General features: G+C 32.0%; 13 protein-coding genes across 26 annotated transcripts; 9 read left to right on the forward strand and 4 right to left on the reverse strand.

The window, feature by feature from the left end:
* Positions 1-3,404: 3,404 nt before the first annotated feature.
* Positions 3,405-8,458, forward strand: LOC137811410 (probable LRR receptor-like serine/threonine-protein kinase At1g63430). Of its 3 annotated transcripts, XM_068613144.1 has the most exons (14): positions 3,405-3,487; positions 3,898-4,013; positions 4,329-4,467; positions 4,616-4,687; positions 4,826-4,969; positions 5,052-5,201; positions 5,799-5,915; positions 5,996-6,060; positions 6,361-6,618; positions 6,713-6,918; positions 7,018-7,153; positions 7,234-7,391; positions 7,567-7,782; positions 7,882-8,458. In XM_068613144.1, exons 2-14 carry the CDS (start codon positions 3,929-3,931, stop codon positions 8,125-8,127), a joined length of 1,992 nt encoding a protein of 663 aa, XP_068469245.1. In that variant the 5' UTR covers positions 3,405-3,487; positions 3,898-3,928; the 3' UTR covers positions 8,128-8,458. The 3 variants fall into 3 exon arrangements, with proteins under 3 accessions (XP_068469245.1, XP_068469246.1, XP_068469244.1); XM_068613145.1 differs by lacking the exon at positions 3,405-3,487 and having other exon boundaries at positions 3,503-4,013; positions 4,616-4,728; XM_068613143.1 differs by lacking the exon at positions 3,405-3,487 and having other exon boundaries at positions 3,503-4,013.
* A 532-nt stretch (positions 8,459-8,990) lies between these two features.
* On the reverse strand, positions 8,991-10,541 carry LOC137811411 (actin-depolymerizing factor 7-like). Of its 2 annotated transcripts, XM_068613148.1 has the most exons (3): positions 10,299-10,541; positions 9,797-10,056; positions 8,991-9,603 (listed from the first exon to the last, which is right to left on the reverse strand). In XM_068613148.1, the coding sequence occupies exons 1-3, from the start codon at positions 10,299-10,301 to the stop codon at positions 9,453-9,455; spliced, it is 414 nt and encodes a 137-aa protein (XP_068469249.1). In that variant the 5' UTR covers positions 10,302-10,541; the 3' UTR covers positions 8,991-9,452. The 2 variants fall into 2 exon arrangements, with proteins under 2 accessions (XP_068469249.1, XP_068469247.1); XM_068613146.1 differs by lacking the exon at positions 10,299-10,541 and having other exon boundaries at positions 9,326-9,603; positions 9,797-10,065.
* A 1,789-nt stretch (positions 10,542-12,330) lies between these two features.
* LOC137811412 (probable copper-transporting ATPase HMA5) lies at positions 12,331-16,701 on the forward strand. The gene is made up of 6 exons (XM_068613149.1): positions 12,331-12,716; positions 12,801-14,201; positions 14,319-14,573; positions 15,036-15,158; positions 15,343-15,819; positions 16,165-16,701. The coding sequence occupies exons 1-6, from the start codon at positions 12,447-12,449 to the stop codon at positions 16,594-16,596; spliced, it is 2,958 nt and encodes a 985-aa protein (XP_068469250.1). The 5' UTR covers positions 12,331-12,446; the 3' UTR covers positions 16,597-16,701.
* A 13,617-nt stretch (positions 16,702-30,318) lies between these two features.
* LOC137811413 (probable copper-transporting ATPase HMA5) lies at positions 30,319-36,531 on the forward strand. 4 transcript variants are annotated; one of them, XM_068613152.1, is made up of 8 exons: positions 30,319-30,457; positions 30,556-30,913; positions 33,135-34,526; positions 34,636-34,681; positions 34,793-34,890; positions 35,057-35,179; positions 35,261-35,737; positions 35,985-36,531. In XM_068613152.1, the coding sequence occupies exons 2-8, from the start codon at positions 30,623-30,625 to the stop codon at positions 36,408-36,410; spliced, it is 2,853 nt and encodes a 950-aa protein (XP_068469253.1). In that variant the 5' UTR covers positions 30,319-30,457; positions 30,556-30,622; the 3' UTR covers positions 36,411-36,531. The 4 variants fall into 4 exon arrangements, with proteins under 4 accessions (XP_068469253.1, XP_068469254.1, XP_068469251.1 ...); XM_068613153.1 differs by having other exon boundaries at positions 35,994-36,531; XM_068613150.1 differs by having other exon boundaries at positions 34,636-34,890.
* A 3,640-nt stretch (positions 36,532-40,171) lies between these two features.
* Positions 40,172-45,058, forward strand: LOC137811414 (multiple C2 domain and transmembrane region protein 7-like). The gene is made up of 4 exons (XM_068613154.1): positions 40,172-40,552; positions 40,842-40,926; positions 41,032-41,094; positions 41,834-45,058. The coding sequence occupies exon 4, from the start codon at positions 41,905-41,907 to the stop codon at positions 44,929-44,931; it is 3,027 nt and encodes a 1,008-aa protein (XP_068469255.1). The 5' UTR covers positions 40,172-40,552; positions 40,842-40,926; positions 41,032-41,094; positions 41,834-41,904; the 3' UTR covers positions 44,932-45,058.
* A 1,212-nt stretch (positions 45,059-46,270) lies between these two features.
* On the forward strand, positions 46,271-48,098 carry LOC137811415 (xyloglucan-specific galacturonosyltransferase 1-like). The gene has a single exon (XM_068613155.1). The coding sequence runs from the start codon at positions 46,310-46,312 to the stop codon at positions 47,954-47,956; it is 1,647 nt and encodes a 548-aa protein (XP_068469256.1). The 5' UTR covers positions 46,271-46,309; the 3' UTR covers positions 47,957-48,098.
* Positions 48,099-49,734: 1,636 nt separating this feature from the next.
* On the forward strand, positions 49,735-55,709 carry LOC137811418 (probable glutathione peroxidase 8). The gene is made up of 6 exons (XM_068613157.1): positions 49,735-49,878; positions 50,414-50,490; positions 52,112-52,173; positions 54,749-54,867; positions 55,266-55,433; positions 55,523-55,709. The coding sequence occupies exons 1-6, from the start codon at positions 49,825-49,827 to the stop codon at positions 55,553-55,555; spliced, it is 513 nt and encodes a 170-aa protein (XP_068469258.1). The 5' UTR covers positions 49,735-49,824; the 3' UTR covers positions 55,556-55,709.
* Positions 55,710-56,821: 1,112 nt separating this feature from the next.
* On the reverse strand, positions 56,822-61,094 carry LOC137811417 (AT-hook motif nuclear-localized protein 5-like). The gene is made up of 5 exons (XM_068613156.1): positions 59,980-61,094; positions 58,739-58,806; positions 57,973-58,104; positions 57,512-57,670; positions 56,822-57,293 (listed from the first exon to the last, which is right to left on the reverse strand). The coding sequence occupies exons 1-5, from the start codon at positions 60,452-60,454 to the stop codon at positions 57,060-57,062; spliced, it is 1,068 nt and encodes a 355-aa protein (XP_068469257.1). The 5' UTR covers positions 60,455-61,094; the 3' UTR covers positions 56,822-57,059.
* Positions 61,095-64,882: 3,788 nt separating this feature from the next.
* On the reverse strand, positions 64,883-68,183 carry LOC137811419 (uncharacterized). Of its 6 annotated transcripts, none has more exons than XM_068613163.1 (8): positions 68,098-68,183; positions 67,795-67,910; positions 67,655-67,712; positions 66,920-66,988; positions 66,758-66,853; positions 66,303-66,395; positions 65,407-65,485; positions 64,883-65,258 (listed from the first exon to the last, which is right to left on the reverse strand). In XM_068613163.1, exons 3-7 carry the CDS (start codon positions 67,676-67,678, stop codon positions 65,432-65,434), a joined length of 336 nt encoding a protein of 111 aa, XP_068469264.1. In that variant the 5' UTR covers positions 67,679-67,712; positions 67,795-67,910; positions 68,098-68,183; the 3' UTR covers positions 64,883-65,258; positions 65,407-65,431. The 6 variants fall into 6 exon arrangements, with proteins under 6 accessions (XP_068469264.1, XP_068469261.1, XP_068469263.1 ...); XM_068613160.1 differs by having other exon boundaries at positions 67,795-67,952; positions 68,098-68,179; XM_068613162.1 differs by having other exon boundaries at positions 67,795-67,919; positions 68,098-68,172.
* A 1,854-nt stretch (positions 68,184-70,037) lies between these two features.
* Positions 70,038-89,406, reverse strand: LOC137811420 (lysine-specific demethylase JMJ17). The gene is made up of 33 exons (XM_068613165.1): positions 87,762-89,406; positions 86,332-86,389; positions 85,249-85,371; positions 84,939-84,996; positions 84,712-84,848; positions 81,963-82,124; positions 81,788-81,874; positions 80,845-81,018; positions 80,430-80,582; positions 80,143-80,334; positions 79,998-80,063; positions 79,783-79,878; positions 78,825-78,911; positions 78,417-78,533; positions 78,126-78,333; positions 77,946-78,010; positions 77,710-77,768; positions 77,485-77,616; positions 77,055-77,205; positions 76,630-76,965; positions 76,069-76,242; positions 74,751-74,812; positions 74,254-74,332; positions 73,602-73,751; positions 73,391-73,524; positions 72,405-72,522; positions 72,242-72,315; positions 71,627-71,771; positions 71,375-71,524; positions 71,111-71,206; positions 70,938-71,033; positions 70,647-70,834; positions 70,038-70,376 (listed from the first exon to the last, which is right to left on the reverse strand). Exons 1-33 carry the CDS (start codon positions 89,081-89,083, stop codon positions 70,145-70,147), a joined length of 5,481 nt encoding a protein of 1,826 aa, XP_068469266.1. The 5' UTR covers positions 89,084-89,406; the 3' UTR covers positions 70,038-70,144.
* Positions 89,407-91,397: 1,991 nt separating this feature from the next.
* On the forward strand, positions 91,398-95,449 carry LOC137811421 (glutamate--cysteine ligase, chloroplastic-like). Its single transcript, XM_068613166.1, has 16 exons — positions 91,398-91,585; positions 91,771-92,031; positions 92,410-92,560; positions 92,746-92,853; positions 93,038-93,130; positions 93,196-93,279; positions 93,422-93,490; positions 93,569-93,639; positions 93,737-93,802; positions 93,897-93,990; positions 94,096-94,185; positions 94,272-94,352; positions 94,629-94,721; positions 94,846-94,926; positions 95,022-95,091; positions 95,166-95,449. The coding sequence occupies exons 2-16, from the start codon at positions 91,790-91,792 to the stop codon at positions 95,252-95,254; spliced, it is 1,482 nt and encodes a 493-aa protein (XP_068469267.1). The 5' UTR covers positions 91,398-91,585; positions 91,771-91,789; the 3' UTR covers positions 95,255-95,449.
* A 520-nt stretch (positions 95,450-95,969) lies between these two features.
* LOC137811422 (uncharacterized) lies at positions 95,970-101,564 on the forward strand. Of its 3 annotated transcripts, XM_068613167.1 has the most exons (4): positions 95,970-97,049; positions 98,264-98,301; positions 99,267-99,567; positions 100,612-101,564. In XM_068613167.1, exons 3-4 carry the CDS (start codon positions 99,299-99,301, stop codon positions 101,198-101,200), a joined length of 858 nt encoding a protein of 285 aa, XP_068469268.1. In that variant the 5' UTR covers positions 95,970-97,049; positions 98,264-98,301; positions 99,267-99,298; the 3' UTR covers positions 101,201-101,564. The 3 variants fall into 3 exon arrangements, with proteins under 3 accessions (XP_068469268.1, XP_068469269.1, XP_068469270.1); XM_068613168.1 differs by lacking the exon at positions 98,264-98,301 and having other exon boundaries at positions 96,929-97,049; XM_068613169.1 differs by lacking the exons at positions 95,970-97,049; positions 98,264-98,301 and adding an exon at positions 99,003-99,111.
* Positions 101,565-109,330: 7,766 nt separating this feature from the next.
* LOC137809361 (ASI1-immunoprecipitated protein 3-like) lies at positions 109,331-110,443 on the forward strand. The gene is made up of 3 exons (XM_068610484.1): positions 109,331-109,651; positions 109,743-109,805; positions 110,012-110,443. The coding sequence occupies exons 1-3, from the start codon at positions 109,331-109,333 to the stop codon at positions 110,441-110,443; spliced, it is 816 nt and encodes a 271-aa protein (XP_068466585.1).
* The last annotated feature ends 9,939 nt before the right edge of the window (positions 110,444-120,382 follow it).

Below are 120,382 nucleotides of genomic sequence, written 5' to 3' on the forward strand. Positions count from 1 at the left end.
AAATTATTTTTAATATATTATATAATTTGAGCTAAATTTGTTTTATTTGAAAAATCCTCTTTTACTTTCTATTTTCTCCTTTTCAATTGTCTAACTTAATATTCACTAAATTCATTTACATTTTCAATATACTTTTTCTTTTAATCACAACCATCTCAATTGTACTTTTTTTTTTCATTTTATGATTTCTTCAAAAGGTATATCGCATATCGAAAAATACAAACTTCAATTGTATTATCTTAAATCATTTTCAGATCTTATATTTTATTACTTTTACTCTTTTTTAAAATATTTTTATATATTTATTGTTTATTTTCATCATTGAGAATATCTAATACTTAATTTTGAATGTTTAATTGTGTTAAATTTATGTAATTTTTTTAATATTTGATATTAAAGAATATATATATATATATATTTATTTATTTATTTTATATTAAATCATTGATAATATTATGTGTACTTGGTTGAAAGAATAGTATATGAACATTTGGTGATGTAAATCCATAAAGGATGTATGGTCTAAAGCTCTCAAGTTCATCTCATACAACCCTAACCCTAAGCTTTGTGAAAAAACTCAGTCAGCAACAAATGAGAGGTCTCATTGTTTAAGGAAGAAAAGATGCCTCCATTTGTAATTCAAATATGTGAAGAAGATCTCTTTAAAAATAACAACATTTTAGATCTTTATATTTCTTCAACTTTATCTATCAACAAAATACTTTAGCAAATTGGAGTGGAAACAAAGCGAATTAGTCAAGATAGAACCATGTTATGTCAAACATGATAAGAAGGATAAAAAATTTCAGCTTTGAAACAATCTTATTAAAGAACTCCACTTTGTTCTTTGCGCTAAGAGTGATAATCATGAATGTGCTATAAGAATGATAGTTATTGACTTCAAGAAAGAGAGAGACAAAAACAATAACAATATTTTTCTTAGGTAAAAATATAAGAAACTGTAAAAAGAATAGATTTGAGATGGTTTTTCGTACATGATGACATTAGAAACAAGAACCACCAAGAAAGGAAGAAAAAGATGAAGAGAAAAAAAAAAGAGTATGATAGAGTTCCGATACCATATTAGAATGGTACGTTCCTTTAATAATGATTATGACAATACAGATAATGACTTATGTTTAATCATGTCAATACGTAAAAAGAAGAAGAATGTGTGATTAAAAAAGGAAAAAAAAAATTATATTACAAAATATATATTTAATACTAAATTAAAAAAAATACAAGCTATATTACACATGGAAATGTTTATACATATAATAATAATAATATATAAATATATAATATATACGGAAAAACATGAGATAAAATTATTTAAATTTATTTTTTAAAGTTGAATTTAATTTAATTAGTAAAAAGATTACATGGAAAGTAATTAAAGAGACCTACATATAGAAAGAAGTGTGATATGCTTAACTTCCATAGTAGTCACTTTTTATTGTTAAATAGAAGACCCCATGTATTGACTTTTAAAGTGTTTGTCTATTTATGAAATTTATCTTTTGTAACCAAAAGTCCAAAATCAGATAATTTATCTTCCGATGAAAAGCTACTTTTATAATCAGTATTGATCTTTACCAATAGCTAATACTAAATTATTTGTCGTTTTTGATAGTTTATGATTTCCAATTGATGATATTTTGTTTCATTATTTATTTTTGAAGCACAAGTGTTCGTTGAAATGATGACGATGATGTTTCTTCTTCCTTAAAATATACTCCAACTCTTAGAATGTCTTGCTTGGTAGCATTAGCCAGGTCCTTTCGGGGTTAAAAATTTATCTTCATTTGTCCCATAACCCCTCTGCACCATTCAAAAATACAATCATATCAGAGCAACCAAAAGGTGTGGAAAATCAATTCAAATCAAAGCCTCAACATATTTAATCGTTTAAATTTTCCACAATGCTTTAGGGTTTTAGCCATAATACAAAACAACTACATCAGACATAAACATGACGACAGTGAAATAAACATTAGATTAAGATTAACCTGAAAATTGATGATGCGTGATGACGATGATGCCAATCTTTATTAGGTATTATGAATGAGGTGGGGTTTGTTATATTTCAAGGTTGGAATATGTTTCACACACTTCTTGTTGGAGAACAACTGGGAACTGTGGAATTTTTTGAGACTTCTCTGCCTTTTAAGAAAAAGCACTTTTCTTTAGTTAATACTACTTTATTTAATTAAATATCAAACCGACCAGTAATCACGGTACAAAACAAAATACATAAATAATTAATTTGGCCCGACCAACCTATACCAAATGCCCATTTATCATATCCATTTTCAAAATAATTAACTCGGACACATAAAAAGAAGTTTAATAACAACAATATATTAGTGTAGCTCTTAGATAATTATTATAAAAATTAGTAAAGTTGTTGTACATAATATTTTATAGTCACCAAATTTCTAAAAAAATGCAAAGCAAGAGAAGCAAAAGTAATAAAGCAATAATGGATTTGAAAGTAAAATAAAAATAAAAATGGTGATGATGTTACGTTGACACAAGTGACAGCTCGTGTGTAGGACAACATATTGTGAGTGATGTGAGTTTAATAGTGGATAGTTTGATAAAACCAACAAACTCTCATTAACATTAACTTATATATTATGAGATGTCATTTTCAATTAGACACAAGTGAGGTTTGTGTGGGATAACATATTATAGGTAGTTCAATAACAGTCTAATAGTGGGTAGTATGATAAAATCAACAAACTCTCACTAAAATTCATTTATATATTATGAAATGTTCTAATATAATGTGAAATCTACAAACTGTATTTAATATATTATGAAATGTTGTGAAATCTACAAACCGATATATTGCAATCTTATGATAACTTTTTTTAACAGATGAAACTTGATAGAAAATAACGTTTTCAAGGATTAAAATAAGGATAATTTCCTTCAAGAAAAACTCTTGATGAAAACGAAAAGAAAACCGTGAAATAGATTGAATACATTTTTGATCGAACAAAGATGATAAAAATGCGCACTTTGACAGAAAAATTGTGATTATTAGGGAGAAAGAGTAATCCTTTGGAGTTTGAAGATCTGGTAGTGTATGATTAACCTACATGTTAGTTGTTGACTAACGTAGAACGAATATGATCCAAAACGTTGAGATATCAATTCCTTCTTTCACCAACTTCAGGAGATAGTTTAGTACTATCACCATTCAATTCAAGCCCCACCCCCTCATCAATTACCACACCGCGTTGTTACTAATCATTCTAATTAACTAACTGATTAATTAATTTGATGAATCAGAAAAAGAAAAATAAGAAGAGTTGTCTTTACAGCATAAATGGCCACTTTGAGCACAGTTTATTTTAAACCTAGAAATATAATACCTTTACTTTTTTTTATACATTATTTTTCTCTGTCTGTGATGTTTCATCTTTTATTTCTCTCTTCAAGACATAATGAAAAAAGGGTCATCTTTAACAGCCTATGGGTATGTTGCAATCTTAATCAAATTAATTGAATTGTTGGCACTTGCTTGTTGGCTAAACTCTCTTTCAATCCAAGTTTTGATTCTGCTGTGCCTTCAGTCTATTGTCGTTGTCACCATAACAATTTTGCTCACTTTTAGTTTTCTCTGTCTCTCATTCCAACCAGCAGCTAGTTGGTTATTATTTCCACAGGTTGTTGCCAAATCTTGGATTTAGACTTCTCTTTCTTCACTGTTTGCTACCTTTCTTTCTATATTTGCTGCAAAACCAACCTTCTAGTAGCACACAATGCAGATTTTTAGAACCTTTTAAACTTTGTAGCAGTTTATATTCTTCCCCACTTCCCACCAAGTCTTGTTTCTCATGAGTTCTACTCTTTCTTTGAGAGTGCTCTTTGAATTTTGTTTGATAGAACTCAAGTGCTGAGTGGCTAGCAGAACAAGATGAAGCCTCGTACTTCATTATGGTTTCTTTCTTTGATTTACACGCTCTCTTTTGTGGCTTCTGACACTGTGCCCTCAAATGAAGGTATGTGTTTTGTTGGAGAATTTACTTTCTTTTTCAGATCTCAGTTATCCACTCACGTTATGCCATGTTTTTCTGCTTCCAAAACCTTGTTGACTGTTTAATTTCTTCTAAGGTAGTGCGTTGGGTGTAATTAAGTAGCAAAGATTGTTAGGTAGCTCTATTTCTTGTGTGAGCTTGCAAGTTTCGAGATTGTGTGATTGGTTTTGCTTTTCATGGACGTGGTCCTTTTTGTCTTGGCAAAGCTACCCAAGTTTTTATTAAGTGTTCGTAGCAACGAAATGAAGCGTTTGCATTGTTTCTTTCTTTTCTTGATAGTTTGGGCGCTTAGAAGCTTCAAAGAAGCTGTTTATGAAGACCTATATCAAGTTTTGTCCAATTGGGATACGGTAGAAGCAGATCCTTGTAACTGGTTTGGCGTCACTTGCACTATGGTGCGAGATCATGTCATCAAGCTGTAAGATATCACTGGTCTTTTCTTGCTGAGTGCTTATTTCTGTTGTTGTTGATGGGGTGTACTGTTGCTATCTGACTGACATGGCTGATGACGTGAACTGCTAAGGTAGCACATTCCTAGCACTAAAGATTGAGATTCTTCTTTGCAGAAACATATCGGGATCATCATTGAAGGGGTTTCTTGCACCAGAGTTGGGGCAACTCGCCTACTTGCAAGAACTGTATGTTCACCCTTTCTCCTAGCCGTACTTCATCCTGAAAAGTGAAAACCTTTGGCTTAGTCATGTTTTGATTATTACTTGGCTTGGTTCTGGAATATCATGGCCGCAGCTGATTTCTGGTTTCTTTTGTTTATACAGAATTTTGCACGGAAACAATCTCATCGGAACAATACCTAGAGAGTTGAGCGAGTTGAAATATCTCAGGGTGTTTGATGTAGGAATGAATCAGTTAACAGGACCAATTCCTCCAGAGTTTGGAAATCTAACTCGAGTTGTGAAAATGTAAAAGAAATTCAGTATAAACTTCCTGAATAGAAAAAATATTGACTCCCCTACTCACTCAAATTTGTTTGCATTCTTGTAGAAACTTGCAGTCCAACGGGTTGACTGGTAGGCTACCTCCTGAGCTTGGAAACTTGATATTCCTTCAAGAACTTCGGCTGGATAGGAATAGACTTCAAGGACCTATTCCTGCTGGCGATAGCTCAAATTTTGCTTCAAATATGCATGGGATGTGAGTGTAATTTTACAATTGAGTTGTTATGGTTTGGTCAGGGATTCATTATTCTTATTCACGTAGTTCTTTCCTAACCTGGTTGATAAAGCACTTCCTTTTAACGGTGTAGACTATAGGAGTGTAGGGTACCTTTATATAGTTGTACATAGCCATGATTGAACGAGATAGTATTTGGTCTTGTATGCAATTAAAGTGATGCAAATTACTGTTTCACGTTTAAATGTTACATCTTTCTTCACTCGTGTCGTGACTAATGCAGATGAGAAATTTTATCACTTTTTTTTTGTATATTATCATGGTTTAGATTTATCTTTGAAGTTTGTTATTGCGGAGGAGATATTATGGATACATGCAAAATGGAATAGGATTATCTATTATTGGCAATGAATGACTAGTGTCAAGTTTTCAACTTGTTCAGGAACCATTTAAAAGGATTTCATTAGGGAGACATAAACTTCCTTTTATGAATCAGCTTATATCTGTTGTGGCTTAAAAACATGCAGTGAGATTCAACATTAAGTGTAAAAGATCAAGTTCAAGCAGTCAAAATTTGAATTTTTTTAATCTGTCTCTAATAAATTTGTATGACTTCAGGTATGCGTCGAAGGAGAATGCAACTGGCTTCTGTCGTTCGTCTCAGTTGAAAGTAGCAGACTTCTCATATAATTTTTTAGTTGGTAGTATACCCAAATGCTTGGAGTATCTTCCGAGGTACTTTTTTGATACTCTGGTCATGTTGACATTCTACTCCTCAACTATATTATTTAGTAATCATATACTATGTCTGGCAGGTTAAGCTTTCAAGGGAATTGCATCCAGAGCCAGGATTTAAAGCAGCGACCTTCTATACAGTGCGGTATGTATTCACATTACCTTTCAAGAACTCAGGATTGAAGGCATCAATCAAATGTCTCATCATGGTCACCTCATAAAATTTGAATCATACGAAAGAAATGAAATGAGCCGAGTCTTGACTTTATTGTGAAGTGGCTTTGACGGATATTCCCTTGTATTCCTCTTTTGAAAACCCAAGCCGGTGTTGATAATAGATCTATGTACTTTTTATAGATAAGAATTTTTTCAAATTCAATACTCACTGCACAATACTTGCTCCTTTCAATTTATGTATCTAACAATGAACTATATTATTTCTTAGCTGGTGCTTCTCCTGCCAGTGCCAAGAGCCAGCCAGTTGTGAATCCAAGTCACCAACCCGCTGAATATGCGTCCAAGCATCACGGAGGGTCAAAACCTGTTTGGCTTTTGGCTCTAGAAATAGTAACTGGGACTATGGTGGGCTCTCTCTTTCTGGTTGCTGTTTTTGCTGCTTTTCAGAGATGTAACAAAAAATCATCTATCATTATTCCTTGGAAAAAATCTGGAAGCCAGAAAGATCATACGGCAGTATATATAGGTATGAAGATTCTTTTTTCTGTTGTCCCAACTTTCTATTAACATGTAATAGTTCCAGAGCTGTTTTCAACATAATTGGTTCTATTAAAGCGCAGACCCTGAGATGTTGAAGGATGTGAGAAGGTATAGCAGACAAGAGCTTGAAGTGGCCTGTGAAGACTTCAGCAACATTATTGGGTCCTCACCAGACAGTGTGGTTTACAAGGGAACAATGAAAGGTGGGCCTGAGATTGCTGTAATTTCCCTCTGCATCAAGGAGGAGCATTGGACAGGATATCTTGAGCTCTATTTTCAGAGAGAGGTAAATGGAAATCTTCCTATTGCAACAGCCTGCTAGAATTTGCAGACTAATAGTTGTCCCAATCTTTTAATATTTACTTATGTTATTAATGCCATTCAGGTGGCAGACTTGGCAAGGTTAAATCATGAGAATATAGGAAAACTACTTGGTTATTGTAGAGAGGACACTCCATTTACGAGGATGTTGGTTTTTGATTATGCTTCAAATGGGACACTTCATGATCACCTACATTGTTGTAAGTCAAGTTTCTCAGGTGGTGTACATGTAACATGTCTTAAGCGTTTCATTTCCTTCAACATGCAATTATGATTGCAGATGAAGAAGGATGTCAATTCTCTTGGACACGGCGTATGAAGATTGCCATAGGCATTGCACGCGGACTCAAGTATTTGCATACCGAAGTGGAGCCTCCATTTACTATCTCAGAGCTGAATTCTAGTGCTGTATACCTTACAGAAGAATTTTCCCCTAAGGTGCGGTCACTGGCTAGTTCAAATCTTCAACTTTACCGATTACAGTTGTTGTCATATCTTCTTGCAGTCAAGAATGAGCAGAAATAAATGAAGTAACGTGCACCTATGTTTATATAGTATAGTGTGTTGGAGACTCAAAAGCTTGCTTACTCATTGTCATGAACCTGAATTGCAGTTGGTTGATTTTGAAAGTTGGAAGACAATTCTTGAAAGATCAGAAAAGAATTCTGGTTCCATTGGCAGCCAAGGTGCTATCTGTGTCCTTCCAAACTCCCTTGAAGCACGCCATCTTGATACCGAAGGAAACATCTTTGCTTTTGGGGTACTTCTACTAGAGTTACTCAGCGGAAGACCTCCATACTGTAAGGACAAAGGATACTTGGTTGACTGGGTAAGGCTCTTTCTGAAATTTGATGTTTAAAAAGCCTCACACAAAGCTGGAAGAGTGTGTTTTGGCTAAGCATTTGTTACATGTATATTTGTGCTGCAGGCCAAGGACTACCTCGAAAGGCCAGATGAAATGTCGAGCGTGGTGGATCCTGAACTGAAGCATTTTAGACATGAAGACCTCAAAGTGATATGCGAGGTAATAACTCTCTGTATCAACCCTGATAAAACTGCTCATCCATCTATGCGAGAATTGTGTAGCATGCTGGAGAACAGAATTGACACATCAGTAAGCGTGGAGCTTAAGTCGTCATCTTTGGCTTGGGCTGAGCTTGCACTTTTATCTTAATATATAGTCAAAAACTAAATTAACAGATCTACACATACACTAGTAATACTTTTTTCTGACTACTTTCTTCCTTTTCTCTTACTCTTCAATTTCATTTCTATTGTAAATGATTGCTCATAAAGGTATGTGTTTTGGCTTTAAGCACGAGAAGGTCTCGTTGTATAGAACTAGTGGACTAGTAGTACAGGTCCAGAAATTGTTAAATAGAACAAGATTGTATTTGACAAGTGTTTCCTTTGTGTATTTTCCAGAGATTTTTATGAAGTATGTTATAACTTTGTAAGGGTCACGTTTTACAAAGCTCAAAGCAGTGTTGTAGTTATTATCTAAATCTTATTCTGTATTATTATCTGTTGGCCTTATTCGTCAAGATAGCTGGCCATTTTAGTTTAGATGAAGCGAAAAACATTTCATTTATCATGTAGTGCCATGCACTCTCCCGTTTGTTTATTTCTTGTAGTTGCATCCTTTAGAATTTGTTCAGCCTATCAAATATTGTAAATTAAAAAAAAAGCGGGTACAGCGCCCGTGATAGGCTTCTTTAGTGTCATAAGTAGGGTCCGATTATAAGCCTAAAAGGCTTGAAGCCTGGAGTTGAAGGTTGTGTGATGTTACAGGTAGAGTTTGATTCGTTTAAGGACGATTTTGATAGGATAGGGACCGATATGAGAGAAATGTTTGATTGATTGAATATTTAATAGAAAAAATTCATTAATGTCTCCTTCACCTTCCCATTCAAGATAGTTTTAATGCAAGGTTAAAATATTGTAAAGGTAAAATTAACATTTAACAGTGAATAGAGACTAAAGAGATACAAGAGGCATGGGGGATCAGTAGATCATAGAAGGGGAGATACGATGTTGAAAAAAAAAGAGAAGGAACAAAAACTTTACTATAAATCCCTGTGTTTCTCACTAAATTGAATGCTTTAACTAAAATCCATCATTCTTGGTCAAACAACTTCAAACAAGAGAAGTAAAAAGAAGAGGTATATAATAAATGCTTTTACATAAAATCATCTTCCAAGTGGAAAACACCCAAGTGGTTTGATTGGAAACATGTCAGACCAGCATCCTATATAGATGCTACTTAATCTTGATCCAGCCACCGACATTGTCTCTTGAAACTAGCCAAGATTAATGGAAAACCTGAAGAATGTTTGGAAGAAAGATGCATTATAATAGTACATGCCATTTTGGATTTGTCGTTATTAAATTCAGGCTAAAATAAACAATAACAATATGGCCCCCGATGTTGTCAAACAGTTAGGAAAAAAAAGTTAATTTTTAACTGTGAAGGAGAGTTGAGACAACAAAAGGGAGGACTTAGATGGCTCGTGCTTTTACAATGTCCAAGCTCATCTCACTTGGATCAGTTGCTTGCAGTTCAACTTGAATGCCGTCTAGTTCCCTCTTGAATCTATCCTTGGAACTTGCATACACCATCTTCATCCTCACCCTTGAAGTGTCTGGTGACCTGCACAAGGTATATCATCAACACACAAACAATATTAAACAGTTTGTTCAGCAACATGTATTTGTCTGAAGATGTTTGTATTACATCTAGAACTTAGAATAGAGATGTGAAGGTTAGAAAAGTTGTTTTGGTTTTATTGTGGCCAAGTGACTAATTATTAACCAAGTGAAGTGCACTTTATAAAGTATAGTACCATGCAACGAAGAAGATCTTGCTTTTCTGGCAATTCTCATCAGTTGTGAAATCAAAATCATAGACGGCATAGCGACACTCATCACCAGGCAAACTGGCCTGAAAATCGTCATAGGTTTCTGTCGATCCCCCTATTTTGTCCACCACAACTTCTTGCTGCTCAATTTTGAACGTAATGTATCGGTAGATCCGTTTTGCTTTAAGCTCCTGAAACTTCAACTTGCAGCTATCATTCACAGCCATTCCGGACGCTGCATTTGCCTGCTCCATAGTTTTTTGTCATAAAATGTCTTGATCATTCAAGAATTCTAGAAGTCTATATATTCTATGAATTGGTGATACTTATTGACATTCAAAGGTCCGATTTTTGAAAAAAGTGGAAGGAGGGTAAGAAGAACCCAATTGTTGTGAGCAGGATATATAGTTAGTGACAAAGCAGAAACAAGTATTATATAAGAACTAACAGGTTCAAAGATAAAGAAGAGAAATAGATAATAAAGTACCATTTTGCCAACAATGAGGTAGAAGCGCCCTTTGAAAAGTGTATGAAAAGAAAGGGGTTGGAGCAATGGAGAATGGAAATGGGAGCAACAGACTCAATGAAAATTATGGACAGAAATAACAAGATAAAGATCCTTGTTTTTGGGAGCCACGAGAGGTGGAACTTTGAGAAGACTAAGATTGCGGTTAAGGAATAGAAAGTGGCTGAGAAATTAATGGATGGGTCTGTTGCAATCTATTTTACTTCCTTCCATCATACCTCCTCAACTTTATATAATGCACCAACCTTAATTTTAATTAGGTCTTCCAAATTAGGAGAGGCCTTAATTAGACAAATCACATGTCCCAACTAACCCATATGTATCCAATTAAATTTGGGGATAAATACTTTTTAAGCACTTTTTTTTTCGTTTTAGATAAAATGTGTAATTAGTGAATTTTCTAAACTTAGTGATTAATTACACACTTCTCTTTTAAATAAATCCAAATTCTTTAGGGATATGAGAAAACTCTAATATGTTTTGGTGTATAAGATTCAAATCTAACATATTAAAATTGACTTTTTTTAAGATTTGAGTTATTTTTAAAAAGTTTGATTTCTAATTCAATTAATTGATTATTATGTATGAATTGTTGTAAATGTTGTTGTATGAATAGTATGACTTATCAAGTACATGAAGGGAACATCTCATGGTAGTGTTAAGAAATCTATGATCTAAGTGTCAAGTAAGGTCACGTCACCATTTAAACAATATGTTTATCGACGATGAATAGTTTATTAAACGATGAATATGTTGGTTATATGATGTTATCTCTATCAAACTTAACAAGATTGGTGATTCGTTATTGAAATTTTGAAAACTCGCGTATTTTGATATTATAAATCTCTTTAACTCTTGAATAAGTTTTTCAATACTTAAACTTATCCAACAAACATTAAGAATGAAAAATCCCTATAAATATAACATGTTCCTAATTTAAAGTGACTACTTTCGACCAAAACAATTTCTATATCTATATCCAATTTTTATGAATAAAAAACTTATATTTTGTTATTCTTGAGGACGCATATCCTATATTCGTTTTAAGTGGGGGTACGCTTGCCAATTTGGAATTGGGCACCAAAGATTTGGACCGTTTTTCATCAACGATCCACATTATGAGAGAGTTGGTCCCTTGTATATATAAAAAAAGTAAGATGATAAGGCCCAAATAATACGAATTGGATTGTGGGCCACGGTTTGACTGGACGTGTTGATTTTTATAAGCCTATTATTGAATGGGCTTTAATTCTAGAGTCCAAGTCAACTTCGGCTGCCCAGCCTCTAAACGTAATCCGTGACGTCTCAAACGGCCCAATAAAAAATAGCATCAATCAATTAATAAAAGTATAACGAGAGAATGGCAAAAGGTTCCAATGATGACAAGTTTTTAATGCTCCCGTAAACAATGAAAAATGTATACATTAATAGTAGTGTTTCTACATTTTCTCTCATTTCAATCTTCATATAACTAATGCAGTCATTTACGTAGAAACTGTGGTTTCTGGATTAATTAAACTATGAAAATATTTGAAAAGCAAAGAAGAAAAGAACATATTCCATAAAATCTTCAAAGGATATAAATAGTGAGAATATATACGCAGTTATTCTGATTAAAACTCACCATACAATTCATCTATTCTATATGACTTCCCTTATTTAACCCTTACCTAGTGGGCTTTTTCGTGGTTAATAGTTACACGGACCCAATTTTCAAATCCCTTCGAACCCAAAGTCGCGTTAAGCCCACGTAAGTCACCGACTAAAAAAAGAGAGAAAAGGACCCACCAAAGAAGCCGTGTCAGTTTAAAGTCAAAAGCGTATGAATGAGGTTGCATTGCAGAAGCAAAAACACCTGTTGACAATATAAAAAGGGTTGCTGAATTTTTAATTTAACATATACTTAATTAATTAATTAATATTTTATTTATTTCATTTTAATTTAAAATATTATAATATTATTATAAAGGGTTGTTGAATAATAGTGTTATTTAATGTTTGCAGTGTCAACAAAACTTTTTCCTATAAAAGGGACCCTGGCAGTGGTATAAGTTCAAATTTACGAACCTGAGTGGTGTTGCTTGGTAAGCACTACTTGTCGAAAAAGCAATGGCGAAGTTGTTAGCGTTAAGTTGCTGGCGAAACCTCTCACCGCGACCTCACTACCCTTCCATGCCTAAATACCCCAAGGGACACCCCGCCACCACCGTCGAGGAGCTCTCAGAGTCCACCGCTCTTTTCTCCGTCGTCGGAATGACTTGTGCCGCCTGCGCCGGATCCGTCGAGAAGGCCGTCAAACGCCTCCCCGGGATCCGCGAAGCGATCGTCGATGTCCTCAACAACCGCGCCCACGTCATCTTCTACCCCTCTTTCGTTAACGTGAGGCAAACAACACCCACACACACACTCTCTCTCCATCTTCCTTCTTCTCCTTCACTCTTCTCACTTTTTTTGTTCTTTCAGGAAGAGACCATTCGCGAGGCCATCGAAGACGCGGGTTTCGAAGCGCTATTACTCACAGACGGTACTCACGACAAATCCGTTAAAGTATGCCGCTTCCAAATCAAAGGCATGACCTGCACCTCCTGTTCCTCCACGATAGAATCCGCTTTACAAGGCCTTCACGGAGTCCTCGAAGCCCGCGTGGGCCTGGCCACCGAAGAGGCCCAAGTCCACTACAACCCAAATCTCCTCCTCACTCCAAACGACATTCTGCAAGCCATAGAAGATTCCGGATTCGAAGCTGTGCTCATTAGTTCAAGCGAAGACTTCACCGAGATAGACCTCCACGTGGAAGGCGCGGTAACCGACGACGCTTCAATGAAACTAATACTAGATTCTCTGCGGGCACTTCCAGGAGTCCTTGTGGTGGACCTAACGCCGGAATTCAGCAAAATAACGGTTTCTTACAAACCGGACGTCACAGGACCCAGAAATTTGATCAACGTGATTGAGCAAACAGGGAATGGGAATTTCAAGGCGAAGATTTATCCTACGGAACAAGGACAAAGAAACTCTCACAGACGCGAGGAAACGAGGCAGTATTATAAATCTTTCTTATGGAGCTTGGTGTTTACTATTCCTGTGTTTCTAACCTCCATGGTGTTTATGTATGTCCCTGGAATTAAGGACGTTTTTGATGCGAAGATAGTGAACATGCTTACCGTGGGGGAGGTTACACGGTGGGTGCTGTCCACGCCGGTTCAGTTCGTACTCGGCTGGCGGTTTTACTACGGTTCTTATAAATCGTTACGCCGTGGATCTGCGAACATGGATGTTCTCATTGCGTTGGGGACAAACGCGGCGTATTTTTACTCTGTTTACTCTGTTTTGAGAGCTGCTACTTCTCCGCATTTTGAGGGGAATGATTTCTTTGAGACTAGTGCGATGCTTATTTCGTTCATTCTGCTTGGGAAGTATCTCGAGATTCTGGCGAAGGGGAAGACGTCTGATGCGATTGCCAAGCTCATGAACTTGACACCCGACACGGCGGTTTTGCTGACTTTGGACTCTGATGGGAATGTTGTTGGGGAGGAGGAGATCGATAGCAGGTTGGTTCAGAAGAATGATGTGATTAAGGTTGTTCCTGGGGCGAAAGTGGCTTCCGATGGGGTTGTTGTGTGGGGGCAGAGTCACGTGAATGAGAGCATGATCACGGGGGAAGCGCGTCCCGTGGCGAAGAGGAAAAGGGACACTGTTATTGGAGGGACTGTGAATGAGAATGGAGTTTTGCATGTTAAGGCGACGAGGGTAGGATCGGAGAGTGCCCTTTCTCAAATTGTTCGCCTTGTGGAGTCAGCGCAGATGGCCAAAGCACCTGTGCAGAAGTTTGCTGATCGCATATCCAAATACTTTGTGCCTCTGGTAATTATTACTTTTTTTATGTAATGAAAATGAAGGAATTTGTTTGTTTTTATTGAATCATTGTTTGTGCTTCCGGAGGGTGAGGATCTAAAGGGATGGATGGGTGTTCCTATGCAGGTGATTGTGATCTCGTTCACGACTTGGCTTGCCTGGTTTTTGGCTGGAAGATATCATGTTTACCCAAAGTCTTGGATACCGTCTACAATGGACAGCTTTGAGCTTGCTTTGCAGTTTGGAATATCTGTCATGGTCATAGCCTGCCCTTGTGCTTTGGGTTTAGCGACGCCAACTGCGGTTATGGTTGGGACTGGAGTTGGTGCATCTCAGGGTGTGCTCATCAAAGGAGGGCAGGCATTAGAGAGTGCACATAAGGTCAGCATTTCAGATTTTATCTGTCCCTTGAATTCTGAATTTGCTTTGTCTATGCCGATCGGCTAAAAATTGAACGGTTAATAAAGTGGCAAGAAGAAAATAAACACAGGAAAAACCATTAATATCAAGTTGTGTTTGAGAGCCATTTCTGCAACCTAATCCAACATCAAATATTTTTAGCCTTTTAGGAAAGGAGTATCAGCTAATCTGTTCATTTCATATCATTTCTCAGTTTTTAAGATGAATTACTGTTATGTTGGGTGAAGGTAAATAGGTTTTTTTGGATATCAGTATCAAATATCAATCTGATTTTTCTTGTGCTTCATTCCTATCTCTCTACACTTTGTTGAAAGTTAAAATAAACAAACTGGTCATTGGTTGTATGCTGTGTCATCTGTAAAAGCTTTCATGATTTTGTCTGTAATTTACTTACACGTGAATATGTTTATGACTGTCTTCTAGGTAAACTGCATTGTTTTCGATAAGACGGGTACTCTCACTGTCGGGAAACCTGTGATAGTGAGAACAGAATTATTGACAAAAATGGTGCTCCGGGAATTCTACGAACTTGTTGCTGCAACTGAGGTAATCATCTCCCCCTATCTACTTCTCGAATGGTTAGCCTAGTGAATAGTTATGGTAAATAAGAGTTTGTTTTCTGATTATGATAGCTTCATTTTTTTAAGTTGCTTAAATGCTTTTAATTCATGGATTATAGATGCATATGCATGCCTTAAAAATTGTCCTTACTTTAACTTGCCTATCTCAGGTGAATAGTGAGCATCCATTGGCCAAGGCCGTTGTTGAGTTTGCCAAAAAATTTAGAGATGAAGAGAACCCTTCTTGGCCAGAAGCACGAGATTTTGTTTCCATTACAGGACATGGAGTAAAGGCCACTGTTCATAACAAAGAAATAATGGTGGGTAATAAGAGCTTGTTGGCTGACCATAACATTGCAATTCCTGTTGAAGCTGAAGATATGCTTGCTGAAGCCGAAAAGATGGCTCAAACAGGAATATTGGTATCTATAAATGGGAAAGTGGCAGGAGTTTTAGCCGTATCCGACCCACTGAAACCAGGTGCTCAAGAAGTCATCTCCATCCTCAAATCAATGAATATCAAGAGCATTATGGTGACTGGGGACAACTTCGGAACGGCCAGTTCTATTGCGAGGGAAGTAGGAATTGAGAATGTTATAGCTGAGGCTAAACCGGATCAAAAAGCAGAGAAAGTGAAAGGCTTGCAGGTACGAATGCATATTGATTACATATTTTCATCTTAATTTTAAGAAGCTAGTTATTCATCAATGAGATAATATTCTGAGCCTTGAAATTGAAAATGATACCACCTTATTTCCAACCATAACTAGATAACTATTTCTTCATTCATGGAAGGTAACTAGAAATACTCGTATATCTTTTGCTTATGTTCAGTAATCAGTACTAGTGTAGTTTTGTCTTTCTGACATTGCCTTTTCAAACTCCCTGGCTTGATTACTGGTTTTTATACCATAAACTTCAATAGTTGTGCCTGAATCTGGCTTCCACATTAGCTGTTGCAACATATTGAGTGACTTGTTTTTCTGTTTCAGGCTTCTGGTTACACTGTGGGTATGGTGGGGGATGGTATCAATGATTCGCCTGCACTTGTGGCAGCGGATGTGGGAATGGCAATAGGTGCTGGTACAGACATTGCTATTGAGGCTGCTGATATTGTCCTGATGAAGAGCAACTTGGAAGATGTGATAACTGCTATTGACCTTTCCAGAAAAACATTTTCCCGTATACGCCTGAATTACGTTTGGGCTTTGGGTTATAACTTACTTGGAATCCCAATTGCTGCTGGAGTTCTTTTCCCTTCAACAAGGTTCAGATTGCCACCCTGGATTGCTGGTGCTGCTATGGCTGCTTCCTCCGTCAGTGTTGTTTGCTGTTCTCTGTTGTTGAAATATTACAGGAGACCCAGGAAGCTAGAGAACCTTGAGATACGAGGCATAAGCATCGATTCATCCACTGATATGTGATGCATCACCATTTATGGTTTTGCTTTACCCATTTTTGTACGATCATTAGTGTAACTAACCCGTGCCTTTGCACAGGAAAGAAATGCATGTATTAATTATTTGAGTGATGATATTTTTATTTTTTACCCGCTTTACACAGAACAAAATATTAAACAAAATATTAATATTTGTAAAAATAAAAAATACAAAATTCTTAATAAAAATATAGACAAAATTTAAAATTTTAAAATTAAAAATAATTAAAATATTAATATTTAGTGGAGTGTAGGATGGAGCATGAGGTGTCAGAAAAATCATTTTCCTAATTATTTATGAACTATTATTAATATATTAATAAATAAAGAAGTAATTTTAATTTGAGTTAGGTGAATAGTTTGGACATTTTTTCTAAAAAATAAGCATAAAGTTTCTTATAAAAGTCGTCACATGTAAAAGTTTATGCTTTTAGTGAAATATTTTTTTTTTCTTCAAAAAATTGTGGAAGTGAGAACTGTTAAAACCTTTTGTTTGTGTTCTCTTGAAATGTATTCAATAAAAATTCTTTTTAAAGCTAGCTGAAGAATTTGGGTCCTTTTTTTCCAATAAACATTTAGGAAGTGTGCCTTAATATATTAATAAATAAATAAATTACAAAGTAAATATTAATATATAAAAAATAAAATCAATATATACAAATAAATAAATATATTAAAATTAATATAAATAATGTATCATAAATAAATAAATTTTTCAAGTATCATCTAACAATAAACAATTATGAAGAAAAAAATGATTCATTCTAAAAGGTCAATGACTCGAATTTCATTATTTGAGAGGTTAATCTTTGCTTCAATAATAATCTTATCATCTTTTTTTGAAGTCATTTAACATAAAAAAATTAAATAAAAAATTAAGCAAATATTAATATATAAGAAATAAATATTTAAATATCTGAATAAATCAAAAAAACTAAACATACTAAAATTAATATAAATAATGCATAAACATAAATAATACACGTAAATAAATAAATTGTTCAAGTATGAACAAACTGACACAAAATTTGAGAAAAATAAGTAACAATAAACAGTTATGTAAAAAAAAAGAGTCATCCTAAAAATCGAATAACTTGAATTTCATTATTTGGTATGTCACCTTTACATCAAAAACAATTTTATCATCTTTTTTAAGTCATTTAACATGCAAAAATTCTTCAATCCCTTACAAAGTTTGGTTGATTCATGTGACGCACTTTCTTTCATTTTTCGGTATAAAAATACAATTTATATAATTATATATATAAATGTCAATGAAAATAAGAAAATAATAAATAAATTACAAAGCTAATATTAATATATAAGAAATAAACATAAACATATATGAATAAATAAATAACTAAACATAATAAAATTAATATAAACAATGTATAAACATAAGTAATACAGGTAAATAAATAATTTGTTCAAGTATTAAGAAACTGACACAAATTATGAGGAAAGTTATTAACAAAAAACAGTTATGTAAAAAAAAAGGATTCATCCTAAAAGGCTAATAATAACTTTAATTTCATTATTTGGTAGGTTAACCTTTGTTTCAAAAACATTATTATGATCTTCTTTGAAGTCATTTATAGAAATTATTCTATCCTAGTCGAAGTTTGTTGATTTATTTGACGTGTTTTTTTTCACTATCTTGTATAAAAATATAATTTATATAATTATATATATCAATGTAAATTTAAATAAAAAAATAAATAAAAAAATACAAAGTAAATATTAATATATAAGAAATAAACATCAACATGTACGAATAAATAAAAAAACTAAACATATTAAAATTAATATAAACAATGCATAAAGATAAATAATGTTGGAGATTCCACATTGACTAGAGATTAGAGCATTTCATAATATATGAGTGAGTGCAAACCTCACCTTATAGGTCGGTTTTATGAGGTTGAACCTAGTAGGTGTTTGAACCCAGGAATCTTACTTTGAAGTTCTCCCAAGTGGCATCTTCTCCTCTGTCTTCCATCGTTTGCTTCATGCCTATCCACTAGAATTCAGCTTCTTCATTTGGATTTACCTTCCCATTCAACTTGGGTGGATTGTGTCTCAGAAGTAGGTGGTCTACGTGCCATCTTCTAAGCACATAAATAATTGGATTAGAAATTACTAAAAAAATTCCAACTACATCTTTAAGACAAATTAACTTCAAGGAATTAATCATACGAAACGGGTAAAAACCAATCAAAACTTATCTCTAAAAGGTACTTTAGCTACTTAGAATTAATATATAAAATAATCTTGATCAAGTCATGAGTGTGCACCCTCACCACTCTATAAAGATTCTTTTCATTCTTAATACTTTCATCTCTATTCATAACAATTAAATTTATTTGACTCGAACACAAAAAAGATTTCAAGAAAAACAACTTTGTCAAACATCTTATTAAAAACTTTTAACTAAGTCTTGAGGCTAGACTTAAACAAAAATCTACACGCAGGAGAAACATAATAAACCCACTACCCTCAGGTTATCCTAAGGATGAACCGCTCTGATACCATTAAATGTAACACCCATAAATTACATATAACTATTACAATAAAAGTTGTAGCAGTTTCTATACAAACTTGAAATTTTTCAAAACATTCCTAATACATGATTAGGACTTATGGAAACACAAATATTTACAATATACAGTTCAAAAGAACGTTCTAATGCCCTCCAGAACCTCCAACACATGTATGGTCATCTGCTCGTGTACGTAGTACAGTCATCACAGTTCAAACACAACAATAAAAGCAAGGGTAAGCTAATGAAAAGAAATGTCATATCTTATCTAATTTTTGCAAAAAGAACCAATCACAATCACTTAAATCTTGTCATATAAAATTTCAATATCAATTTCATCATTCATATAAACCACACATGGATCTATTTTCAATCACAATCATTTGATTTCATTTCAATCCCACTTCATCTTCTGGAAGACTCATTAAGTATGCCCCTACCAGAGACTAACACCTGATCCAAAAATTACCAGTGAATCCAATAGAAAGGATTAGGGTAAGTTCAAACATCCAATACCGAGTGTCTACAGTGGGACCCGATGTGTATGAACTCCCTCTCAGCTTCTCACCACCTTATATCTTAGTCTACATGACTTAGATCATCAATAAAGCCAGAGGATCTCCGTTAAACATAGGTTTTTCATACTTAATGTACCATCAAATAACAACTCATACATTATCTCAAATGTATGACATCAATTTCATACAATTTTCATCATACAATATCACTCAAAACGCAATCCACAATATTCAAAATCCTATTTAACAAAAACACTTAAATACTAAACCATCAAAATCTAATATTTTTACTAGTTTAAATAATATATAAACAAACAACACAATATATAAACACACAACATCCCTGCAAGAGAAATTGAATATTGGGACCACGTCCCCTCCGCATTCCGATCTTCTATCCTAGGGTGCTATTAAAAATTAAATTTAGCTTCCCTTACCTCAATTGCTTGCTTTCCAAGCAACTTCTAGAATTTTATTCCCCACAGTCTGGATAAGCTTCAAGATTTACGGGCCTAATGCAAGTTATCCAAACAGAACAAAAGAACAATATATAGTAGAATAAGTTGAGAAGTTTAATCCTAAGGAAAAATAGAGAACAAATGATCTTTAGAGAAAAAATGAACTTACTCTGTTTGAAATTCTGATCGGATAGAAATATTCCTTAACTCCTCAGCTACAACGTGGTATGATCAGATTCTAAAATAGATGAGGTATGGAGTGTGAAATTAAGAGAGAAGATAGAAGGGAGAGATGGAGGGAGAAAGAAGAAAGAAAAAGAATGGTGTGTGACAGAGGGCAAGGTTATGCTTCTTTATCCTCTCTTTTTTACGCTATTACATTGGGCAGGTCCAATGAGCGTCTAATGTGAAAGCACAAATTACATTTTCATCTTTTTATTCCTATGTTCAATGTCTTCTTAAATCCAATGTGTGATATTTTTTGGCACCTCAATGTTCAGTGTGCATTATTCTCATTCTGATTATACAAACCTATTAATGCTTAATCCATTCATAATAAATATATCAATTCTTACTCCATTGATACTTATAGTTAAACTTCTTATTCAACAAATTTTCAAAAAAAATAATAACAATAATTTGTTTTACAATAATCATATATTTTTTAACATATGCAAACAATTATATAAGATAATATGACAAAATAATAGTCATAGTTAACAAATATCTAAATTTAGAAAATATTTAAAATTTAATTAGATTTATTTTAAATGCTCACTCTATATTTATAATTTTTCTTTCTTTTTTAATCACATTATAAGACCGATCAGAATTTATATTTTTTTTTTCTTTTTCTAGGTGTCATATTATAGTTGGGTCTTTTTTGTCAAATTAAATATTGAAAGCTTCTCTATGAGTATTCATTTATTCTAGTTAAGATAATAGAAAAAGAATAGAACAAGTATATGTTACTGTAGGGTTCGTTGGTTTCTTTTAGTTAGTTCAGTGGTAGGAAAAGAATTCATTCAAAAAATTAAAATTATTTTTTGGTGTGGTACTATTTTTTTAATTAGAAGATATTTGAACTTTTATTTAATACCAATGAATTATTCTTCTATCGAATTAGTTCATATTGCAATAAAATGATACTTTGAATTAGGATTCTACTAAGCAACAAGTTGAAGTATTTATTTGGTGGAGACATCGACTTTACTCATTCTGAGTGTCCACGAGTATGATAACAGTTTTTGACCAATTATTTTTATCACTTTATTATTTTTATGAAAAATGGTCATTTTTTTTGTGTTAAATTTAAAACATATATTTTCTCTAAAACGTTATTACAAGCAATTTTTCAGCTTAACTGAATTTTTTTAATCTTCAATAATTTTTTCACAATTTTTCATGTGTTCATTTAATTTTTAGAGTCTGACCTTCAATCATGTTAGCGTTTTCACTTTCAAACTATTTTCTCAGATATTATTAATATTACGAAATTTAGTTTGCTTATTGCATTATTTATTTGTTTTCTAAATTAAGGATTGCGACTTTCTCGATAGATATTCAAATTTGTAAAGTAAAATAATTATTTTGAATTTTATTTAGATAAATATTTACTTTTAAATAAATTTAATTTAGTTTAATTTAAATATATTAGAAATGAAACAAACACTTCACAATAAATAAATAAATAAATAAATAAATAGATAATGTAACAACATTTATAATTCCCGAAAGCAATAAATCGCTAGTCCCTTCAAAATAATAAACAAAAATAATTAAATCTCATTTATTTATAATGATATTTTAAACCTATATAAATTGATAAAATGCTTAGAAATATTTGTAAAAACATTTCTGTTTTTCTTATTATAATACCGATAAATAAATTAATCAAATAATATTAATAACAAGTAAAAAAATCTTAAAAAATATTTCCTTTTCATTTTCTTCAACCAAATAATTGATTTTTTTTATTATATTTCTTACCTATTTCTCTTTTTTCACTAATTTTTCTTTTCTCTTTAAGAAATAACTAGAGGAAACACAAACGCCGGTTGTACCTGTGTATTCACATTTTTTTCTTTTACTCAATTCTTACAATCATAGGATGAGTCAAATTTGTAGAGCAAAAAATGAAGTGCAAAGAGTAATTGAAAATGAAAGTTATTTTATTTTATAGGTGAGATTTGGTATGAAAATATGTGAGAGTATGTTCTCTCTTCCTTTCTGTTGTTGTCTTACAATAAGAAATTAAGGAAATAGTGAGAAAGTCATATAAAAACTTCACATTAATTTTAATTTAAAAATTAAAAATTAATTTTATTTTTTAACTCATTCATATATAATAACAAAATATTAAAACAGTTATAATAAAAAATCCTTTTGTATATAACACAAGTAATTACAGATAATATAAATTGATATACTTACTTTAATTTGTTCCAATACACCTTGCAACTGAAAGGATATCATAAATTAGGTGCATATGCTTGAAGGATCAAATGTCAATTTCGTGTTCTTTCGCATTTCATATTGAATGTTCCACCAACTAACGAATTTCAAACTACGTGTCGCTATTCTAAAATTAAAAAATTACTAAAAATGATGTCATTTTTAATAGTTATAATCAACTGATAAGTTGGACACTTAAAAATGATAAAAAAAAGAAAACTCAATCTATCTCTCATCATAAAATATTTCTAACCAAATATTTTTAATTTTTTGGCGTGTATATTAAAACAAAACATATACCTGTACTAGGTTAGGTTCTATTCTATTCCACGTAGAATGGGAACAAGTTCTCAAACTCTGATGCAAAAGCTGCCAAAAATAATATTAACAACTGAGGTAATATGATGCTTATAAAAAAATAAGTTTAATTTAATTTTATAAAATTGAATATAAATTTTATATTTTGTTGATTTTAGAAGATTGATTTAGAGTTAAAGTTATTTTTTAATATTGTTTGGAGAATGAATTGTTTTTTATCAAAACCAAACTTTGTTAGTTCGGTTTTTGTTGATAATACATAAAAGTGTTATTGTGTTTAATATTTGTAAAAAGTATTCTTCAAATTAATCTTGATGCTTGTTGTAAGAGATATAAATTTGCTGTAGTATTACGCAAAAAACGTGAAATCTTAAGGATATGAACAATTTAAAGTCCTATGTTGATTTTTGTTTGATTCAAATCTAACGAATATGTTCAAATCTTGATTATACATGGGAAATGATTTTATGGCATGGAATATTTTTTTTAAAGTTATGGATAACATTTTTTTTTTCGTCATTTATGATTATTAATTTATCAATGTAGATTCTATTCTATTATGGGAACATTAATTTGTGTGTGATAATAAGCTAGATGTATTATAATTATTAGAATTTGTTAAGTTTAATTTAAGGGGAAAAAGTTGGATTCCGTTTAGAAAAAAAAATTGGTTTTAAATTCCAGAATTCAGTTAATTAAACTTATAAATAGTTACAAATGCTCATTAGTTCAAATCAATTCCAACAAGTTTTTTTTTTTTCAGTTTTTATAGTTCAGGACATTTAAGCTATTGTGGTTTCCAACAATGCAAGAGTAGTAAACGAGGGAATAAAAACTAAGCAAGTGAAAGATAAAGGGAATACTAATTAGGTATAATATTATGGAAAAGATTTTTATATACTATAAATTAATCTTATTTATATATATCAGTAGTTCAATAATAAGTAACCTAATAGGTCAAATAACTTAAATTATTATTATATTATATTAAGAAGTGAAGTTTAAATTTAGTTCAATTTTAATGTATATTGCAATCATTTATATGAATTGGTATTATATACCATGTGAGATCTCCAACATTATAAAAAAATTATTATATAATTTAATCATTCATAAATTAAATAATATTAATTTGTATTATTTCATTTTTCATAATAATTAAATGTTTTCAATAAAATATTTGTGGAGACTCAGTACAAACTTTCAATTCATTGATTAAATATATGGTGAGGGTGTAATTGAAAAAAAAAAACACTCTTTTGCTTGTATGTTTTTAAGAAAAAAATGTCTTTGGCTAAAGAAATAGATTTTACGAATTTATAATATTTATTTTAAACAAAAAATATATAAGTATCATTTAAAATTATAAATGTTACGCGCCTACGTCACTCCGACGCTTAAGTCAGTATAGGGGCTAGGAAACACCAAAACTGTGTAACTGTCACTGTATGTGTTTAAGCGGCGCAAATGAATAACGTACCTTGCCAAGTTTGTTACCTTACTATTTATAGACTGAAACTAGAGTTTCCTCTTTACCCGAAATGAGCTTTCTGATGGGGCAGACCCAACATTGTTGTTACCCTACTCTTAGGATAACCTAGCGCGTGGGGTCCCTAACTGGAGTGCAACCTCTAGCGGGTGACCACTTGTGTGTCTCCTCGTGCACCTGATCTCTAGGGTCACCAGCCTCTGGGAGTGCCCTAGCTGTTCACGTGCCATGCATGCAACTCGTCCCTGGAACACAACCTTCACAGGTCATATCTTTCCAGTGGCTCTATACTTGTGTTACGCCTAAATACGTCATCCACTCTACGCGCATGGACCGTGACCTAGGCTTCTCCCTTACTGATAACAGGTGTGTGGTGTGGGATCCACCTCTCGTGGCCCAACTCTACTGTTTGGGTCCCGATGTCCGACCTCCCCACACTGTCTAGTGGCACGTCGGTACATCCTGATGACCGATGTCTGACCACTCTTTGGTTCCTTGGCGCACGTACTTTGCGAGATACTGGCCCACGCCGTTCGTGGGACCCCGCTTACGTGGCACCAAGATTACCAATGGTCAACAACGTTCAAGAACTGGTCGGTACAATTACTTTTTCTGATAAAAAATGGTAAGATGAAGAGATGTTTCTTATTCTCTTATGTGTATATTACATCACTTCATGTATAGGAAATATATAGGGAGTTTCTCTCCCCAAATTACAATATAATTAGGTAGATACTAATCATGAGCTTCTATAATTATTAAATTAATTGCATATAATTGGGTACAATATCGTCAAATATTGCATACAATAATTGCATATAATTTGATAATTATTATTTCCTTAATACTCCCCTCAAGTTGGTAGGTGAAGATCAAGAACCCTCATGTCGTAGCGTCAAATTCCTTGCCCAATGCCTTCGTAAAAATATCTGCGAGCTGATACTGTGTCGGTACATATGAAGGACTGATTATCCCAGCTTGTAATTTTTCTCGCACAATGTGGCAGTCTATCTCAATGTGTTTTGTGCGTTTATGAAATACTGGGTTTGCTGCTATATGTAATGTTGAGCTGACAAGTTACATGGCACCTTTAAATCCTGCAATAGATATCGCAACCAAACTATCTCCAAACAAGTATTGGCCATTGCGCGGTATTCTGCTTCCGCTGATGATCTTGATACGTTTGTCTGTTTTTTTGACTTCCATGAGATAATAGAGGAACCAAGAAAAATGCAATACCCAGATACTGATATCCGAGTTGTCTGACAACCTCCCCAGTCTGAGTCGCAATAAGCTGTCAATTGTTTTCGGATGGCAATAGCAATCCTTGTCCTGGTGATCCTTTGATGTACTTTAGGACTCGAATTGCGGCATACTGAGGTTTTCGTGGATCTTGTATATATTGACTTAGGGTCCGAACCGAAAATGCTATGTCAGGCCGAGTAATATCAGTCGTTCCACGAATCGCCTGTATTTGACTGGATCCTTTAATAACTCTCCATCGTCTGGTGTGAGTTTTAGGTATTGTTCCATTGGAAATTTGTCTGGACGAGCACCTGTGAGTCCCGTATCCTGCAAAATATCAAGCGCATATTTTCTTTGGGACATGTAAATACCAGCTTTGGAACGGGAAAATTCAATCTCTAGAAAATATTTTAGGTCTCCAAGATCTTTAATGCGAAATTGTTGTAATAAACAATCTTTAACACGCTTAATTTTTGTCAAATCATTTCCTGTCAAAAGAATATCATCCACATAAATCAAAAGGGCAGTAAATGATGAATTATTCTGTCTTGTGAATAGAGAGTAATCTGTCTTGGACTGTTGAAATCCTACAGATTTAATCACATGAGAAAATGTTGAAAACCATGTTCGAGATGCTTGTTTGAGACCATAAAGGGATTTGTTGAGTCGACATACAATGTTCTCCCCTGTCGATGATGCCCGGGTGGCAAGTCCATGTAAATAATTTCTTGCAATGTGCCATGTAAGAAGGCATTTTGCACATCTAGCTGGTGAGTAAACCAATTTCTGGCTACTGCAATGGTGAGGAGACACCTCAAAGTTGTTAATTTTGTTGTTGGTGAAAAAGTTTCAGAATAGTCGACACCTTCAATCTGAGTGTACCCCTTTGCGACAAGGCGCACCTTATATCTGTCGACGCTACCATCTGAGTTGTACTTTATTTTATAGACCCATTTGCATCTGATGGGTTTCTGCCCAGCGGGTAACGGTGTCAAGGTTCACATTTGATTTAGCTGCAAGGCGGAAAGCTCTTCGTCCATTGCTTTTTGCCAATTTGGATCAAGGATAGCTTGAGCATAAGTGTGAGGTTCTTTGGTGGTTGTGATGTTAGCAAGATATGCACTATGTGTAGAAGAAAATCGTGAATTAGAAAGAAAATGATGCATAGGATACCTGGTTCCATTCGGTCGGTCTTGGGCAGTGGTCGAATGATTGGCTTGAGATCCCGTTACGTAGTCTTGAAGCCAGGAAGATTGGGTTGATGTGCGACTGGATAGTCGAACAGTTGGAGAAGGTTTGGTAATGAGTGCTAAACTTCTTGGCATGGGAGAAGAAGGTTGGTCTACTGGAGGTTCAGGTGTATTATGACGAGTAGGAGAAGAAGGTTGGTTTGATGGAGGTTCAGGTGCATTGTGACGAGTAGGAGAAGAAGGTTGGTTTGATGGAGGTTCAGGTGCATTGTGATGAGTAAGAGAAGAAGGTTGGTCAAGTGAATGTTGGACAGGAATGGGTAAGTCAATGTCAATAGTGGGCAAAATACCTTGTAATGGAGGTGAGGATTGTGTCTGTGACTGTTGACAGAATGGGAAAACACTTTCATGGAAGATGACATCTCGACTTGTAAAAAAAGTGTCTGCATCTATATCAAATAATTTGTATGTTTTTTTATTGTGAGGATAACCAATGAAGATGCATTGTCGGGCGCGCGGATCAAATTTTTGCTTAGGTGAAACAAAGTTGCGTAACAGAGGCAGCCAAAAGTTTGTATATAGTAGCTCAAAAGGTGATTTATTTTTTAGTAAAGGTGATGGCAAGCGATTAATGATATATGTGGCGGTTAAAACGCATTCTCCCCAAAATTCTAATGGTAAATTGGATTGAAATAGGAGGGCTCGTGCTCTGTTTAAAACATGTTTATTGTCTATGTTTGCGTTCTACTACTCCATTTTGTTGAGGAGTGTAGACGCAAGTGCGTTGACATTCAATACTTTTTTGATAAAAAAAATCATACATTGAAATAAATTCCAGTCCGTTGTCAACGCAGATGGTTTTAATAGATGCTTGAAATTGATTTTGTGCAAATGTAATGAATGACTCTAAGAGATGTTGGGTTTCAGATTTGTGATTCATAAGAAATAGCCAAGTACATCTAGTATAGTCATCGACTATAGTGAGAAAAAAACGTTTTCCAAAATGAGTTGGGGTTTTATGAGGACCCCAAATGTCACAATGCAATAGATTAAATGGAGAATGAGATTTTAGTGTGCTTAAAGGAAAGGGTAGCCTTGTCTGTTTAGCTTTGGGACAAATACTACAATGATTATGAATGGGGATGAGATTTTTACTGATAGGGATAGGTAGTAAGGAAGATACAAGTTGTAGACACGCTGGAGAAGGATGTCCAAGGCGTTTGTGCCATAAATGAGGATCGGTTAATATTTGAGATGTGTGGGCTTGGTTTGGAAGAGGGGACATGTAGTATAAGCTGCGTGTTGTTTACCAAGCCAATCATCCTCTCCATAGCCAATTCATGTAAAACGCAACCATGTGGAGTAAAAACGACACAACAATTTAGTGAACTGGTTATCTTACTAATGGACATGAGATTTAAATTAAAAGAAGGAACACAAAGAACATATTTGAGAGTGATTTTGTCATTGAATTTAAGTGTGCCTGTAGATGAGATGGGCGCAGTTGAGACTGTGGGCAGATTAACATTTAAAATAAATGATGATGAAGTGTGTGTGAAAAATTGTGAATCAGATGCAATGTGATCGGTTGCTCCGCTATCCAAAATTCATGGTTTCGTAAAAGCAGAATTAGAAGAGGAGTTATGGGCAAGCAGACCTGCAGAGCTAACAACGTGTTACTTCTACCGTTATTGTTGAGTGTTACTTCTACCGTTATTGTTGAGCGAGTAAATAGCCCTTGCCAATTGCTGAATTTGCTCGGCACTGAAGCGTTGTACGAGGTTTCTATTGGACTCGTTACTGGTGCCTTCTTTGTCAGACATGATTTTTTATTTAGGGGATAAAAATGGGGAGGTTGTCAGGGCACCAAGATCGGTGCTATGATACCATATAAGAAAATGATAAAAAATGGTAAGAAGAAGAGATGTTTCTTATTCTTTTCTTATGTGTATATTACATCACATCACTTCATGTATAGGAAATATACAAGGAGTTTCTCTCTCAAAAAATTACAATCTAATTAGGTAGGATATTAATTATGAGATTCTATAATTATTAAATTAATTATATATAATTGAGTACAATATCGTTAAATATTGCATACAATAATTACATATAATTTGATAATTATTATTTCCTTAATAAACAACTTTCAAGAACAGGTCGTACAATTACTTTTTCTGAAAATTTAAAATTACATTACATTACATCATTTACATAAGTCTAAACAAACGATTCCTCGTTGAAAGCCATAGCACTACAATCTTTCATGTTAGACCTAAAACGCTTGCTTTTGCGAACAACCTATGTATGTAGTATACGTTTAAAATAATTCTATTTTTTTAACAGGTTAACTTAAAGAACTAAAGAGTATACACTCAAAATTCTTACTTTAAAAAAGGTAACTTGTTTGTTATTTAACAATCGTGGCTTAAATTCAACGGTTTTTTCAATCAAAATCGACTGTTACTTGTTCAGATAATTTTCTGACCTTATTTCATTTTTTAAATCAAATATTTAAACATTAAATTATTTTTATTAATTTAGGGACATTAGAAGAATTTATGAGAAGCTTATTTAAAATTATAAAAATATTTATCATTGTGGACATTTTTTTTTTCTAACAAGCTTCTTAAAGTAGCTCATCCAAATACTTTTTATTAATTCACAAAAAATATTGCTAATTCATTATGATTATTTGATTAAGTTATTTATCAAAATGCACCCTTTTAATAAGTCAGGAAAAACATTATAATAAAGTGAAGAATTATTTCACATTTCATTCAATTATTTACTTATCAAGTTGTTGACACGAAGTATTATTTTCTGCAATCATTATTTTCAGTTGAATAACCTCTTACAACCATCACTAGAAAATTTCCTCCTAACATCACTTTGCTTATTTGATTGTAAATAAGGGATGGAAGTTGTTGTGAGGTTAATAAAATATTTTTTATATTAATTAAAAGAAATGAATGCTCATTAAGATGTTTTTTGAATTAAAATTCCAATATGTACCATACGAAGTGACCACACTTTAAAATAAAGTGTTTTTAAAGTAATACATGAACTAAAATGGGAATTATATTGTTGATTAATTCAAGTTGAGAATTGATCCATTATAGTGATGAATGCTACGAAAGTAAATGACTAACAAGCGTGTATTCTTTTAATTGTTGAAAATTTGAAAGTAATTATCAAGAAATGTAGTATTATAGAACTAGTTCAACTCTAAAAATAAATCGATGTGCGTAATTAATGGTATAGAGATTTTCGAATTATGGAGATAAAAAATATTATTTATTATTAAATCAGGCCAATAAGAAGGTTAGATATAGAAAATTTATATATATTAAATGATATATAAAGAAAAAAAAATAATTACACATTAGATTAAGAACACTTGTTTGTTTTGACCTTTTGACCGCATTGAATATTTTGAATTTAAGATCGTCTGCGATTTTGTTTGGAACAAAATTTATTTTGGTGTAATTTCTTTTTGTAATATTAATAATTCTCTTATAAAAATATTCTAACCTTTTTACACCCATTAAGTAAATTTGAACTGCATATGGTAGGAGTCATGTCATAACATTTCCCTTGTTGGATTCTACAGAGAAAAAGGAATATCATTTGGTAGGAATTGATTTTTCTGTTAAGATCTACTTGCTGTTATTTTATTTTATCTTATTTCGAAGCACTACCTATTTATTATTTGTTTAAATGATGTTGAGGCATGTTTGAGCTCTATAAATATGGTGGAAGCGGTTGATTGTGAAGAAGAAAGTAGCAGAGAGTGAAATGGGTAAGAAGCACGAGGGTTGGGAGCGGAGGAGTAGTTTGCAGTGGTGTGGAACTTTGTGGCCTCAGCCGCACTATCCTTCGCCGAAGCGGATGGAAGCCGGAAAGTCGGTGGCGGAACTGGAAGGATCCGAGAGCAAAGTGGTTGTGTTCAGCGTTATGGGAATGACGTGTGCTGCGTGCGCCGGATCCATTGAGAAAACCATCAAACGCTTACCGGGAATCCGAGAGGCCGTTGTTGATGTCTTGAATCACAAGGCTCAGGTTCTTTACTTCCACTCAATGGTTAACGTGAGTCTCCAACATCTCTCCATAAACTTTACTTCAATATTCTCATCATTTCTTGCTCTGCTTTTCCTACTTTAACTATTTCTTATTCCCTTTTCAACACATTCATCTTTCTCTTTACATCAAAATTGCTTAGTTTTCTGAGTTGTTGAAGAAAATCTCAAAAGTTTTTATGCAGCACGATAAATAATTCTACTCACAAGATTCTGTTCCTACTTTCTAAACTAAATTATTTTCTGTAAAATTAAATGTGCTATTATAAATTAATTATAATAGTTGTTTAGGTCAGTTAACGAAATTGAAGAGGCGGCATATGCATAAATAACATTCTGATTCAAGTTAGCAGATTGTGGACCGAAAGTACATGTTTAGCAAGAAGTTTTATTTAATTTAAAATGACCCTTCGACATCAATTAGTTAGTGTTTATGGGATTATTTAAGTAAATTTTAATCCTACGTTCATGATATAATTATTGGCAATTGATCTTAGGTGAAATTTCTCTAAATTTTCTATTCTTAATCTCTTCAATCATTGTTAGTGATTAACGTCTAAAATATTATAATCATGGCAAATGATCGTGTTTCGAAAGTAAGTGGATGGTCAAAAGGTGAGTAAGGGATCAAAGATCTCGAAAGTGCCGAAAATTTGTCTAATTAATTAAATCGATCGAGTTATCATTTGCTAAAGACTCAATAATTATGTTTAAACCTTTCAATGTTTTTTTTGTGACATTTCACTGTTGTAATTTATAAAGGCTCTATTGCAAGAATATGATATGACGCACATATTGCATATATTAACCATTTTTTTTATCTTTATTTTCATCATACTAAGTCAAATACGGTCATTTTATAAAGAATAAAGCATATATATAACTACGGATAAGAGTCAGGATATCTTTTATCTACATTCATTGCTATTCATATAAAAAAAATATTATATTAAAATTATAACAATAAAAATAAATAGAATGTTGTAATAAAATAGTAATTTATAAAATTATAATTTGAATATAAAAGAAAATAGAAGTGCCAAAATATCATAATTCTAGCATGGTTGAAACTTGGTAGTTGCGTGTCAGAATTTCTAAGTTGAGACTCAGTGCTATTGTTATTGTATATACATGTATTTTATGTATTTTTGTAAGCAATAGTTGGATGATAACATATAATATATTCGTACGTATGCAAAGGTGGTGCGATAAGATCATGAGTGACTGTTTCGTTTGCTTGTTTTTCCAGTTTCGTTTTTCTCATGAAAATGAAATCACTGATAGACCAATCACGTTCTTCCATACAATAGAGATGCCTTTTTTTAGTCTCTCCCGTGAACAACCCTAAAAATAGAGCATCATTTTAGATTCACTTAAATGATTTTTTACCTCTTCATAACTTTTCATATTGTTTTCAATATTTTTTAATAAAAAAAATTACTTATTTTTTTTATCTCCCATAAATTTTGTTGTGAAGTTTATAGTTTATTAATGTTATTTTAAATAATGCTGCCCAGCTTGTGCACGTATATGCTTTCTTTTTCCGTTTTAAAAGTCGATGATTAGGCCACATATACCTCCCGAAATTTTCCTCGGCTGATTCGAATTAATGGTTGTCCTATTACCACTTTTTATGATGTGCTCCACTTTCTTCCTGTAGCCATTTTCATTTGTATATCCCACTCAACATAAATCTCTTCTACCAGATCTTCTTCTAACAATATAACACTACTATCTAATCTTATAAACTTTAGCATATGTAAGGAATTTAACTGTTGATGTAGGGAGATGGTAAAACAATTTTATATTCTTATTTAATTATAAATAACTATTTTATACCAATTCAATCACTCTTTTTATATTCATACATTATACACAACTCATAAATGTAAATAAACAAATACCTAAGAGAAGATTAATTTAACCAATACATATTTATAATATAAATTAAAAAAATTTAAACATATATATAATTTTAAGTTTTGAGTTTTAAAAACTCAAATCAATTTAATAATAAAAAAATCTTTTATTGGTGATTAATAAATATAAAATTTGGATATCATATAGTTTTATTCTGTATGAAACATCTAAAGTTCAATTAATTTCTCTACTATACAATACAATGATAGTTTGATAATTCTTAGAGTTGTATATACTACTCTACTTTTGTTATCATTATATCATTAGTTGGATAAAAATGTGTTTCAATTATATCATTATATTTAACACAGGAGGAGAGGATACGCGAGGCCATTGAAGATGCTGGATTTGAAGCCAAAGTTATTGAAGAAGAGTCGAACTACACCTCAACACAAATATGCCGCATACACATACGAGGCATGACTTGTACTTCTTGCTCCACCACTATTGAATCAGCTCTACAATCCCTTTATGGGGTGCATAAGGCAGGAGTGGCCCTAGCAACAGAAGAAGCAGAAGTCTACTATGACCCCAATATCCTCACCCACAACCACCTAATGGAAGCCATACAAGACACCGGGTTCGAAGCCATACTAATAAGCACAGGGGAACACATGAGCAAGATTGAGTTTAAAATTGATGGAATAAAAAACGACCAATCCCTTAGCGCTATTGAGCGCTCTCTGCATGCACTCCCTGGTGTTGAAACTATAGACATATATCCGGACATTAACAAAATTGCCATAACTTATAAACCACACAGGACAGGACCAAGAACCTTCATAGAAGTCATAGAATCCACTGGATCAGGGTGTTTTAAAGCGGTCATATTTCCAAATGATGAAGGAAGAGAAGCACTTAGACAGCAGGAAATTAACCGGTGCTTCAAGCTTTTCATATGGAGTTTGGCTTTTACCATTCCTGTTTTCTTGACATCCATGGTCCTCATGTATATACCGGGAGTTAAACGTGTTTTGGATATCAAAGTTGTCAACATGTTGAGCATTGGACTTCTCTTGAGGTGTAATTTTGCTACCCCTGTGCAGTTTATCATAGGGAGACGGTTCTATGTTGGGGCATATAAAGCATTGCGGAAAGGTTCTGCTAACATGGATGTGTTGATAGCATTAGGGACAAATGCAGCATATTTCTATTCTCTCTATGTTGTGGAAAGAGCTGTTTTCTCTCGGCATTTGAAAGGAAGCGATTTCTTTGAGACCAGCTCTATGCTTATTTCTTTTATTCTGTTGGGGAAGTATTTGGAAGTGTTAGCAAAGGGGAAGACATCTCAGGCCATTGCAAAGCTTATGAACTTGACACCTGAGACAGCGACCTTGTTAACTCAAGATGACGAGGGGAATGTTGTTAGTGAAAAACAAATTGATAGTCGGTTGATACAAAAGGACGATGTGATCAAGGTTGTTCCTGGTTCAAAAGTAGCATCGGATGGCTTTGTCATATGGGGAGAGAGTCATGTAAATGAGAGCATGATAACCGGAGAGGCAAGGCCTGTAGCAAAGAGGATGGGTGATATGGTGATTGGAGGCACTATGAATGAGAGTGGGGTTATGCATGTTAAGGTGACAAGGGTTGGATCAGAGAGTGCTCTCTCCCAGATTGTTCAACTTGTTGAGTCAGCCCAGATGGCTAAAGCTCCTGTTCAAAAATTTGCAGATCATATTTCTAAATATTTTGTTCCTCTGGTAAACTTAGCACTAACTACATTTACTGATTTTTATCTTTTTTAGTTTTTACTGATGGAGTCAGTCAGAGGAAATTCATCTATGCTCACCAGTTCCCTTTTTTTTGCAGGTCATTGTGCTTTCTCTTTCAACATGGTTCTCCTGGTTTCTAGCTGGTAAGTTACATGCATACCCGAAATCTTGGATACCATCCTCCATGAACGACTTTGAGCTTGCACTTCAGTTTGGGATTTCGGTCATGGTCATTGCCTGCCCTTGTGCTCTAGGTCTAGCCACTCCTACGGCTGTTATGGTTGGTACTGGAGTTGGTGCAACACAAGGTGTGTTGATCAAAGGGGGGAAAGCATTAGAAAGTGCAAACAAGGTAAGTGAGTAGTGTGACCTTGACATTAACAATACAGAAATTCTATAGGTACACTCTTTGTTGTGGGGTGATATTATGTGGGTTCCACAGTCTCTCTCAGTAAAGAGTAAGTTTTGTAGCATTTATGTTGATGTAAAATTCACAATCACAACTTGCAATATTGCAGGTGAATTGCATTGTGTTTGACAAGACAGGAACACTCACAGTTGGGAAGCCAGTGGTTGTCACTACAAAACTCTTCAAAAATATGTCAATTGAAAACTTCTATGAATTTACTGCTGCAGCTGAGGCAAGTCTTATTCCATTTACCATAACTACTTGAATCTGAAATTATATTTAAAAATAGTATTTAAAGTTATATCTTAATTAGGTGAATAGCGAACATCCAATAGCTAAGGCCATAGTTGAGCACGCCAAAAAGACCACAGAAGAACAACATCATTCCTGGCCAGAAGCACACAACTTTGTTTCTGTTTCAGGCCATGGAGTAAAGGCCATTGTCCTAAACAAGGAAATATTGGTTGGAAATAAAAAGATGATGCTGGATCATAACATAACCATTTCAGCAGACGCTGAAGAAATACTAGCAGAAGCTGAAAGCCTGGCTCAAACTGGGATTTTAGTATCCTTGGATGGAGAAGTCGCTGGAGTTTTGGCTGTATCTGATCCATTGAAACCTGGCGCCAATGAAGTTATTTCCATTCTTAATTCCATGAAAATTAAGAGCATCATGGTGACAGGTGATAACTGGGGTACTGCCAATTCCATAGCCAGACAAGCCGGTATTGAAACTGCCATAGCAGAGGCTCAACCCGAGACTAAAGCAACTAAAATAAAAGAACTGCAGGTATAACAAAATCACTGCCCCAAACAATGCATAATTAAACATCCTTCTAATTTTTTTGACGTAAATTCGCTATAACAAAAACATCATCTAATCCATATAATATTATACAACCTTTACCCAACTTTTGAACAGGATATAACTGTGAATGCATTAACTGTGAAAAAATCGTAGACCTATTCAATCACAAGTTGCTATGAACTAAAAATTTATTGATTAAAATATGGATGTGATTAATTAATTGGAGAAGTTGAGACAGGCTTCTGGGTACACGGTGGCGATGGTGGGAGATGGCATCAACGACTCACCAGCACTTGTGGCAGCTGATGTTGGAATGGCAATAGGTGCAGGCACAGACATAGCAATTGAGGCTGCAGACATTGTTCTGATGAAGAGCAACTTGGAGGATATAATAATTGCCATTGACCTTTCAAACAAAACCTTCTCTCGTATACGTCTAAACTACTTTTGGGCTTTGGGTTACAATGTCCTAGCCATTCCAATTGCTGCAGGCATTCTTTACTCCCCCACTAGATTTCGCTTACCACCATGGATTGCTGGAGCTGCAATGGCTGCCTCTTCTATCAGTGTGGTTTGCTCATCCCTTTTGTTAAAGAATTACAAGAGACCTACCAAGCTAAACAACATGGAGATCAATGGTGTCAAGATTGAATAATCATTCCAAATCTCTCATTTCTTTGTTGGGGCTGTAAATAAAACACCTAATCAAACTAGATATGTATTTACAAATATGTAGAAACTGACACTAAATTTTTAATGTTAAAAGTACTTGTACATCTTTTGTTTAATGTTTATTAAGGGTGATATTTTTTTCAATTATAATTAATGGGATAAACTACTCTGTCAATCTATTTTGATCCAGTAGTAAATTTAGTAAAAAAATTGATTCAATTTGATTAATATAATGAAAGTTGAATTCAATTTATTCATTAACTATTATTGGATGATATTCAATTCATCCATGAAAAAATACTTAAAAAATCATTTTTTGAAATAATAAAATTTAAAAGTTTTCAAACTTAATTTAAAAAATTTAAAATTATATTTTTGAAATTTAAAAAAAAATATAAATTAAAAAATCACTTATAAAAGACTAGTTAAATTAAATAATTCATTAGATTTTGAGAAACGCATATGATAAATAGTCCTCTTTTATATTCTGGTAATGGATGAACTAGATAGATAAATATTATAAGTGAGTGCAAATCTTACTTTTATGAGTCGCAATTTTGTAAGATTGAGTTAGACTTAAAGTTTCACTTCCCAAATCTTTTAGGAGCTCTAGGTCATCTCTTTGGTTTCTCTTCTCCTTATTCTTTCATTGTGGCAAGTCAAACCCTAAACTACCTCACTAATTCCTCCAATCCATACTATTTTAGCACTAATGAAAATATAGCATGGTTCTCATTTCTTTCCTATTAAACGAGAACAATTATTATGAATGGACACGATCTGTACAAACATTCCTGATAAGCTGCGATTTGTTGACGAAAGTCTTCCGCCACCACTCCTCACTAACAATAATGAAACTGACAATGTTTTGATGAATATAGTGGAAGTTTCAAATGGAAGACATGGTAGAGGCAGAGGTCACATTTTGACTGGACGAGATGGAAGGGGAAAAAATTCCCATTTTTGTACGTATTATGTTAGAATTAATCATACAGTGGACACATGTTATCATAAACATAGTTTTTCACCGGGTTACAAATTCAAGCAAGGAGCAACAAAATATGCTAATATGGTTGCATTCGTTAATGCTCAAGAAGATAATACTCCTTTCGAGGTTAATCCAACCAATTATAACATTCAAATTTCTCAAGAACAGTACAACAATTTATTGGCTTTGATCCAACAATCATCTTCTCAAAACTCATGCTTTGAATCATATCAATACATCTCAAATCAATTCAGCCAAATCAGGAAAGTTTTCTAGTAATTGGGTATTAGACAGAGGGGCACAAATCATACATGCTACAATAAAAAACTTTGATATTTTAGAATGGGATATTTTACTCATGATATGTTGAAAATTGTCTTCATATTACTCAAATATTTCCATAGGTTGTGTTGATCCTTGTGATATATGTCATTTTGCTAAACAAAAGTGACTACCTTTTCCTGCTAGTTTTACTAAATCAACTATTTTTTTATTTGTTTCACGCTAATATATGAGGTCATTTGAATCATATTTCTATTGAAGGGTATAAATATTTTTTAACTCTTGTAAATTATTTTACTCGATATACATGGATTTGTTTAATGAAAACTAAAGTTGAACCATGTACATATTTACAAAATTTTATCAACATGATTGAAAGTCCGTTTAGTACTCATTTGAAAGTATTAAGAAGCGATAATGGTCCAAGGTTCTTTATGACTGATTTTTTAATAGAAAAGATATTGTTCATCAAACTAGTTGTGTGGAAACTCCACGTCAGAATAGTGTTGTTGAATGCAAACATCAACATATTTTGAATGTCGCTCATGTACTGATTTTTCAATTTCAATTACCTCTTTGTTTTTTGTCATATGTTGTCAAACACTCGTGCTAATTTAATCAATATAATTCTTATTCTTCTTTTACATAATAAATCACCATATCAAATTGTTTATAAGGTGATACAAGATTTGTCTCATATAAAAAAAATGGTTACAAAATGGGGGTAAAGGACAAGCTTGGTTTAGAGGTAGAAAATGTATTTTTCTCAGTTACAAAGGGGTAAAATGTTTTACTCTTTTTTATATGAATCAAATGAATATTTTTGTGACACAATATGTTATTTTTTATGAAAATCATTTTCTTTTTTTTTAAGGATAACACTAATACCAATATGGACACACATAATCCGTTTAAACATTTGATTCCTTCTATTTTTTTTATAATGATATCATTGTATCTACATATGTTAGTGATATTGTTCTTTCAATTTCTAAAACGGTATTACCATCCACTACTCATTATGATTCACAACCTTCATTTTTCGAGTTTTTACTCATCTCAAACAACAATTTGAATACTTGAAGGATTATCACATTATATTCTTCTCTTCAAAAGATGAAGTTACTGAATAATGTATTATTTTTTCAACTTATTTGTGACTTAAATGAAGCACATATTTTACTTTTGCTTACAGATGTGGTCGTGACTATGGCGTGTTTGAATTTATGTACTCTGGCATCAGATGTGAATCTTTCGTGAATGTAGGGTTCCTAGCTATTCAAACGTGATTCTGTACATGGGGAATTCTTTATCCAAACACGCATTAAGTGTGAATTTACTTTGACAAACAATGGGCAACTTTTGTAGGGTAGAGGACGATGATAAATAGGAGACAAAAACTAAGACTATATTTAAAGTGAGTGTGCACATGAATTGGGGAGGGGCCAAATAGTTTCCGACTTCTCACGAATCTTTGGAATTAATGTAGTAGTTGGTTGAACACACTCATGCCATGCTTCTTGGAAGAAAAGCCCATACTCTCAAAGTTTGGAGAAGAAAGATATAAATTAAAATAAAGGGTGTGGCATTAATGGCACTATAAAGTAAATAAAGCCCATGACTTTAGCCCAAATTGAAAGGTTCAGCCCATGCTGCAATTAAAGCTCCCATTAACATATTTCAATCCACATCATGCTCTGAAAAATAAAATTATTATCAAACTAATTTTATATATTTTCAGGAATCCGTTAATAGATATCTTATAATAAAAATGTGGTTTTTGTAGAAAATGAAAAATGTTTACAAAAATAAAGAACATACGCTTTTTTATTAAAACTTACAATGAAAACATACTACTACGAATAGTAGCAGCAGTAAAAAGAAAAAGTCATTTTCTTTTGGTTAATGACTTCACAAGCAAAAACTTTATTGTAGTAAACAATATGTCACTAACTACTTCTAATAAATCTCTATCTTTTGGTTAACTTATTAAAAAAAAAAAAAAACTTTGATTATATTACACTCGACGTATTAAATATCATGATTAACCGATTATGTTTATTGGTCTGAAATGGAGAGTCTCCCAATGCCACCAGTTAATAAAGGTTTGACTCCTAGATATGTGTAAAGATTTAGTATTTATTTGTGCATTGGACAAAATTATTTTATAAAAGAGAATACTAATGAAAATTATATTATTTTTACTTTTTACATTTAATTGTCATTAATTGTAGCAAAATCAAATTACTGGTATTATTACTTTTACAGAGTGTTATAGGTTGAAAATCCTATACTAAATTAAGAAATAACTAGTATTTATTTATTGCAATATGAATCCTATTTGAAGATATGAAGCAATTTGCATTGTGATATCTTTTTGTGTGACAAGTGTTTGTAAAAGAAATATTTTCTTTTTCGAAATTGTTTGGAAGTGGATAAGCTAATATAAATTCATAGAAAAGAAATGTTACAGTAGTACGAAACTGGCAGCATATCAGAACTGATACATAGATGAAGTTGGGTGCATGGTAGCATAACAGTAGCATTAGATTAGCAGAGAAGCAAAAGTTAGGAAAGTAGAAAAATAAAACAAAAAGGAGGAGTCAGAACTGAAGCACGAGGGACAGTGCATGTCTCTGCGTGTTGTTGGCATTCACCTCTCTGAACTCACTACCACAGTTGCCACTGCCATTGTGGTCACACATTCCATTTCTAAGCTCACCTTTGAACAATTGACACTGAGCACAACCACTTCTTTTCCTTTCCCTCCTCCTCTCTCACTCAAACACCCTTTTTTTTGTTGCTTCCTCCTTGTCTCTGCCACATACTGTCGTGTTGTGTCTTCAATAAACGAGGTATTCTTCACTTCATCATAACTCAGCTACTGGTTTAAGCTCTCTCCACTACTACATAGACCATAGCTAAAGCACACTGCTTTTTCTCATTACTTTTTTTTATCAGTCACTGTTATCAGAGACCCTTCATTTTTTATCTGCATCGTGCATGATGATGTTGTTAAGTCAAGTTTTTTATTTATTTTTTATAATCTTTTAAATCTGTGAGTTGAGTCCATTCACCTACGCAAAGCTCATGTGTATGCTCCGTGTTTAATGGATCACTAACTTGGAGCTGCAAAAAATCCAGTGCCACATGCTGATTTCTTTAGATGCGTGTACAAAAATAGTTCCACGAGGGGTTTTGCACATGATCGAGCTCGATCTATGAAGAGGTAAGTGTTGACCCCATTTTGCTTTTTCTTTTGCCAACCCTTCTGTTTGTTTATATTTTGGTAGTCACAAACTCTACTTTTATTCATTCATTGATCACTGAACAGGACAAGCAATGATCTTCCTGAACTTGTTGCTCGTTTAGACCCCTTTCAAATCTTCTCTCCAAGGTGATGTATCAGTTATAACTATCTTGCATCATAACATTCAGTGCGTACATCTCTTGATGCAAGCTCTGTACCTTATTTAAATGTTCCTACTTCTTCTTTTAGCTGGACTGTGTTTTCTGTGTAACTAACACATTTTTTACTTTGCCACGGCAAATCAAGTTTCATGTAAAATGAAGACATTGGGTTAGTGGTGCTACATGGTTTTTAATTGAGAAAATATGTTTATTCACTTTTAGTCTATTTATTCTCTTTTTGTTTCCTGCAAATTTTCCCCAACATGACTGAGGTATTTGTTTTCAGAATGACTTGTTCTTTTCTTGTACATCTCACAAAATGGTGGTTTATAAGAGGACTATAGCTGCGCTTTCACAAATCTTTGGCGTTATGATAAATATATCCAATTTTTATACTTAAATCTAATTAATTATGTTGATCATTATAAAAGGGTCCATTCTTGTGGCTTGTTGTTCATCACTATTATAATCTCCTTCGTTGCATGGATGCATGCTTAACCCTGTATTTGTATAGAATTTGCCACATTCAATACCTGTCTGAACCGAGGTTAAATATAAATATAGCATATTTAGATGTTTCTTTTTATGCATGTAAATGCAGAATATTTAAATAAACAAACATCTAGAGAATCTTGTGAGATTTGTACTCGTATAGTTAAGGAGCTATATTTCCTCGTTGAAATTGCAGTTGTTTTGTCATGACTCATTTGTTCCTCTCTTTGTAGGTATCTACAGTGATCTCTTAGTTCTTACTAAAATCTCATTTGGAAATAGAAACCAGACCACACGTTAAATTATGAACAACTTCAAGTTAGGCGTAGATGTGATTAGTGCTCACAATCTATTACCTAAAGATGGACTAGGTTCGTCCAATGCCTTTGTGGAACTTTATTTTGATGGCCAGAAGTACCGTTCGACCATCAAAGAAAAGGATCTTAGCCCTGTTTGGAATGAGAGCTTCTACTTCAATATATCTGACCCTTCTAATCTTCACTATCTCTCACTTGAGGTCTATGTCCTCAGCCATTCAAAGGCTACTAACTCCACTTCATTTCTTGGCAAAGTTAGCCTTACTGGGACTTCTTTTGTTCCTTACTCTGATGCAGTTGTCTTACACTATCCATTGGAAAAGCGTGGTATTTTCTCTCGTGTAAGAGGAGAGATTGGTCTTAAAGTTTACATCACTGATGACCCAACCATAAAATCATCTGTTCCAACTCCTGTTGTTGATTACATGCCAACTAATAATCCTAGCTCAACACATGCAGAGGTTCGAGCACCTGCAAGCGCAATGGCAAACAGTTTTCCAAATGAAAATGTTGAGTCAAGGCACACATTTCATCATCTTCCCAACACAAAGCATCACCTGAACCAGCACCAGCAGCATTCAACTGGCTTTGCAGATACTCATTATGTAACAAAGTATGAAGCTGATGAAATGAAGTCTGAACCACAACCCATGAAGCTAGTACGCACAGCTACATCAGGACAACCAGTTGATTTTGCACTTAAAGAAACAAGTCCATATCTTGGCGGGGGAAGAGTTGTTGGTGGTCGTGTTATTCACAAAGACAAAACAGATAGTACATACGATCTTGTAGAAAGGATGTATTTTCTGTATGTGAGGGTTGTGAAGGCTCGTGAGCTTCCTACTATGGATATTACTGGGAGTCTTGATCCATTTGTTGAAGTGAGAATTGGAAATTACAAAGGTATTACCAGACACTTTGATAAGAATCAGAGTCCTGAATGGAATCAGGTGTTTGCCTTCTCAAAGGAGAGGATGCAAGCATCCATACTAGATGTTGTGATAAAGGACAAGGATCTCATCAAAGATGATTTCGTTGGCATTGTGAGGTTTGACATCAATGAGGTTCCTTTGAGAGTCCCACCAGATAGCCCTTTGGCTCCGGAGTGGTACCGTCTTGAGGACAAGAAAGGGGAGAAGATTAAAGGTGAGTTGATGCTTGCTGTATGGATTGGTACTCAAGCAGATGAGGCTTTTTCTGATGCATGGCATTCAGATGCAGCCACCCCTGTTGACAGCACACATGCTATCTCTGCAGTGATGCGTTCAAAGGTGTATCATGCACCAAGGTTATGGTACGTGCGCGTCAATATTGTGGAGGCACAAGACTTGGTTCCTACAGAGAAAAACCGTTTCCCAGATGTGTATGCCAAGGTGCAGATAGGAAACCAAGTGCTGAAAACAAAGACAGTTCCTGCACGAACACTGAGTGCACTCTGGAATGAGGATCTTTTATTTGTTGCTGCTGAACCTTTTGAAGACCATTTAATCATTTCAGTTGAAGATCGGGTTGGTCCTGGGAAAGATGAGATCATTGGGAGGATCATCATACCACTGAACTCTGTGGAGAGGCGTGCGGATGATAGAATCATTCATTCTCGATGGTTCAACTTGGAAAAGCCAGTTGCTATAGATGTGGATCAGTTGAAGAAGGAAAAGTTCTCAAGCAGAATTCAGCTCCGGTTATGTTTAGATGGTGGATATCATGTTCTTGACGAGTCTACTCATTACAGCAGTGATCTCCGTCCCACAGCAAAGCAATTGTGGAAGCCACCAATTGGGGTATTAGAACTTGGAGTACTGAATGCTGTAGGACTCCACCCGATGAAAACAAGGGATGGCAGAGGCACATCTGACACATACTGTGTAGCAAAATACGGTCACAAATGGGTAAGAACAAGGACCATTGTTGACAATCTGTGTCCAAAATACAACGAACAATACACTTGGGAGGTTTTTGATCATGCCACAGTTCTTACGGTTGGTGTCTTCGACAACAGCCAGATCGGGGAAAAGGGCAACGGTACATCGAAGGACTTGAAAGTTGGGAAGGTCAGAATTCGCATCTCTACTTTAGAAACAGGCAGGATTTACACTCACTCATATCCATTGTTGGTTCTTCACCCAACTGGGGTTAAGAAGATGGGTGAACTTCACTTGGCAATACGGTTTTCATGCACTTCTTTAGCAAACATGCTTTACCTGTACTCACGTCCTCTGCTGCCTAAAATGCACTATGTTAGGCCTTTCTCTGTGACACAGCTAGACATGCTACGCCACCAAGCAATGAACATAGTGGCAGCACGACTAGGCCGAGCAGAGCCACCACTTCGCAAGGAAGTGGTGGAATACATGTCGGATGTGGACTCTCACCTTTGGAGCATGCGGCGAAGCAAGGCCAATTTCTTCAGACTGATGACTGTCTTCTCTGGTGTGTTTGCGGTTGGGAAGTGGTTTGGTGAAATCTGCATGTGGAGAAATCCCATCACAACAGTGCTGGTTCATGTGCTGTTTCTCATGCTTGTATGCTTCCCAGAATTGATCTTGCCCACTGTTTTTATCTACATGTTTTTGATAGGGGTGTGGAACTTCAGATATAGACCAAGGTACCCTCCTCACATGAACACAAGAATCTCACAAGCTGAGGCAGTGCACCCAGATGAGTTGGATGAAGAGTTTGACACTTTTCCAACGAGCAGAGACCCTGAACTTGTGAGAATGAGGTATGATCGCTTGAGGAGTGTGGCTGGAAGGATTCAAACAGTGATTGGGGATTTAGCCAGCCAGGGAGAAAGGATTGAGGCACTGTTAAGCTGGAGAGACCCACGTGCTACATCCTTATTCATTACATTATGTCTTCTATCTGCGTTGCTTCTCTACGTTACCCCTTTTCAAGCTGTGGCTGGTTTGGCAGGTTTCTACATCATGAGGCATCCAAGGTTTCGCCACAGGCTGCCATGTGTCCCTATCAACTTCTTCCGACGCCTCCCTGCAAGAACAGACAGCATGTTGTAGAGTTGCTATGTACTGTGGTCGTAGTGTTAGTGATGCTTCAAACCAGTTTTTCTCCTTTTTATTGTTTTATCTGGCTATTGTTGAATGTGTTTTCATCATATAATTATATAACGCTATAATTTTGATATTTCCTTGCAAGCTCAAGCTGAAAGGACTTCTGATTTGTATGTGAATTGCTTAGATGCATGCAAATCAGTAAGACTTTTATAGAATTCTCTTTCTTCTAATGTTTGTCATTGACTCGTTTTAATTCTTTCGACCTCAAGTCCGTTAAGATAGCATTGAAGGATCAATTACTGGATCCAAAGTATTGTCCAGTTTAGAGTTTTTGAGCTCTGATTTTGTTCTTAAAAGGCGTCTCGGTGGGTTAACTGAGGAAGATATATTTAAACTGCACTTGACATCAACGAAACTATATTGGTGATTGGTGATACCGAAACAGTAATTAAAGTAAAAATGAATCAAAATCTTAGCCCGTAAAGATTTTGTGAAATTCATATCAGTACTACAATTTTTATCACATTGTCATCTTGAAGACATGTTTCATTTTAGTTAATTTCGTTTTTTAGGAAGAAAAAACGGGCTGAGAAGAGTGGTACATATAGAGAGAACAACAATGTCTGGCTTTTCAGAAAATCAAACATTTGAATATATGATGAACGTTAATTTCATTTGAATCCAACCACTATGATGCCATTCTTCAAACGTATTATATTGGGAGCACGACTACACAACGAAAACTTAACACATAATTAAAGCGCATCTCGACGTGCACAATTTTGTCAACACAAGGGAAAAGTACTACGTGCTTGCATGATAAATGGCATAGCGACTGAAAAATATGAACGTGGCAATTGTAGGTACTCTTGCTTGTTAGGAGTGAGGTTTTTTTGTTTTGTTTTATATAATTCAGATTTGAGAAGTAATTAAAGAGTGGAATATTTTAAGGAGTTGGGCAAAATAAATGACTTTTTTTCTTCCTCTTTTTTAAGTTTTGGATAGACCACAATTATAAAATGCAGACAGAAATCAACACAATGTACAAAGTGAATATACAGAACCATTTGGTAGGGTACATATGGACGCATTCATCTTCTTGCTTTAGCTTAATCTTATATATTTTTCACATAATTTTGTTATTAAATGTTGAATCCATTCCGAAGAGGATGAATGCTAATTGCATTATGAATGTGAACCATTAAAATATGTCATCTGAACCGCAAAGAACATCTCAACGTGCATATTATTATTTAAACAAGGAAAAATATATAACTTGTGCTTGCATGATAAAATGTTGGGTGAGCAAACCATGATTAATTATCCATCTACTTTATAAAAACCAGAAGTAAGGGATACTAACATTGTTCTCCCCCAGAAAATGGCAGTGTCTATATCCAGAAAAAGACCAAAATCATCATCTAGAAATCTAGAAGCTAAACAATCTTACTTTGGCCTTACAATCCTCTACAACTTTCTTAGTAGAGTTTCTGCTTTAGTCTTCCTCATAATCCTTATCTACATGTGGTCTTCCTTCTCCACCTTAATAACAGGAAACATCATTCATGTTTGCTTTTCCACAAGGAAGCTCAATAACCTCTATTGTCTCTCTGCAGGTACTCACCCCTCCTTTGAAATACCAACCTCCACAAACAATAGTAGCCCTATTATTACTCCTGGAATTGATCAGGGTAATGCAACTACTGAACCTGTCAAGTTTCCAGATACCCCACATCTGGTTACTACTAGTGGTAGAATAGTTATCAATGATACAGATGAGAGGGTTGCAAATGCTGTTAAGGTCGTTGAGGAACAATTGCAAGTCCATAGATCTTGGAGGTCAAAGTCAAACAAAAACTATGCAACTTGTGATGGTAAAGGAATATATGTTTATGACTTGCCATCCAAGTTTAACAAGGACTTGGTGGGTCAATGCCGTGACATGGTTCCATGGCAGGACTTCTGCAGGTATTTGAGTAACGAGGGGTTGGGTGAGCCAATAGCCAAGCTGGGAAAAGGATGGTACAAGACTCATCAGTACTCTCTTGAACTCATATTTCATTCAAATGTCTTGAGGCATCCATGCAGGGTTTTCGATCAAACAGTTGCAAAGCTCTTCTATGTTCCATTCTATGGTGGTTTGGATATCTTGCGATGGCATTTCAAGAATGTGTCAAGTGATGTGAAGGACAGTTTGAGTCTGGAATTGGTGAAGTGGCTTGAGAGACAAGGACCGTGGAAAAGGAATTCAGGTAAGGATCATGTGCTTGTGTTGGGAAAGATTTCGTGGGATTTTAGGAGAAGCAATGAGTCTCCTTGGGGTACTAGATTGTTAGAGCTTGACAAATTGCAAAACCCCATTAAGCTCTTGATTGAAAGACAACCTTGGCACCTCAATGACATTGGAATTCCTCACCCAACTAATTTCCACCCACATTCAGACAATGATATAATCTCTTGGCAACTGAAAATCATGAGATCAAACCGCAAAAAGCTTGTGAGTTTTGCTGGAGCAGCACGGGCTAATGCAGACGACAACACCAGATCAACATTAATCAACCAATGCACTTCATTAGGTAATGGGAAATGTCATTTCATGAATTGCAGTTCTGTGAAGTGTGATGAGGCTGAGGTAGTAATAGAACTTTTTGTGGAGTCTGAGTTTTGCCTTCAGCCCCCAGGAGATAGTCCAACAAGAAAATCTGTTTTTGATTCGCTGATATCAGGTTGCATCCCTGTTCTCTTTGATCCTTTCACGGCTTATTACCAATATCCATGGCACTTGCCCCATGACCATGATAAGTACTCTGTGTTAATGGACAAAAAAGAGGTGAAAGAAATGAATGTGGTGGAGAGACTGAGCAACATTTCGTTAAGAGAGAGAGAAAACATGAGGAGATATATTGTATATGAACTGTTGCCTGGATTGGTATATGGGGATTACAACGCTGAGCCTCACAAGTTTCAGGATGCGTTTGCCATTACAATCAATAATCTTCTTCAGAGGGTTAGCACATTAGAGCAATGACTCTCTACTCTTTATTTGTTTCACACTTTGAATATGCTATGTACTGTTTTCATTTTTCCTTTTACTTTTGCACTTCACAATTACTCACTAACAATACTTGTAACCATCTTTCCTCAATAATAAACTCTCTCAATTTTGAACATATGTTCCTCCTTTTTAGCTTATACATATGAGCCCTACCATTAGGAAGGTTTTTTCAAGTCATAAATGTAATCACAAGAACACAACATTGAATGGCTCAACATTTCCAAGAATGTGAGTTTCTAGAAGGGTGTTGATATGTTTACACTATCAACCGTGAAAACATACCATTCACATTCCAATAAATTAATATTTTATTCATTTTTTATTTTATTTTTTAATTCAAAATATTATTATAAATGTTTATTAAATTTATGTTATTTACGGTTAATGGTGTTAAAAAAAACTTTTCTCTTTCTGGAATGACTCGTGTTTTCTGGACGAATTTCTTTTCTGAGCATTTGTTTTGAGAATTTAGGTTTTCAAAGATAATTCAGTAATGATACTTTCACAATCTATTCTAATATATAACTTGTTATTGATAATATGAAGAAAAGTGTATTGTTGTCATTTTATGAAAAAAAAAAAAAACTGAAATTTTAGACAAAGAAGTAAGATTGTAAATTGATATAAGTTGTCAATATATCACCTTTGGAGATAATTTTCTTACACTGAGACTTTGTGATGTGTAACATAATTTATTAGAAAAAATAATACCTCAATCTTAACTTTCTAAATTTAAATAATAATTAAATATGTTTCTATTATGTAAAAAAACATTTAAAAAAAAATCTTAAAAGCTAATTTAAACAAATTTTCTGAACACACTTTTGAACACAAATGTAGCAAATGAATTTTCTTTAACAGAAAGGCAGCTTGTGGAATTGCTCTTGGAAAGAACAGTGATAAGAACATGAAAACAAATTGTTGTTTCTAGCTTCGTCTTTTGTAAGTATATGAACTTCTTGTCTTTGTCGTATGCAATAGATTCTCATATTCCATCGCATCTTTATCCCTATTGGGTATGTTTGGCTTAGATGATAGTGTGAACATTGAGAATATGCCATTGCATTATTGTGATCCAATATAAGTTTTTGCATTCAAAGGGTGCAACTTTTTTAGTTTTTTAATGTGTTTTTATACAATTTTAATATAAGATAGTTTAATTTTTAAATCAATATTATGATAACAGTACTCAGTAGTGTTTGGGATATCCGCATTTAGGTATGGTCAGCCCGGTATTATAAGTCACGTTTAGTTCGATCTGAAATAGGTATGAGTCTAATAACTCGTTGGAGGGGTAGCTAGATATTTTGTTCGGTATACGTGAAAAAAATAATTAAAACAATAAGAGAAATGACTGAATTAGTTGAAAATAGGTTTATAAATCTTACATAAATAAAATCAGATTCCTGAGGTTTAAATTCATATAGTTATGAAAATATGTAACCTTTTTAGTCTTCATAGAATTTTAATTATCTACTTGTCCTTTAAATTAAATAGTTTTAATTTATTATAAATATATACTTCATTTGCTAATAAACAGTATATTATATATTAAAATTTGTTATTGAATTTCATTAGTAGTATTTTAGGAAATTAAATTATTGATTATGTTATAAAACATGAAAATCAATTCCTAAGTGAATGACATTAACTTTGTACCAAAATTAAATATTTTTTTTTATAAAATTAGAAATTATTTTCAAATACGACAAGAACCCCGCAACGTGTGGAAACATTATTGGTCACATATTTCAACGCTCAACTCTCAAAATTGAAGAGTTGATGAGTTTGTCTTCATTTTAAGGAGTCTCTTCAGTTCCTTTTCCACTCATACATTCACCATGACCACCGTTTCCTCCAACGATTCAAAGTCCGTGTACGATTTCTCCGTCAAGGTTCGTCTTCTTACTTCATCTCTGTCTGTGCGTTGAGTTTATTTGAATAAACTAGCACTGTTACCTATTATTTTGAAAGTGGAATACTTCATTTTATTTTCCTTTATCAACATTCCAGACTAAACATGCAATAAGTAAATGTTTCTCAAATGAAAAACGAAAGAAACATTCAATCATTTTTTCCAAAATAACTCTTAACCAAACATGCATTGACCAAACGATCATTAGTATTAAAACAATCTCTTAAAAAGAGAAAGAGTATTTAGATGTAAAATTATTTTTGAAGCGAGTGATTCATGATTAGATACTTCTCTGTTTAAGAAAAAAGTTACTGGCAGAACTATGTATAATTTTATTTTTTTTATTTAACATAAAAATCGTTTATAGTTTCTTCTACTCAATTCATTTTAGACCTAGATATAATTCCTTAAGAGAATATTTTATCTGAAATCTCGTAAGTTGAGGTGTTTATGTATGTCATAAGAACTCAAATATCATCTGCATGTGATAACTAAAATTCCTGTTACACTTGCAGGATGCTAAGGGAGATGTTGTAGATCTTTCCACTTACGAGGGAAAAGTCTTGTTGATTATCAATGTTGCTTCTAAATGGTATCCTTCTCAAGAAACTGCATTATGTTCCTAACTTGGTAAACCATATTGCTGCACTTGCAAAATTGTATCAGACAATGAATCGAATGTCTATTGAGAAGGAGAAAAAAAAAATGAAAGGGAAGAGAAGAGTGGCACCACATAGCATGAAGAGAATAAGAAGATAGAAAACCAAAATCAAGTTGTGTATCTTACATTATGATAGACTATAACAAGTCTGCTTATAAAAGAAACAAAAAAACAAACGAAAACAGAAACTGCGCTACAAACATAAATTGAAATTGCGTTTAGGCACCGCAAACGCATGCTAAGTGCAATAAACATTAACTTTCTGTAGGATTTTGACAGTCCCCTAGAGCTAGGAGTATATGTTAAGCAATCCCAGTTTGAAACATAGATTGTGAAAGGTAGAAGGAGGAAGGTCTTTGGCTAGGATGTCAGCGTGCTGAAGACCTGAATTTATTGGAAGAAGCTTGATAATACAATTGGTTTTTATGTGCTTGGTGTGTTCGAGAAAAACTTAATTGAAATCAATTTGAATTACAGATTGGTTATCAAAATATAAAAGAGATGGTTGAATGTGATGAATTTGAAGATCTTGCATGAGGTATCTATTTTGCTTCAGAAGAACTTCATAGGTTGTAGAAGCAAGAGCCCTCTATTTTGCTTCAGAAGAACTTTTAAAACAATTGGTTGTTTCTTTGACTTCCAAGATATGGGTGATTGACCAAGATATATGATATACCCACTAACCGAGCGGCAGGAATCAGGGCATCAAGCCCAATCCGAGTCGCTAATAGCCTTAAATTGAACTTCACTATCGGTAGCCAAAAACATACCTTGCGCAGGTTCACGTTTGAGGTATCGAAGAACACAAAGAGCAACTTGTTGATGTTGTGCATTAGGAGCAGTAACAAATTGACTTAAATGGTGAACTGCAAGTGTGATGTATGGTCGTGTATTGGTGAGGTAAATAAGCCTTTCGATCAATCCTCTGTAAGAAGAAGGATTGCAGAGAGGATTCTCACTGGGATGAAGATAAAGTGTGTAAAGAAAAAGCTTGTGAAATTTCTTTACCCATGATGAAAAGAAAGAGAGAAATGAAAAAGAGATAACGAAAGAAAGAACAAACAGAAAAGGAGTGTGTAGCAAAGGTCTTCAAAAGAAGAACTCTGATATCATCTCAAGAAACTGCTTTATGTTCCAAACTTGGTAAACTATATTGCGGCACTTGCAAAGACATAAACCGAATGTCTATTGTGAAGGAGAAAAGAAACAAAAGGGAAGAGAAGAATGACACCACATATCATGAAAAAAGAAGATAGAAAACCAAAAACAAAGCTATGTATGTTACATTATGATAGACTTTAACATGTTCTATAAAAGAAATAGAAACAGAAATTGCACTACAAAGTAAAACAGAAATTGCACTTAGGTGCGTGGCACGCTAAGCGCGATAAACATTAACTTTCTGTAGAATTTTGACATAACTTGTGATTACTTTTTGTTTCTTTTTTTTGTCAATTTTGCTTCTATTAATTTAGAGCCTTGATATTCTCACTGGTAATGATAAAATGTTGAGTATATTTACAATTCTAGTTTGTTTTTCTGATTGAGACAGCGGCTTGACCAACTCCAATTATACAGAGCTGAATGACTTATATGCGAAGTATAAAGAGGAAGGTTTGTATTGTATTAGACCCTCTACGGTTTCTTTTCTTGTTTTTCATTTCTAAATGTAACTATCATAAAATAGCCTTCGGATAAGTTATCTATGAATAAATATTATCTGAATAATGATGAATGGAAAATATGTTTTCTCTCTTAGTGAGATGCCTATCTTCATGTGAGATGTTTTAGGTTTTTTCTCAAGTTTCTTGTGTAGTCATCCTTATGTAACCATCACATTTTGCATATCCTTCCCACAAAAGGTCATGGTTAACAAGGATATTGAGGGTGCGACCACACATTATAGGCTTCAGGAATGAATGAAATGAAGGTTAGAGGGAGATCCATAATGAACAACAGGAGGGGACTGGTGTTAAATGGTCCTTGTGTCTGGTCGGGAGGTTCCTAACGGATAAACCCATAAGAGCACACATAAGGATCTCTATAATAGATGTCTGCAAAGTCTTCAAAGCTTGCTTAGAAGAATAGGAGCTTCCCAATGTTGTTCTAATAACCTCTAAATTCGAGGGAAGTGGCTAAGATTCAAATTTTGGGTTGACATTGACAAATGTAGAACACAAATGGAGATTTACAGGGAGAGAAGATATGATTGGGGACATAAACAGAACAAGGAAAGGAGAGTAAAGTTGAGCGATCTCCTTGCCAAGGAAGGATGCTTTTTGAAGGCAAAGGACAAAGAAATAGGTAGAAACAAAAGAAGTTGTCCAAGTCAGGGGATGATAATGGAGTCCTAATAGACTCTCAAGTAGGCATGAGTCAAATTGTTAAAAACTACTTTGGGAATATATGAGTGTCCAACAAGTAGGTTGCATCAATTATCCCATAGAGTAGGTTAGGTGAGCCAAGTCACAATTAAAGAATTCAATTCCAAGCAGGACAATTATTAAGAGGGAGATTATTGCAAGGTGCATCAATTGTCCCGTGACAAAGACCAAGTGGAGCAAGTCACAATCGATTCAAATTGTGGTGTTTGGGTTACTACGCCCTAAGTAGAAAAATTTGCATTCTAACTATTAACTATAGTTTTTAAACTAATGGTATTGCAAGAAACAAACGTATGAAGCTTGTTAGGAATTCAAGTATGAATTGGAAGTTTCAAATTAGATAGAAATGAGCAAGATGAGCATTATATAAGGACAAAGAGTCACAAACTCATTGCCTTAAAGGTTTTAGGTTAGAGGTAGTGTTTTATTCTCTTATATGCGTTTCCTCATGATTCATCAGTGTCAAATCACTCTGGTGTTTCCCCTTGAACAGCCCACAAGTGATATCAAAATCGTTGGTTTGTCTTTTTGATCGACTCAGATAATTATGATATGAAGTGGGTGAGAAATCCTAGGTTTTGTAGATTCCTTGCATTGAAGTTTTTCTGACAGATTTCAAGCAAGCATTTATTGTGGTAAATGGTGATTCAAGTAGCTTTCACTAGAGGGGAGTGTACCAACGTTGAAGGTGGAGGAAATTGTTAAGAATTCACACAGTTATTGTTTGTTGATTACAATTGTATGTTTTTCAAGGAAAATGAGATGAAAAGGTTTTAGGATAGACCATTAACATCGCAAAATAGGAGATTTCTATAGTGCTAACACAAGCATGAAAAGTATACACACCATTAACACTATTCTTGGAGTGTCATAGTCTTTAGGCACAAGAAAGTACTTGGGCTTGTCATCTATGATTGGGAGGATGAAGGTTGTGTTCAGCTTCCTTAAAGACAGGGCGTGGAAGAAGGTTAATTACTGGGTGGGAAAGCTTTTATCCAAAGCAGAAAAAGAGATTCTTGTGAAGTCTGTGGCCTAAGCAATCTTGGATTGCTGCATGAGCACTTTTTTGCTACCAACATTGTTATTCGAAAGATACATAAGACGATTAACTCTTTTTCTTGTGATAAAATAATACAGAGGAATGAGTTTCCAACATATTGACAACTTTAATCTAGCCCTGCTGGGGAAGAAAGGTTGGAAATTATCTTCTGGACATCAAGAGTTCTCAAAGCTAAATACGTACCCAAAAGGGGTCTTCTTGGAGGTACCTTAGCGTTAGGCCATAATCCAAACTTTATTTGGTGTGGCATCCATGCTTCTCAAGTGGTGGTTAGAGGAGGTTTGAAATGGAGAGTTGGAAATGGCTCAAGGATAAATGTTTAGAAATTCTTGGCTTGGAGACAAACCAAATCTGTGTAGCTGCTCTCATAGACAGGAAACATAATCGCTAGGACCTGGACTTAGTTTTGAATATGATGGAGCAGCGTCATGTGGAGGAAATTTTAAAGATTCCAGTTTGTGTGGGAGTTGAGATGTGCTTATTTGGATTTTGAGCAGAGATGGAAGATTTTCTGTGGAAGATTTGCTATCAGTAGTTGTAATTGGTGTATTTTTAAACAACGTAAATTGATCAAATACTTCATCATGTCTTTGTGCGTAAATTTCCCGCTTGGGAAAACTTGTGTTAGGGAGGAACCCTGTTTTGGGCAATGATTTTGTGATACATTACTCTGATTATCTTTGTTTCTCTTGTCTTGTAAATATATTTAATTAATACAAATGACTGGGTTGTTAAACTTACATAGGCTTGGAGATTCTGGCATTTCCCTGTAACCAATTTGGTGAGCAAGAACCAGAAAGCAATGATAAAATTGTGGATTTTGTCTGCACTCGTTTCAAATCTGAATTCCCCATCTTTGATAAGGTTGGTCCACATGCATGAACTATTATTCTTAAGCACTCAACTCGCCAAAATTGTGTTATGATGTTTCCAAATAAAGAAAGAAACCTTCATATATATTTCAGTATTTTCAGACTTGTAGCTAAAGATCTACTTTAAAAATCTAGACTAAATCTATGATCTTTGTCTTCGTTGGCTTTATATTTTCTTCTTCCATCCTAATCCCCCCGTTATGCTTTCTATGGAAAATATTCTCTTAATAATGTTCAATTGCCTCAGGCTATTTTTCCAGTAACTTAAATTCGACATGTTTGACTTGTTAATTGTACAAAAGTATATGATTACTGCTATTCATCTAAATTTTGCTAAGAACCGTGACATGCACTGATATTGTATATCTCTCTCATTCGTCCTTCTGCTAGATTGAAGTGAATGGGGGCAATTCAGCTCCTCTGTATAAATTCTTGAAGTCCGGCAAATGGGGAATTTTTGGTGATGATATTCAGTGGAACTTTGCCAAGTTTGTGGTTGATAAGAAGGGACAAGTAGTGGGTCGCTATTATCCAACGACTTCTCCTCTCAGCCTTGAGGTTAGGACTAAATTCTTCTTCAAATTACTTCATATGTTTTTTGCTGCTTCTATTGTAATTCTCTTGCCATCTTTTAAACTGTAATGCAGAGAGACATCCGTCAACTTCTGGGTATTTCATGAAGGCAACTCGGAAGAGAGTATGTGGCGAATTTCTTGTCTTTCTCAGTTCCTTAACACCTTGTCTCGAGACAATGTTATGCAATAAACATAGACTTGTGTTATATTTAATCTTGTCAACATCATATACCTTGTCATATAATGGCTTCCTCCTTTACTTTCTTGTCTCTTTTAACTTCATTTCTATCATTCTCCCAGCCATAATCCATATTCCTCAGTATTTCTTAGTTATAAATATGTTTCACCTATGAAAGTTTCAATTTTAATGATTTTTTAACTAATGTTTATCTTTTATAAATGCTACATTTTGAATATTACTTTCTAAAAACTTTAATAAAAAGTAATAGAAGCATAAAGTACAAAATTAACCGTCATAGTAGTTCATTTTACGATTTACATAAATAGTACAAATGACTAAAATGAATGCTAATGTTCAAGTTATGATCATTTTTATTTACACAATGAAAACAGCCTTCAGGGTAAGTTTGTATTAATGTTTTATAATTATCATAACTTCAAAATAAATAACCTAAAATTTCAACTCCCTCGGCATATCCTCACTTAGTGAATAAATTCCTTTTACTAAAATGTGTTTACAACTTTTTCTATTTTATTTTTCGTTAAGTTGCATAATTAAATAAGCAATGATCACATCTTTCTATAAATACACCAAACACTAGATGCTTTTATGAATACAAAGATATTAAAAAATTACTCTATCACTTGATCGATTGCTTTGTAGCTTGTATCCCCAATAATTAATAAACTTGTCATAATTACATCGAAAAAATAAATGATGGTCCATTTAAAAAATCGTCAAAAAGCATAAACAGCATAAAGTGAAATGAAGGTAAAAATATTTTAATTTCAATCATACGTATAGATATTTTAATTAGGAGCAGCCACAGTACCTCCAACTCCCTCGAATCTTACAAGCACCCACTCGCCAATCATTATCATAAAGACGATTACGGTTAAGTGGATTAGATTATGCAGAAAGCTGAGTTTCACATTCCTGATGCCATGCTGGAATCCTAAAAGCACATGCTTAACCCTTTTTTATAAATAATGTGGCGAAAGATTTGTGTCTAATATATTATTATTACCCGCAACTAGTTGAGACAGATTAATTAGAGAAAAGTAATGAGTTAATGCATTGGAAACTGAACTAGTAAAAAAAAACGTTTGAGCTGAGGTGGCATTGAGGAGCGAGACTGAAATTAACATATCATAATAAGCGGACATCAAAGTGAGATCCTAGATGTGCCATTAATCAGCACAAGCTTTGAAATTGATCTTGGCTTTTTCCCTTTCACTTCACCAAACACCATTTGCACAAGTCAAGAATGTACTTGACCCTCAAATCCATTGGTTACAGCATAGGTTAGCAAGAACTTGTCACCCATAAACGGGGATAGCAAGAGTCACAACGCTCACAAATTCGGTTCATTTACAACAAGAGATTTCTATACAAAACTGCAATGTCTCGTAAAGTAATAAATGTTGTTCACCCACGCGTCAAGTCAATACCAGTGTGTGGATGTGCACTTTTCACCTCTAATGGCCTTGATGAAGCAGGCCACATGCCTGTGGCAGGAGAAGAGTAGTTTTGATTAGGAGCACTGCCTTGAGAAGCTAACTTGTCACTACTCTGAGGCTCGCAACTGCTATCTTTTGTAGCAGTGGTCACTTGTTTGGTCTTTGGCTTAGAGCTTCCATATACAAAACTGCATACTACCACCTGCACCAAGGGAAGTCTCTAATTCTCAATGTTTTGGGGGAAGGTTTGAATCTATAGCACGCAAAGATGCATAAGAACTTAAATCATTATTAGGCTTAAACACATCTCATTCAGAATAACCTTCCAGATGCTGAACTTATTGTTTTAACATATCTTGAATGAGCAGCAGCAGCAGCATGCATAAGTACAAGAAAGAGTTTGGGCAGTTATGAATATACCTGCACCGGGCTTGCAGCTATAAGGCTGGCAACACCACCACCAATAATATGACCATCGGGACTAGAAAGGGAAACACTCATGCCACCTGTTCTACTGCGTGGTCCACCTTCTTCAGAAACCAAGTAAGAACCAGACAAGCATAATATTTGAAATCGGCCCTGTAAGCATACAAGATAAAAAAAATGTTTACCATTGCATCATGACAAGAACAGCAGCCTAATTCACTTTAAACAGTACTCAATCTCATTAGCTATTGCATAAAGCTGAATTTTACGCATTGCAATACCAGAATTGCTATCATCATTTACCCCTTTTCTTGAACAGCACAGAACTACAACTCAATCAACTTGCTACATAATAACTTGTCACCAAGTTAGAACCATGCAGAGGAGATAAAGATGAAAGGATACTTAAGATTTAAAATTTCTAGTAATCGAGGTATACAGTTCAGTTCTTTAACCTCATAAGAAACACTGATGCTAGTAGAAGCTGGCTGGCGCAGAGTGACAGAAGAAACTGTTCCAGTTCCAGTTAAGATGCACAAAGCCCTTGGCCTCTGCTGTGAAAATGAGAACAACTTTGCTACAATGTCCTGAAACAAAGAAAGTAAACAATCAAGCAACATTTAAATTTATGTACGATCATAAATAACAATCTTGAAGATTTCAATGATGAAAAAGCAAATGCATCTATTACTTAAAGGCTGATATTAAAATTAGACGCTTCCACTAAATATCATCAGTTTTATATATAATCAGCAACCACGTTGTGTGATGTAATCTTCAGTATTATGTCATTGACAATCCCAGACTACATGACTATTCAATCCTTCTGTTCTGTGCAGTCGGTGATTGCAATTCACCACCATCCATGAGACTCACATGTCATGGATGGTAAAATAAAATAATATATCAATATTATGCACAATAATAGATACGAACCATATAATTAAAAAAAAAAAACAAATACCAGTTCTAAATTATTATTGATCATTTCTGAATGAGTACATCAAGTACATACAACTAATCACAGCATCTCTCAAATCATCGAAGACAGCATTTTTGGTTGGGCAAATCATATTTTCATCATGTTGATGTAAACGACTATTAGGAGTTATTAAAATTTGAAATTATCCCATGTGAGCTTAGACATTTAAATATTTAAGATTTTTAAAGAAAGTAAGAGAATAAAACAAGCGATAGGAAACTATAGCTCTTACGAAATACCTCCCCAACTCCAACAGTGATAACATGAGGTGAAAAGGCCAGTCCTGCAGAATTGTTCATCCATTCACCTAAGAAGAGAGAAACAAAATAACCGTAAAAGTTTACACATTTCATGGGAAAAAAGATAAACATGGCCTTTTGCATTACTACTGACTGAGTAACCATCAAAATAATAGAAAATAAACAATTTTGTCAGAGTAAAGGGTAGTGAAATACTAAGTGTTCAGATTTTCATGGTTTCTGAATTCTTTAGAATGAAATATAAAATAGAATCTTGCAATCAGAATAAGAACAAAATTAGAATCACGATGTTGCTTTCTGTAAAGCACGTGTTTAAGAACCCGCACAGAAGTTGAACATCAGAAACTATAACAATGGGCACTTGTTTCTGCTTGAGAACATGCTTTTTTTCTTTCTTTTCAAAAGCTGTCAGAAAGCTAGACAAAAAAGGAATTGTGTTTTTCTCAAGCAGAAGCAAACACACACGAATTGCCTCGGTTCAACCTATCTTGAAAGTGTTCAGAAGATCCATATATTACAATCACTATCAATTCAGGGATTTCTGAAGCGGGATTTATGATTAAGAAGTAATGAGATAATAATAACTTGGAGACCACAACCACAAACATAAAGCACAATAATGGCAAAAAAATAGAAAAACATTCCAAACTCATAAAAGAAAAAAGGAAATAATAAAATAGAAATTGCCACTTCACACAATAAAGCATTTAAGAAATGGGAAAATAACAGTACACGTTCACGGCCTTTCTCAAGAATGCTACCAAAGACAGCAAAATGACCGGAGTGGGGATGTTAATGATTAAACAGTTGCCAATTTTTCTAATTACCAAATAAGCATATATCTGATTTTAACAACCTCTATACATATATTTTATCATAATCTCCATTAATTTTCTCAGATAAAATATATAACCTAGTCTCTTAAAAATGTTTAATCGAATTGCTTAGATCCCCTATTTCTTTCATGCATACCATAAAAGGATGAACTTGAGAGCAAGTTGACAACCTTAATAGGAAAAAAATGAACTAGTTAGCGAGCTGTCAACTTCAGGGCAAAAGAAACAAAGTAACTTCTTTTAGGGACCTTATCAACAATTATTAACACCCCACTTTTCTCTTTCAAATGATAGCTTCACTTTTGAGAAATTGAATCCCAATATGAACAGATCAAGCAATCAACAGGAAATTATAATTTCAAACTAACATAATTATAAACGTACCTAAAGTGGCAAGCTGTTGCTTCCTTCCACTTCCAGGTGGGCGTCCTCTGGGCCGTTTCTCAGAGGGAGTGCCTGTTCCTGAGGTGGAATTTGCAGTGGCAGACAAGGGAGAGAGTCTCAGGGAAACAGTCCCACTATCAGGACCATACTTCCTTGGCCTCCCTCTTTTCTTTTTCACAGATTCACCGGAAGAAGCCATTCCACCTCCACCGTCAGGTGGAGAACCTAAGTTTATGCCATGACCAAAGCCACCACGTTGAGGCTGAGGCTGGGGCTGGGACTGAGCCTGAGGCTTAGCCTCTACTGAGTATGAAGAACCTGAAGAGACATTTGACAAAGCTCTGAAAACAGAAGGTGGTTGGAACCCAGAGGGTGTTCCGGTTCCAGGACCAGACCCACCAACCCCTCCTCCTCTATGATGCATGTAATACGGAGCAGAGCCGCCAGGAAAACCCATACCTTCTCTTCCATCCATGCATTTACCAACAGGTTTGTCAATTGTGAAAAACAATAATCTTCTTTCCAGAACACAAAATCCTCACACCAGTGCTTACTTTTTAAACTAAGAAACCAGTAAAGACACAAAAACAGGGGTTGAGCAAGATTCCCTTCCACAAGCTCAAAAGCAAATAGCTTTCACAATGATGGAAAGATTAGATCTTTAACCCTAAATCGAAGAAGACAAGAAGAGGATCTAAAGTTCAGAAGCACCAAAGATTGAAGCTGAAGGATTTTGAAAAGTAAATGCAAGAACAGGTAAGTGAGGGGAAATGTAGAAAAAAGCAGAGGCCTAGATTGAAGAGAAAAAAGTGAAGCCAGCAAGGTGGGGGTTGTGTTCCGGAATCATGTGCGTAACAGGCTACGAAAACAAAACCCTAGATTTGAAAATCTAGGGTTTTGACAGAAGAATGCAGTGTGAGTGAGGGTGGGAAAGGGGTAAAGAAAAGACAAAGAATGGGACTTCACTTGGGACTTGAGAAGAGAATGGGAAATTAAAATAATAATAATAATAAATAATTAAGTTAATAAAGGGCATTTGAATTAAAGTTGGGTGTGCTAAGGTAGTTTGTGAAAATTGAAATGAAAGGGAATGAAAATGATATCTGTATCTATCTGCATTCAATTCAATATCATCATTATTATAATTATTATAATTAATATTATTATAAATTAATAAAATAAAAAAATAATAATAATAATAGAGTAATGGGAAAGGAAGAATAGTGGTGTGAAGTTGAAGGACAATGTGGGCCTACAAAAGTACCAAACACAGACCAAATGTCCCTTTTCGTATAAACCAATGGTCAGGTCATCCCTTCACCCTCAGGAATCAACCCTTATCTTATAATAATATCTTCCATTGGAGGGATTCTTTATTTTCAACTTTCAAAAATTTATTTCAGTTTAAAGATAAAGATTTTTCATCATCAATCTCTTAATTGCAAAAGATAATGTAAAAAAGAGTGTTAGATTATCAAGATAATCAACTTAATTCATCGATCAAACAAGTTAAAAGCAAGTTGAACTTAATTTATGCTTCTATTTTTTATAAGTTTAAAAATTAAATGGATGCAACAAATAAGTTATGTTTTAATGGAATATAACACATTTCATTTTTACTAAATATCGTAAAAAAAATTCACATGTTTAAGTTTTAATTACTAAAATTAAAAATGTATTTTATTATAAAAATGGTTAGAGTACAAGCAAATTAGATTAGTGAAAAGGAAATAAATATTTTTCCGTCATATTAGTAGTTATTAAATAAAGTTAGTTAAGTTTTAAATCGCAGGAATTCAAGGGAATGTTATATTTAACTACACTTTATTAACATATGTAATTAACAGAAATTAAATGCGTTATTATGTGATTATTTTGAGAATAAACTCATAAAGTTTAGTTACATTTATAATGAATATTAAACACACACCTAGCAACAAGAAAATACCAAGGCTGTGTTTATATAAATAAATGAACTGCTGCAAGTAAATTAAATTTTGCCTTTAATATGAAACTTACAAAGGTTGTTGGTTACAAAAAATTTAATTTATGTATTTAATCTATGATGTGTTGAAAAGTTTGAAATTTAATTAATAATATGGTGAAAATATTTGTATAAAAAGATAAAATATTTAATTTTATTTGTAAGTAATATTTTGGAAATTAATTAATACATGAAAAATATGTAAAAAATTAATTAATATATAAAAAATTAAAAACAAAACAAGTGATTCATAAGTGCATAATAGATTATTATTCTATTATGCACTTTTTTTATTTGCTATTAATCTATTATGTTTTTATGGTCACCAATAAGGTCCATTAAAGGTGTTAAGAGATAATTACTATGTCTTTTGACTTTCTTGCCACTGTTCTCTTTACGGAATGAAATTGTTGCTTATCAAACTTATAACACCCGATCCAACTTTTTTTTTTCTTGAAGAAATTGTAATGTTTAACTTTTGGATAAATTTTAAATAATTGTAGAAATAAAGCACTATATTATTAAGCATATAATATGAAGCTAGAATTATTAAGCATGGATTGTGTTTGATATTTAAATACTTTTAGCATTAAATTAAATCCCCTCAATCAATATAATTGCATAAAAAAGCAAGGAAAATAATAATTAATATGTTATTGAGTAATTTAAAATTTTTATAAACATGAAATGAAATTGTATAAACCTTTTAAATATTTACATAATTTATTCAATTACTTATACTCCAGTTATTATACATTATTAGAGTAAAATAATGTGAATAATTTAACCAAGGAAAACATATTTGTTATGTGGATTTTTTTTTGTATGGTTTGAAGTTATTTCTATTTAAAATTTAATTACTTCATAAATAATCGTATTTAAAGTTTTGTTTATATGTGTTTAAATTATTTTTAAATTTGTTCCATTTAAAAATATTATTACTTCATAGTTAATCATTTTTCGATTTAGATTTGCACTTCATCTTCTTAAAATATATAAGTGGAGGTCTTTTGGTAAACAACAATTTAACTCAATTAATATTAATTTGTTTTCCTTTCATATCAATCAAATTTATCTACTATATATCTGCTCCTATAAGACTGTTAAAGTATTTTTAACTACCAAATAAAATGTATATTTTGATATTGGTTCTGCAGGAAATGTGATATTTGATATGGATTGGTTATTCATTTTATTATTTGAAATTATTATCATAAAAATATATTAATTGATATTTCATCAATTATTATAAAAAATATAGTAATCATATATAGTATTAAAAATTATTTTAATATTCTTGGATTGTTTAAATAGCAAAACCATCCAATTCAAACACAAATACATATTGGATTTGATTTGATTATAGAATGAAAGTCATTGGATAAAAAAAATATGGAAATGGTTAAGATAAAGAGATTTGTAAACCTTTTTAATCGTAAACTATAGTATAAAGATAATAGAACATTAGAATTTAAATACAAAAAAAAAAACTTAAATCCCACGTTAAAAGCATGATACTTTATTGTGGGGTTTACAAAGCCGTAAAGGTGAGTAGAAACAACAAAAAGGGTTGTAAATAATATTATAAGTCTCAAATAAAATAAAGAAATTACATTACTTTGAGTTGGGTCTGTAGATGTGGAAAAGTCATTTTCATATATTGTGACCCTGTCAACAAATTTCATGCACCCTTTTTAAAAAGACTGTGTTTATTTCTTTTTCCCATAACTTTTGAATTATCTTTTACTGGAAGTTTTTTTCAAAAGATCTTTTCGAAATTTATAAAATGTATTCAAGAAAATGTTTTTTAAGTAAAATTTCTGAATAATATTTTGTAGAATAACTCTTCTATAATATGATCCAAAAAAAGTTTTACAGAATGAGATGAAATTAAATGAGACATTTAATCCTAAGTATTTAATGAGGGTGGAGGAACTTTGATTGGTTCAAGAAGAAACACCTTGTGAGTGATGTCATAAGATTGAAGTAAACTTCCATTTATATTATGAAAGATCATAATATCTTTTAACGACAAATAATCATGAAAGTTTGTGTAATCAACGAAACAATAAATATTATATATCATATATTTAAATATTTAAAAGTATAATTTTATATTGCATAAGTAGTTAATTAAGTAACTTTAAAAAATATTTTTTAATATTAATAAATAATATACTTTTAACAATTTAAAAATTATATTTCAAGTTTATTATTCAATTACTCTAATGATATTAGCTACTATAATTACACGCTGTACTTTTTCTGTTTATTCAGTAGAGGGGGTGCCAAATTAAAATATCAAGTTTTATATTTTGTTGTCTCAAATAAAATACTATAATTCTATCATCATTTTCATCGATCGACAATATTATTTCACATTAAAGTTACATATATTTTATTTTTTATTAATATACCTCGTGTAACAAAAAAGAGTAAAAAAAACCCTCTGGGTCGTAATATAATTTCTTCATAATTCATACAATAATGTTTTGGTTGATGCCGGATTTCTACTAAAATCATTCTGACAGTCTATTTCAATGTAAAAATTGTGTTTTTGTGTCCTCTTTGCATATTCAAGAGTAAAACTGAATACAATGACTCTTTAAAATATTTGTGCATATGATAAGAAATTGTCTCTAGGAATTGCTAGCCTTTTTTCTGTCTTTGTTTTTTTTACAATTCATACATAACGTGCCAATGTACCTCAAATAGTTTAACCAAAATCTTCTCAATCTACAATGGAATAAATGAATCTACCTAGTGCGGAGCTTTCATCTCAGTCCGTTACAGTCTAAAAATATGATGTAATATTAGAAGTTTAATCTCTCACTAGAACTTTTCCCTCCAATGTAATAAATAAATTCATAAATAAAAGAATAATTTCATAAACAGTGATGAAAGTAAAAATACAAGTACTTAGTGCAAGAAAAATGTATCAAATTAATCCCAATAAGTTGTGTATTCTACAGTTTTGTCGTCAGTTTTTAGATAAAAAGTCAGCACAGACTACTAACCTTTGTTTTATAATTACTATTGGAATCAGAAATGAAGATACAAGACCTAAGTTTTGTGGCAGCTCTTCTTATCAAATCATAATGAATCATAAGTTAACTTCCCCATCTAAGTTTTTCATCAAGGTTGTAAACTAATCCTAATATGACTGAAAGTAACATGATTATTTCCATTTCAGCTTTAGAATAGAGCAAATACAGGAAAATTTAAAATCCATTATACTTCCTTCCAACCAACCTTTAATTCAGAGGTAGTTGTGATTTGTGATCCATGCCTACACCTGTAGAAAGAACATTAATTCATCAAATAAAGTGAAACCTATAAAGAGAAAAGTTACACAAAAGTAAAAAGGAGAACAGCCACCATAGCAAGTCATTAGTTTTAAGAAATAGCAATCACGTAAAGGCAAAAAAAGAAAAGAGACTAACATAGCAAGCTTGAAAAGTAATACAATTAAGAGTTCCTCACTGTCAGCTTCATTTTCCTGTTGACAAAATCCAGGTACCCCTAGAAAAGAAAAACATGTAAGTAGATGTAAACTAAACCTAATTATATAGCTCAACATAACATACAACCTAAAATGACAAAAATCTAAACAAAATGTTTACATTGTTCAGATTAAACTTCAGAATCCCTTGCAAATAAAATAGGGTCCATTTGTCCAATTGCAAATAAAAATAATTACTTTTCCATTTAATCTAATTTCTATCCGACCCATGAAAACCAGACAGAATATACTGGTGTTGTAGTGCATAAATAGTCAGATCAGATGATGGCCATCTAGTAGAGGATGTGGACCAATAATTGTAGACCAGGAATCACTTATTTTTCGGTTCAAGGCCTTCATTGTCATACATATGGCTTATAAATGTAAAAGAAAAACAAATAAACCATTTCCTACGTCAGAAAAAATATACACATATCAAGTTGAGGACTCACTGGCTTGATACTCTTTTATTATGCTTATGGTCTGTTGGACGAGCTCTTCTAAAAGTACATATAGAAGAGACAATTTAAGAAGAAGAAAATAAGAGTCTTTTCAGAAGCTAAAATTAGTTTATACATAAGCTATTTTGTAGAAGCTCTTTCATAAAACTTCTCTAAATTTTTGTTTTTAACTTTTACATAAGTCAATTTTAATTTGAGAAAACCCATTTCCTTTTTTTCTTTTTCCTTTTCTCTCCTAAGATTTCTTATGGAGAAACGTGTCCAAGTAGACCCTTAGTACAATTGCAAATGAAGAGAACATATTGCCTTTACCAAAATGAGTAACATGAGAAGCATAATAGCAGATTATGTCAAGAAGCAGGGCAAAGAAACTCACTTGAAGTATTCCTACCGCTGCAAACTTGTCTAGAATAGTCTTGGAGAGTACTGGATGATTCAAGTTCAAAGGCTTTAACAGCAATTCCACATTCTGCAAACAAAGTTTTACTTCAGATTTTGTTTCATTGTTTGAGTTTATTCGCTGGAAGAAATTGGTAACTTTATGAACAACGTGCCTCTTATTTCAATCCAGATTTTCAAATTTCTTTCCTTCATTAGCTTAATCTTTCTCCACTTATATCTAACCACATTATTTTGTAAAAGTATTAATGTAAATCTGTTTGTTCCGGGTAGAAATTTTCAACTTCAATAGTCGATTCACACTTCATAGATATTTATTTCTTTCAACAGTGATAGTCACCAACCAAGGGAGAGGTTGGAGTCAATTTGAAAAAATGGCCTGGGGCAAATGTAAATTCATTAAGTTTCATAATAGCAATCATGTTAACCCACCTTTGACGTGAAGCACTCATTCCAATATGTATACTCTACTCCTTCAAGCATTTTTGTTCTACTGAGGTTATTAATTAAGACCTTCACTAGCCCAGCCTGGAAAAAAAATGTATGAGTACAGGAAAATCAACAATATATGAATGATAATGAAAAGACACTCACATCACAAGACACCCGATGTTTGTCAAAAGGGAGGCCAACAACAAAGCCCTTCAGGGAATATTTAGATATCTACATATAAAACAGCTGAAGTCATCATAACACGCTTGGGAGAATTATATATTCAAATCAGTAGGTTGTACCTACAAATGATAAAAATAAATATATAAATCTATCTATCATATACATTCTGGTGTACACTAGACCAAGGGTCAGTCTAACTAACATACAAGTAGAACATGGTACAAGTGAAAACACTAAGTATTCCCATAACATAATTTTGTCAGACTACTGTTGACTTGAAAGGGCAAACTTACATCATCAGCATTCATCTAAGATAGAAGAGACATCTCACATGAATAATAAAAAAAATCATTACTAAACAGATTAAATAGTCATTTTTCTTTTATAGGCAAAAGGATAAAATGATCACCGAACTTGAAAACATGCAGAACTGGTGAAGGATCTCATGTGCCTCAAGTATGTATATATTTTCTCAAGACACAGATGAAAGAGGCAAGAGTTCAATGGTGCCACAACAGGGAAGCAGAGTAAAATGTAAAATTGGATGTATGCAAAGATAAGGACATAATATAGTTGTACAAAACAAGTAGTAAAGCGGGTGCAGATAGCGTGCACTTATGGCTAAGTTCAAGTTAAGAGCCTCAAGAACTCAATTAACATACTTTACAACTATATATAAGTTTAATTTGAATTCAAAGGACAGAAGAAGCTCACCAGATTCGCAAAATCAGAAGCCATTAAACTGATATTTGACTTCTTCCTGACGAGAACGCTGTGGCATTACAGATTGCAAGTGTTTAGTGTTAGGAAATAACAAAAGGTTGTATTTTAGCAAGAGTGTGAAATAGTGGTACCTGAAAGGTGAAGCAATTTTGTTGTCAAAGTCAGAAAGAGCAAGGCCAACATATTTCTCTCCGACATCCAAACCAAGCAACCTTCCGCGTTGCGTGTGGGTTGAATTCGTCAAATCCTGAAACAACTGCAAGGGCTTCACATGCCTCATTTCATCTACCTATAATTTTGTATTAGCATTCATTCGGAATCGGATAAGTAAATGAATAATTATGAGCCTGAGTCTAGGGTTTTTATTATTAATCAGAGAGCAAAAGCGTAACTAAAACTAAAGAAACCTGCTCAAGAAATGTCGTCGCAGTTACCTCGGCCTCTCTTCTCTTCCACCAGGACCGACCAACCACACCAACAGCATAGGTTGAGTTTCTTTGTCCTTTTTTTATTTTAAAAACTGAATATCTTTTCCTATATATATATAATTATATATAAGGAGAATTTTTTTTACATAAATTTTTTCTTATATTATTTTAATTTTTTAAATTACAGTTTTTATATGCAAATTGATTTCTCTATTTTTCTTAAAATACATTTTTTTTAATTCTTCATTTTAATAAAAAAACATAGCAATAGAAAAAAAGCATACATTTACCGTGAGACCAAATCTTACTTTATCAAATAAAATAACTTCCATTTTCTTTTTTTTACACTTCATTTCAAATAACTGAAAAAAGAAAAAAAAACTTAAAGAAAAAAAAAACTCAAACCAAAATTATACAACTTTCACTTATACAAAAATATTTCTGTATGTAGGCTAAATTTCTACCATTCAAGATTAGTTTTATATGTATGTTGAATATCTTTTATATGTAAGTTAAATTTCTATCATAGTAAGCAGGAGAAAAAATGCGGATAGATATATATAAGAAAAATAAGTAATTTTATTCATTTTTAATGAACAAATCCTATTATTTTTTAAAATAAGTTATTACTTTAAAGTTTACTTATTTCAAATTTATCTATAAAAAGACTGAATAATGAGGGAGCAATCATTCTCAACGCAGTTGAGTTGAGTTTCTAATAAAAAAAACATACCAACACAATTAACTGGCTAATTACAATTAATAACTAACTGAATTATAAACTAACAGTTACCCCTCCATTATTGTCCATGAGCTCTTACTGCACTTTTATAATTTCTTATGGCAGCTCCATATTTTGTAAAAAATATCTGAATTTTACAATTTTAAATTAAATTTTTTATACTAAATTTTATAATTTGAAATACAAAATTTACATTTCAAAATACAAATTTATATTTTGTATAAGTTTAAAAGTTATTTTCTTACCCATAAAATATTTTTCAAATTTAATTTGAAAGTCACATTATTCCATTTTGGGTTTACTATTTCCACCACTCTTTTACTTCTTCTCATTACGATTTTTTTTTTCACAAGAGTGTTTTATATAAAAACTAACTCCCCTATCACGGGGCAGGTAAAAAAAAGGAAATAATACAATAAGAAGTAAGATAAAAGCATTGATATTTTTTTTGTCAATTTTAAAAATAGTAAAAAATATTAAATAATTTTACGTTATTTGGAAGAGTTTAAAGATTCGGATTTGGAAAGGGTTTTAAGTTTCATTTGTTGTTTATTTTTTGCATTATTTAATTGAAATCATATTTGATAAAAGAAAACTACCAAAGGCCAATGAGAAACATTAATTCAAATATTATACTTCACTCATAACAGTGGAGTCAATTTTAGGGAATACAACGATCCGACACCCATATTTTTGTCTCCTATAAATAATTAATTTAACAAGTCAGATTAAATTTTTGGAATGTGTGATTTTTTACCCCTTTTACCACCAATGCAACCTTATTTCTCCTTATATTGTAGACAATATATAAAGGCATAGTCTTAGAAACCAATTTTACAAAATCCCAATATATACATTACAAATGAAACTTCAGATTAGGTCTTTCGGCAAAAGAATTTAATTACTATACACAGAAAATTACACCATTATTTTAAAAGTCATCATGACAATTTATGATTAAATATTAATGTAAAAACCTTATATACAGTACATGGACCCATTAGTTATGCATGCTTTATAACTGATGTGGATAAATAATGATTCTCACCAGTGTTTTATCTAATTTACACCATAAAAACTAATTGAACTCTATCAAAATCTTTCCTAATTTTGTCAGCTGTATAAAAACTAATGGTTCCTACGTTAATTCACGCCATCTTTAACCTATTAAGTCCAGTCCTCAAATCAAATGCAGGCAACAAGAAACTAAAAATGAGATTTTCACATTTAGATGGATTAAAAATGACCTAGATGACACAATAAAAATCAATTGAATCAATTTAATGACCAATGATTGTCTACTATGTTTAGCTATCGTTGAATGCAAAGAAATGGAGAAAGACTTCGAAGTTCAATACGTTTCTTAGCTGCTCTTCTGAAAGGCTTTCGATTTTGCCACCTTAGACATTCTATCCCACTCGGATACCTACACTCACTATCTTGATCACATGTGAGATTGGGCACATCTCTCTTCTGTTTCTTTCTAGGGTTTGAATGCCTGGGAGACGGGGTTTTAGGCTCCTCAAATTTACCACTAGTTAATCTGCAAAGCATAGAAGATAATCAATAAAAAAATACCAAAAAATAATTGCAAAATGATAGCCCCTGGCAGAAATACATGATAGAACCATTCTTTCAGACATTCTATGGTGATGCAACACAATGTATTTTTCTGCTGATAAAATGGAGTTGACAACTAATAATCTTTTTAAAATGCTGGCTAGAAGATAATATTTTAAAATTTTCAAGCAATCCCAAAGTGAATATAAAAACTGCTCTCAAACTAATTTGGAGACGAATACAATAAACAGACCTGTCATGGTTTGGAAGTAATCCTTCTGTACATGGGGTACACGCGGGACAAATGTAGACCTCTCTTGTGCATGGCAGTTTCATGCAATCAAAGTGATACCACTCATTACAATGGCAACATGCAATCATCCTTTCTGGATCGAAGGGCTTTCGACAAATGCAGTAAAGCATGCATCGTGCCCTTAACATCTATTGTGAACAAAAATCAATACTTGATTATAATCTTAACAAAATCATGATGTAAATAAAAATGTCTCAATTTTAACAAATAAAGAAGTGACCAATCTCTTACCCTTAGTTCCTCATTCGCATCAACAGGCAACTTTTCACCTTCCACTACAAGTTCAAGAACTTTATCCAGGCTGAGTGCCCCAGAATCCGATGCCACCTGTTCATATTTAAAATTAAAAGTCAGCCAGTGTAATAAAGGACAGATAAGAATCACCAAAGGAAAAAAAAAAAAACCTTTTTGGCTAGTTCTGCCCACTGCAAACCTAAGGTATTCACTTGTGTAATTTTCAACATATAGTGATCTTCAGGTGATATGCCCATAGCAAGTCCCTGTCAAGCACTTGGACATTTCAGTACGTTCAAAGTTGTTTATATTGGCAATAAATTTTATAAAAGCAGAAAAGTGAATAAGTTCTAAAATAAAACAGGGGGCAGGCATATCTTGGTTTTTCAGTGCACGCCAAAAAAAATATAAACCTAGGCAATAATAGCACATACCTCCTTCAGATGCTTCTGAATATGCTGGATAGTGGGCTTTGGTACACCATTTAATAATCTATTGACTTGAACTTTCCACGAGTTTTTTGCTAAAGTCAGCTCAAGGTCACAAATATCGTTCTGATCATAGACAACAGCCACATTGCAAGCCTGTATGTAATAAGCAAATTAACTCAATTATAACAATCATGCTCCAGTTAAGTGAAATAATACAGGAAATAGACAGATAAAAATAAATAAATAAATACATGCCTTTACAGCAGTGGCCAATTTTTCAGAGATGACGCAAATATCTTGACCAACATTAGCAGATGCAAGGATTACAATTTCTTTCAAGAAAGATTTGCATGAAAGGGCTTTCTCAACAAGTTCACTCAAAACATCTCTTTCATCAATCCTGTACATACAACATACACAAGATAGACAAATTACAAGATAATAAAAAATCTACAGTGAGGATAGTTAAAGGTAGAGGAAACATGAGGTACATGATGGAATCCATGTGCCGAAACTGCACAACACACCTGAATTATCTAGACCAAAGAAATACACTTATCCTAATCACTTTAATTGCATGATTTTGTTGGTCTATACAACGAACCTAGAATCTATTTACAAATTTTCCAACATATATGAAGAAGGTCCAAGACTCCTATAGAATACCACCTCCTAAACAATATAGAAAATAAGAGAGAACAAAGAAAGAAACTGCAGAAATATATGTCGTTTCATAAAAAACGTACTATAAATATACAAAAGTCATAATGTCTATTTTGTATCTATACAAAATATCAGCATTTGAAAATCCAAGAAAAAATAATGTCATTATACATGCTGTACATAATCATTTAATGTGAACCACATTACCATAAACAGAAATTTTCCGCATCAGACATGAGTTCAGTAAGAACTTTCAATTCAACACGCTTCTTCTCAAACCTCTGCATAAAGCAAAAGAATAGATGTACAAATAAGTTTCTGAAAGAATGAGACACAAGCTGACTACTGCTAAGATGACACGATATCCTACCAGGAGAGCACCTCCATTATGATAACAAAATTCACCCCTTAGAATTTCACAATATGGGCACTGGTAGTTTTCAACGGCCACGTCTTTTTCTGTTAGTCCAACACATTGCAGATGATAGCTGTCCATATGAAAGATATTGATGCACCAAACAAATTAATCAGTGTTTTCTTAACAATGAAACAAATTAACATAAGTATGGAAACAACAAATTTTTCAGACTGAATGACAATTATTTCCTTAATCAGAAAAGCAACGTTTGAATGACAATTATTTCCTTAATAAAAAAAGCAACATTGTAGAGAGTATATCTTGAGTTTTTGACAGAACCAGTGATGAAAAGAGAGGAAGATCTTGTCAGAATGACAATAGGGCAGGTTAAGTGACTACTTGGAATTAAAGAACAAAGTTATTGGACACAAAACAGTTTCATACTTTTTGGAACATGGCAGTGGAATTGTAGTCCATAGGTCACAGGTGATGGTAAGGTAACATTCTGATACCATGTTCAAAATCAGTGGTTTTGGGTAAAGAGGAAGGAAGGCAAATGAATGAAAATGAAACACTAACTGATATTAACTAAAAAGTATTACAATGTGTTGATATGTACATAAAACCAAGAGCATGAACTCGTATTCTCGTATTATACTAATCCTAATAGTAGATAGTTAGGGAAACAAATCCTAGAGGATAATCTAAGACATGATGAGATATTTCCTTATCAACACTGTTCCACTTACATGAAGATTATAAGCTATGAAAAATGTTACTTGTATAACAAACAATAAAACAATTTGTAAAATGAAGAAAGAGAAATTTGAAACATTATTAATGATATGGAGAGTAATAGACACAAAATTTGACATTGTACAATTTATTGAACGAAATTGTTGTATTGTATGTATATCAAGTCTCATAAGCTATTGCCTGATATATTATTCAGAGCTATGGAACTCCTATTTTTAGAAACAAGAAAAGATGTACTTTACCAGTCCATACAAGTGGAACAAGTAAGAAATTCCTGATCTTCAGAATCATCAAAGCAGCAGATACATAGGTTTGGTTCCTTCAGATTTTGCAATTTGTCATACATAAAGATCGATCTATCTAGGGTCTGTTTCATCTGAAAATATAAACCAATGTCCTGAGTATGTGATACGTGAATGGATCATGCAAAAAAAAAAATGGCTAAATCAAAACCTTCTCCAGTGCATGAAGTAGCAAATTTTCATCTTGGAATAAAGTTCCTAGTTTATCCATGCATGTGCTCTTCCAATTTTCCACCTTCTTAACTTCAGATAAAACCAAATCCAGTTCAGAGCAACTAAAGGCAATGGTATCTCCATATTCCTGGAAGTAAGCAAATAACGTCAGAGCTGTGCAAGTGAACACTGATATGTCAAGTCGTAAAATAAAACAAACTGGTAAAGACTCCACAACTAGCGTGAAAGCTTTAAGCTTTTTCAATAATAATATTCATAACTAATGAACAAATAAACTTGATACTACATGCAAACTAAGAATATGCACATAATTAAAATAAATTGAAAGAAAATACTTAAAAAAAATGGTGCTGCAAAATATAATGTACAAGCTACAAAGGAAATAAAAACAAACCTTAAGGCTAAAAGTAAATCTACAATTAGAAAAATGAAGAAAGTAAACCACCGCACATACAATTCGTCTAAAATATAAGGAATATCCCGACCACAGTGATCAGTACTTTTTTTACAAACGATACAGAAGCTTAGACGTACAAAAAGAGAATCATAGTTTTGTAGTGGCACCTAAGTCAATCAATTGATCAATAATCACACATAAAGGCCACCCACAACACACCCAGAAAATATACCTTGAGCTGCAATATTGAAGACCAAGATCGTTCTCTAAGACTTAGACCAAAAAATTGGCACACTTGCTCTTGCCACAACCTAAACAGAAATAAAATACAGTTAAGCATATCAAATATTTAAACGAAAAAAATTTGGAAAAGCAACAGTCTTCATCCACTCCGTCCCAGTGTTCTACGTGATTAAGCAATATATTCTTTACCGAGATTATGCATACAGAGAGACAGACATAGTTCAAAAAGTAATATTGAAAGGTATAGACTCAAATTGGAAATGGCAATAACTACAATACAAGGTTATAAAAGCATTCAGAAGTGCAAAAGTAATATCTGAATATTTAATTGAAACATTAATGAAGAGGGAAGACAATAAAAATTACAAGAATAGAACAGATCAACATAAAAACCACATAAAGGTAAATTGTCATTTAGAAGACTAGAAACAAATCAAACTAACATAAATGATACTCTTGATTTTACAACAAACAAATTAGACTTACTTATGTTTTCCAATGGCCTCTTCAAGTTGAATATTTACTGCTGTAAAGGTCATATTAATAGTCTGCAGAAAAAAAATTTGTAGATGTAAGCTGTATGTGCCAAAACAATTTTTTCCAACCACTGTGAGAAAAAGCTTGAACGTTTTCACCCCAACTTTTCTCTCTCTTCAAAGTTCCATAAATCAATGTCTTTTATCAATCAGAAATTTTGTTAATGATTTGAAAAAAGATGAGGTCGTAAATTTAATTAAATAATTAAAACCATACACTAACATAAAATTAGTTGAGAGAGATAACAACCACTCTATGTTCTATGGAAAAAGACATTTTATGACAAGATAAGAATATAGCTGGGGAAAAGGAGAGAAAAAAAAGACTTGAAACCAGAAGGAAGTGAAAAATAAAATATTGAGAAAACAACAGAAAGTTGTTCAGTCTGTGTAAGTAAAGGAATCATACACTAAAATGAAATTAGATCAGATAACAACCACTTTATTTTCTATGGGAAAAGACACTATATAACATGACAAGACTACAGCTTGGGGAAGGATAAAACAAAAGACAACGAAATCAAAAGGAAGTAAAAAATATTGAGAATACAACACAGTTGTTCAGTTGTGTTATTCAGTCTCCGTGTATCAGTAATAGGAAGGAACCCCTTTGAAACAGTAATGCACATAACAGCACTCAATCCAATTCAAAGGCATTTAAGAGCAAACATTTTAGTTTTGAAGATGTGACTACGAGAACATTCTACTCCAACCAAATACACAAAATAACCTAAACCGAACAGAACATAAAATTTAGCCTTTTTATTAAAAATATTAGGGAAAAGTAAAACTAGAAAGAGGATAGGATATTCCCAGAACAGGAGATGAAAAACGAGGAAAAGAAAGCTTCAAGAGTACACCAAAGGCTGACAAGTCTCTGTCTATAAGAAATGGAAATTCCCCCGAACCAATCATGAGGAAGATACCATATACATAGGTATGTCCTAAAGCAAAAATCTACCAAGCCCCGGCACAGGGGGTCTGATTTGTAAGCATGATTCAAAAACCAACCTAAAAACTAAAAACCAATTTTCTCTTTTGACATTATTTCACAACCTCTGTACTATTTCCTTTTTCTTCTAAAATAAGGGTTTTAAATACCTAAAAAACGATACTCTATTCATTTCACTCAAGTTTACCTTTACAAATTATATATAAATTTCTACACAAACAAGAATATGGCCACTTTATTTAATAAATCAAACAAAACAAGTAATCACTTATTAAAATAACAAATACACTAAGCAGAAAATTACATAACCTAGTACCTTATAATCAGTAAGAATAGCTTGTACGTCAGTCAACTTGCGTCTTCTAGAATTACAAGGACGAGAAATCGCCTCTAATGCCTTCCTAAGCCATTCAAGCCCACCTATCAATAGTTTCAACAGAGCCCCAGAAACAGATGAATGAGAAAGACCTTCTGCAACCTCCAAAACGTCCTACATGATCAGCAAGCATCTCTAATCAACAACAAAGGAAATTAAACAAGATTAATCCTTAGCAAGCTCCATTAAAAAGGCCATGTTCTTTACTCCCAAACAGTTGTCAAACACCTGATCTTTTATCCCAAATCAAGTTTTATTTATGCCCATGTAAAGAAAAGGGAAAATAAGAATTGACAAAGAAAAATATTGGTGAAAAAAAATTATTAACACAGTAAAAATTTCATGTGTAGTTGAATAGCAATAAGAAAATAATTAGCAGAAGCATGTACATGTTGAAGGCAGCAGTCAAGCACTAAAAGGGTGGAGTAAGAAACCATATGATTATACATTTGTGAAAATGCATGACTATAACAGAAACTGTCACTAGAGAGAAATAGTAACCTCTAAAGAAGGAGAGCAATTGGAGAAAGACAAGGCCCTTTTGCACCATTGCAGCGTAGAACTAGATGCTTGAAGTTTTGAAATCTCATTGAAGTCAAAACCAAGCGATATACCGGATTCTGTGGTGGATTGGATTCTTACAATCAAATCTTCCACTTTACACATTAAACCGCTGTCTATTTCATGCAGAGAGTTTTCCAGTTCAAATAAGCACTGGGCATCATTTAGTACAGAACATGCTTCATGCTCCCATGTTCTGCAGTTCTTCAAAACCAATTCAAGCATCCCTCTTTCTTTAAATGATACTTTAAGATGCTTCGATTGAGAAACCAACATCTAGAAGTAGACAATCAAATTGTCATATTCATAATGATTATGTTTTCAGTAAACTTAAATCAACATAACAAACAGAACAAAATAAGAACCTGTAAGTCCTCAACATTCTGTGAAGAATCTGAAGCCCGCATAGAAGAGACGAAATACGGTTTAGAATTCTTTAACCAGGAATTAGCTCCTGATAATGCATCCTTGACATCATTAAGTGAAGGAAGAATAACAAATATGTTCTCTGAAGCTCTGTAAAAGAAAGATCGAAAGCAAACTTACCATTAGCCAAAATAATTGTAAATTGGATAAAATCTTGTTATTAGTAGGGTCCATTTGTTCTCTTTCCTAATTTCCGTACTCCCCTCTTTATATTACTTTCCCTATTTCTTTGAATATGTTTAGTCACTTAGCCTATAAAACTTGCATTACATACACACTGAATATATTCAATTCCTTTTTTTTTCAAGTTCTCTTCAAGTATAATCTTATTGAAACTATAAACATAAAACAACTCCAGCATTGTTGAACCTGATCATGCCCTCAAAGTCCGAAATAGAAGCCTCATGTGAAAGCATCTCTTTAGCCCTTTCCTCCCAAGGAATGGCAACAGTAAGCATGCAAGATAAATTGACAAATTGTTTCTCTCCCTCAATTTGAAGCCTGAAAATCAATAACAAAACCAAATGGTTGAAACTAGAAATAAATAAAAACCTAATGTGCCAGTTCAGATTAGGAAAGGGAGTTTAAAATTACATGGTGGCCTCCTTCAACAGTTGCTGGATGAATTCCAAAGGCATCTTAAAATCATGTGCCTGTACCAATTTCACATAATTTCAATCAGATTTCATAGATAAAAGAACTGCCTGGGCCTTTAACATGGCAATTTATTAGCCCCTGCTTACTAAGAAACCTTTTATTTTTTCATATTAAAAAAAGACAGGGAGAGGCATGAAAAAACAGTATTAGAATGATTAAATATAAAAGCTTACCTTCACAGCCTTTTCCCGGCAGTTAGCTTTCTTCAGCTCAATCTCAACCAATGGCAACTCATCAACTGAGAAATATAAATCAAACCTTGAGGCAGAGTAAACTAACAAGAAAATAAATAAATCCATGGGTCTTGAAAATGAAAATCTTAACCAATATAACGCTGCAACATTCCCGAATACCTTGAATTTTCAAAGATAAACCAGCTTCAAAAATACTATTCAATTCATCAACTGCATTATGCTGATCTTCCTGCATGTGAACTCTCCCTAAAACATCATTAAAGTGGGAAACCCATGAAACGGTATCCAAATGGTATTGCCTTAGAAGCTTGAGCTCTGGTACATCAACTGCAAAATTTTCCCATTCCTTAAGCAGCAAACCAACATTCTGCAAGGTTCCTTAGTTAATTAAGCTATGTCTTTTAACCATCATACAAAAACAAAAAGAGATGAAAAAAACTCAAAGCAAACCTTGAGATTCATAGGTCCTTCTAACATATCATGACATTGAGCACTACAAGATTCAGCTTGATTTAGTAGATTCTGAAGCAAATTTATCTCCGGGAGTTGAACTTGAAGATCCAAAAACTATTGAAAGCATGAATTTCATATTATATTCTGTAAGTAACTTGAGTAATGCACATGCATGTTGTGTCTGTGTATGACATATTACTCACATAAATGTGAAACACCTAATTTAAAAATGAATGACTTATCCAGATAATTAAATTTAAAAACCACTTCAACCAAAACAAGTCAAAGTGGCTGGTTAAATTATTTTCCTCTGTTATTGATAACTGCCACACATGAACTTTATGTTTGCAGGAGCAAGGCTTGAGAAATTAACAAAGCCTGTGTAGTTTCCAGGGTTCTCATTACCTCCGCTTTTAGTTTATAAAGAACATCAACATGTAGTGTAGCAGGCTGTCTTGCTGAGAGGCACTTTCTGACACTATCCAGCCATGCCTGACGAGTCTCACAGAAATAATGTTAGCAACATGAAAAATAAAACACTGCATAAATCAACAAGAGCCAGCAGTACATCAAAATTGAACAGTAGCTCAAGCACAAAAATTGGGGCAGTTAAAAACATGAGCCAATCTTTGTACCTAGGATAGAGATGGACTCACAAATAAAACAAGATGAATAAAAATCAGGTGAACTCTTTCCACAACAACTATTAGCTCTCTATATTTTGAAGATAAAATTATTTTAAATTTGTGTTTTAGTACACGGTATTTTTTAGGGTTTACTCACATTTAAAGATTAGAAGGTGATGTTGATCACTTTTGTCCCTTTGTTTTTACATTTTGCAAGTTATATTGTTTGTGGAGGTGACTTATTGTCCTCCTACACATAATTGCCACCTCTTATGCACAAGAGGGATTTTGTTGAAATCCCAAGTCAGTTTGGTGGGCCTGAGTTAGGCTCTAATTCAAAATTCTAAGAGTCACTAACTATGAATTATCTGACAGAGACTCAATCACTGTCATTTTCATACCATCAGGATGAACAAGGGATAACAGTCTTGGTAGTCTCACATTACCAGTAAAGGGCTATGGAACTTCCAGATTATTTTCATCATGAGCAAAAACTGGACCAGCAGTGATAACTTTCCAGATCAGATTCAATTCTGGGAGGGAAAGATGGACTCTTATTTAAGTTGTGACAAAACACATTTTGATAAAAAAAATATATATCCCGTAACTTAGTATATAAGAAAATTACATTTTGGAGAGAAAAGAGTTTCAAAATATAAACAATATAAATGAAAGATAACGCGTAGAACCAGCAAAGTAAAATAATGTGACAAACTATCATGTAAGGAAACATCTACCTTCGTTGAAGAAATTTTCCCTTCCAATTTCTTATTTCCTTTCACGTAGAGGGGTAAGCCACAAGCTTTGGAGTATAAAAGTTCCAACTCAGACATCTGCAAAAAATAATTTTAGTCAAATTATAATTAGCAAGACCATAAATTGTTACCAGATATAAGTGCTATCAATATAAAGTTATGCATTAAAGACGTGTGATGAGTCCAGGAGAAAGTACATTTAAACACATCGACAAAGCAGTATCAAACTCCTGAACGAACAACCTTGTTTCCTCTGCATACTCCTGCATCAATATAAATTAACCAAAAAAAGGCAGAAAAAGGCAACTACCAAAGGCATTAACAGTTTGTTAAGAAAAGCACCTTCAGTTTATGATAACAAGGCTCATTGCAAGGCACAGGACTAAATTTCAGCAACTCATCAACGAATTCTAAATGAACCTTCTTTACACTGGAGTCACGATGACACAGCCATAACTCAATTTTTGTTACACAGTCTCTTATCCCTTCTGCCCATTCCTGAGCTTGAAGCAAATTCCTTACCATGTCTCGTACCTACATTTTAAAAAGAAGCAGAACTAACTAAGTCAAGTATATGACGGTGTGTATATACAAGAGTATTTAAAAAGTAATAAACAGATAGAACTCACAGAATCCATCTCAGAACCAGCCCAAAGAAATTGTTCAGCTTTCCTTAGTGCAGTAACAAATGCATCTTGCAAAAAAACATTCTGCAGAATAGTACTAGACTGCAGAAGCCACTCTGTAGCAAGTTGAGCAAAAGTAATGGAGCTACCTTTCACCTACACACATACAGGGAGTTTCAGAAGGAAATGGTAGTTTTTCTAAAATCACAAATGTATACATCAGAATTCAAGTATTATGTTAAATAATTTAATGGAAAAATAAAACATTATCACTTACAAGAGAGCAGCACAGTCAAAGATATAGAAAGGGGACATCATATATTTTGATTGCAGAGAGATAAGTAAATCCAACTATAGGAAACAATACTAGAATTTGGAAATTTTAGAGGGTTAAAAAAATATGCATTGTATATATTACCTTTTTGGTCAAAGCACTGAGACATGAAGGCTGCTTTTTCATACTTCTACACTCAGCTTTGTCCTCAGAAGTATATTTGTCCATAGAATAGGCAAAGTCATACAATTCTGCAAGTGAATGACGATAGAGAAGACGCAGTTTAACAGTTTTGCACTCACAAAGGTGTTCCCAGTGCTGCAAGAGAGAAAACTAAATTCAGTCAATAATAAAACACCACCCTAAGGGAACAAACTGAAGAAATCTGAATCTGTCAAGTGACTCCCAATCACAATAATATCAATAATACAAATATTTTCTATCACCTATAATGCCTAATCCTACTTGACACATGGATTGGGAATTTCTAGCATGTCTGTGTGCATCTTTAGAAGAACAAAAAATAACCAGGTACAAACACAGTGCTAACTTCTGTTAGAAACAAAGAGAGAGAGAGAGAGAGAGAGAGAGAGAGAGAGAGGAAAAGATGGGGAGAGATAAACACCATGAGGTAGATGCCAGACACTTAATACCATAAATGGTACTCAACTAACCAACTTATATCTGTCACGTAACAATACAATTCCTTTCCCTTCATTCCTTAACAGCAGAAACAGAAGTGCATAGTCCAGTTTACTTATTTTCACTTACATAAGAAAAAAACAGACAACCCATAAGCTCTTTTCCAGGGAAAGGCTGGTTTTCTGATACATTCACACTTCTCATAGGGCAGAATGTTGAAGAGAACCCACTTAACTTGAGTGGCTATCTTAAGAACTTAAAATTCCATTGGGTACATCCAATCTTAGGCTGAAACTAATAAGAAGTACTATTCAGCTATGAAAATGGATATTACATACATTCTTGGTGACATTGATGCATTGCTGGAAGATGAATTGATGATGGCAATTACATATTTACATTATTTGATCATCAATACCTCAATATCTCAATCTAATGCATTTACCTCTAGACAGACAAAAGCTGATGGCCTGCAACCACATACAACAGCAGAGAGATAGAGATATTGTTGGCATATGATGCATGCTGGATCCTACAAAACGCACCAGTAAACACAATCAGAAATATCAAAGCCATGAGTTAATCATTTTATATTACCATTGGTAAAAAAAAAATCATACTTCTTCAGTTCCCACAAATTGGGGACATTTTCGAGGAGCCATGCGAGAAGACTTAATAATACCATGTTTCCAAAGTTTCTCTCTACGAGATTTTTCTTTAACTGATATTCTCAACAATTCGTTCTTCAAATAAGACGACACCCTGCCATCAACTTCACCATACTGAAAATGATGAAAATGAACATGTAAGAGAGTAAACAAGATTAATCAACAAATAAACATTTTTTATCTGAAAAACATTAGAGCACTTTCAGATTTAAAAAAGAATAATAATAAATCTTCATAAACAAGGAAATCTAGAAACAACATAAACAAGTCAAAACAATCTTAGAAGACTTTACATCAGATACCAGTTCAGACAAATTTATGTTTCATTATGGCTCAAGCAAAGTAGGTGACCACCTTGGGAGCCATCACAGTTTACAATGCCCTACCCCCTTCTTCCCCCAAAAAGGGTGCACAATACTTTTTTTCTGTAATCAGTTGCAGTTACAATACAACAAATGAACAATATGGCATCATCGATTCACAAAGCCAACCCCACATGGCAGGTAAGGCTGAGTTTTTGCTGTTATTGTTATATGATAAAAAATAATAATAAAAACATAAGTCAAGATTACTTTAGTTAGCTGGCACAGTAATGCAAATTGTGACCTTTTACTCACAAGATTGCATAACTGTACGACCTTCCCCAGCCTTGGCATTCTTGATCACACTCTCGACATAGTTTGATGTGATCAAGAACTCTTTTTTTTTTAAATCTAAGAAATCTAACCCATTCAGTTGACCCATCGGATTAAGGCCCTGACCTCATTCATTCCACCATTCATCTCCATCTTTTTTTCTACTCCTCTGCAAACAACAGTCCCAAACCCCCTCCTTGGTTCTTCTGCTTCTAGATTCAACACTTGGTTCATTTGCTACTGGGTTCCACTACTCGTAATTCAACACTAGATGAATCTCTCACATCCTTAATTTCATATTTTCTGCACACACTTCACTTAAACTTTTGGCTTTAAGCTGCCACTTTTCATCGTGATTGCAAAAGTTAAATCGACTGGGTCACTTGTTTCCACCATTCCTTCTTTGCCCGCGAGAAACAACAAATTAAATCAGCCACCTCATTTCGTTATTGCTAAAGACAAGACAAAAATATATACTTATAATATGAACTGCCAAGGGTTTTTTGATATCTTATATCTTTAAAGGCAAGTACGTGGTAATGGGAACATCAAAAGCATTATTTATTAAACAATGTCAATTTGGTTGCCCTATTCTTTACGTGTGGATCTTCTTCTTATGGAGGCATGGACACTTTTTTCATAACCAATAACCAGCTTAAACCAAAAAAAGTGGTATTTTAGAAAGTTTACGTAACTCATTAATGCCAGTAAAAAAAGGTGAAATTAAAGGGAGAAAAGCAAAAGTTGAGAGAGCAAGGTAGTATTTAACTTGGACGTGTCAGTGGAATCATTTATGGGGACAGTAGGTCAACAAAGTGGGAGTGTCTGTGTTGCTGTAAAAGCCAATTTCACTTCAAACCAAACCAGGATCACCAATCACACCAACCAAATGCCATAGGTCAAAATCTTTCAAGATTTTGGTACAAACCCATAATGCAATAATTTGTCACCAAATATTCTCTATATCCAGACTGGAGCTTACACATATCCTTTAAGGTCTGTTTGTTTCTATGGGTTTTGTGGAGAAGAGGAGGAGAGGATATAAGTGTGAACAGTAAATTTCTTCTCTCCTTGAAATGAAGAGAACCAAAGGTAAAGCCAGCTCGGCATTGGATTTTTTTCAAAATTTGCCCTTTTTATTTTAGGGTTTCACGTTTTATTACATTTTTCATTAATAAAAAGTAGACTTCATTACAAATATTAGTTATAAAATAAATTTAACTAACACAAATATTTTAATAAAATTAAATAATAATAATTAATAAAATAATTTTTTAATACAAAAATATATAGTTATTTATAATAAACAAACTATATAATAATACTATTTACATTTAATACAAAAGGATTTTCTAATTAGAATTTTTAAATTTATGAATATTTAAATTATTTACTTTTATATAACAATTTACAATTTTTACATATATTCAAAAATTTACATGTAAATTGTACTTTGTTTACTACACTTGAATCAAAAATTGATACCTCAAATATTAGGGCATGTTTGGCTTGTTTTCTTGTTTTCAGTTTATATTTTCCCTTATTGTAAAAATTGCAACCATGTTTTCATTCTATTCCTTGATCTCAAAATTTGAAGACCAAATGGTGAAAACTAACAATTCTTCCACAAAATTTTGGAAAAAATAAATAAGGTGAAAAAAAGGTTGCGTTTTAGGTGCTGTTTGGTTTGAGAAAAACATTTTCTATTTTCACTTTTAATTACAAAAAAAACTGTGTTTTTCTCTTAGTTTCCTTTTTAAAAGTTTGAATTGGAAATCATGAAAAAAATTCATTATTTTCTATGTTTCCTGTTTCTCAAAAGTTTGTTCATGAAACAACTTTTTATTGATTGTACAGGATATAGAAAACAATTCAAACTTTTGAAAATGGGAAACTCAACGAAAACAATAATTTTTTCTCAAACCAAATGCCTCTTGGTAATCATAGTGAAAACAAATAAACTGAAAAGGTAAACAAGAAAATAAACCAAACACCCTCTTAGATTTTTATCTCATCAACAAATTATTGCATTAACGAATGTAACAAAGTCATAACAATGTGCAAACCTGGGCCACTACACAAAGAAGCTCCTCATGAGATAAGACAGCAGTTTTGTGATACCGCTGATAGAGATCAGCTCCAAAAGCACCATGTGGTAGCCAGTCGGCAGGAGCAAAATTGACTGCCTCTGCACAATTTAAACCTGAGAGCACAAACAAATACAAAGTATGACACACTTCAGATTATATTTAAGCTAGCAATTTTGGATGAAGACAAAAATAAAATTGCATACCAAGATTGAAACCTCCATGGTAAGACCTCGGGAAGGTAATAACAAAATTCCCAGGCTCCTGGTAAACATCAAAAGAAAAGTAACGTGTCAGAGATTAAATATATATAAAGAAGAGAAGTAAATGACAAGCAAAAGAACACAGCTGTATTCATTTACTGAAAACATACATGGAGGACAATAAGTGTATTAGAACCTTTAAGTGTAAGAGAACCTCAACTGCAACCCACAATATTCCACCTAATTAAATTATAAGTATTATTGTGGATTACTTATTTATTTGGATATCATATCATAAGCCCCTAAATGATACCTGAAGTGTACTGTAGACAGGAACTCCATTTTCTTGCAATACAGATGGGTTTAGCATAGTAACAAGCTGAAAAAGCAGATCAGGTTGTGCATCAAAAAGATCGGGAAGACTGTTTCTCATCACCTACAAGGAAGTGGATCATTTTACTATCATTGTCAATGAATTACTTAAAATTAACAAATTATGAAATGTTTGGAATCCATCATTTTATTTAAATAATCATTAAATAATAATGTTGGGTTTGTAGGGAAAGGAGGGGAGGAAATTTTCAACTGGGAGTGATAAAATGTCCTTAAAAAATAATGATGGATGATTGGAAGATTACATGATTACATTTTATTTTGAAAAATGTTCACAATTTTAAATAAAATATTAATTCAAATTATTGAAAGATTAACCCCTCCTAAAAATAACTACATCTAAAAATACCTTTAGAGAACCACTAATTTAATTGAACTACTTTATAAATATACTCCCGAAGATAAATATCAAAAAATTCAAATTTTGGATTTCAATGTGGGAGATTTAACACATGTTTAGCAGTTTACACTTATCATGACCATATTTTATATCACATGGAACCACTACATAAAATCTTGACCATATAGCTGCCCAGATTAATAATATCATTTCATGACTAATAGTTTGTTTATACAATTGACAACTTTATTTACATGTTAGGAAAAGGAGAGAAGTTTTATGGTTATCTTTGTATTCCGTATAAAATAGCACAATTTTAATGAATGAGAAAAATCCATTTGAAACTATTCCCTCTTCATAAATTCTATTCATAAAAAAATGATACTTCTTTGCCATGCACACACACCTTGTGCACCCACAGTTACAGTGTGCACGCAAGTGTTTGTGTGCTAAGACACTGGAAAATCAACACAGGTAAACAAATGGGCAGCGATGTCAAGTATGACAATAAATTTGGTGGTTCTGTGGCAAATTTTTAATCCTACACAAGTGCAAGGTTCGAAGAAGCAGCAGGAAAAAAGAGAGTCAATTAAATCACTTCTTTTAAAGAAAATATAAAAAAGTAAAAGTAATGTATAGATATAAGAGGTACCCACGACCTACCTTCTCAAAAGCACTGACTTGACTACCAGGCACACTGTACCAGCACTTTGCTTCTCCCCTAGAACAAAATAGAAATCAGAACTGAATTGCGGGAGGGGGAATAAACTGAGGCGCATAACTCTCATGAACCCAAATATATATTTAAAAAAAATTAAAGATCTAAAAACATTGCAAATGCTGGCAGTTGAGGTTCCATGACACCAAGCATAAGCAAAACTTCAGAAATGCAGTGGTAAAAAAAAACCTCAAATGCAGAAAGAAAAACAAAAGAAAAGCAGATTAAATGAAATGCAAAATTCATGAATTCTTTTGAACTACAAAAAACATTGTGAGCCAAATTTAAGTTTTCAGCAAAATACAAGGCTACAGGTTAAGTGTAGCAGAGATTTCTGAGCTTTTCTGAAAGGAAAAAAAAAATTGTTATAGTCCAAAATTATAAGAATTTCACATTAGAATGTAGAAGCCACACGAATTTAAACAATAATGATGTTTCTGCATGAGGAGAAAATTTGAAACAGACTCATTTGACTATTATAGAAAAATCATTTATTCGTTCTTCCTTTTTGGAACTAAACATCTATGTTAATTGAATGTAGGTAGTAGTTGATGATTAAATGTGTTTGGAGTGGTGGTGGGTCAATTGTAAACGATTAGGTTTCAACGGAGCCTATGAAGCAGCAATTGAATTGTTTCCAATTTTTCAAGTAAAAATATGCAGTTTTGTTGAGTCACCACCAAGCTAAACATACTATTGAGATAATTTAGAATCCTATTGACACAAAAAATTTGGCAGATTGACATTGAATTTTCTGTATGCAATAAGCCATGCTCAGAGAAAGTGTGTTTTATGGAATTGCTCTAATACCAAGCAAATGAGAACATGCTCAGGTAGAAAATTTGGAAGAATATAACTACCTGTTGGTATAAGAATATACACAGAGCACTTCTGTAGTTATGTTGATCCCATATTTTGCTAGGAAAGCTTTTGTGTTCTCAAACTGAGAATATTATCAAGCCACTAGGATTGAGCTAGTGGATAGAGGTTTGGATAATTTGACTCAGTTCACAAGTTCAAACCTCCATGATCGCTTTCATAATATTCTTGATATTGGATTTAACCAACAAGTTTATGTGGAACATCAAAGTGCACACACATCATTACTAACAAGTTTGCTACAGTTAAATTTTCCCTAATACGACCAAATCTTGTTCCTGTGATCGTGTTATGATCCATTGAACATGTTAGGTTCATTCTACATGGCCATAAATTATCCTACTAACATACATAAAAAAAAACATAACTCCTGAAAGAAAGGGTTCTATTATATTGAAACAAACAAGAATTGGTAGCTTGGCGCTGTTATAATGTATATTACAGAAAAGAAGATAAGTGTACAAGAGCAGCACAAATGAATAAAAGTAAGGCATACCAGTGCAGGTAATTCATTGAGTAAAAGCAGTGATCCTCAAAATGCCAGCAAAAGGATGAGAATAGCATCCCAATATATAGCCAGGGTACCATGACACCGGTGATATTGTGATGAACAGCTCGGAGCATTGAACCTTTCAACTTAGGCAGGTTATTAAGATTCCAAGGGTTAGCTGAGTATTCTTCCCATAATTTGTCATCAATTGATTCTGGTTTCTGATCAGCTACACGTGGAAAACCACTCCCATAAACAGATGTATCCAAGTCATTCCCATACATGACATCAACCTCACCAACCAATCCCTCCACAATATCCCAAAACTTTTTCTCAATTTGCACTCTTGAAACAGGCCCTGATCCAAACCATCTCCTCCTTGACATATCCGCTTTCCGTCTAAAAGCTTCCAACGAATAGTGCTTCCCGGGCACAAAACCAAAGCTGTCCCCATCAGAATTCAAGCAGTTAAAACAATACCAATTTCCCAGAGGAATTTGCTTCAATGGCGGGGAAAGACAATATGTATGCCATCCCTTATCACACCTATCACACAAAAGCATGAGCTCCCCATGCAGACCACTTTTACATTGTTCACAAATCTGATCATGCTCTTCTCCTTGCACTTTACCATCCTTCGGTTTCGAACAATCGACACTCTTGTGAACCCTCTTCGACACCAAAGGTTTCGCCCCACAATCACTCTTCTGTTCCTCATACAAGCTTTTCTTACAACTCTTTTCTGTCCCTTGATTCATCTGGTTATAAAAATTCTCGTAATCATACAAATGTTCTCGGTACAGCTGACAAAGCACATGCTTAGCGCAATCCGTAATCTTCCCACTGGACCTCACAAACCGGGCAACATCCCCCCACTTCTTCCCATCAACAACCTTATCATAACCACCATAGCGCTTCACGGCATTGAACAGCTTACACAAGTCGAGCTCCGCCCCCTCGAACACAACCCTTTTCCTGGACTTCTTGCTAGAGTGATCCTTCAAAAACCTAGAGTAGTCCAAGTCAAAGGTCTTGGAGTCACATGAAGCAGGGCGAGCCTGGAGCTTGTGAATGGCCTGAGTCTTGGTAGGGAAAGTGAAAGAGTGCAGATCCAAAGCAAAAGGGGGTTTCCAACTCTTGGGAGGCACAATCTTACAAATTCCATAAGGCTCAGCTTCTGGTCTAATCTTGTATATATACTCTAAAGGATCCTTGAATTCATCTTCAGTAGGGTAATACACAGGCCCTGCAGGAATACTCGATGATGCAACACTGAAACTAGGTCCTACCACACCTTTCTCCACGGCCCTAGGTTTTCCCTTCCCCATCTACTCTATCACCACCGCCAACCAATTCATCAATGCGAACACTTGAAAGATAACTAACTAACTAACTTGCTAAGCGCCAAGCAAAAGCGAGTAGCGGAGAGAGGTTGCAGTTTGGTTTACCTTTTGGCGAAGTGCAGTGGCAGTAGCAGCAGCAGCAATAGCAGCGCAATGAAGACACGAAGATGGAGTGGAGTCTTGTCCTGTCTACAGTGCCTTTGATTTGGTTTCGTCTGATATTAAATTAATTAATAATATATAGCTTCTCTCTACTCTGCCGTATCTCACGGGAAGACTTCTTTCCAAACATAACTCCTCATCTAGATACTTTTGTTGGTTTGGTTGGGTTAGGTTATGCTCACACTCACTCGGGCCAAACATAGGCCAGGGTAACTTTTCCTGCAATTCTACATTTTTCTTTCCGCACCCCTATCTTTGAAATATCAAAATTATCTTTGATAATTTTTTATGATTCCGGAATAGAGATTTCATAAAGCAAAAAGGTTTTCAGATGGTTTAGAAAGCAAAGTGTGTTTCTAAAATAGAAAATCTAGAAGGCAAAATACCATTCTAGAATATTCTTTCTGGAACACATTTTTTTTATTTTCAGAATAGTGAATCTGAAATTCATAAAATGTGTTCTGTAAAGAATGTTTTGAAAATATTTTGGAAAGAATAATTTGGAAGTCATTTTAAAAGGGGTAAAATATCTTTTTATAAAAATAATAGGATGCAGGAAGCCATTCTTTGGGAGAAACACCCCCACATGTCAATGGTCTGGGCTTGGTGTTTCTTCCTGCACCACTACATTTTTAAAATTACTAAAACTAGTATTGTCATTTTTATTTGAAAAGTGACTGGGTTTAGAGGTTTATGAAAATGAGGTTCCACGATATTTATGAATTGGTAATTTTGGAATGCATTTTTTTACTTGTGTATTGATGATTCGAAATACATTTTTTTTACTTGAATTGGTAAATTTGAAATGTATTTTTTTTACTTATACATTGGTGGATGCGAAATTCACTTTTAACTTATAATGTTTAATTGTGATTTTCAATAATTTATTAAAACTTTATGATAAAATGTTAATTTGTAGGAATATGAATATTTTAATTTATATAAAATACATGTTGTAATAAATAGATAACTCAATATCAACTTTTTTTTTTAAATTCTAATTTTAAAAGTTAAGAAACTCAATTAAACATTTTATTAATAAGTTTTACCGGAATGTTGCATATGTAAGATACCAATACAGTATCAGTTAACCTATGTACCACAGACACAGACATTGATACGACATAAACATTGATACAATATGAACATGGATACAGATATACATATAATTTCTAAAATGTAGGACACGTGGATATATATATATATATATATATATATATATAATTATGAATTATATAAATTGATAATAAATATTTATGTGCACAACTATGTTTTAGTTTTTTTTGTAGTAGAAAGATGTTTCTCATGACTAATTCAAAAAAAATTATTTTTTATTTTTATAATCATAATAAAAATTTATACAATAAATTTGAGATTTTGAATAAAAATTATATATTTTTTCTTTTTAAAATTGTGTTAAAACCATGATAAAAAATCCAACAATTTTTTTTTTAATTATACACTTCACGGATATGTGTTCTACCAGTGTCTGTCTGATATAGATACGTAATTTAAGAGATGTATCCAAACCTCATAGCACGTAACACTATTTATTTATTTATTAAATTTAGTTTATATATATATATTATTTTTTAATATGTTTTTTAAGGATAAAATTAGGTCGAAAAAATTTAAAGTGAACAATTCTAATGTGTCATCCCAAAAAAAAATTATTTAAATTATTATTTTCCTCGATTCTAAATAAAATGAAATTATTTGACGTCTTGAAATAAGCCTCTCACTCAAGTATTAAAAGAACGAAAATTCTTCTTTCAAACCACCTTTCCATTTATCCGACACCAATATTTTGACCTAAAAAATTCACTTAGATAAAATCATTACATTCAATCAACCCATTTGAAATATTCTTTATTTTTTGTGAGAATTTTGTATTTAAATTACATTTCCCCATGACTCTAAGCTATGTACCATTGGACTATTTGGGAGTAATAAATCAGACATAAATCATTTAAAAAGTAATTGATATGTCAGTAAAAATAAATTGACCACCATTAAATAGTAAAAAACCTCAAAAAAATATCATAATAATTGGACGAAAAACACCTAATAAGACAGAAACTAAAAAATATAGATTAAAAAGTTACCGATTAGAGGAGGAGGAGGACGTGTGAGTTGTGAAGGCAAGGTGTCAAAAATAGAATAGCCAGCAGAGTAATCAAAGTCACGTGTCTGTACCATGGCACACGTGTAGCTCAATCCATAGCGTACCATTTTATATACATTGATTCCACAGAAATCTTCTTCCCAGTGAATCAACGCAGAACATCCCTGGTTTCATTCTGTTTTCCGAGCATTTCGTCTGAGGTAATTTTATTGAACTGCAATATTTGTTCCTAATGAATGCATGCATGCATGCAAGTTAGTTTACTTAGAAACCTGCTAGATCATCATTTTGAAGAGAAGAAAAGAGAATGCACAGTGCATAGATAAGTAATTTTAACTAATTTTGATGTTGAAGAACTTGATTGAGTGTATATGCATGGTGTCAGTGTTGTTGGAGTAAGCGGAATGGGATCTCTTAATCTGAAATGGACGCCAGGGTGCTTGGTTTTTGGGAAGGTGGAGTCAAGTTATGATAAGTTTAATGGCAAAGAGAGAAGAGGAGCAAGATTCAAAGGAGGGCGAAGATCTGTAATTGTTGCTACGGGGCCAGCCATAGACCAGGCTCCTGCTATTGCCCAAGAGCCCTTGACAAAAGATCATCTTATTCACTACATGGCATCTGGTTGCAAGCCCAAACAAAGCTGGAGGTTAGACCTTCATATTTATCCCTTTTATTACACTTTCTATTCTAATACCATATCAAGAAGAAGTCTAACTCAACTTTTAAGGTTTGTCTTAAGGTTTTTCACACTTATATCTTGTGAAAGCTCTAATCTCTGTTCGATGTGATAATCTCTGTTCGATGTGATGGTCGATGTGATATTCTGGGAAAGACTCTAATCGATGATGTTGAATCTCCAACATTGTCCAATTCAACTTGAGATCTCTGAGTTGCCTAGTTTCCATTCACTAAGAGATCGACATTTTACTGATTAACATGCTTGTTTGGTTTCTCCTCAAAACACACCACTAATGTTGTACAGTATATCTTGGTGATTTACCCAGCTTGCATGTTGTGTTTGCAGAATAGGTACAGAGCACGAGAAGTTTGGGTTTGAGCGTAACACTTTGCGTTCAATTAATTACAAACAATTATCTGCTTTACTCAATGGCATTGCCGAGAGATTTGATTGGGAAAAAATAATGGAAGGTGACAACATCATAGGACTGAAAAATGTAAGTCCTACAATAGTCAATGATTCTTCTTTCTGAAATTTTGTGCCTCGTATTCTGGATTTTGGTTTTGACGTGGCTACGGGCAGAAATAGTACTTGAATATTTATTCGCAAAAATTCTATTGGGAATCTGTCCCGAGACCAATTTCAATTAAAGGGAATGTGACATTTATTTGTAAAAAACAGGACAAGCAAAACATATCATTAGAGCGTGGTGGTCAGTTTGAGCTTAGTGGTGCGCCTTTGAAAACATTGCATCAAACTTGTGATGAGATTAATTCACATCTCTATCAGGTTAGTGTCTGCAATTTCTGTGATAAAAGAATTCTGAATTCTGAGATAGTTTAATTAATAGTTTTTTTTATTTCATTACCATGGATTGCAACATTGTTATCATTTTTAGAAGGCAGTTTTTGGTCATGAGACTGAGAACTACACCTCGATTCATCTGACAGAATTCTTATTCCTTGCTTCATAGGCTAAAACTGTTGCAGATGAATTGGGAATTGGATTTTTGGGATTAGGTTATCAGCCTAAATGGAGATTGGAAGACATAATTAGAGTGCCTAAGGTAATATTTACCTGCATCGAATCTTTGAATTAAGGGTGGGATGCTAATACATTGACTTCTTCCAGGAACGGTATAACATTTTACAGAATCAGTTATGCAAATTCGGCTCGCCTGGACTTGAAATATTGATCATGACATGCTCAGTTCAGGTGAGAATTTTTATACCTCAGTTACTAGGCATATACTATTTGGCATATTTATCCCTGTTCTTATATTAAGCATCACAAATGATCCCATTAGAAATATTTTTAGTGCCTCTAAAATAACAAATGAAAAAAACTATGGGTTCAGGTGAACCTGGACTTCAGTTCGGAAGCAGACATGATCAAGAAAATGCGTGCCAGTATTGCTTTGCAGCCTGTAAGAAATTCTGGTGGTTCATTGTAACGTTTTTATTTTTCCTATATGACTTCTTATATAACGATTAAACCAATCCAGTTAGCAGCTGCCTTGTTCGCCAATTCACCTTTCAAGGATGGGGTTCCAAGTTCTTATCTCACCACCAGAAGGTCTATAATTGTCATGAGTTATTGTTCACCACAAAACCCAAATGTTTGTTTTCTATATAGCATTAATATAAAACTTTGTTGGCTATGTTGTAAACAGCCATATTGGTGAGTTTGACAAACATCGCACTGGCATACTCCCCTTTGTTTTTTATGACAATTTTGGGTATGTTTACCTTTTTCCAATTTTACTTTTTACTTTATTACACTTTTTTAATGATACGAAGTCTGATTTTTTTGGTGGTCTGTTACTCTTGTAGATTTGAACAGTATGTTGATTATGCTCTTGATGTGCCAATGGTGTTTGTTTATCGCGGAAACAAGTACATTGACTGTCGTGATATGTCATTCCGGGTTATCTCTCAAATCTCTCATTACCTTCCACTTACGTATATATATAGTTTTGTGCAATTTATATATATCTCTCTCTATATATATAGTTGATGATTTGTTATGCAGGACTTCATGGCAGGTAAACTCCCTGCCATTCCAGGTCAAGTGCCAACACTAGCTGACTGGGAAAATCATCTAACAACCATATTTCCTGAGGTTACTATGCAGCTTTGACCATGTTGAGGATTTGGATTTATCTAAATGCTGCATACTAAGTTTGCAGAGTGTTTAATTTTGTACAGGTCAGGCTAAAGAGATACATGGAAATGAGAGGTGCTGATAATGGCCCTCTTCACATGATATGCGCAGTCCCGGCATTTTGGGTATTTGATCTGTCTCTGCAACACCCAATTCAATAATCTTCATCTTCAAGAGGGATATATTGTATCTTGATAGACTCTATATAATGAAAAATACATACTTAACTTCTTAATACTTATCTGCTTATCTGCGGGGAATAATTAAACACTGCTAGATATCTGATTTAACAATGCTATCTATAACCTTTTCATCTGATAAATTGTCCTAATTAATTTCATCAAGGAATGGTATTTTTTCAACCTGACGTTTGTTTAATGTGGTTAACTTTCCTCTCTCAGGTAGGTTTGCTGTATGATGAGGTTTCACTGCAAAATGTTTTAGACATGATTGCTGATTGGACCACTGAAGACCTACAGAATTTAAGGAATATGGTAATGAAGCACAAGCAGACATATATTTTGTGAAAAAAAATGAAATGCATATAGAAATGTAGTGGTTGGCCTAGCACTTTTCTTTGAATCAGGACCTCTTAATTCATGCAATTCGTATGTTTAGGTTCCCATAACTGGATTAAGGACTTCAATTCAAGGTAGATTGCTGAGACATATTGCAGAAGATGTGTTGAAGTGGGCAAAGGTAAATGTATTTCAAATGTTGATACTAATTGTTCTTCCGATTTTACAATCTAGAAAAAATTGGAAGTGGTGTGAGGCACATCTATGGTTTTGCAGGAGGGGCTGGACAGAAGAGGCTTAAATGAATCCGTTTTCTTGGATCCATTGAAGGAAGTGGTCTTCACAGGTATCCCATTAATTTATTCATCTCTGCATTGAGCATAAAAAAAACCATTTTCACACATTTGACTATGTGAACAGGTTTCACCCAAGCAGACAAACTGTTGGAGTTGTATCATAGCAACTGGGGAAAGAACATAGATCATGTGTTCAGAGAGTGCTGCTACTAACTCCACTTTGATTCTCCTATACGAAGAAGATGGAGGAATGCAGAAAACTTGTACCAAATATTTGTTTGTTTGGTACAAGTGATTTCAAATTAATAAATGACCAAAGTCACTTGTTTACTTTTTAAAATGTGGCATGGACATAGCCTTTGACTCAAGCTTTTGAGGGATAGTAAATTTGCGCAGATGATTATTTCCTATGTTAGATCATTATTAGTTTAAAAATATCTACTTACACCTTACTTATTAGGTGATATTATTTTTTAATATCAAAATATTTACCACCATATAAAGAAAGGTTGAAAATGAGAAATTTTAATTTATTTGTAAAAATATTTAAAATTTTAACGAATATATCTTAGAATGACTTCTTTATTTGTTTTTCTTGATTTGGTTATCTTTATAAAGAGTTAAAATTTTATTTTTAAACTATCTTTTTTCGTTATTGTCATACTTACTTTTTATTATGATTTATCTCTTTCCATCTATGGTTTTTTATTTATTTTTAAATTAGATTTCAATATTTTTAAGAAAATATTAATAGTTAAAAATACTCTTATACTGTAAATCTTAAACATATTTATTATATATATACATACATAATCAACATTTATATCGTGTAACAAGTTAAAATAATGTACATCTAAATTACTTGGATATCAAAGTTTCCTAAATAATATAAATTTTATAAGGTTTTGTTGTTTAAAATGAATAGATTTTGGGTAACATTAAAATGCAGAAGTTTTAATGAATAAACAAAATAAAATTATAAAATTTAGTATAAAAGTTGAAACACAAAAACTGAATTATCTTATTCAAATGAACTATTTTAAAGATAAAAAAAAAACAATTAAAGTAATTGAATTTTCGTGTATTTTAGATTTTTTAGGTTTCAAATTTATTATGTCCATATCAAATGTGGGTAAGGAATTTGATAAAGGTGTCAGTAATTTTAATATAAAGATTTCTTTTACACAATTAGAGTTATAGAGAATAAATATCCTAAATATCTTTTGAATATATGAGATATATTATAATCAAATTTTATAACAAATAAAACTTGTTAATATACAAACAATTTTTTTATTCGAATAAATAATTTATATTGTAATATAAGAGAATAATAATCAAATTATAAAAGCAGTAAATTAAATGTACATCATTCTATGTTTTTTATTCAATAATATTTTTTCAAAACACATTGAAAGCTATTCATACATGTATTATATAAATAAAACTTTATGTTAATATAAGATTATTTAATACATCAAATAAAAATTACTCTAATGTATATTTTGTAAATATATTAAAACTTTCTCATTTTACTAACGTTTAATTTTAATAAATTTTATATAAATAACTATAATGTCATGAAGTTATAATTTAAGGATTGATTATTTATGTAAAGTTATTAATAATATAACATTTTGCTTCACTGGTAATTTTATCCCTCTTTATATAATATTATTAACTATTAATATCTACAAATATTAAACAAATTTGACATAAAAATACGAGATAAAATACTCTAGAAATACTTTTTAAAAACGCTATAAATTAATTATTATTCTAACATATATAAACTGAAAAATTAAAATATTGCTTGGTAAAATATTTTATTCCGTTGATTTGCTTAAAATAAAATTAAATAAATTCTAACATGTCAAATATTTTGATTAACTTCAAATTAAATTATAAGAAAGATTCTGAGAGAACTTTTCTTCTACCTTGATAGAAAGCGCCTCCTTCGTCTCTCGCTCCGCCGCGAAGGTCGTCGTTTCACCGTCGATCCCCTCAGGTTCGTGTCGTTTCCTCTCTCACAGCACCGGTTTTTATCTATCTCTTCTTTCGTCTTTCTCGTTATCGTGTTCTCTTTTTCACTCTCTTTTCGATTATAAATTTGCTCTATGCAGGTTCCGCTACATTATTGACATTTTACATTATCTTCTATTGTATCGGTTTACCTTTTGGTTTTCAACATATCTTCCTTCTTTATTGGCAGTGTTCTTTGATTGTGGCAGCATATAAGTTTGTTAAACATAGAATCATTGAAAGCCTATTAGGTTTGTTTGAACATATCAGCACTTGCAACTTTAAAATTATTCACGTTTTGTTCTACGTGGAGAATTTCTCAAACCAAATCGAATGTGCTTCGAATCTATTGTTGCTGAGGAGAATATTCTCCTTTGTTATTTGTTCTTGTTCAATTACATATCTTACTTCACTGGTCACTTTTTCTGTTATACTAAATTTACAAATAAGTTTCTTCTTACTATTATACTAAATTATCAACCCTCTAACCTTGATTCTCTAGTATATAAAACAAAAACTAATAGGATACAAATCTCTTCACATGGTCCACATTTAAACAATCATCACACAACCAGAGGCAGTTAGAATGCTGAATTCCTTAGAATTCTCAAATACTCCATCCAAACACAAATTGCACTTTGTTCGACTCAATTTTTTTTTTTTTGGGTGTGTTTGTGTACAGATACTGAGTTGGATTGGGAAAGGGGATTCAACATTTCAATTCCCAACTCCTTGCTTACAAAATTTCAGCTCAGGCACTGTTAGTGCGCTCCTTTTGTTTTGACACACGCAAATGCAATCATCGATCCCTAAACTTTCACCCTTAACCCTAAAAAACTATTTTATTAAGAATAAATCTTGGAAAACCAACAACCTTTCTCGTCCTGCCCCCACTCCAGGAAGCAAGATTTGCGTAACTCTTTAAACCACTTTGGTTGAAAATGAAAATTGTGTCCTCAAGAAAGAATTAACGTAGGTGAATATGTTGAAAGCTATTAGAAACCAAATTTCTCTTATATGTGTATCATACATCCAGAGGTGGAGATAGAAGCTAAATGTATTTGATGCGAGTAACATCACTAACGTGGTTCAGTGTACATATATGCCTCCTGCACATTTTGAGTTTCTTTTGTGTTACTTATTTCATTGGAGGCTCTTGCTTGTAAATTGCTTCATTGTTTGTTATTCTTAATGTTGCAGAAATCTACGCAAGAGAAGTTGAAGAAGCTTGCTCATAAGTATGTCCTCAAAATTTACTCTCTTCTCATTTGCTGTGTGGAATAGTATACAGTTGATAGTGAATTACCTTTCACCACCGTTATAGTATAGAGTAGTAGTGCCATTGTGTCTAACCCAATCCACAAATCAAAACCCAGTTGGCGGGCGCTATAACTATAATTCCCCAATATTAGGCCTGTAAAAGGAGTAGAACATAGATCTGGGCCTCACTGGATCACTAATGTGCGACCTAACCTAACGAAACAATGAGTTGATTGGTCATCTTTTCAATCGTAGAGGAAACTATTTAATAACAAGCGAAACCACTGTACACAAGACAAAAGACTCCACTCCATCTCCTTGACTTCACTGCACTGTACCTCATCTCTTGAAAAGGTGATTTAAACTGCAATCTTTCTGCTGTTTTCCATTGTGTTGTGGGCCCAAACGGCAGATCAAAATCCTAACCTGGATGAAGTAATATGTTTAAGCTGGACCATTATTATATGTTTTTGAGACCCATTATTATCTCTGTTTGTGTTGTTTTAGTTCTTGCTTCTATCATGGACCCTGTTGTTCACGGGCCCAATACTGCAATCATGCCCACCTTATATGTATAGCTCTACCACAAACCTGGGGCAATGAAGAATGTTTTCCGTTGTTCGTTTTTATCCTTTAGTTTACGGTCTGAGTTTTTTCTTTCTCAAGATTATAGCAGCAATAATCTAACATACTGCTTCATGGTTAGCTTGTTATGCTTGAAGTGTGCACATTCATGAAGTGACGCTGCTCATAGACGAGAAAGGGTAAACCTAGGGCTGTAGAGAAAGGTGTGGTGGGACTTTAGTCTAAGTGTCATAGTGCCCCAGAATCCTATTTCTCCTCGTATCATTCTTGACTATTTAATTTCAGTTCATTTATGCTTTCTTTTATCTATGTTGGAACCTTTATACTATGTTATTTTTTGTGTGTCTGTGCATAACAGGTGTTCAAAGCAATTCCCCATAAACAAAGTTCATGGGCAAGAAAGGACGGGCAAAAGCATTGGAGTCTATATCTCACGCTCCAATATCATTGAGGGAAGAAGTCACGGGAAAAATACAAACCAAGGCAGCCTCTAACACCAAGTCAAAATTGAGATTTGAGCACTTGAAAAACCTAGCAGTTTGGGCCACCACCAATGACCCTCCCATACAGTCTCTAGGTGCCTTCTATGGACACCAATTTGCCACCTTTGGAGAGGCAATTGGAGTACCACCTGATAATTCTCTAATAATTTGCGAAAGGTTTGTTATGCCCTTATTTGTATGTTTAGTAGTTATTCTTATTCTTCAATTTGGTTCAGTAGTTGCCCCTTTAATAATTAAATTCGATGGCTTGAACCTTTAGGAGAACACTAAATTTACAATATCATTTTTCTTTAACATTTTGAATAGTCATGCGGAGCAATATGATCTATCTATTGTTGGAATTATTATCTGATCCAAATTAGCAAAGTGTTATATTTCTAATAAGCACTCGAGGAATCCACCTTCAGAAGCTAGTTATTAAGAGAGGATAACCAAACACTACACTCTACCAAGTATCATATACTACTTCATGTGGAACTTTGACATCCCGTAATACTCAAATTCCTATCATAGAACTATTTTTGAGAGTCTTCTAGTGGCGTTCACTCTACAATACTTTACTAGATGAAACTTCACTCAATTTCCTTTGTCATAGCACTCCACCAGTCAAAACTCTCCATAGGTAAGCCGTTTTTACCAACTCTGATACCAATTCACAAGCATCCAAACACTGAAATCGCTCTTAAAAACTAGCTATTAAAGGGGAACAACCAAACAATTAAATAATTTATTGAGCATTCCATACTACTTTGTATGAGACTTAGACACCTCAAAATGTTTAATTCCCAATCAATTTCATCTTTGTTATTCAAATGGATGCTTGATTAACTACTACTACATTTTATGTGACCAATTTATTTAGGGAATAGTAACACCGCTCTACGTTGCGATATGCTTCAACATTCAAATTAACAATCCAATTTGTGAAAATTTTGTAATGGTTGCTGCTGTTTTATTGTTATTATCTATGCTTATAAATGTTCAGCTGCTTACTTACCATATCCGTATAATATATCATTGAAGAATTTGGTGATCTTTTGTTGTTAATACTTTAATTCATAGAAACAAAAATCATTTGATAACTCCAATAGCTAATTTTATTTTTTAAGCTATCTTTAAACAGTTGGTGCTCGGAAATTTCCTGAGATCTCAGTATGAAATATGTTTATCAACCCTGATAATCATTTGACTGCTCTACAGATGTGAAACTGTTCTTCATCCTGGCTTTAATTCAACTGTAAGAATTGAGAAGAATAAATTGAAGGGCAGGCATAAGCAAAAGAAGTCTGGTAACATTACTCAGAACAACGTAGTGTACAAGTGTCATTATTGTTTGCATCAGAATCTAAAGAGAGGAACCCCTAAGGGACACATAAAAGGGATCTGTCCATCAAAAGTTAAACCATCATTAGAGTTAACACCTCCATCAAAATCCATCACAAGTGAGTCTCGTAAAATACAGAAAGGCATTGCAAGTAAAGATGAAGTCAGTGAAATAAAAGTGTTTCCTTCCCAAGTTGTGGCCAAGGATGTTACCCTTATGGATACTCAATCTACTTCGTCAAGTACAAATACAAGAACTTTGTTAGAAGGAAAGAGGAGAAGGCAAGATAGTCCCTTGTCCAATGATATTATTAAAACTACAAACATGTCTGGAAAGGGAGCAAATTCTGTGAGTACATCCAGCAAAAGACGAAGAAAATCTTGGACGAGTTTAAAGGAAATTGCTCAGAGCAAAGAGGATAAGAACAGTCAAATTGGTAATTTGACAATCCCATTTATTCTGTAAGTAGGAACATTTCCTGCGTTGGTTAAATTCAATTGTACTTTTTACATGATGCCTGCAGGCTTTATACTTTAATTGCTGTTTCTAGCTAACCTGTCTTTACTGATGCCCTGTTAGAGTCCTGTTCTCCTGTATGGATATCAATATATTTTTCTTTTTGTAATTTTAGTTTTCTTTTTCCTTCTGTCTCTCCCTTTAAGGAGACTGAGTTATCACAATTTCGATTGAGTTGATGAGAGAATGGCATGGAGAATGGTAAGATTTCTTGAGACTTGCTGAGAGAAATGCAAACAATTTACATGTGGGAAGTGGAATTCATATATCTAAACATTATAGAAGAGGAGGAATCCAGTTATTTGTCAAGTAACTTTGAGAAAGTTATTTTTTATCTTTATCATTTATTTATTTTTATCTAACTTTTATTAGAGTTATTCTTTATTCACAAGTGCACACACAATTATACAAGAATAGTCTTTTTGGGAATGATTAATCTAAACTCTTGAATGGTTACTACAAGAATCTTCTTATGTTTGCTTCCACACCAACAGTGTTGTGATAAACATATTCTTTAAATCTTTCAACTGATAATTCATCTCCCAAAACTCTTGCCCAAACATTTTGTCCTCCCAATGGCATACTTCGCCCCCAAATAACCTATAAGGTCATTAGCAAAGAAAGATGTTTATCTCCCTTTTTACTTATTAGCATCAATGCCTAATAAGAACCATTATAGTTGGATTTACTTAATAAACACTGTTTGTTTCTATAAGCACAATTGCTTAACTCTTAAGAGGATCATGTATCAGTTTTTATTTTTTTTAAATACAAAAATTGAATTTATATCTTGTACCTTCTATATTTTTTTTTGCTTTAGGACATTTTTATTGGTAAAATGAGATTATTAGTGGGATTCATTTATGAAATATTTTAAGGTGCTGGGTTAGGAAGCATAGATTATTAAATTGAGAAAGGTAAAATATGTTAGTTAAGGAGATGTTGGGTTGGAAATGGCCTATTATTAACCTATTTAATTCTTCTTTTCTTTTTAAACAATTAAATTAATTATGTAGACACGTAAACATGAGACAAAGGACACATTTGACATATAAGAATAATGACATGGACATCTATTAGACACATCAACTCTTACCGACCAACTTCTTTGCTTTGTTTGGATTAGAGGTTGTGGGGAGTGAAAATGTAGAGAAAGTTGAGAGTGTTTGGATTGAAGAAGGTTAGAGTGGAAGTATGAAGAAAGTTTATTGGAAAATGTAAATGATGTGATAGTTATGAGAATATTTTAATATATTTTGAATAATGTAAATTGTAAAATTATAAATTTATCCTTATATATAAATAAATAGGAAAATGAAATATTAATTAATTTAAAGGATATTCAAGTTAATTAAAATAATTAGTATTATATTATTTAATTTCTATTACATTATGTTTTATATAATAATAAAGTATACTTTTGACCATGTAATCTTTTTTTAAAAAAAAAATTTACAATATTTGATTTAGTTTTTAAATAATAATATTAACAATTTATGTAAATTATGAGAAATAAATTATATATATTTTATAATTATGGTATGTCCATTAAAATGTCCAAAAATATAAAATATAGCATTCAAAATTTCTATTTCCATTATCTAAAAATAATCATTTCAAATAAATGAATCTATTTCTTTATAAATAATTAAATGTTCAAAAATAATAACTATGTACACATATTATTTAAAATTCTAATTTGTTATGTAATCTTTCTGTTTTTCTAATTAATACAATATTTGTTTTAAAAAATTATACTTACATTCTGTAAAAATAATAATTCCAAAAAAATAATCTATTCTGTAAATTTAAATAAAAAAATTATTTATTAACAGCTTCAAAGTTATTCATAAATTTATTTATTAACATTGTTAAATGTAAAAAAATCTTCTGTATATTTGGTTTTTTTCTGTTTTTAGATTACTGCAACATTTTTTATAATTTTTTTAATAACAATATTTTAAAATAACAGATTCAGATCTCTAATTTCAATCTATAAATTCAATTCATGTCAAAAAATAACATATTCAAATTTCATGAAATTTTTCCATTGACAATATACAATTTTAGATAATCAACTTAACACAATATTTAATTTACTAATATAACTATTTTAGTTTTCCTAAACATTCATATCTAAAATTAAAAATTAATTAACAAGTACTTTAAAATAATTTAAACAAATTAAATTCAAAATAAAAATAAACATCCAAACACAATTTAAAAAACACACACACGTACATCAAGAGAGCATAACAAAACCAAAGTCACAACACAATGCAAGTCTAAGATTTATGAAACTCTGTCGGAAGAAAAAATCATTCAAAAATTAGTTCAAAAAACACAAAATAAAAAATCTGGAAAATTAAGAAACATAACCGATTATCACTTCAATTTAAAATAGCACATAATCGATTATCCAAAGGTTTATGCCACATAATCGATTATGCTTGGAGTTCAAAAACCACCACAATCGATTATCTCACGAAAATTTTTACAAGTAATCGATTATGTCATGAACATAATTGATTATCAACTATTTTTTTCCACATAATCGATTATGTCATACGTTCATTTTCAGTGGTAATCGGTTAAGCATGAAACTAAATTCACACAAAGCTCACCTGAGGTCACAGACGAAGAACCAAGCGCACTCTCCTACCACTATGCACCACTATGCTTACTCACGACCCTCTCCAAGCTCTCTAGGTTTGTGCTTTGTGAAGAACTGAATTGTCTCTGCTTTGTAAGGTTGGGAACCAAATATATAGTGTTGCACCTCTTTATTATGCTCATTCATTCATTGAGCATTGAAGTTGGTCAAAGAGATTCCTGAACAATGGTCAGGAATCTCATGTGCTTGCTGAAAAGGTTCTTCACATAACCCCGTGCATGCATGTTTCACGTCCATATACGTCCAAAATTCTAGTGAGGACACAAATGACTTTGCACTCATCCTACCTGACATTTACTCCTTCACCCTCTCCTTTCCCTTCACTTCTGAAAGGTTTCTCATTTTGCCAAACTTTCCCCTCACCCTCTACCATCGGCGGATCCAAATGGGAGTGACACCCCACATCCTTATGCGGCTATAGTGTCACCCCAACCCTAACCCAAACACAGGTCCAATGATAAGAATTTTTTAAAGGAACAAAAATTATATAAACAAGAATGAAATGAAAAACAAAATTTGAGAACTAAGACTAAAATACTCAATTTTAGGGGCGGAACACGTGTTTATTATAGTTAGACTTCTTATATTTTCAATTGTAAATTTTTTTTTTCTAAAATTAAATTCTTATTGTTGGACCGACTTTCAATATAGTTTTTAATCAAAACAATCAAATATATTTACTTTTCAGGAAATAAAATATTATGTATATTTTTTTCTTTTAAATAGAAAATAATGTCGAGTTAATAATAACAGTTGGGTTTGGTAAGACCAGTGACATTTGATGAAGTTAATTTTAGGGATGGCAAAGCGGGCAGCTCGCCTCGCATTGGTCCATCCCGCGCTTAGTCCGCAAAAATGCAGGTCGGGTTGGCCTGTCCCGCAAAGTTAATGCGGGCTAGAATTCCTAACCCGCCCTGCATAAGAGTTGGCCCGTGGGTTTGCGAGCCAACCCGTGTTTTTTTTTTTAAATTAAATATTTTTTTTTACATTTTGTTCTTAAAAAATTGTCAAATTAAACCTATATATTTGTTACTATCAGACTTAAATTTTTTTTTCTTCCTTTTCCAGCATAGTCAAACATCAAAACATTAAACATTAAGATAAATATCAAATATCACTATTCTTCCACTTCCAAAACATTAAACATAAACATTAATTCAAAAACATTAAACATAAACATTATTGACATTCTTCCATTTCAATAACATTGGATGTCACCATAGAAGAACTTTCATCTATTTTTTCATAATTATAATCTTCCCCGTCATCTGCATACATTAAAACAATGACAATTAATTAATTATTTTTTCATAAAAATAATACAATAAAAATAAGATAATTTTTTTAGAAAAACCATGCTTCCAACTAGAAGTATAAATGATTGCTTTCACGTTTTCAGACAAAAGTCGATTCCTATACTTGTTAAGAATTTGAGAACCAATGCTAATGCGGGTTAGCGGGCCAGCCCGTCTCGCCCCGCTACTAGCCCGCGCGGGCCGCGGACTAATGCGGATTAGCGGGTTGAAAAAGTTAATCCGCCCCGCGTTTTTTACCAGCGGACCGCGTGCTTTGCCATCCCTAATTAATTTGATTGTTTAAAGACACTTGCTGGGACAAGTCACGTCCAACGATTAAATTACTGGAGCTAACTAATTTGATTTAATTTAAATATGATTATTTGCCATAAAATTTTAATAAAATATCTGTTAATATATCACTGCAAAATTATTAAACAATAATTAAATTTAAAAATAAAAAATAATTAATTATTATATTAATTAAATTATTATATATTATTTTAAAGACTACAAAATTATTAATATTTAAAATAGTTTTTATTATTAATAAAAAAAATTATAAAATAATTTTTAAATTGATATTTAAATTAGTTATCAAGATTTTAGCTACTAATATTTTATATTTTAAATTAACCTCTAAAAGGCTAATAGAGACTAATTTAAAATATAAGTAATCAGTAGATAAAATCTTAGTAGCTAATAATTAGATACCAATGTTGAAACTACTTTATTAATAGAAATTATTTTGCATACTAATAATTTTTTTAGTTTATAAGATGGTTTCTAATTTAGTTAATATAGTAACTCATTATTTTTTATATTTAAAAATAATTTTTATTTCATAATTTTATTGTAGTGTATATAACATATTAATAATAATATATATTTATGCACAAACTATTGTAAAGTAAATACAAAAATAATATATGTCAATATAAATTTACAAAATATGAATATATTAAGATGATATAAGGGATTGTTTGAAGGTTAAGTACTATACAAGTAAGGTAATGATAACAATAAAGATAATGAGAATATGTAATAAAATAATGATAATAATAAGAATGATGAAAAGATTAATAATAACAATAATAAAAACATCATAATTATTATGATAATGTTAATGATTAAAAAAACAAAAATTTTAATGACACTAATTATAATAATGATAGTGAATGATGATATAATTATAATTGTTTCAATTGAAATACACAATGCTAACAATATGATGGTAATAATAAGGTAATGTAGTTGTTGCCATGAAAATAACAATAATAATATAGACACTGAAAATAAAAATAATGATAGCAATAATAATTGTCATAATAGAATAATAATAATTATAATAGAAGTGGAGTAATGAAAGAATAAAAGAGATCATATTAGTTTATTAATTTTCATCCTGATTTGTCTTCAAGATAAGAAATATATTTGTATTGCCGAGATGAGATAGACTATAAGATAAAAAAAAAATACCTTAATTTATCACTATATCAAATAACTAATTAGATTTTATCTGAATGAAATTTGAAGGGTGTGTTTGCTTTTGTGCATGTAATATTTACAGATAAAGAAGTGAGAGAATATTTTTCATTTAGATTCAGGGTTGTGTGGAGAAGAGAATGAGAGGATATACCTGTAAATTGTAAATATTTTCTCCTTGCAAAATGAAGAGATGTACAGAAAAATAAAGTTAGCATGTGTTATTTTCGAATTTATCCTCATTTATTTTATTCTACTGTTTGTAATATTTTTATTTTACATTACTATGAGATTTTTTAATATTAAAAAATAGTACTTTTTATTTATATAAGATGTTATTTATTTTCCAATTTTATAATATATGTTTAATACTTTAAAAAATACTTGATGTTTTGTTTTTATTTAATTTGTTGTTGTGTTTATATATTAATATTTTTTTTTATAATTATTATGTTTTTTACATTATATTTTTGTTGTTGTAGTATTTTTTATTTTTTATTACTATATGTTTTTTAATATTAAAAAATAATATTTTTATTTATTTATATAAGATTTGTTTTATTTTTCAATTTTATAGTACATTTTTAATATTTTAATAAATTACTTGAAGTTTTGTTTTATTTAATTTATTGAATACATTTTTTTTTCTATAGTTTTTAAATCATACCTATTTACATTTAATACATATTTATTTTCTAATTATGAAAGTTTTTTTTTAAACAAAAATAACTTATTTCATTATTAATTTTTTTTAATAGGCAAGGGTAAATTTGTAAAATAACATTTTACACATTGAAAAAAAAAATTCTCTCAAAGTCATCACATCACTCACAAATCCGATAAACTTTATTCACACATTCACTATAAGATACTTCAATCCTCAATCCAAACAACCTAACTTTCTTCACACATATTCACTTCCTTAAATCCTCACACATCCCCTCCTCAATCTAAACACATCCTAAAAAAAGTAAGCAAAACCACATCATATGCACATAAATTGGGCTAAATAAGTTTTTATCATTCAATTATTTAATGTTTTGATTTTTAGTCCCTTTTAACTTTTTGACAAGTTTTGATTCTTAATTAATTTTCATCATAATATTTTAGTTAAAATTTATTTTTAATCTGAAGTTTATGAATTACTTTTACTCTTTAATATTTTTTTACTTTTTATTTTTCAAATATATTAAGATTTTGTATTTAATCTTAATTTTTTTTACTTATATTTCATTTGATTTGTTTAAATAATTTATCAAATTGTTGTATATTTCTCTTTTTACTCTAATATTTTTACTTATATTTCATTTGATTTGTTTAAATAATTTATCAAATTTTTTATATTTCTCTTTTTACTCTAATTTTTTCATCGCAACAACCATTGAAAGCGCATTGTATTCACATTTTTGTTTCATTAAAATATATAATTATATTATTTTTATTAGTAATTAATTAAAAATTAAAAATAATACAATTTTAATATATATCTCATTTTATAAAAAAATAGTAAAAATTTATGTAACTGTTATTTAAAAAATAATTTAATTATTTTTAAATGAAAATAAATTATTCAATTGCTTATTTTATTAAATAAATAAATAATTTTAAAAATAAAATTTATCTAAATAAAAATAATACAAAAATTATATCATTTTTATATAATAATATAGATAACAAATAATACATAATGTTTTTATAAAATTTCCAAACACTTCAAACATTTTAAGTGTAATATTTAAAGTGATAACGTGTGAAGCAAAAAGTTATTATGTATCAATGTCGTATGAAACAAAATACAAGGTGACATCTACGTCTATATGTCTGTTTTAACATTGTATTAAGTGATATTTTACATGGAGTCATGTAACACAATATTTTATAATTTTTACTTTTTTTAAAATTAATTCATACTAGGTTTTTAATCTTTAATAAAAATAATAATTTAACTATTTGTACAATATTAATATTTTTATTCATTTTTATCTCATCAATATTATTACATAATTAAATTCTCAAAATTCATATCATGTCATATTATTATATTAATAACAAAAAATATTAATGGTATGAATTTGTCAATAATACTGGGAACGTATATATAATATAAAATTGTGATTTAGCGATAGTAAATATATGTGTAAATTTTGCTCTTTTAAATATATAAACTTTTATTTATATTTTAAAGATGTCTATTAGCCCATTGGCTTAGAATAGTTTAAAAAAAATATAATGAAGAATTGTAATAATACTTTAAAGTTTTAATATATTTTATTTTATTTTTACGTATGATTTGTCGTGTAATGTATTAGTGTTACATCTATATGTGAAAATTTTATGATAGATAACCAAATCAAAATTATATTTAAATTATTTAATAATAAGTAAATTGTGCATTTTGTGAATATATGAGTCATGCAAATTTTCCTATACAAATATTAATATGACATTGATTATACTTTTAAATATATATTTAAAACTATTAATGATTTATTAAAAGAATAAACTTGAGTTGAGTTAATATTTAACGCATGAGTTAAATCGATTTGATGTGAGATTTGTCTTGACATGTATATTTATGAGTTTTATCTTAGATTGACGAAAATAATCACAATTCAACACTTGAAAATGGTGAATCGCCGAAACCTTACTCGAGTAACCGTGAGTAGCGATGATGAAGATGAAGCACCTCGTCCCCCACGCACGAGGAAAAGACTAAGACTATTAGAGGAAGAGGAAGATGAAGATGACTATAACAATAATGAGAAAGAAGGAAAGCAACTAGAAACAAAAGAAGAGGTACCAGAATCGTCTCAACTCGTGGAGGATGCTACACCTATTTCGGAGGATGCTACACCTATAGGTGAGCCAATTAGGTTTTCAAGAAAAGGAAAATACAAGAGAAGTCACTATGAGTCTTTCATGTTCAATGGCATCCAATATACTCTGGTAAGCTTCTCTTTTCCTCATCAATTCATCATAAATTAGGGTTTTCAAAACCACAAATATTTCCCAATTCTTTCTGCTTTTGTTTTTAAAGGAGGATTCTGTTCTTTTCTTCCCCGATGGAGGTGTCAAAAAGCCATATGTTGCCATTATTAAGGTGTACGCTTATTTATTTGTCAATTTCTATTGATTGTAATTTTAGATCTATAAAGTTAATCAATTTGATTTCTTCATGCCAACTAAACAATCATTGTTAGTATTATCATTCTCCTTGTCAATATTTGTATTGCATTGATGTTATGAAAACAAATCTATTTATTTTCTTTATTTAAAGGGGCTATTTTTGTGTTGTTATGTTGTTAGGACATTACCCAAGGAAGTAATGGTCATGTGGTAGTGACAGGACAATGGTTTTATCGTCCTGAAGAAGCTGCGAAAAAAGGTGGTGGGAACTGGAAATTACATGATACAAGAGAGTTATTTTATAGCTTTCATCGTGATGAAGTTCCTGCTGAGGCTATAATGCACAAGTGTGTGGTGCATTTTTTTCCTATACACAAACAACTTCCGAAACGCAAGGATCACCCTGGGTTTATTGTACAAAAGGTGTATGACAATCTGGAAAAAAAACTGTGGAGGTTGGGTGATAAGGTGTTTGAGGATGATAAGCAACAAGAAATTGATGTGCTTATTCAAAAAACTCTACAACGTATTGGTGAACTACCACATATTGAGCTTGTGGAAATCGTTGATGATGTGCATGACCAAAGGAAAGGTAAAAAAAAGCTTGAGTAGGAACACTAATTCACTTCTTAATCAAACGCATAAGGTGAACTACATGACTATTTAAGCTCTCGACCACCTTTTTCCATCACCTTTGCACTTGTGCCTCCACCAACTCATAATTGTTAGTTTTTTTTTGTCTTTTTTATATAGTTCAACTATATTTTAACAAAATGTTTGTTCGGATATATCTGTATCTTGATTTCTTTAGATTTCTCTGATACTTATTTATTATGACATATATACATTATTCACCAACCTGTTTTTTTTTATATTTGCTTTTATTTTATAAATTAGTTTTTGTATGAAATTTGTGTGTTGATGCGTACCATTACAAAAAAAAAATAGTATTGAAATCAAAGATTTTTTAAGTTTTCAAACTCTTAAAAAGTTTTGTCAATCAAATAACATTATGTGTTATATGTGAAACAATGAGGGTAAATCGAGTTAGGTTTTTAAAATATTAATATAACTTATGAAAAAAAATGAAAATTGCTCATAACCAAGTGTTTTACGAACATTAGTATCAAAATCATGACTTTACATAAATAACATATTTTTTTTTATTTGATCAACCAATAGTTACTTGTTACAAAATAGTGTATAACATGTGATTTTAGGAAAAGAAAAAGACGTCTTATAAAAGTTATTTTTCAAAATGTTAAAAAAATCGTTTAATGAGTGATAATAAACCTTTAATTTATTTTCTTTTTATTCTTTTTCAATTTTTTTAATTAAAGTTTCGTACTCTCACTCATACTTTACTCTAGTAAACTATCTTTTGTGAAACAATTTTTTTTCTTGTAAAAGATTTGGAGTGACTTTTAGTAAAATAAAATATACTTTATTATTATTATTTTTATTTTCATATGAGATTATGTTCACATAAGACTTTGAAGAAGTTGTGAAAATTCTAAGGTATGTATTATTATGTTGAAAATTGTTTTGGTGAATGAACTTAACTTTATAGTTATAAAAGTGAAACATTATAAAATTCTACGTGTGATCCTCACAACCTCAACTCCTTTATTTTGATTCATTTTCTTACTTTAATTTAAACAATCTTATTAGGAATTACAATAAATAAGGTTTTATAGTATCTTATATTTATGTTTGAACAATCCTAATCTCAATCTTTTATCAATATCTCATCTTAATGTTTAATAGGATACTTATATGCTTTTTTACTTGTACAAGGTATTTTAAAAAAATAAAGGTTACCTTTTTTTTCAAAATATAAAATGAAAATTTCAAAAAATAACAAAGTAAAGTATATGTTACCGTGTAAACTTTTATTAGACGAAACATTTGTTAATTTTCTAATTTATATTTTGAATTAAAGTTTCATATTTATTGAGATAGAAGTTTAAAACTTATATACAGTTCTTATATTAATTATATGTGATTTGAAAAGTTACATAATTAATCATGTTTAAGAAATAATTAATTTCTTATCCTTAATGGATTAACGGTTTCTTTTTAAGTAGTGTAAATTTTTTTTTGAATATTTTAAAATGGGAAAATTTATTTTTTCTGAAAATCGAAGTGTCTTTATTGAATACTAAAATCACCAACCATGTTTACGATTTAAAAAGAATCGTATATGTGGTATACAATTTCAACTCATATAGGTTTTTTAATTTTATAATATATTAAATTTTAAAAAATATTTAAAACCTAGAATTCGTATATTTTATATACGATTTTTCAGTTTAAATCGTATATGAAATATACGTTTATAATTTTTAATATATGTTTTTTAATATTTAAAATTAAAAAATAATAAAAATAATAGGAAATTAGATAAGTTTAATTTATTATTTATAACTGTTTTTATATATAATTAAAGTAAATTAATTTTTATTAAAAAAATAACTGAATAAATTTTATATTTTTTTATTATATATAATTAAAGAATGATTGAATTTTAAAAAAATAAATTAATTATTATATAGATAAGTTTAATTTATTATTTATAACTGTTTTTATATATAATTAAAGTAAATTAATTTTTATTAAAAAAATAACTGAATAAATTTTTATATTTTTTTATTATATATAATTAAAGAATGATTGAATTTAAAAATAAATAAATTAATTATTATATAGAATTAAATACATTTTATTATTTTAAATTCTTAATAAAATTAATAATGTAATACTTTAATAATATAAATTAATTATTTTTAAAAAATTATTAAAGTGAATTTAATACATAATAAAAAATTAAGATGATAAAACTCTAAATTCATAAAAGTAAATCAGAAACTTTAACAGGAAAGCAGACCAATAATATTGATTTTGAACATCAAATTTTGAATATTTATTTTTTTAATTATATAATAAAATTATTTTCTACAAATTTATTAAGTTAAAAAGATATTTTTCTTTAATTATATATAAAAAAGTTTAAATAGTAAATTAACATATATTAAAATTATTATATATTAAAATTATAAATATATTTTATATACGATTTTAACTAGAAGTTGTATATGAAATATACAAATAGGTTTTGATTTTTTTTTTTGAATTTTATATATTATTATATATTATAAAATTAGAAAATATATCTGAAATATATGATTTCTAATTTACAATTTTATTTATCCATTTAAAAATAAAATTACCCATTTAAAGAAATTCAAAAAAAATATACTACTGTGATAAAAAAAAACCTGGATTAACAGGCGGATCATTTTGATAAAGTAAATATTATTTACAAATTTTATTGTTAAATCTATAGGAATATCAAATTTAGAGTGTTTTTTTTTATAAAACTCATAAGTTAGTTACTAATTTTTGGAGTGACTTATAAGAATATTTTAAGTGTTTATCTTGTAATCGATACACTATAGTTCTTAATTAGTTCATTTTTAAGCAACTCATACCAAATATTTTCAACTTTTGCTTCAGCTATTTTCTATCATCAACTCATTTTTGTTTACTTTTCTTGTTAATCATTAGTTCTTTCTAGAAGCAAGGTTGATAAAATTTTGTAAACTATTGTTGCCACTTAAATTATAACTTTACTGCAGTTTCTTATAACACACAATCAGGTTAAACACTCTGCATTGAAGAAGCTTTTAAGGTAGTTTCACAAAAAAAAAAGTTATTTAGAATTTTTAACTTATAAACTATAATCTACTTTAACTACACCTTTATGGTTTATTTGATTTTTATTAGTATTCTTTATACTAAGGTTATCAAATCCTAGGGTTAACTCGTAAACCCTTGCGAGTTTAAGGGTCAGCTGAGGGTTGACGAGTCAACTCGGGAGTAAACTCGTTTTTGAGTAAACTCGGAGTTGACTCGGTCAAACTCGGTCAAACTCGCGAGTTTAAGACCGAGTCATCGAGTTGCAAAAAAATGACCCAAAACAGTGTGTTCCATTGTGATTAGGGTTTCTTTCACGCTCATGGTGTCATCTTCCTCACTGCCGTCAAGCCTCCTCGTCGCAGCGCACCGTGCCGCCGTCGCAGTGCACTGCGCCGCTCGTTGCACCTCGCCACGCATCGTCGTCGCACCTCCTGCTGCTCTTCGCAACTCACTGCGCATGTGCTGTGGTAGATTTTTAGGGTTAGGACAGATTGTGGTTAGGGTTGTTTAAATTATGTTTGGGCTTTTTAAATTGGGTTGGGATTTTTCAAATTGGGTTTGTGCAGATTGGATTTTTTTAAAATTTTGGCTAATTGATTTATTTTTTTAGATTTTTGGTACATTGTAAGATGTTTGGAAATTCAGTATTTCCACTACCACCTAGAAGTTAGAATGCTGCAGGAAATATAATAGATATTGAATGGAAGCATGAAACTGATGCTTCATGAAATTGTATCATGAATTTTTTGTTTTTGTTAAATTTTTTGTGTGAAATAGACTCTTACGAGTCTACGAGTCGGGTTAACGAGTCGAGTTTACTGGACTCCCACGAGTCTAAGTAGACTCTCGAGTCTGATAACCTTGCTTTATACTACGGCATCATTAACATTTCCAAAGTCATAATATTACTACAACCATAAAGAAGAAGAAAAAAACGATTCAATATTTTATATTTATTAATAATTTTCATTTTAATGGAACAAATAAATAAAAAAGAAATGAAATAATGATCAATTTGATAAAGAGGAATAAAAAGTAAATTAGAGGGTGTGAGCACCGCCCCCAAACAATGACTTTAAATGTTTGATTACGAAAGGCAAGACAAACAATAATTTAACGTTGCAAATCCAAATTACAAAGACCCAATCTTCCGTAATAGTCGTTTCTTCATAATCCAGCGAACCTCTTTCTGCCTTACGCAAAAAAGATCGCGTCAGAACTCATAGATTCAAAATTCTATTGGTGAATTTGGAGAAGCTTCAATGTCACATTTGTGATAAGAATAATAGGTGATATGTGAAGAAGGATGTAGTTGGGGTGAAGATGAATAAGTTGTTTTGTTCCTCGTTCACAACTCCATCTAGATCACCCACGAGGCATTCGAAGATGGTCGTCCGCCAAATGCTATTGACAAATGTCACAGTCACAGATTGAGTCATCATAAAATTACGTAAAATGTTTTTATTTGTGTCTTTTTTTATCTATAGATATATCTTTATAACTCAATATAGCTCATTGACTAAGTTCGTTGAAATTTCTAGTGTGACTAGCATCGACTATTGTCAAATAAACAATTCAAAAAATCGAATAAAAGAAGATATTCAACTAAAGCAAATATAAATTATAGTTCTAGTATCGGTGAAGAAATTCTTGCTACCATTCATTCATATTTTTTTGCAAAGAAATAATAAGAAACCAAATGATAAGAAGGAATAACAATTATGATTTTTAAGAAAGATAAAGATATGGGAAAAAAAAACTAGTACAAATGCTCCACATTCAAAATTTAAGATTGGTAACTGTTTTTTACAAAATAATAAAATATTAGTTTTAAAAATATAAAAGAAAAACAGTTTCCAGTTAATTATAAGAACAATTAGTTATTTATTAAATGCTTAAAAAATAATGAAATGATTGAAATATCCAAGATAAAACAATAAAATAAATATGAATATAAGAGTAAAATTGATAAACACCAAAATAGCGGTTAAAGAGAAAAATCCTCTTTATATATAAAGAGTGGGTTATATATAACTAGCGGGAACACCTGTGTATCCGCATTTCTTATTTTTTCATTTATATATATATTTATGTTTAATATTAAAATTTGAATAAATAATATTATTATTTGCACATTTATCTTAACAATATAAATTTATAGTATATTATAAATAAAAAATGACATTATCATTATCATGTAAAATTATTATACTTTGTGTGAATTAGCTTAACCAATGCGAATAATTGATCATCATTCTAAGTGTTTTATTCTTTACAAATTTTATTTCCTAAGAATGTCACACACATTAACCACTTTTGCAATTCAAAACCGTTCATCTTCTCCAGTATTTCCACTAATATTTTTCTTTCTCTCAAATTTGAAGAAACATTCTTCTTTCTATGCAACTGTTTGAAAAGTAACCACTTTTTCAATTCAAAACCGTCTCCAACCTCTATTTCAATTTAAAATTGTTCCTCCACATATATTACATATTTTAGAAAAAAATAAGAAATGACAACAATGTCCATAATATAATCAAATATTTATATAAGGATAAAATAGGGAAAAAGTTAAAAGCTGTTAAAGAGGAGAGTCCCCTTTATATATAGGTATATATATATATATATTTAATTAAATATGTTTAAAATAATTAAATAATTCTATTTTTTTATCACAATAAATCAAATGTAATATTATTTTAATAATGTGATTCTTAATGAGTAAAGAAATTGAAGTTATTAATTTATAAAATAAACTAAACATCTCTATTGGAAAAAATAAAATAAAATGTATACATTAAAGAAATAGGAAAAGCAAAATAAGATAAATAAAAGAGATGAAATATGAAGAAAATTAGCAATACACATTTCAGAATCTAAAAATTAGAGTTTTTGAAGCATTGAGGAGACGGAATACATGGTGAAGTGGCTGTGTTGAAATGTGAAGAGGAACAGTAATACACTGTTTCAGAATCTCAAAATTAGAATTTTGAGGAGGCAGAAGGCATAGTGGCAGCCAAGGAAGACTGTGTGCACTTGCATTTAGATGTTGGAAGGGTCAACAATGAAGGCGTTTGCTCACGCTGAGCATCACAACTTGGAACTTCTCGATTTCTTCTTCTCTATCTCCTTCTTCCTCTTGTGCTTGAGAAATATGAAAGAAAACGCACCAAAATTGAATTTGTTGAAAGAATACCAAAATTGAATTTGCAAGCACCTGGGACTCTGTAGAAAGAATATCAAATAGCATCAGACAATAGTTTTTAAGATGTTTCTATATTCTTCCTCTCTCATAGTTTTCTTATATATAATTTTTTTTGCCTAAAAAAAGTAACCGTGCATAAACCCACATTTCACCCCTCTCTCTCTCTCCACTCTTCTATAATAAAACGTATCAATCTCTCCACTCTCCCGCCCATGAGAACAAATAAAATAAAATTTTAAAATTAAAAAACGCTTATTTAATAAAGAAGAATATTAGTTTTAAAACAGAAAAGTAACAAATTTCTCCCCTCACTTGTCCATGAGAACAAATAAAATAAAATTTTAAAATTAAAAAACGCTTATTTAATAAAGAAGAATATTAGTTTAAAACAGAAAAGTAACCCCACTCTCCTGCGAGTTAAGTGAGAACAAAAATAAATTAACGTACCAATTTCTCCACTTTCTTGTCAGTTAAATAGTGAGAATAAATAAAATAAAATTAAAAATTTAAAAAACTGTTTTATTAACTTCTAAAATTATAAAATGTTCAAATAACCAAAATAAATTGATAAAACAAAATATTAAGTAAGGATAAAATAGGAAAACAATTTATAGCAGTTAAAGTGGAGAATCCAAAATGTCCAAATAACCAAAATAAATTGATAAAACAAAATATTAAGCAAGGATAAAGTAGAAAAACAATTTAGAGCAGTTAAAGTGGGGAATCCCCTTTATATATAGGTATAGATAACTAGCAGGGAACACAGGCACGTCAGTGCCTGTATTAAAATGAGAAGTTAAAGAGGATACAGTTAAAGAGTAGTGTGTATCCGCATTTTTTATTTCTCTTTCTTTAGTATTTTTTTATTCTTCAAAAACAATTTCTCTTAATAACATTAAAATGAGAAGTTGAAGAGTATACAATTAAAGAGTAGGTTAATAACATATGGTAAAGAGAATGAATAAATTTTCAAAATTCAAAATTCAAAATTACTATTTTAATTCAAAACCGTCTCTCAAGATAGAAAATAATTAAATAGAATTTGAGTTTCATATTTTTTTATAATTTTTAATATTTTATTAATTATGGGTAAAAATATATGTATTTGGTAATAGTTAAAATTTATTTAAAACTACAAACTCAATCGAAAAAATAATTAAATAGAATTTGAGTTTCATATTTTTTTAATAATTTTTAATATTTTATCAATTATAGGAATTAAACCAATATTTTTCATTAGGTCTATAAACAACCAATAATATATGACAATCATTACAATACATATGACACCATTAAACAATAAACCAAAAATTCATCCTCAATTGTTTGAAAAATATTATATACAAAAGAAGAAAATGCAATGAAATCTGCTTCTCTTTTCTTATAGATACTCGTTTAAATTGTTCCCATCTTTCGCACCCAAATCTAATGTTCCTTCATGTTAGAACCTTACGAATTTAAGAACACGATGACATACCTTCTCTACATAATGCTCTCTCTACATAATGCTTTATGGTGAGAGAAACTATTTTGAAGGTGGTCTCTAAAATCATAACTTTATGAAAAGTTAAGATGATTTAAAAAATCAAAACCTAAAAGAAGAAAATATAGAGGAAGAGCAAAGATAAAGAAATGGTGATGACAAAAAACTTAAAAATCAAATTGGAAGTAACTTTTCCGTAAAATATGAGGAAATGAGAATATAGTTTAGTTAATGCTCTGTATTTAAATCCATAAAATTGTTACCAAAAAGGGTCTTATGATGACTTTCATCATGTACCTCTGTCTCCTCTTGTTGAGTTCTTCTTATCCCTCTAGTCACATGTTTCAATCACAATTTTAGAAGACAAATTAGTGTTTTACAAATTGAAATGCATATAAAGAGAATTACCTATTGTTGTGATGAAGCGCGCAACTTTTGAGTCTTTTCGTTCCCTCTAGTCACAAACTTCAATTACAATTTCATGAAACAAATGTCAAATTAGGGTTTCAGAAAGATTAATCAAATAAATGAAAGTATGATTTTACATGAAAGTGAAAAGAAAAAAGAAAAGAAAGTGAGAAGTATGGTAAAAAAAAGAATGTGTTATGTGTAGTGGAGAGAGAAAGTGGGAAGTAGGATACGTGGGTTATGTGTAGTGAAAAATCATAAAATCTGTTTCTTAAATCAATTTTAAAATTCTACAATTTTAATAAAAAAAGAATATCAGTTTAAATCAGAAAAGTAACGTACCAAATTTTCACTCTCATTGCTAAAGTGGTCAACAAAATATTACAAATATCTTTAATTTTTTATTTAATAGAGAAGAAGATCTTTAAATCAATTTTAAAATTCTACAATTTTAATAAAAAAAAGAATATCAGTTTAATACAGAAAAGTAACTAATCAATCCCTCCACTCTCTCCACTCTCCAGTTAAATAATAACAAATAAAATAAATTTTAAAATTATTTTATTAATTTTTGAAATTATAAAATGTTCAAATAACCAAAATAAATTAATACAATAAATTATTAAGTAAAGATAAAATGAAAAAAAAATTAAGAGCAGTTAAAAGGAGAATAAGAAATGACACAATGACCATAATACAATAATAAAATTAAATATTAATATAAAGATAAAATAGGGAAAAAAAATAAGAGCAGTTAAGAGGGAAATCCTTTTATATATAGATATAGATAAATATAGATTTTAATATACTTTCTTATTATTTTGACATATAATTACCTAATTCAACTATATATAAATAAACAATTATTATATTATTTTTAATATTTGTTCAGTTTTTTAAAATTTTCATCTAGTTCAAATTAAGAAAGATTTGACATTACAAATTGAAGAAGTAATGTTTCATTACACAATACTATGTGAAAATAACACGCGATAAAAATTGTGAAAAAAATAATATAATAATAGTTTAAATTAATAAATAAAAATAATTTAAATTTATGAAAACATATAAAATTAAATTTGATTAATATTAACTAGATAAACTCAATTAGATAGTTTAAATAAGTAAACACATATAACTTTTGAAAAATAAATAAAAGCATTAAAAAAACTAATAAAATAATTATTTTAAAAAGACAACACTATAATTATACAATAATATGACTTAGTCTGATTTTATATTAAAATTGGATTTAACTTATCTAAATAATCGATTATTGACCTATTAATCATTAACACATAGATTAAATAAAGCTATTCAAAATCTTAGAAAAAATAAAGAAATATTTACTTGTGTTTGAAATTGATTGAGAAAGATACAAACTTTAAGGATTATTACAAAGCTTGTCATTCTTAACTCTGACTAGGTTGGATTATTAAAATACTGATGAACCTCAAATCCAACTTGGTTGGATTATTAAAAAAATTCATCAGTCTCGACCCTTACTCAGTTGAATTATTAAAACGTCGATCAACCTCAACCCCAACTCGATTGAATTGTCAAAATGTTGACTAGTCTTGACTCCAACTTGACTAAATTATTAAAAAGTTGACTATGATCAACCTTGAACCCAACTTGATTGAATTATTAAAATGTTGATCAACATTGACCCCAACTTGACTGGGTTATTAAAGGTTAACTATGACCAATATCGACTACGATTCAGGCGGACATAAGTTCGTTTTCTTAAAATCTA

This window comes from Phaseolus vulgaris, chromosome 2 (genome assembly GCF_000499845.2).
Source record: "Phaseolus vulgaris cultivar G19833 chromosome 2, P. vulgaris v2.0, whole genome shotgun sequence".
In the NCBI taxonomy this organism is placed as follows: domain Eukaryota; kingdom Viridiplantae; phylum Streptophyta; class Magnoliopsida; order Fabales; family Fabaceae; genus Phaseolus; species Phaseolus vulgaris.

Bases quoted from the DNA above. Each gene is read 5' to 3' on its own strand.
- LOC137811410 (XM_068613144.1), top strand. From the start codon at position 3,929: ATGAAGCCTCGTACTTCATTATGGTTTCTTTCTTTGATTTACACGCTC. The intron at 4,014-4,328 runs GTATGTGTTTTG...TTTTCTTGATAG, and splicing joins CACTGTGCCCTCAAATGAAG to TTTGGGCGCTTAGAAGCTTC. The intron at 7,154-7,233 runs GTAAGTCAAGTT...TTATGATTGCAG, and splicing joins TCATGATCACCTACATTGTT to ATGAAGAAGGATGTCAATTC.
- LOC137811411 (XM_068613146.1), bottom strand. From the start codon at position 10,065: ATGGAGCAGGCAAATGCAGCGTCCGGAATGGCTGTGAATGATAGCTGC. The intron at 9,604-9,796 runs GTACTATACTTT...TACCTTGTGCAG, and splicing joins AAGATCTTCTTCGTTGCATG to GTCACCAGACACTTCAAGGG.
- LOC137811412 (XM_068613149.1), top strand. From the start codon at position 12,447: ATGGCGAAGTTGTTAGCGTTAAGTTGCTGGCGAAACCTCTCACCGCGA. The intron at 12,717-12,800 runs GTGAGGCAAACA...TTGTTCTTTCAG, and splicing joins TCTACCCCTCTTTCGTTAAC to GAAGAGACCATTCGCGAGGC. The intron at 14,202-14,318 runs GTAATTATTACT...GTTCCTATGCAG, and splicing joins CCAAATACTTTGTGCCTCTG to GTGATTGTGATCTCGTTCAC.
- LOC137811413 (XM_068613150.1), top strand. From the start codon at position 30,623: ATGGGTAAGAAGCACGAGGGTTGGGAGCGGAGGAGTAGTTTGCAGTGG. The intron at 30,914-33,134 runs GTGAGTCTCCAA...TATTTAACACAG, and splicing joins ACTTCCACTCAATGGTTAAC to GAGGAGAGGATACGCGAGGC. The intron at 34,891-35,056 runs GTAAGTGAGTAG...GCAATATTGCAG, and splicing joins CATTAGAAAGTGCAAACAAG to GTGAATTGCATTGTGTTTGA.
- LOC137811414 (XM_068613154.1), top strand. From the start codon at position 41,905: ATGAACAACTTCAAGTTAGGCGTAGATGTGATTAGTGCTCACAATCTA.
- LOC137811415 (XM_068613155.1), top strand. From the start codon at position 46,310: ATGGCAGTGTCTATATCCAGAAAAAGACCAAAATCATCATCTAGAAAT.
- LOC137811418 (XM_068613157.1), top strand. From the start codon at position 49,825: ATGACCACCGTTTCCTCCAACGATTCAAAGTCCGTGTACGATTTCTCC. The intron at 50,491-52,111 runs GTATCCTTCTCA...TGATTGAGACAG, and splicing joins ATCAATGTTGCTTCTAAATG to CGGCTTGACCAACTCCAATT. The intron at 52,174-54,748 runs GTTTGTATTGTA...AAACTTACATAG, and splicing joins TGCGAAGTATAAAGAGGAAG to GCTTGGAGATTCTGGCATTT.
- LOC137811417 (XM_068613156.1), bottom strand. From the start codon at position 60,454: ATGGATGGAAGAGAAGGTATGGGTTTTCCTGGCGGCTCTGCTCCGTAT. The intron at 58,807-59,979 runs GTACGTTTATAA...CTCTCTTCTTAG, and splicing joins GCAACAGCTTGCCACTTTAG to GTGAATGGATGAACAATTCT. The intron at 57,671-57,972 runs GTTAAAGAACTG...GTATGCTTACAG, and splicing joins GCATCAGTGTTTCTTATGAG to GGCCGATTTCAAATATTATG.
- LOC137811419 (XM_068613160.1), bottom strand. From the start codon at position 67,943: ATGAGGCATGTGAAGCCCTTGCAGTTGTTTCAGGATTTGACGAATTCA. The intron at 66,989-67,654 runs GTGAGCTTCTTC...TTTTATATGTAG, and splicing joins CTTCTGATTTTGCGAATCTG to ATATCTAAATATTCCCTGAA. The intron at 65,486-66,302 runs GTGAGTTTCTTT...TTTCTTTTCTAG, and splicing joins CAGCGGTAGGAATACTTCAA to GGGTACCTGGATTTTGTCAA.
- LOC137811420 (XM_068613165.1), bottom strand. From the start codon at position 89,083: ATGGGGAAGGGAAAACCTAGGGCCGTGGAGAAAGGTGTGGTAGGACCT. The intron at 74,333-74,750 runs GTAAGTCTAATT...ATTTCTGTTTAG, and splicing joins GAGGCCATTGGAAAACATAA to GTTGTGGCAAGAGCAAGTGT. The intron at 71,207-71,374 runs GTATGTGCTATT...AGTGCTTGACAG, and splicing joins TTCAGAAGCATCTGAAGGAG to GGACTTGCTATGGGCATATC.
- LOC137811421 (XM_068613166.1), top strand. From the start codon at position 91,790: ATGGGATCTCTTAATCTGAAATGGACGCCAGGGTGCTTGGTTTTTGGG. The intron at 93,131-93,195 runs GTAATATTTACC...GACTTCTTCCAG, and splicing joins ACATAATTAGAGTGCCTAAG to GAACGGTATAACATTTTACA. The intron at 95,092-95,165 runs GTATCCCATTAA...CTATGTGAACAG, and splicing joins GAAGGAAGTGGTCTTCACAG to GTTTCACCCAAGCAGACAAA.
- LOC137811422 (XM_068613167.1), top strand. From the start codon at position 99,299: ATGGGCAAGAAAGGACGGGCAAAAGCATTGGAGTCTATATCTCACGCT. The intron at 99,568-100,611 runs GTTTGTTATGCC...ACTGCTCTACAG, and splicing joins TCTCTAATAATTTGCGAAAG to ATGTGAAACTGTTCTTCATC.
- LOC137809361 (XM_068610484.1), top strand. From the start codon at position 109,331: ATGGTGAATCGCCGAAACCTTACTCGAGTAACCGTGAGTAGCGATGAT. The intron at 109,652-109,742 runs GTAAGCTTCTCT...TTGTTTTTAAAG, and splicing joins ATGGCATCCAATATACTCTG to GAGGATTCTGTTCTTTTCTT. The intron at 109,806-110,011 runs GTGTACGCTTAT...TTATGTTGTTAG, and splicing joins CATATGTTGCCATTATTAAG to GACATTACCCAAGGAAGTAA.